Genomic DNA, 144,179 nt, shown 5'->3' with positions numbered 1-144,179 from the left:
TTAGCTATTATGTCTGGCTACTCGTCATATTGTGTTTGCGATTATGTCTGGCTACTCGTCATATTGTGTTAGTTATTATATCTGGCTACTCGTCATATTGTGTGAGCTATTATGTCTGGCTACTCGTCATATTGTGTGAGTTATTATATCTGGCTACTCGTCATATTGTGTGAGCTATTATGTCTGGATACTCGTCATATTGTGTTAGTTATTGTATCTGGCTACTCATCATATTGTGTTGGTTATTATATCTGGCTACTCATCATATTGTGTTAGTTATTATATCTGGCTACTCGTCATATTGTTTTTGCGATCATGTCTGGCTACTCGTCATATTGTGTTAGTTATCATGTCTGGCTACTCATCATATTGTGTTTGCGATTATGTCTGGCTACTCGTCATATTGTGTTAGTTATCATGTCTGGCTACTCATCATATTGTGTTTGCGATTATGTCTGGCCACTCGTCATATTGTGTTAGTTATTATGTCTGGTTACTCGTCATATTGTGTTAGCTATTATATCTGGCTACTCGTCATATTGTGTTAGTTATTATATCTGGCTACTTGTCATATTGTGTAAGTTATTATATCTGGCTACTTGTCATATTGTGTATGTTATTATATCTGGCTACTCGTCATATTGTGTGAGTTATTATATCTGGCTACTCGTCATATTATGTTAGTTATTATATCTGGCTACTCGTCATATCGTGCGAGTTCTTATATCTGGCTACTCGTCATATTGTGTTTGCGATCATGTTTGGCTACTCGTCATAATGTGTGAGTTATTATATTTGGTTACTCGTCATATTGATTGAGTTATTATATCTGGCTACTCGTCATATTGTGTGAGTTATTATATCTGTCTACTCGTCATATTGTGTTCGCGATCATGTCTGGCTACTCGTCATATTGTGTTAGTTATTATGTCTGGATACTCGTCATATTGTGTTAGTTTTTATATCTGGCTACTCATCATATTATGTTAGTTATTATATCTGGCTACTCGTCATATCGTGTGAGTTATTATATCCGGCTACTCGTCATATTGTGTGAGTTATTATATCTGGCTACTCGTCACATTGTGTTAGTAATCATATCTGGCTACTCGTCATATTGTGTTTGCGATCATGTCTGGCTACTCGTCATATTGTGTTAGTTATTATGTCTGGCTACTCGTCATATTGTGTTTGCGATTATGTCTGGATACTCGTCATATTGTGTTAGTTATTATATCTGGCTACTCGTCATATTGTGTGAGTTATTATTATCTGGCTACTCGTCATATTGTGTTAGTAATTATATCTGGCTACTAATTTATTGTGTTTGCGATCATGTCTGGCTACTCGTCATATTGTGTTAGTTATTATATCTGGCTACTCTTCATATTGTGTTTGCGATTATGTCTGGATACTCGTCATATTGTGTTAGTTATTATATCTGGCTACTCGTCATATTGTGTTAGTTATTATGTCTGGCTACTGGTCATATCGTGTGAGTTACTATATCTGGCTACTCGTCATATTGATTGAGTTATTATATCTGGCTACTCGTCATATTGTGTTAGTAATTATATCTGGCTACTCGTCATATTGTGTTTGCGATCATGTCTGGCTACTCGTCATATTGTGTTTGCGATTATGTCTGGCTACTCGTCATATTGTGTTAGTTATTATGTCTGGTTACTCATCATATTGTGTTATTTATTATATCTGGCTACTCGTCATTTTGTGTTTGCGATTATGTCTGGTTACTCGTCATATTGTGATAGTTATTATGTCTGGATACTCGTCATATTGTGTTATTTATTATATCTGGCTACTCGTCATATTGTGTAAGTCATTATATCTGGCTACTCGTCATATCGTGTGAGTTATTATATCTGGCTACTCGTCATATTGATTGAGTTATTATATCTGGCTACTCGTCATATTGTGTTAGTTATTGTATCTCGCTACTCATCTATTGTGTTAGTTATTATATCTGGCTACTCGTCATATTGTGTTTGCGATCATGTCTGGCTACTCGTCATATTGTGTTTGAGATTATGTCTGGCTACTCGTCATATTGTGTTAGTTATTATGTCTGGTTACTCATCATATTGTGTTATTTATTATATCAGGCTACTCGTCATATTGTGTTTGCGATCATGTCTGGCTACTCGTCATATTGTGTTAGTTATTATGTCTGGTAACTCATCATAATTATTGTGTTTGCGATTATGTCTGGCTAATCATCATATTGTGATAATTATTATATCTGGCTACTCGTCATATTGTGTTGCGATTATGTCTGGCTACTCATCGTATTGTGTAGTTATTATGTCTGGTTACTCATCATAATTTATTGTGTTTGGGATCATGTCTGGCTACTCGTCATATTGTGTTTGCGATTATGTCTGGCTACTCGTCATATTGTGTTAGCTATTATGTCTGGCTACTCGTCATATTGTGTTTGCGATTATGTCTGGCTACTCGTCATATTGTGTTAGTTATTATATCTGGCTACTCGTCATATTGTGTGAGCTATTATGTCTGGCTACTCGTCATATTGTGTGAGTTATTATATCTGGCTACTCGTCATATTGTGTGAGCTATTATGTCTGGATACTCGTCATATTGTGTTAGTTATTGTATCTGGCTACTCATCATATTGTGTTGGTTATTATATCTGGCTACTCATCATATTGTGTTAGTTATTATATCTGGCTACTCGTCATATTGTTTTTGCGATCATGTCTGGCTACTCGTCATATTGTGTTAGTCATCATGTCTGGCTACTCATCATATTGTGTTTGCGATTATGTCTGGCTACTCGTCATATTGTGTTAGTTATCATGTCTGGCTACTCATCATATTGTGTTTGCGATTATGTCTGGCCACTCGTCATATTGTGTTAGTTATTATGTCTGGTTACTCGTCATATTGTGTTAGCTATTATATCTGGCTACTCGTCATATTGTGTTAGTTATTATATCTGGCTACTTGTCATATTGTGTAAGTTATTATATCTGGCTACTTGTCATATTGTGTATGTTATTATATCTGGCTACTCGTCATATTGTGTGAGTTATTATATCTGGCTACTCGTCATATTATGTTAGTTATTATATCTGGCTACTCGTCATATCGTGCGAGTTCTTATATCTGGCTACTCGTCATATTGTGTTTGCGATCATGTTTGGCTACTCGTCATAATGTGTGAGTTATTATATTTGGTTACTCGTCATATTGATTGAGTTATTATATCTGGCTACTCGTCATATTGTGTGAGTTATTATATCTGTCTACTCGTCATATTGTGTTCGCGATCATGTCTGGCTACTCGTCATATTGTGTTAGTTATTATGTCTGGATACTCGTCATATTGTGTTAGTTTTTATATCTGGCTACTCATCATATTATGTTAGTTATTATATCTGGCTACTCGTCATATCGTGTGAGTTAATATATCCGGCTACTCGTCATATTGTGTGAGTTATTATATCTGGCTACTCGTCATATTGTGTTAGTTATTGTATCTGGCTACTCGTCATATTGTGTTAGTTATTGTATCTGGCTACTTATCATATTGTGTTAGTTATTATTTTCTGGCTACTCGTCATATTGTGTGAGTTATTATATCTGGCTACTCGTCATATTGTGTTTGCGATCATGTCAGGGCTCACATCATATTGTGTTTGCGATCATGTCAGGGCACGCATTATATTGTGTTTGTGATCATGTCAGAGCAAACATCCTATTGTGTTTGAGATCATGTCTTGACGCTTATCATACTGTGTTTGCGACCATGTCTGGCTACTCGTCATATTGTGTTTGCGATCATGTCTGGGTAAACATCATATTTTGTTTGTGATCATGTCTGGGTACTCATCATATTGTGTTAGTTATCATGTCTGGCTACTCATCATATTTTGTTTCCGATCATGTCTGGGTACTCATCATATTGTGTTTTCGATCATGTCTGGGTACTCATCATATTGTGTTTGCCATTATGTCTGGGCACACATCATATTGTGTTTGCGATTATGTTTGGCTACTCATCATATTGTGTTTGCGATTATGTCTGGTTAATCATCATATTGTGTTTGCGATTATGTCTGGGCACACATCATATTGTGTTTGCGATCATGTCTGGCTACTCATCATATTGTGTTTGCGATCATGTCTGGGCACACATCATATTGTGTTTACGATCATGTCTGGCTACTCATCATATTGTGTTTGCGATCATGTCTGGGCACACATCATATTGTGTTTGAGATTATGTCTGGGCACACATCATATTGTGTTAGTTATTATGTCTGGCTACTCATCATATTGTGTTTGCGATTATGTCTGGGCACACATCATATTGTGTTTGCGATCTTGTCTGAGTTATTATATCTAGCTATTTGTCATATTGTGTAAGTTATTATATCTGGCTACTTGTCATATTGTGTTAGTTATTATATCTGGCTACTTGTCATATTGTGTAAGTTATTATATCTGGCTACTCGTCATATTGTGTGAGTTATTATATCTGTCTACTCGTCATATTGTGTGAGTTATTATATCTGGCTACTCGTCATATTGTGTGAGTTATTATTATCTGGCTACTCGTCATATTGTGTTAGTTATTATATCTGGCTACTCGTCATATTGTGTTAGTTATTATATCTGGCTACTTGTCATATTGTGTAAGTTATTATATCTGGCTACTCGTCATATTGTGTGAGTTATTATATCTGGCTACTCGTCATATTGTGTGAGTTATTATATCTGGCTACTCGTCATATCGTGTGAGTTATTATATCTGGCTACTCGTCACATTGTGTTAGTAATTATATCTGGCTACTCGTCATATTGTGTTTGCGATCATGTCTGGCTACTCGTCATATTGTGTTAGTTATTATGTCTGGCTACTCGTCATATTGTGTTTGCGATTATGTCTGGGCACACATCATATTGTGTTAGTTATTATGTCTGGGCACACATCATATTGTGTTAGTTATTATGTCTGGCTACTCATCATATTGTGTTTGCGATTATGTCTGGGCACACATCATATTGTGTTTGCGATCTTGTCTGAGTTATTATATCTAGCTATTTGTCATATTGTGTAAGTTATTATATCTGGCTACTTGTCATATTGTGTTACTTATTATATCTGGCTACTTGTCATATTGTGTAAGTTATTATATCTGGCTACTCGTCATATTGTGTGAGTTATTATATCTGGCTACTCGTCATATTGTGTGAGTTATTATATCTGGCTACTCGTCATATTGTGTGAGTTATTATTATCTGGCTACTCGTCATATTGTGTTAGTTATTATATCTGGCTACTCGTCATATTGTGTTAGTTATTATATCTGGCTACTTGTCATATTGTGTAAGTTATTATATCTGGCTACTCGTCATATTGTGTGAGTTATTATATCTGGCTACTCGTCATATTGTGTGAGTTATTATATCTGGCTACTCGTCATATCGTGTGAGTTATTATATCTGGCTACTCGTCACATTGTGTTAGTAATTATATCTGGCTACTCGTCATATTGTGTTTGCGATCATGTCTGGCTACTCGTCATATTGTGTTAGTTATTATGTCTGGCTACTCGTCATATTGTGTTTGCGATTATGTCTGGATACTCGTCATATTGTGTTAGTTATTATATCTGGCTACTCGTCATATTGTGTGAGTTATTATTATCTGGCTACTCGTCATATTGTGTTAGTAATTATATCTGGCTACTAATTTATTGTGTTTGCGATCATGTCTGGCTACTCGTCATATTGTGTTAGTTATTATATCTGGCTACTCTTCATATTGTGTTTGCGATTATGTCTGGATACTCGTCATATTGTGTTAGTTATTATATCTGGCTACTCGTCATATTGTGTTAGTTATTATGTCTGGCTACTCGTCATATTGTGTTGCGATTATGTCTGGCTACTCATCGTATTGTGTAGTTATTATGTCTGGCTACTCATCATAATTTATTGTGTTTGGGATCATGTCTGGCTACTCGTCATATTGTGTTTGCGATTATGTCTGGCTACTCGTCATATTGTGTTAGCTATTATGTCTGGCTACTCGTCATATTGTGTTTGCGATTATGTCTGGCTACTCGTCATATTGTGTTAGTTATTATATCTGGCTACTCGTCATATTGTGTGAGCTATTATGTCTGGCTACTCGTCATATTGTGTGAGTTATTATATCTGGCTACTCGTCATATTGTGTGAGCTATTATGTCTGGATACTCGTCATATTGTGTTACATATTGTATCTGGCTACTCATCATATTGTGTTGGTTATTATATCTGGCTACTCATCATATTGTGTTAGTTATTATATCTGGCTACTCGTCATATTGTTTTTGCGATCATGTCTGGCTACTCGTCATATTGTGTTAGTTATCATGTCTGGCTACTCATCATATTGTGTTTGCGATTATGTCTGGCTACTCGTCATATTGTGTTAGTTATCATGTCTGGCTACTCATCATATTGTGTTTGCGATTATGTCTGGCCACTCGTCATATTGTGTTAGTTATTATGTCTGGTTACTCGTCATATTGTGTTAGCTATTATATCTGGCTACTCGTCATATTGTGTTAGTTATTATATCTGGCTACTTGTCATATTGTGTAAGTTATTATATCTGGCTACTTGTCATATTGTGTATGTTATTATATCTGGCTACTCGTCATATTGTGTGAGTTATTATATCTGGCTACTCGTCATATTATGTTAGTTATTATATCTGGCTACTCGTCATATCGTGCGAGTTCTTATATCTGGCTACTCGTCATATTGTGTTTGCGATCATGTTTGGCTACTCGTCATATTGTGTGAGTTATTATATTTGGTTACTCGTCATATTGATTGAGTTATTATATCTGGCTACTCGTCATATTGTGTGAGTTATTATATCTGTCTACTCGTCATATTGTGTTCGCGATCATGTCTGGCTACTCGTCATATTGTGTTAGTTATTATGTCTGGATACTCGTCATATTGTGTTAGTTTTTATATCTGGCTACTCATCATATTATGTTAGTTATTATATCTGGCTACTCGTCATATCGTGTGAGTTATTATATCCGGCTACTCGTCATATTGTGTGAGTTATTATATCTGGCTACTCGTCATATTGTGTTAGTTATTGTATCTGGCTACTCGTCATATTGTGTTAGTTATTGTATCTGGCTACTTATCATATTGTGTTAGTTATTATTTTCTGGCTACTCGTCATATTGTGTGAGTTATTATATCTGGCTACTCGTCATATTGTGTGAGTTATTATATCTGGCTACTCGTCATATTGTGTTAGTTATTGTATCTGGCTACTCATCATATTGTGTTAGTTATTATATCTGGCTACTCGTCATATTGTGTTAGTTATTGTATCTGGCTACTTATCATATTGTGTTAGTTATTATTATCTGGCTACTCGTCATATTGTGTTTGCGATTATGTCTGGCTACTCGTCATATTGTGTTAGTTATTATGTCTGGCTACTCGTCATATTGTGTTTGAGATCATGTCTGGTTACTCATCATATTGTGTTTGCGATTATATCTGGCTACTCGTCATATTGTGTTAGTTATTATATCTGGCTACTCGTCATATTGTGTTTGCGATCATGTCTGGTTACTCATCATATTGTGTTTGCGATTATATCTGGCTACTCGTCATATTGTGTTAGTTATTATATCTGGCTACTCGTCATATTGTGTTTGCGATTATGTCTCGGTACTCATCATATTGTGTTTGCGATTATGTATGGCTACTTGTCATACTGTGTTTGCGATTATGTCTGGCTACTCATCATATTGTGTTTGCAATTATGTCTCGGTACTCATCATATTGTGTTTGCGATTATGTATGGCTACTTGTCATACTGTGTTTGCGATTATGTCTGGCTACTCATCATATTGTGTTTGCAATTATGTCTGGGTACTCATCATATTGTGTTTGCGATTATGTCTGGCTTCTCATCATATTGTGTTTGCGATCATGTCTGGGAACTCATCATATTGTGTTTGCGATTATGTCTGGCTACTCATCATATTGTGTTTGCGATTATGTCTGCCTACTCATCATATTGTGTTAGCGATTATGTCTGGCTACTCATCATATTGCGTTTGGGATCATGTCCGGCTACTCATCATAATTTATTGTGTTAGCGATTATGTCTGACTACTCATCATATTGCGTTTGGGATCATGTCTGGCTACTCATCATATTGTGTTTGCGATTATGTCTGGCTACTCATCATATTGTGTAAGCAATTATGTCTGGCTACTCATCATATTGTGTTTGCGATTATGTATGGCTACTCATCATATTGTGTTAGCAACTATATCTGGCTACTCATCAAATTGTGTTTGCGATTATGTATGCCTACTTGTCATACTTTGTTAGCAATTATGTCTGGCTACTCATCATATTGTGTTTGCGATTATGTCTGGCTACTCATCATATTGTGTTTGCGATTATGTCTGGCTACTCATCATATTGTGTTTGCGATCATGTCTGGGAACTCATCATATTGTGTTTGCGATCATGTCTGCACGGTCACTTATCATTTTGTGTTTGCGATCATGTCTGCACGGTCACTTATCTTTTTGTGTTTGCGATCATGTCTGCCAAGTCACTTATCATTTTGTGTTTGCGATCATGTCTGCACGGTCACTTATCATTTTGTATTTGCGTTTATGTCTGGGAAACCATCATATTGTGTTTGCGATCATGTCTGGTCACTAATCATTTTGTGTTTTCGATTATGCCTTCGTAGTCACCATATCAAATACTCGGTCATGTCCCTATCACACCATAATTATTATGTTTGCGATCATGTCAGACTGATGAACATTTTGTGTTTGAGGCGATGTGTGGACACTTAACATATCATATGTTGGGCTCTGACGCGGTACTCCAGATAGTATATATATTGCAGTCAAGCCTAGGTTCTCACCATGTTATGTTTGCGGTGATGCCTGGGAGACTGCTGGGTGGCGAGGCGGTTACAGGCGTGCAAGATCCGGCGAGAGGAGCTGTCGACCGTGACCGCTCTAGGGAAGGCGAACGTGGACATTTTATACGCATGGTTGACGATCCTGGGTACACCTGAAATGATAAGAAAACCAAATTATTTATAAAAAAGTTACTGATGTATTCGTGTTTGCTTCGATCTAACTGTACATTTGACAAGGATTTAAGGTTCACACTAAAAGAAAAGAAAGACAGCATTCCCGTGATAGAAGTTGATGGTAAACTACTACAAAACAAAATTGGTGCTTTTTGGAAACTATTCCAGATATCTCTAACTTCCTGACTTATTTTGAAAACGTATTCAAGTCAATGAGACAACATTTGTGTCAAAGAAGTCAATTAGACTCTTTCGTCTTCTATGACACAACCCAATTTAGCAGCGTCTTCCTACAGAAAGCCATAATAAAATAACAAATAAAATATGCATCAATATTGTATTTATACACAACCCAAGCACCTCGGAGATTTTATCGCCCATTAAATCCTAGGTGGCAGTATCAGAAAGATGCTTTATGGTGGCATATTACTGTCGAACGATAACCTGTTAACGTTCGCGATAATTATCCAGCTATTTCCGAACGTTATCTCACGGCAGTAATATGCCAACATAGATGTCTCTTATGCATTTCACATTATCATTAAACAAAATACACGGTTGCATATGTGTTGTTCCGTTGCACAATTTAGCATACCCGTTTCAGTTTTTTTCTCAATATTTCAAAAATTATGAGACGGTGCCGTGTACTTGACGTTTCTCTGTAATTTCTCATTGCATAAAAATGAAACAAAAACATAAAATGTTGAAGTATCAAGCAGGACATTGTAATACACATCTGGTTGCCCTCGAAAGACAGTTGCCCGCTGTTGCCTATTCAACTTGTGCTGCAGACTTCATACAACGCCGTGTCTACGGCTAGAATCAGACTAGTGCACACATCGATTCACATCAAGGCGACGCGGGTTTGATTCCCGGCCTGGGCGCATGTGAGTTTAATTCGTGGTCACCAAGCCGGACAAGTGTGTATTCTCTGGGTTCTCCGGTTTCCCCCAAAACGTAAGACTACACTCTCGCGCAACATCGTGCCAATGAGATTAACTCAGCATTAATTATCATAGCTTTCTTTACAATCATCGTAAAATGTATAATGTTTAAACTAAAATTCGAATCGGTGAAGATAATAATCCCTGCCAAACAGTTTATCTGAACTTATGATTCGGATTAGGGATTCTGTTCAACTGTTAGTACATAATAAGGAGATGGAATCAAATAAAGTTGTTGAGGTTTTTTTTCCATCTGAAGTGACAGAACGTATACGTTTGCAACATTACATCGAGAACAGTATTGATCGTGAGTCTGAAACTCTCGTTACTTGCGACGTCGGAGATACGTTTATGCGTGTTGAATACGCACTCTGGGAATACACCATTTCATTTGATGATATCAAAGTAGAATAGATTAGAGATATTTTGAATGAATGTCTCAATAAATGAAAGAGGCTTATATCGTTTACCTGAGTATGATTGCCTCCATAAATATAGCAAGTTGTACAGCATCAAAATTGATAAATGAAGAAATGAAGAACTGCCTACTAGTATCACCCAATGGCTCATCAAAAATATATATCTGAGTACATACAGCAATGCGTACATACATATTTAGAGGTATCTGTAATGTGTCGTGCAGATATAGTTTTATACGAGTAGTAAATGAGGTAAAAGTCACGAAACTATCAAGGTAATTGAAGTTTCTTTTAATGTAAAACATGTCTTACAGAATGCAAGAACTGACAATCTCAATATGTACTTTACGATCTATTTCCACTTTATTTCTACTCTATGTGTCGCTGTTCCATTAGCAGCCAGGAATCTTTAAACGAAAATTGTCGATAAACAGAATAAGCAGCTTACCAATTTGGACCATATTCAGTAATGTTTATTATCAGTTAATCCACACAATGGAACTTTACATTTACAGTACTATTTATATTGTAACATAGCTAAACAACTAAAGCGAAGGCACAAGTGACAAACAAAAAGAGTAATTCTAAATCTGAAACTATTCTATCCTTCTTGGAACAAGCCATATGCATCAACAAATAATTTTATAGCCAATGCGAGTCATCAGGTTTACACCATATAGTGGTAAAAGAATCCAAAACAATCAAGGCTCTGGTTGCACTTGTCCTGTAAGATATCAAAGCATTTAACGATCCAGCATTACACCCCCTGGCATCGACCAAAATTAAGAGTAATCCATTACAAAAACGATGCGTTGTTGTTTGAAATAAATCACTCTGGGGCATTGTAAGACTTTTGTGAAACTAGCATAGAGATTGTTCGATCTGTGTGAACCTAGCCTATAGATTTATGATCTTTGTTAGCCTAGCCTAGAAATTGTACGATCTGAGTGAACCTAGCCTAGAGATTTATTATCTCTTTGTGAGCCTAGCCTAGAGATTTATGATCTTTGTGAGCCTAGCCTATAAAGAGTGTATGATCTTTGTGAACCTAGCCTATAGATTTATGATCTGTGTGAGTCTAGCCTAGAGAGTGTATAATCTTTGTAGGGTTTTTGTCCGTCTCCATTCTGGGCATCTATAATTTCCTGGCGTAGCTTCTGCATTATTAATTCGAACTTCAAAGTGAGACAGTTTTTCTCTAATGTGACATAACAAGGTTGATATGTAGCCTCACAGTCCAACAGGAAAATCCGGCAAGATAGCAAATGCAACTTCAAACGCTAGCTTGAAATAAACGTTGTCATTTGAAACTTTTCATAAAATGAAATATGTTTAAACTAAATGCTAACTATCACAATTGTGCATGGCAATCTCACGTTATTACAAACTTCATACTGACACACGCTTCTGTGGCTTTGGGTAACATGGCGTTGAAATGTTGCTCCTTTGCCAGATTTAGGACGTCTGCTTTGGGCAGATCTTTCCAACAGTACAATGCTTAGATACATTGAATTGGCACTATCCTGACTTGTAATTTGCATTTTAAAGGGGAAATTATCAAAATATGATATGCCTTGGCGCCTGGCAGTATTGTTGCAATATCAAACATCCAGACAGCCATTTGCCCGCGGTGTGACGTGCTGCAAGCTGTGACAACGGATCGCATCGACTACAGACAAAGTAAGACAGATACGTCCGATTTCGTGATGTAGTGCATTAATGACTTATTTCTGTTTTGATTTAGACAAACAAAATTAACTAACAATGCTTGTTTATCCGCGTGTTCAGCAGTTTTCTCTATGAATAGCAGACTTCGAGTTAAATTATTTACGTATGTTAGATATAAAACAGCAGCACTAAGGGCAACATGATCGTGGTTCATTAAGCATGGCACAGGTAACAACAGAATTATAATGCAAACGGAGTCAACAATCGATAAAGGATGAAGGGCTCGTGGATCAACATTGTCTCGTAAATATATCTGGGGCTTGGACCGTTAGTATATCAAATTTGTCCCGAAACAAACAGTTGGTCTGGAATTATGTTTGGATTAAGGGATAATGTTCAACAATATTATAAAACGCTATTAAACAATTATAGGCGCTGGGCATAATTACAGAATACCGATTGATGACTATAATTATGTAATTTTACAACAAACAGTCACATGATGAATAATAATATTGATTATAAATCTGAATATTGTTTGAGCGACGTCTGGGGTACGATTATGGTTCTTTTAAATGGGCAGATCTGGGAATATATCACTGAATCCAATAAGAATCCATGAATTAAGGTGATATGTATGTCACTATACTTAATAAGGTGGCCTTGAAACTATTCAATAAGTTTCGTGAAGATAGGTCTGAAGATGTGAACTCTAGAGAGTTATGATGTTTGGCCGCGTGGTCCACTTTTTGGACTGGTATGTCTCATGTTCGAATTCAACCTTGAACTCACCAACAGTTTGACCAAGTTCCATTTGCAATGGTAGATAACGTGATGACTTGCTTTTATAGAGTGACCTTTGTTCTATTTCGACAGTGACGTTTACCGTTTAACAGGACATACCCCATATTAAAACTTGACCTACATCAATTCTGAAAACAACAACAACAACAACAAGAAAGTATCTTTAAAAGTACTGGGTGTTAATATATAATATAGTTTACGATATAAAAGAATATTCTTAACCAGTTACTCTGCCAACAGTTTCGAAATGGTTAATTTTCAATGAAATCATGTTCTATTATTTTAACACATATGAGTAAGACATGAACAATCACAAAATAGCCATCTCTGTGTAAATGTTCAAACTATGCCTCTTGTCACATTGGGGTAAGACACGAACAGTCACAAAATAGCCCTCTCTGTTTAATGGCCAAAGTATGCCTCTTGTCACATATGGGTGAGACACGAACAGTCACAAAATAGCCCTCTCTGTTTAATGGTCAAACTATGCCTCTTGTCACATAGGGGTAAGACACGAACAGTCACAAAATAGCCCTCTCTGTTTAATGGTCAAACTATGCCTCTTGTCACATATGGGTGAGACACGAACAGTCACAAAATAGCCCTCTCTGTTTAATGGTCAAACTATGCCTCTTGTCACATAGGGGTAAGACACGAACAGTCACAAAATAGCCCTCTCTGTTTAATGGTCAAACTATGGCTCTTGTCACATATGGGTAAGACACGAACAGTCACAAAATAGCCCTCTCTGTTTAATGGTCAAACTATGCCTCTTGTCACATAGGGGTAAGACACGAACAGTCACAAAATATCCCTCTCTGTTTAATGGTCAAACTATGGCTCTTGTCACATATGGGTAAGACACGAACAGTCACAAAATAGCCCTCTCTGTTTAATGGTCAAACTATGGCTCTTGTCACATATGGGTGAGACACGAACAGTCACAAAATATCCCTCTCTGTTTAATGGCCAAAGTATGCCTCTTGTCACATAGGGGTAAGACACGAACAGTCACAAAATAGCCCTCTCTGTTTAATGGTCAAAGTATGCCTCTTGTCACATAGGGGTAAGACACGAACAGTCACAAAATAGCCCTCTCTGTTTAATGGTCAAACTATGGCTCTTGTCACATATGGGTAAGACACGAACAGTCACAAAATAGCTTTTTCTGTTTAATGGTCAAACTATGCCTCTTGTCACATAGGGGTAAGACACGAACAGTCACAAAATAGCCCTCTCTGTTTAATGGTCAAACTATGGCTCTTGTCACATATGGGTAAGACACGAACAGTCACAAAATAGCCCTCTCTGTTTAATGGTCAAACTATGGCTCTTGTCACATATGGGTAAGACACGAACAGTCACAAAATAGCCCTCTCTGTTTAATGGTCAAACTATGGCTCTTGTCACATATGGGTAAGACACGAACAGTCACAAAATAGCCCTCTCTGTTTAATGGTCAAACTATGGCTCTTGTCACATATGGGTGAGACACGAACAGTCACAAAATAGCTTTCTCTGTTTAATGGCCAAACTATGCCTCTTGTCACATATGGGTAAGACACAAACAGTCACAAAATAGCTTTTTATGTTTAATGGCCAAACTATGGCTCTTGTCACATATGGGTGAGACACGAACAGTCACAAAATATCCCTCTCTGTTTAATGGTCAAACTATGGCTCTTGTCACATAGGGGTGAGACACGAACAGTCACAAAATAGCTTTTTATGTTTAATGGCCAAACTATGGCTCTTGTCACATATGGGTGAGACACGAACAGTCACAAAATAGCCCTCTCTGTTTAATGGTCAAACTATGGCTCTTGTCACATATGGGTGAGACACGAACAGTCACAAAATAGCCCTCTCTGTTTAATGGTCAAACTATGGCTCTTGTCACATATGGGTAAGACACAAACAGTCACAAAATAGCTTTTTATGTTTAATGGCCAAACTATGGCTCTTGTCACATATGGGTGAGACACGAACACTCACAAAATAGCCCTCTCTGTTTAATGGTCAAACTATGGCTCTTGTCACATATGGGTGAGACACGAACAGTCACAAAATAGCCCTCTCTGTTTAATGGTCAAACTATGCCTCTTGTCACATATGGGTGAGACACGAACAGTCACAAAATAGCCCTCTCTGTTTAATGGCCAAAGTATGCCTCTTGTCACATATGGGTGAGACACAAACAGTCACAAAATAGCCCTCTCTGTTTAATGGTCAAACTATGCCTCTTGTCACATATGGGTGAGACACGAACAGTCACAAAATATCCCTCTCTGTTTAATGGTCAAACTATGCCTCTTGTCACATATGGGTGAGACACGAACAGTCACAAAATATCCCTCTCTGTTTAATGGTCAAACTATGCCTCTTGTCACATATGGGTGAGACACGAACAGTCACAAAATAGCCCTCTCTGTTTAATGGTCAAACTATGGCTCTTGTCACATATGGGTAAGACACAAACAGTCACAAAATAGCTTTTTATGTTTAATGGCCAAACTATGGCTCTTGTCACATATGGGTGAGACACGAACAGTCACAAAATAGCCCTCTCTGTTTAATGTTCAAACTATGCCTCTTGTCACATAGGGGTGAGACACAAACAGTCACAAAATAGCCCTCTCTGTTTAATGTTCAAACTATGCCTCTTGTCACATAGGGGTGAGACACAAACAGTCACAAAATAGCCCTCTCTGTTTAATGGTCAAACTATGCCTCTTGTCACATAGGGGTAAGACACGAACAGTCACAAAATAGCCCTCTCTGTTTAATGGTCAAACTATGGCTCTTGTCACATATGGGTAAGACACAAACAGTCACAAAATAGCTTTCTCTGTTTAATGGTCAAACTATGCCTCTTGTCACATATGGGTGAGACACGAACAGTCACAAAATAGCTTTTTATGTTTAATGGCCAAACTATGGCTCTTGTCACATATGGGTAAGACACGAACAGTCACAAAATAGCCCTCTCTGTTTAATGGTCAAACTATGGCTCTTGTCACATAGGGGTAAGACACGAACAGTCACAAAATAGCCCTCTCTGTTTAATGGCCAAAGTATGCCTCTTGTCACATATGGGTGAGACACGAACAGTCACAAAATAGCCCTCTCTGTTTAATGGTCAAACTATGGCTCTTGTCACATATGGGTAAGACACGAACAGTCACAAAATAGCCCTCTCTGTTTAATGGTCAAACTATGGCTCTTGTCACATAGGGGTAAGACACGAACAGTCACAAAATAGCTTTTTCTGTTTAATGGCCAAACTATGCCTCTTGTCACATATGGGTAAGACACGAACAGTCACAAAATAGCTTTTTCTGTTTAATGGTCAAACTATGCCTCTTGTCACATATGGGTGAGACACGAACAGTCACAAAATAGCTTTTTCTGTTTAATGGTCAAACTATGCCTCTTGTCACATATGGGTAAGACACGAACAGTCACAAAATAGCTTTTTCTGTTTAATGGCCAAACTATGCCTCTTGTCACATATGGGTGAGACACGAACAGTCACAAAATAGCCCTCTCTGTTTAATGGTCAAACTATGGCTCTTGTCACATAGGGGTAAGACACGAACAGTCACAAAATAGCTTTTTCTGTTTAATGGCCAAAGTATGCCTCTTGTCACATATGGGTGAGACACGAACAGTCACAAAATAGCCCTCTCTGTTTAATGGTCAAACTATGCCTCTTGTCACATAGGGGTGAGACACAAACAGTCACAAAATAGCCCTCTCTGTTTAATGGCCAAACTATGCCTCTTGTCACATAGGGGTGAGACACAAACAGTCACAAAATAGCCATCTCTGTTTAATGGTCAAACTATGCCTCTTGTCACATAGGGGTAAGACACGAACAGTCACAAAATAGCTTTTTATGTTTAATGGCCAAACTATGCCTCTTGTCACATATGGGTGAGACACGAACAGTCACAAAATAGCCCTCTCTGTTTAATGGTCAAACTATGGCTCTTGTCACATATGGGTAAGACACGAACAGTCACAAAATATCCCTCTCTGTTTAATGGTCAAACTATGGCTCTTGTCACATAGGGGTAAGACACGAACAGTCACAAAATAGCTTTTTCGGTTTAATGGCCAAACTATGCCTCTTGTCACATATGGGTAAGACACGAACAGTCACAAAATAGCTTTTTCTGTTTAATGGTCAAACTATGCCTCTTGTCACATATGGGTGAGACACGAACAGTCACAAAATAGCTTTTTCTGTTTAATGGTCAAACTATGCCTCTTGTCACATATGGGTAAGACACGAACAGTCACAAAATAGCTTTTTCTGTTTAATGGCCAAACTATGCCTCTTGTCACATATGGGTGAGACACGAACAGTCACAAAATAGCCCTCTCTGTTTAATGATCAAACTATGGCTCTTGTCACATAGGGGTAAGACACGAACAGTCACAAACTAGCTTTTTCTGTTTAATGGCCAAAGTATGCCTCTTGTCACATATGGGTGAGACACGAACAGTCACAAAATAGCCCTCTCTGTTTAATGGTCAAACTATGCCTCTTGTCACATAGGGGTGAGACACAAACAGTCACAAAATATCCCTCTCTGTTTAATGGCCAAACTATGCCTCTTGCCACATAGGGGTGAGACACAAACAGTCACAAAATAGCCCTCTCTGTTTAATGGTCAAACTATGCCTCTTGTCACATAGGGGTAAGACACGAACAGTCACAAAATAGCTTTTTCTGTTTAATGGCCAAAGTATGCCTCTTGTCACATAGGGGTAAGACACGAACAGTCACAAAATAGCCCTCTCTGTTTAATGGTCAAACTATGCCTCTTGTCACATATGGGTGAGACACGAACAGTCACAAAATAGCCCTCTCTGTTTAATGGTCAAACTATGGCTCTTGTCACATAGGGGTAGGACACGAACAGTCACAAAATAGCCCTCTCTGTTTAATGGTCAAACTATGCCTCTTGTCACATAGGGGTAAGACACGAACAGTCACAAAATATCCCTCTCTGTTTAATGGCCAAAGTATGCCTCTTGTCACATAGGAGTAAGACACGAACAGTCACAAAATAGCTTTTTCTGTTTAATGGCCAAACTATGCCTCTTGTCACATATGGGTGAGACACGAACAGTCACAAAATAGCTCTCTCTGTTTAATGGTCAAACTATGGCTCTTGTCACATAGGGGTAAGACACGAACAGTCACAAAATATCCCTCTCTGTTTAATGGTCAAACTATGCCTCTTGTCACATATGGGTGAGACACGAACAGTCACAAAATAGCCCTCTCTGTTTAATGGTCAAACTATGCCTCTTGTCACATATGGGTGAGACACGAACAGTCACAAAATAGCCCTCTCTGTTTAATGGTCAAACTATGCCTCTTGTCACATAGGGGTAAGACACGAACAGTCACAAAATAGCTTTTTCTGTTTAATGGCCAAACTATGCCTCTTGTCGCATAGGGGTAAGACACGAACAGTCACAAAATATCCCTCTCTGTTTAATGGTCAAACTATGGCTCTTGTCACATAGGGGTAGGACACGAACAGTCACAAAATATCCCTCTCTGTTTAATGGTCAAACTATGGCTCTTGTCACATAGGGGTAAGACACGAGCAGTCACAAAATATCCCTCTCTGTTTAATGGTCAAACTATGCCTCTTGTCACATAGGGGTAGGACACGAACAGTCACAAAATAGCCCTCTCTGTTTAATGGTCAAACTATGCCTCTTGTCACATAGGGGTAAGACACGAACAGTCACAAAATAGCCCTCTTTGTTTAATGGTCAAACTATGGCTCTTGTCACATAGGGGTAGGACACGAACAGTCACAAAATATCCTTCTTTGTTTAATGGTCAAACTATGCCTCTTGTCACATAGGGGTAAGACACGAACAGTCACAAAATAGCCCTCTTTGTTTAATGGTCAAACTATGGCTCTTGTCACATAGGGGTAGGACACGAACAGTCACAAAATATCCTTCTTTGTTTAATGGTCAAACTGTGCCTCTTGGCACATATGGGTGAGACACGAACAGTCACAAAATATCATTCTTTGTTTAATGGCCAAACTATGGCTCTTGTCACATATGGGTGAGACACGAACAGTCACAAAATAGCCCTCTCTGTTTAATGGTCAAACTATGCCTCTTGGCACATATGGGTGAGACACGAACAGTCACAAAATAGCCCTCTCTGTTTAATGGTCAAACTATGGCTCTTGTCACATATGGGTAAGACACGAACAGTCACAAAATAGCCCTCTCTGTTTAATGGTCAAACTGTGCCTCTTGGCACATATGGGTGAGACACGAACAGTCACAAAATATCATTCTGTTCAAACAAAGTCCAATGTAAGTAAAGTTTTATCAAACCAATGACGACAATAAGCCCTCCGTAATGATTTGACAACACTAATAGCACAATGTTAAGAATGACGGGGCACCATACTTTGTATTTATGAAGTTGACACATACGGTTATTAACAAAAGTTATCGATATATACGACTCTTTAATATAAAATGCGAGTGTATATTAATGGTTTATACGATACACCACTTGACTTTCAGTAAATTGTTTAAATTCTGAATGAAACGACGAACAGCCAACGGATTGCATGTTCTTAGCGACACTTACTGCAGTACTTGCACGAAATTGCATTTTTCCAGTTCTTGCGTGAGAGTGGATCTTAAAGCATACATACGTCCATATTTAAAGCTGCACTCCCACCGATTGAACGTTTTGACATTTTTTTTTGTCTTGGAACGAGCCATTTTTTTTGTAAAAATCCATGGAAACCAGTTATAAAAGACTGCTGACAAAAATTAGATGAAAGATTTTTATATTAAAATTTGCTAGTTCCTAGACAAAAAAAAATTGTTAAAATTGTTATATCTGTGAGAGTGCAGCTTTAACAGAATTGTTTACTTTATTTTATTTAACCGAACAATACGGCACGATTGAAAAGTTACATTATGTTGCTTGCAACGCATTACTACTGAACAAACTCTCAATACAAAAGCATCATATATATACGTACGTCACGCACGTCGTATTTCGGATTTGTTTAGTTTAATATTTAGATGATCAATGACATGTCCTATAAAATTTTACCTCCAAATAACCTCACATCCATGATAAAATCTTCAAATTGTGTTGCTGTTGTATAATGAAATTACGTAAATTGTGTGACTCTTGATGCCAGACCCCTAATCATATAATTTTAGAAATAACGTATTAAAACACTAAATTAGTTTTCTCTTTTCGTGATATACTCATGATGTGATGAAATAATAGTATATGTTATGTTGTATTCGTATTTATGAAATCACGCATTGCTTATTGTTTAAGAATTATTTTGTTGATATGTCATATTTAGCAACTCATACTCGTGAATTGCTTATTGTTTAACTACTGTATCTATCTATTTTATATATCTTTATGATGAGAAATCGTAATGGTTTAAGTCGAATAAACTCCGTTCTGTTCTGTTCTTAATAATCATTGAACGGACTATGACACTCAATTAAAGTTAATAACAAGCCTCGAAGAAGCATTCTTACATTTAATCCCTGCACGCCCTTTATTTCCCTGCCATATAATCTACGTCATTATCTGGAATAAAGATGTTCTTAATTTGATTCACTACGTAAAGTAGAGGAAATAACAAAAGCGGTATTGTATTATTTTCAATAAAGCGTTCGTTTTCTGTTTTCAAATATATTGTTGAATTAGGAAAATAGTAATAAAAATATTGAAGATTTTTTGAGATTGCAGTTTGAATACCATCACGAAGTAGGCAAGTCAAAACGGCTTTTATTCGAAGAACTCGTGCGGTAGTACCTTCATCGATTCATTTACATAACCATAAGTTAACCTAAACTTCTTTCTAGTTTGTGGTATTGTTACAGGAACTTCAAGAAGTTTGTTGGAAAATGTATGAATAAAGGTACTATTTTTTGTAACGTGCCGGTGTAACATAACATTATGACCAGCTGAAAATGGACCCTATGGCTTATTCTTCAACGTTGGACCAGGGAATCAATAACATATTAATCCTGGCAACATTTCAACAAGAAATCTTGATCAAAACACATTCGTTGAAAAAATGATCAGCGTTAAAATTCAGTCAGTATTTGGGTCGTTTTTAACGGTCAATGAAATTTAAACTATACGTCTCAGGTCGACTGCTCGTATTTAAACTATACGTCTCAGGTCGACTGCTCGTATTTAAACTATACGTCTCAGGTCGACTGCTCGTATTTAAACTATACGTCTCAGGTCGACTGCTCGTATTTAAACTATACGTCTCAGGTCGACTGCTCGTATTTAAACTATACGTCTCAGGTCGACTGCTCGTATTTAAACTATACGTCTCAGGTCGACTGCTCGTAGAAGAAATCCACCCTTCCTAAGCTTCCTGGCGTCTTTACAAAGACTTGAAGAGACTTAAAAAAAAACAATTCCGAACCCGACCTCGAACGTATGTTTTCCTAGCGAGTGACGAAACGGCTATCTTAACAAATACAAACACTAAAAAACAAAGGGTATAAGCAAAACAAAACGATAAATAATAAATACAACAAACCTACAATTCAAGCCGCTACATATCCACATGTATACTATTGCATATATTGAAGTCGCGGGTTATAAAATTTGATTCTATTTATGGTAGTAGTTGATACAAGACGAACACAGTTTAAAGTCAATATCTTAAACTTACTTCCCATACTCCGTTTTTTGGTATTGAATTTGTATCAAAGCTTGAGTATATATTCTTTAAAGAAAAATAGATAAGACTTTTGTCAGTTCCAAATACATGTACATGTGCCTCGTTTTTTGGAACTGAATGACAAGTTTTAGTTCTAGTTCAAAGTTGATAAATATAGATATTCTTTATAGACAAATATTTGTTCTATTCATGTGAACAATATATGTATTTGATTATTTTTCTTCATTTTTTTTAAATGAATTGTTTGCTTTACAAATAATTGCTTCTCTGCAAATGTTCATATCCATTGTATGGATTTTGTTTGCATATGCTCCAGGTATGTAGTTACGTGAATGCTTTGTTTAGATGAATGGTTTATTTATTTATTTGATATCTTATCTAAGAACATTGAGCTATTGTTAGTTGCGCTCATTAAAACAAAATGTATAAGGGCTTTTTTGTTGATACCAAACTAGTTTCAGTTTTGGTTTCATGGGTTTCGGAGGTTTAGTTTTCAAACCTGTTTTGCTTGAAATAACAAACGCATGTTTTATGTTCAGTTTCAACAACATGATTGAGCTTCTGCATCTAGCCATTACTTCAGAATTTATTTAAAGCAATGATAATGCTGGTGGTCGATTGCCTGTTTAAACTAAATGGTGTTTCAACACACGTGGTAAACCACAGTCCGCCATGGGTTTTTTGTTGTTCAAAGTGAACCAGTTGGAATGGAACGAACCGACGAAACCGCCTCGGGAAGGAGTTTTGATACTTTCAAAAACCAGTTTCGGGCGGTTTTGTCGATAGTGGTATCCAGTATATTTCCACACCAAGTATTTAATGTCCAAACTGTGACAGCCAGCAGTAAAAGATAGCATATATATATACACACATCGCATTCGAATAGGAAATCTGTATGTAACTTTTGTAAAACAACACAAACTGATTTGTGTACGAGTTATTATGAATGATACAGTGAAAACTACAAGGACAAGCCCAGACGTCGAACATTAAAAAACCAACCCTGTTGAGTGGCACAAGGCAAGGGCCCAAACGGCAATAAACTAGATACCACAAAACACCACACACATACATACATACAGATACCACAAAAAACCACACACATACATACATACATACATATACCACAAAACACCACACACATACATACATACATACAGATACCACAAAACAACACACACATACATACATACAGATACCACAAACCACCACACACATACATACATACAGATACCACAAACCACCACACACATACATACATACAGATACCACAAAACACCACACACATACATACATACAGACACCACAAACCACCACACACATACATACCTACAGATACACAAAACACCACACACATACATACATACAGACACCACAAACCACCACACACATACATACATACAGATACCACAAAACACCACACACATACATACATACAGATACACAAAACACCACACACATACATACATACAGATACACAAAACACCACACACATACCTACATACAGATACCACAAAACACCACACACATACATACATACATACATACATACAGATACCACAAAACACCACACACATACATACATACAGATACACAAAACACCACACACATACATACATACAGATACACAAAACACCACACACATACCTACATACAGATACACAAAACACCACACACATACATACATACAGATACCACAAAACACCACACACATACATACATACAGATACCACAAAACACCACACACATACATACATACAGATACACAAAACACCACACACATACATACATACAGATACCACAAGACACCACACACATACATACATACAGATACACAAAACACCACACACATACATACATACAGATACCACAAAACACCACACACATACATACATACAGATACACAAAACACCACACACATACATACATAGAGATACACAAAACACCACACACATACATACATACAGATACCACAAAACACCACACACATACATACATACAGATACCACAAAACACCACACACATACATACATACATACATATACCACAAAACACCACACACATACATACATACAGATACCACAAAACACCACACACATACATACATACAGATACACAAAACACCACACACATACATACATACAGATACACAAAACACCACACACATACATACATACAGATACCACAAAACACCACACACATACATACATACATACAGATACACAAAACACCACACACATACATACATACAGATACACAAAACACCACACACATACATACATACATACAGATACCACAAAACACCACCTACATACATACATACAGATACCACAAAACACCACACACATACATACATACAACTACCTCAAACATACCACACACATACATACATACAAATACCTCAAACATACCACATACACACACACATACATACAGATACCTCAAACATACCACACACACACACACACACACACATACAGATACCTCAAACACCACACACACACACACACACACATACATACAGATACCTCAAACATACCACACACACACACACACACATACATACAGATACCTCAAACATACCATACACACATACATACAGATACCTCAAACATACCACACACACACACACACACACATACAGATACCTCAAACATACCACACATATACATACATACAAATACCTCAAACATACCACACACACACACACACACACACACACACACACATATACCTCAAACATACCACACATATACATACATACAGATACCTCAAACATACCACACACACACACACACACATATACATACATACAGATACCTCAAACATACCAAACGCGCATCAAAATAGTTTAACCGATACCAAATAGTTTAACAGATACATGATTGGAACGGGTAGTGAAACACGTGAACAAGAACACGAGTCTACTTTGTTAAGACTTTACGGACACATTGTGTGTCTTTGTCAGTCTCTCTAATGTTCTGGCTTATTTCGCAATCAAACTCAGCGCTGGGAAATTCTGCACGATCATAGGAACTAATTTCGACTGATCTTGCCTAGTACATGGCAAGGTTTTGAATCGCATCCCAGTATGGCAAACTTCAAAAGTATTTTATCAAAGGTTTACACATGACATTCACAAGCAATCACGAACATAATAGTATAACCCTCATTTTACTTTAACTTTGAACAAACAAAAAAAACAGCTTCTGGTAAAATGGTGTTTAAATAACTTGTATTAATGTTTTTGCACGACTGTGGCAGTTTTTGTTTTCTCGTGTGCTGTTGTCGAAAGCCAGTGCAATGACATCATAATTCGCGATGACGGTCATAAATTGTTATTTTGATTAAACAAAGTTAATCGATCGTGTCTGTGATATGCTTATACGGCAGGTTTCAGTCGGTGAAAACCAGGATCCATTTAATTATTTACATCATTTTGCTTGCGTGGCAGGAAACTGAAGCAGTGAGGTCAACATGGTCGTGGCAATATATAGAATTGGAAACAGACGATTGAAAGAAATAGCAATTAAGTAAGCAATACATAAAAGATAAAGCATTGAAATACCCAATTCTTTCTCCAACATCCATGGTGAGTTTGTTTCTAATTAAAGTTCTCCTGAACCAAACGCTTGATCGGAACTCGTTCGTAAATTTGGATTTAATCAAGAATGATGTAAACGCACTACTGGTATTGTAAGCTGCTATTTTATAAGTACCCCAAAGTTGAAAAAGACATTGATTAATCGGAATAGGTGGTTTCGATCTGAAATGATAATTCGTAATTGAAATAAGCTATTCCTTCGTAACAAGTGGATTTAGTACCAGCCTCTTTGGGGACGAATACCATCATTACATCGTGAACATTATTGATTACGAATCTGAATATTGTCTTAGCGACGGCGGGGATGTGGCTACGGTTTTGCCGAGTAGAAAATAACTCTTTTAAATTACTGTCTGACATATAACAACAAGAGGCCATGAATTATATGACGATCACCCGATCGCTTTTAATGTGCCCTGAAGATTTATTAGGAATTAAGTGTGTCTGCAAGTGTAAACAGGCAATATGTTGACGATGAACGACAGACTTTGTGCTCAGGCGAGCTTAAAAGTACCTGCCTTTTTATGGTAAAACAATATTTTATATTAAATACATTATTTCTAAACATTTTGTGCATACAGTCTATACAATCATATACAAATCTTATAATCACATTGCTCTAGTACATCAGTATACGAGCTCATAGTCGTGAGCCCTACTGCAAAGACCAGATGAAACCCTAGTTAGAGCCGGTTACTCTACTTCTTTCAAGTGCATGGGTGTAAAGCAATATCACACGTGACTCTAGTTTTACTCCCTCCCAAAAGACGGTTATCGTTGTAAGTGCTGAGGAGGGCGATCGAAACCTGTGACCCCTGAATTGACAGCCAAGTTTCTTACCACCAGACCACGGACCCGCCACTGTTTACAACGTATAAATTGGAGCTCTTTATAAATAGTATTCCCTTAATGCTACAACAGTGTTAAAAGAGGCAATAACTGCCAAGAATTCACCATTGTTTATCGTGTTTACGCGGTTCGTTTTAGGGGAAATGAAAACGTGGTGTTGGCATTTTCTTGAGTGTAGACATTACTAAGAACGTTTGGTCGATATTATGTTAGTTTATACGGAGATTAGCCTTCTCAAAGAAGCGCGTTCAATAATGTTTTCCTAGCACATACTTTTATTCTCCTGTCATATATTCTGGTTTATTATCTGTCTTGGATTGGATTAAGTGCGCAAAGAAAAGGGAAATGAAAAGTTTAGTGTTTTTGAAATACACAGATGCATGTTTCAATAAAGCAAGCTACATTTCTTGTAAAATGTTTAATTCAATCACGGTTGGAACAAGGAATGTGTTAGTTGAAAGCGTGGAATACCATCACGTACAGCATTGGGCACGTGTAATCCTATTTAAAACAAACGCCTGTGCTTTATAACACATCCGTTCTCCGTATTCTATACTAACAAACAGTAAAATGCCCCCACCTACGCATTACCTTTATCTTAATATGCATCAAGGAAACGTTTGTTTACACTGAAATGACACGTGGACTGTTTAACTTGTTTGATTGCCAATGTATGATGATAAGTACTTGTGTTCACACCATCACCGCCGTCTAGTAACAATTATAGTATATACAGAATTAAAGTGAAATGGTTTGAAATGTGTTGTGCAAGAGCCATTTGATGAATGAATTATTCGAGTTTTCATCCCTTATATATATTAAATATATAACTTTTTTATACTTTATATCATTCCTCAGGAAAGGTTGCAAGATACAACGTTTGTGATATTTTCAGTTGTTCATATTTTATAATTGCAGAGATAGGCCAAGAACAATAACCATGGAAACGGATTGGCTAGTTCAACGGACACAAAGGCCTGGTGCTGATATAATCGTATAGGTGTATACTGTTATGATCCGACGAAAACATGCGGGTGAAAAGTCAATGCAATGACAAATGAAACAATTATAGATAAAAACCAAGTGGTACAGTTGATTAAGCAGCTTACCAATGTGGACCATAGTTGCTGTTTAATATCAATTATCCACACAACAAAAATGCAAATCCATATTTACAATACAATAGCTACGTTGTTGCAACACAGTGCAATTAATGATCCATATATCCACAAACTACCTTAAATTAAAAGCAAATCTTCAATGATCTAAAGGCCTACAGTAAGCAACTACTTTTGTCTAAACTAAGCACAGAATTCCTGGATCCGAAGTCAACAAAGAATGCTCCAATAAATAATTTGACATCCAATGCGATCAGAATACCATATCACGTGGTAAAGAAGAGCCAATAACCTTATATGAAACTGGAAAACTCTAAGGAATGTATCTATTAAAGGTTCTTTGGTGCCATTTTATGCTCTTATTTCAGATATTAAAGGGCATTCAATTACTAAATGAGCGTGCTACGTTATTGTTCCAAACAGCCATAACGTTTAATGACACCATGTAAAATTGATAGAATTTCAAAGCGCTCTGCATTCGAATAGGTTGTGTTTGCGGATTGAGACATTGTAAACCAAAAGGTTGATAAAGTGCATATAAAGTTTTCAAATATGTGTACCAAATGACTGATAGATTGCATAAAAAGTGTTCAATACTTAACCAACTTACAGAAAAACGATAATTTAAAGAACATTTCAACAATGAACATAAAAGCTTTGCCAATAAAGCTAAGCATATCCTATGACTAATTTGATTTTTCATCCTTAACATTTGTACCGCTTCAGTATTGCTACAGCTCTTTTAAAGTGTTTTATAACTGCCCTGCTGTCCGTTGATCATTACATAGGATGCTAAGTGGACACTTAGTTGTTACTGAATTTATTGCAAAGACAACATAATCAACGTACCTGATTATCTTTTCCATAGTTCATGGTAAATTCATACCGCTTGAAAACAAATATGACTAAGACAAATTATGAGTAGTACTTCCTCGCCCATATTGCTACACAATTTTGTCATGGCATCCTGGTAATTCCAGTGCAAACAACAATACCAGTTGTTCATTATTTGTTTAACAAAACCGTTTCGGTCATTCACCACATTCCCGATCGACAATATTTGCAAGTGATGGATCGATATATCTATCATCGCGAAGTCCCCATGATATTGCTGCTGCTAAGATTATCCAGGCCACATATCTGCTCATTTCCATGTCACTTGTTTGTACAGGCGAAGAATGTTCAAACGTTAAGGGATATGAAAACACCACATGTGCAATGCATAATTGTAAAGTGAACATTAATAACAAGCAATAATCTTGGCGGAGGCCGATATTTGAAAGGTTTCAAGTACCAAAGACTCGCTAGACAGCGGTATCGACCGGGAGTCAGATATTGCATATCGGCCACCATCGATCTTACAAGAGTTCGCGGTGGCACAAATTGGAAATTGCGCTGCAAGCTTAGATGTTATTTAATAAATTGGGCAGCATTGCAACTGCAAGGAACAGTAGATAGAAATGATAACAATGAAGACGTCACATACAATCAGAGGACACTATTCGTAGACCATACACCCCGTTTTTATTTATATGTCAGTTAATCGTATGCATATTTGTAAAGAGTTAACTCGTCTGGCGATTATATATTTCATATCAGTACAAATGAATCGCGCAAGATTTAACTGAGGTCATGTTTAATATTACAAACAAATTTAAGGCTGGGCAACTTAATGATTCTCACCTCTGAAGTACTGGCTATGCCTTGATTGATTGACGTTCATGTCTTCTTTCCTCTTGAGTTTTGGTCCAACAGGAAGATTAAGTTTTTCTCCTGTCCCGAAAATGTAAAATCCGAACCCAATGTTCTTAATCTTTCCAGGAAAGTCGTTCTCGCTTTCATCCATTGGATTGTTCTTTTCCCACATCTTACATTTCCGTTTTAAGTCTTCTAGGGTTGAAAATAGAATGTTATCGTCTTTTATCGACACATCCTTCTTAAATATGTTATTGTTAACTTCCTTCGCGCAGATTAAATCTCTGTCTTTATGAAGTAGAACTCTTCGCAATTCACAAATAAATCTCACATGCCTTCGTTTTTTTAAATCAACAGAATGTGGCCCCGTGTCTTGTATGAAAGGTACATAGTACGTTATTGTCCTTGGCTTCTGTTTTTTGAAAAACGTTGCTTTCGAACATTTGTTATTTGACTTTTTAGTCTTGTGTTTACTATTTTCGTTGGTATCATTGCTGGTTCCGTCTTTTTTAGAGCCGTCCATGACCATGTCCATATCACCAGTCTTATGTCGGATACTTGCAACATCGTTTGAATTTTTCGCTTGCTCTTTTGAGCATTTTATTTCTATATCGGCATCCTTCCCCGCATTATACAAAACTAAAGCGCTACTATCAAGAACAGTACCGTTGACAAATTCGTGGTCTTTAGTTTCATTGACATTCTCTATTTCACTCATTTCTGCATCTAAATCGTCGAGTGTTGATGACAATTCTGGTGTTGGGCATTTTGATTTTGTGAAAGCCTCGTCTTCCAAGGCATTTTCAAAATCCTCTTCATAGTCCAGGCTCGAGTTTAAGCTGTTACTAGAAAATTCTGAGAGCGACATAGTTTCAATATTTCCAAAATTGGTAGGTGCGCTTAAAATGCTCTCTGTTCCGGACGACTTTCCATTGAAAAGGTTCGATTTTAAGACATCTCTGCTGCTCCATGAATGTAAATCAATATCTGAATGGATGGATGTATTATCAACATCATCAAACAACTCTTGTGAGCAATTGTCTTTGAAAGCTTTGGGTGGTGAAAAAATGTTATGTAATAGTTCGCTTTCGTTTTCAGAAGCAGGAAAACTTACTTCAGTTAGACATCCTTCAGACTGACTGTCTGTTTCATGGAAAACAGTTTTGCTGATTGTCTGAAAACGACAATCTACTTTATTTAAGCATTCAGAATAATCTAAGATTTCAAAAACCTCTTTATCCTCAGGCGAAAGTAAATCAACAGAATCTGAGTCACAAATGTCACTTCCGGAATCTATTCGTGTTTTAAGTATTAAGTCTAATGAAATATCTTCATCAAAGTGCTGTTTAGGTATTGCCATTTCTTTTGATTGTGGGGAAACTGGTATACTTTCATAACAGGATGTCGACAAAGATGAAGAACAATACTTTATACTATCGTCGTCATCATCTATTGGTCCATTATCATAATCAAAATTTCCATTTTCACAGTCGGCGTCATCATTATCCAAACTGATAACCATCTCATGTGACATTCCAGAAAGTGGCCGAATCCATTGTTGTATAACGTTTTCTGGGGGAGTTTCAACTTGTAAGTCTGGCCTGATTTCATTTGTTTCATCATATCCTTCAGAACCAAGACAGATGTCAGACGTTTTGTAACCGTGTTTATTGCTAAAATGTTCTGCTTCTTCTCCAAAATCAGCCGAACGGGACCTCATTCCTGGAGAAAAGTGGCCTTCGTTTCTATGATCACTAGCATCGTCGTCATCACTGTAATATCCATCCTGTCCAGATCCACCTGAATCATAATCGTCGCTGCCATGTCCATCAGCACCCTCATTGCTCGAGTCATCATCACTGTTGTGATCTGAATCATTACTGCCGTTCCCAGATTTATCATCATCATCATCATCATCGTCGTCGTCTGTTTCTTTCTTTGACTTAATTTCTTCATTTTCAGTGTCACTGTCTTCATCATTTTCAGTGTCACTGTCTTCATCATTTTTAGTGTCACTGTCTTCATCATTTTCAGTCTCACTGTTCTCCGTACTAATGGATTTATTCATGTCAAAACTTGATGATCGAAAATCTGTTTTGTCTTTTGGTAGATGTTCTCTTGTATCATCTTCTATGGTATCCGTTTGTCGAGATTGAATTTTATGAGGATTAAGAACATCTTCAGTGACACCATTTCCACCACTGGCATGCTCTTGTGGTGCAATTGCCTCGAAATTAAAACCGACAATTAAACTATCTACATAGGCATCGTCCGGTTCAACAATTGTCATATGTTCTATATCAATTGGTGATTCCTCTGTGTCGTAAAATTCGTCGTCTGATATTGTGACAACATCTACAAATTGAGAACCAACTTCTTCGTCTGGTGATCCAGAAGAACTGAATGTAAGATCCGTTAGATCAATAACACTTTCTTCTTTACTGATGTCAGAGCCTTGTCCATTTTCACTGATGAAAAGTGGTTCGAGGTTTTCTGTTCCAGTAATTTCGAGGTCAGAATCTTCACTATCACTTGAACCATCTTTACGTAACTGTTTCAGATAAGATCGAAAATCTTCGGCGTCTTCAGGCTTAGCACATTTGTTATCGCGAACAATGGCTGTTTTAAACACAGGGGAAACGACTTCACTTCTTATACTTGAGTTTTCTTGTAGCTGCATAACGTTGCTTTTATCTTTATCTATTACTGTGATCTTTGATTTTCGCTTCTTTTGTCTATCACAATTTTGTTGTAGAATATCTTTGTCGGACTGTGCAGAAGCAAGAAATTTCTCATATTCATCATAGAGATTATCTTGGTTTCTTACAGCGGTACTGGAAGTTGGAAAATATTCGACAATGTCGTAATGCTTCTGATTTTCGGTCTCAGTGAGAGGTTCGCCACCAACAGCTCCACCCATTTCTTCTATAGCCGGTATTTGTTCTCGTTCGCTTTCATCTGGTTCGTAAACTATTACAGTTTTTGGAGTTGACCGTTGCGATGCATTCGACGCAGTGCTATCCTGTCTGGCCAAAACCTCCCTCTGTGTGTGAGGTTTTGTAGCACTATCAGACCCAACCCTCTCGACTGGCTCCTCTTGACGCCCTATACTCGCATGCTCATTTAACGGTTGTTCTACGGACAGCTGGCGGCGCACGGGAACATTAGCGCCCCTCAGCATTTTCTCTTCACGTATGAACATACCTTTTTTGTCAGTTTCTGTAACAATACCATCTCCTCCCGATGAGAACTTAATAGTCACGGTCACATTTTCCGAGGGGCTGCTTGAAAGATGTTCTTCATAACAGTCGTTATTATCATCTGTTTCGTCCGCGGCGGTATCGCGAACAAGTACCAGCGGCCGGATGCGGTTTTGGGTACAATCATACCCGTTTGGATACAGGACTTCCATGTTGTTGACAGGATTTGCCCTTGCTGTTGTTCCGATCGTCGCGTATTGACGAGAACTCATAGTTCATGTATGTGTGGATGCACTCTTTATGACAAAATCAAGTTCACCATCACAAAATCGCACTTTGAGAATATGTATCTAATAATGCACATTTCACAAATACAATCATATTTCATTCGACAGTCCAATGTAAAAATATTTATGTTATATCCATGCTTCGATAGTATAAGCGTATTGTCCTGCGCCCAGTGACCGAATATTTTAAAATCCACTTGTTAAATGTTACAGGTATTAAGATGACACAAGGTCTATCTAAATGTCGTTTAGGCTAATTGTTCTAGGCTTACTCACAACACTGGCCATGTATTTTGGCTACTGCAGCTGTCATTTCACCAGAACATATGAGTGTCCAGGGTGTGGGGTTTTGTGACACGAGATTAATTGTAAAGTTTGTCTTAGTAGCGCGTTTACAGCGAATGGGCCCCCGGGCGCCGGTGGTGTCGTATAAAAGTTGGCCAGTTCAACCGAGATAATTTGTTACAGCAAACTAACATCCTCATTTACTCGCATGTTTCATTTCCAATGTCCTTTTAGATACAGACGGTTAAGGCTTTGGGTGGAGAAAAAGGAATCCATTAAAGTTGCACTCTCACAGATTGACCGTTTTGACACTTATTTATTGTTTTGTCTTGGATTGAGCCAATTTTTTTCATAAAATGTCTGGAAACCAGTGATACAAGACTGCTGAAAAATATCATATCGAAGTGTTTCATTTTTTTGTTCGAATATTGATGCTCTATGGCTGAAAGCGCTACTAACGCTTTAAAAAAACGAAACTTTCGGCGGCCCTCCATGCAATTGAGATCTGTTATATTGCTTATATATATGACTTAATTGGAGGAATTGATGCAAAAATCAGCTGACTCTGAGACAAAAAAAAACTAAAAAAGTAAAAACTGTCAATCTACGAGAGCGCAACTTTAATGCTTCGACTTTGGAAACTATTGTTATGTGTCTAAGGTCCATGCAGTAACAATAAGTGAAATCCGTTGATGCTCATATAATGGTAACTTACTCAAGACATGATTTCCAACAAAACATTTTAATAGTTACCGCTGCGAGTGTGGTGATTTTTAATTATTGTTCCCACACTCACGGTATAAATAGATACTTAAATTATGTTTATGACGCAAAAGAAGATTGGTTTCATTTGGTGACTAATGCCATATTATCCAACAGATTGGAGGACATGTGATACACATTTAACAGTTTCAGGCTATTTGGGACTCAACAAATTGCTTCTTTTGTCAATGGCTATGCATATTTAGTTCTGAAATTTGTGTCGGAGTTTATAGAACAGGATTTAAGGTTTTTCTAAGAGTATCATTCAGGCCCTTATTTGCTCATCTATCCTCAAACCAATGAGATATGGTATAGTTTCAGTACGGAAATTATAGCTTATACTAAAGCCAAAAATTCATTCCACAACAACGATAACACCATTAATTGATAACATTACGTCTGTTCGTTCTTAGCGTTCATTGACGGTGTGTCGTCAAACTTATTTCAACGATGACCTACCTGTGTCTGTGTGCACGAGTTCTTCGTTTGTCTCGGGTTGTTCGTGACCCCAATGCGCGGGAAACCGGACCCCCGGCTGGTATGTTGAGGTTAAAAATGTCCTTGGTTCTTCGCGAATACACCAATCCATGTCGAGTTTGTCAAATAACGTTATAAGAATTCTTTAACTTAGTCCTTCAGTAAATATACCATAGAGATTTGCATGTTCAACCTAAGCTTTAAACAAATGTCGAAAAAAGTCCACTTGCGATGTATATTATGTGAAAAAGATCTGAACAAAGTTCGTCGTTTTAAATCACAGTCACACGACATACACTTGAAATGTTCTTAGAGAAGTCTTTGTTCAATCAAAAATTTAAACGATTTCAAATAATTCGAATAGAAATCGACCGTGAACAGTTGAGGTACGTCATCTTATCACCCACATTCATAAATTCGAATAATTTCTTAACAATCCCATATCATATGTAAAGCCACATTTAGCGCACCTGCAATTTGGTTAAATTGAATAAAAAAACATGTAGGTTTAACACTATCGGTGTATGCTGCATACCGATCCCTAATTTGTCATGAAAAGCAGACTGTTAAAGTCAGAACCATGAAATCATATACTTGAGTATACAAACATACGGTGCATAAAGTTCGATTTTTTTTATCTAGATTGCAGTTTTGATGAAGTTGGGCAATCAGTCAAATACATGTCATGTTGAAACATAAATTCTAGTATCTAATGCATCGGAAATATTCCTTTTAAAATATCCTTTCAATTATTAAGTGGCGAGTCGGTGAGTAAAATGTACCATAAACTTTATGTGTAATTGAGATCATCAAACTGACAAAACTGTAATGTCATAAGGACATTTGTTTGATGTGTCGACTGATGAGTTTGAGATATCTGCTGTTTTTCTAAGGTTACAATAGACAATTATCTTGATAGTTTATAGTTTATTTTTTTGTCAAACGTACTTTTTAAAAGCATAGCAATTTCATCTGTAACAAGAGCGCCAACTGTCACAAAATACGCCTGTCCTAATTTCAAGACACCAAGTTTGGTGATTAGTTAAGCCAAGCTTAGAGAGCGGACACTATAAATAAAATGTTTGGCAATTCAAGGGACGTTAAAACCCGTGTGGTCGTACTAAACACTGGTACACTTTAAAGAGTCAGGGTAGCTCTAACCAGGGTTACATTCTGTCTGTGCATTATGCTCCAAAACCCCTAAAATGACTAACAATCTTATCGGAGCACTCGCCGAATCGGCACGGCCCGAGTGCGAGTATAAATAAGCTTACACACGCACACGCACCCCCCCCCCCGCCTACACAGACCCCCCATCCCACACTCACATGTCAATTATCAGGAGTGATTGAGGCGACATGGCTAGTTAACCTGACCGAGATATTCTGTCAAAATCACATCCCGGCCATATTTGGTGATGATTGGAAAACGGCTTCTAAAGTAATAGATCGGACAACACCGATTTCAGTTCATTTATATAGTTAAATGGCGATCTCTCTTGAGTGACTCATGCGATATTGCTTGCTGAGCTTGTTTACGATTTTGTCGAAGATCTTATGCCAATTCTGACCAAAATTGGTGATGATTGGAAAAAGGCTTATAGTTACTTATCGGACAGGACAATTTTTAGGTAAATTCCATAATTAAAGGGCAATAACTTTCGAATAACTAAAGCGATACGGCTGGTTATCAAACTTGCCCGAGAAATTATGCCCAAACACATTCTCACCAAGTAATTATTGGACAACGGATTGTAAAATTGTTGATCGGACAAGACCGATTTTAGGTAATTTCTATAATTAAAGGGCGATAACACTTGAGTGACTAAAACGCTTACTTGTCCGTGTATCTTGAATAATATTTCTATTAATCTGTCAGACTTGTTTTCCTTTATCTTATAAGTGATTACACATAATTTGTTATTCTCATACGCATTCTAACCATTTTGGTGATGATCTAAAGTTATCGAACTAACAATACCAATTTGAGGTAATTAATATGATTAAAGAGAGATATGTTTTGAGTGACTAAAGCTATATGGCTGGTTATCGAACTTGTCTGAGAAAATAAGCCGATACACATTCTGAATAAATTTGGTGATGATTGGACAAAGGATTCTAAAATTATTGAACGGACAAGACCGATTTAATATAGATTCTATAATTAAAGGGCGAAAACTTTATCGGGAATCTGCCAGCCGTACACCGCAGGTAAAACTATAAAAACATCCCGTTCAATGAATGTGCGTAAAATACAAAAATCAAGAAAAAAAATCAATTCGACACACTCTTTTTGTTTAAAACAGAACTTTATTTGCACTGCTTATACAGAAAGCCAAAGCCTTTAACATACAGAGTGTATGCATGGTTCTAAGTTTTAGCACAACCAAATCTTTGTAACAATACGATAAATGATAGCCAGAATACATGGGAAACATGTACAAGAACCATAAGCAAGAACAGAAAATAACAAACTAGGACACCTGGCTGTATGATTACATCTTTATAACAAAACAGTATTCATTTAATACAGTACTTTTAGCTAAATAATGCAAAATGATTTAACAACATTGTAAGCCTACTTTAAGCCTTCTTTAAGTGACCCCTAAATTCTCACCCTAATCTGGGGTATTTATTCACTGGTTCTTATTGTTATAACCCTTTGTGTGTTTGGACCAGATGCCGTATACAAAACTGCATAACTGGGGATTCCAGATTTCTTGGACTAGGCCTTCAACCGCCACTGTGCTACAGCTGCTATTAGTAGTTTTGAAACATTACACATACATTTTGCAATAATTTTTTTAACTTATTTGTGTGTTTTAGTTATGAAATGCAATGCTGGATCAACATTTTTAAAATGAATATTACCGTAGTCAATCTACTTCAAAAATAATGTGTGTTACAGAAAAGTTTTGTACAGAAAGAGCAAAAATGATTAAATAAATGGCTTCTATACATTGTGCATACTTCATATAACCAAATACTGTACAATACACATTTAATACAATCAAACTGTATAAAAAATATACCATATTTAAGTATCTGCCACATATTTGGTACTATTGTAACTACAAAATAAAATGATGCTGTTTTCAGATATGGAATGTTAATATACATGTATGGAAACAAGAGCCCCACCTAACGGTGCTGTACACTCGCACATTTTTGTCAGCCCTGTTTTTTCTTCACCATTATGTAATATCGTACATTACATAACAGAGTTACCTAAATTGTAAATTGCTCTCAATTAATATCCTACTTCTGTTTCTTTGCCTGTATTTGCAGATATTGTCAATAAATTACTTCTGGTAAAAAAAACACCATAAATGCATTTGTTTTGGAGAAAAACATTCACATGATTGAACTAAACCAAAGGGGGTATTGCTTATTGATCAATGCAGTAAAATTCTGCATGATTATACACTCAAATCTAATACTGTGTATACCAATTCTTCATGATCATCATTTAGTAATGTTGCAACCAAACAGCTCCAATGCAATCATTTCAATATCACAATGTATGTAAAGTACACCTTCTCAATATGAGCTAAAATAGGTCAGCAACACAGGGATGCTTTCATCAATATATTAACTGGTAAAAAGAAAGTTCAATTCAGTTTAAGACATTTTACACATGATACTTGTATAATCGTTTTCTGACTGCTCAATAAGAAGACCCAGCAGGCTACATCATCAATTAAAAAGTATTAGTTACTCTTCGATTTCAAAGAACTTATGTACTTGCCACATGATCAATACTTCAGTACTAATCATTTCATCAATAAATTAAGGACAATGATTTTTAAAATAAAATTTAAAAGAAATAACATTTTAGATGCACTATTCCAAGTTACACTTCCAGTTCACATAAATATGCATATATCAATGAAATGTTCATATTAATGTTTGTGCATTAATGTGTAACAAAAGCCTTATATTATAATTATACTAAATTTCAATACTAATGGCAGCAAAACCAGACAAATGGACAAGGGAGAAAGCATATGTAGCTAAACTCCCCATGGAACCAAAAATACATGTATAGTGTGGTCACATGTACATAAATGTACACTTACATGTATACACACATGCAGTTACCTGCAGATCCATAATCGTAATGGTAAGTATGTTTTACAGCAAAACATCACGTTTTGAAATATTTCCTACTGGTCCAATATATTCAAGACAATCATTTTTGGGTTCTGACAATTCCAAACTGTACCTATACCATGTAACTTGCTAATAAATAAAAACAACATTATATAATCTCATATACACATGTAAAGCATTGTATATGAAACTGTTATTTAGGGTAAGGTATAATACCATAAAGCTTATGACATAAAGAAATCTTACACAACCACCTTGAGTGTTAAAAAATTAAAAAAGAACTTTATCTGTCAAACCTCCGAATGTTAACATCTTCATTTGTTGGGCTACTATCCCTAGAATGTTCAGAAGTTGGACTAGTATTTCCTCCCTCAAAGGTGACAGCCTGTTCCTGTGTGACAATCCCTTCCTCTGTCTCTGGGAATCCCCCGACTGCCCCATAGTTGTGTTCACGTTCCATTTCCACAAGTTTGCGCCTCTCGTTCCACTCCTCATGCAGTCTCAACTGTTCCTCTACAGAGCGAACATTCCGATCCTTCCCACTAATGCTGTTTCTATGGCGTGTAAGGTGCTCTGTGGGTAAGCGGTATAATGAATCAAAGTCCTGTCTATCTTCCCCACTGTTGCTACGTGTATTTCTTCTGTTTTTCTTTTTTTTCCTGCCATTCTTAAATTTTTCTGTCAGCCCTAGCTGTCTCATCCTTTCCTTTTCAAGCCTTATGAAGTCAATTTCATCGAAGTCGGAGTTATCCCTGGGTCTGGCAGGTTCTCCCTGCCTCTCCTGGTTCACTATGTCATTTGTCTTTGGCACTTTAAATTTCGCCTGAATAGTATCAACTTTTACCACAAGTCTTTCCATGCTTGCATTTTCAAGGTCTTTGGAGTGTTTTGACTTTTCTGTACCCTCATCTTTATTTTCTTTTGGCGAGATCTGTTCCTTCATATTTTCCTCATCTGGAAGATCGACTATAACCCTAAGATTTTTCAGCTGCGATTCAAGAGACACAGCTTCTAATGGAATAAGATCAATGTCTGAATACGGCGTGATGGTCTGAGAGTGAAATCCTTGAGCTTGTTTTGCCCTGACATCATTTCTGCCATTTCTCCGACTATTGTCAGCATCCTCATGCCAATCTTCAATTAGAGGACTAGCTACCCTTCTATTCTTTTCAGCATTCATTGTGTCATTATTTGGCATATATTTGTTTTTATCCTGTTGGCATTCTCTTTGAATGCTGATGTTAACAGCTCGAGGTTCCTGAGATGAGGTTGATATGGCCGATTGGGAGGTGAGTGCATCAGGGGAGGGCATGTCACATGACTCGTCGACAGGTAAGTGGGGAGCGGTCTCTACCTGGCTGCCACAGGTCTCGATGGTCTTTGACATTTCATTAGAGATCATTCTGCGTGCTGTTTTTGGTGACAGGTCATCAACCTGAAAACATTGGATACATTTCATATTATCAAAGAAAATTGGCAGTGAAATGCCCTACATCCTGATTTCAGAGTATTGGACTTGTGATTGGTAACAATTTGTACAAAAATATTTACTAGTCGAATCTTGAAAGGCATAGTCAAAGAGTTGATAATACATTTAATCATATTAATTGTACTCAAATGACTTGTAACTTGTCATACTATACTATCGCATTATAAATATTGACAAGAGTTTGGCGGTATGTGTAAGTTTTACCTCGTGTTCAATATGGAATGGTGTGAGTACGATGGGTTCGTCCTCCACACAAGCAAACTGCTGGAGGTAGGGGTGGGCGAGGGCCTCCTCTGCAGTCATCCTCAGCCCCGCCTCAAACACAAGCAGCTTCTCCAGCAGATCAAGCGCTACAATTCAAACCAATAATTATACATGTACAGTAATAACTAGACAAGTTCATGCACTGCAAATAGATGACAATGTTTATTCTTTTTTCAGGTGTTCAAGAGTAATTATTAAAAAAAGTAACATGGAACTGGCTAGTTATCTGGATATGTTTAGCCAAATTACATTTAACATCTTTTAAGGTATTTGAGTTATGGGCAAGGTTTTTGCACCACCGTGACAGTGGCAGCACCGAGACTATGTGTCTATGCAAAGACCTGCACATTTTTCTCTGAAAACAGAATGATAAGCTTTAAAAGGACTAGACACCAGATGATACAATTGCAAGAAAATAAAATTGAAAGAAAATAAAGAAAAATTGTCAAAAACATACATAGAATTGATATCGTTTTAAAAAACGCATTTTTACTTACTGATGTATCACATCACTTAAGACACATGCATCTTTCGAGATTTTGCCCAATTTTCCTATAATTATTTAAAATTTACTAGGGTTGTCTACCCGACAAACCTAGTTTAAAAATAACATTGGTATATATATATCTGTACTCATCAAGGAACTTTTACATGCTTAATATATACACTTCATGGCTTACAGGAAGAACAGACACTGCAAGGAAGTGGAATACTGCTGCAAAACAACGTAGGCTCATAGTAACTTTGATGGAAACTTTTGAAAGAGGTTAACTCTGCTGAAAATGACAGCCAGTTCCTACAAAGCTTACAAGGTTTTCGGAAAAAAACATTCTGCTCTTTTTTTAAACTGGGAAACCATGAGGCGCTATTTTAAACCTGGCAACTCGGCTAAGACAGTGACATTTTTGTAGCATTTATTCTTCTAATCATGTAAAGTGATGTATCATTGGCCTCATGCTAGCTCGCATTGACAATTCTATGCTTGTTGTGAGGAAATACTGTATCTCTCAATTTTGGGACCATCTGGTGTCTAGTCCCATTATTAATTATAATTGACAGAAAGATCGCTACCATCAATATCAACACAGGTGATCATGTCAGCAAGTGGCTTCTCAGGTACACGAGTGTGTCGTCGTATGAAGCTCTGTGGAAGGATCTGGGTGACTGTGTTCCACTCATTGTCACTTAAATACACGCTGTCAAGAATCAGGCCAATCTGGTCCATCTCATGGGCCCCTGGAGTAATACATTTTCAATGAAGACAAGCAAACTAGTTATAACTTTTGATATTAACATTCACTAGCCTTTTTAAACTATTAAATCCAATTATTTACTGACTTTTATTACATATAAAGCCATCTTCAATACCATTGTAATTATATACTCAACCTTGCCAAGTTCTCTTCCTAGCTAGTGCTGTTAGTGTATGTTTAAAATATTTATTTAGTGGGTTTTAATGGTTTATTTATATTACTTTCTTTCAATTTCATAAAAGATTTAACGCTTTAAAAAACCTATTGAAAGCTTGGTATGTGCTGATGTACCTGGGAAGACTGGTCTGCCTGTGAGCATCTCTGCCAGTATACAGCCCACACTCCACAGGTCAATGGCCTTCGTGTATTCCCGGGGAGAAATGATCAGCTCGGGGGACCGATACCAGCATGTCCCCACATTGTCTGTCAGGAAACCCTTTTAAAGAAATATTAAGAAGTTTACTACAAACAAACGGTTTAAAGGGAGCAACAAACAAGTCACTATGAGATCCAACATTAATGACCAGTCTAGTCAGTTGTTCTGGAAAAAAGTTCAAGTCTATTTACAGATTTGAAAACAGCGCTAAATCTAAAACATTAATACATGCATTGCAAATATATCTTGTACATGCATATAGATATAAAAAAATACCTTGTGGCTGTAGTCTGTATCAACAACTCTTGCCAGTCCAAAGTCTGCTATCTTGAGCACAAGATCTTCCACATTTATGAGCAAATTCATTGGCTTTAGGTCTCTATGAACAACATTTGCTGAATGAATGTACTTGAGGCCCCTGAGAAGTTGATATGTAAACAAGCGAACATGTTCTTCGGTTAGCTGTTGTTGCTGAATTAGCTGGTGAAGGTCAGTATGTAAAAGTTCTTGTACTATATACACACTACTTGTCTCATTCAGGTTCAAGTTTACATTACCACCTTTCTCCAAGCTGAAACCATTAGATCCAAGCACTTCATACACAGTAACAACATTTTCATGCTGGAGTCTTCTCATCAGCTTTAATTCCCTTAGTGCATACTTGCAACCCCGCCGGTCAGAAAAACACAACTTTTTGATAGCAACTTCTTTATCACAATCACTGTCAGTGGCAGAATACACCATGGCATTTCCCCCATGGCCGATGTGACGGAGGTTGATGAATCTGGGATCAATGCAGAAGCCGGGTCGTCTTCCCAAGGATGGAGCTGATTGGTTGGGCTCCATCTTTGTGTCTTATTTTAAAGGCACATTTTTAATGTTATCTGGTTCTCCATCACATACATTGTTTACTTCTGCAGCCTGTAAAAAAAAATATACTTATTTCATTTTAACAATAATAGCTATAATAGCTCTCTTAATGGATTTGATAACAATTTTATTTTCAAAGCAAAGATATTTCTGATAAGCCAAATTTCATTTTCTATTATACAAGAATATCAGTTAGAAACATAGTTTGGCAACTGATCCTCCTCTGACATGCATATTTAAATTTTCAATTCATTGTTCAAGCTATTCATTGAAACGCACAAGGACACTGATGACATCTTCGGAAAATTCGACAACATTGAAAGTTACGTGACGAAGAAATTTCTCTATACTGCATGTAGAGAACAAACAGGCATAACGACTATTTTAAGTTGTTGTCATATATGTGTTATACTGTTTTCTTACACGGTAAAAGCGTATGTAATTGTGGTTTTATATCTGTTTTGTGTAATCCATGAATGTGAATTAAATAAATGTGACACAAATAATTAATTTTATTCACATTATTTTTTAATAAATGCCTTTACTATTTTCACGACGGTAACAAGACCGTTCAATTGAAGAAGTTGGATGTCGAACATAATTCAAACTCGAATGTGATGGGATTGATGATATTTTTTGTAATTCTTTTGTGTCAAATGTTCGTTATCTCGACTTGTTTACCTAGGTCCCGACAAAGTCGACATAACGAGTTTCGACTGTATTTATGAATAGTTTTTTTAAAGTACAAAGAAATTTAATATATTACCTTTTTCCTTCCAATATTTTATCAATATTTTCATGAATATATGTTTTAATGTAGAATTACAGTAGAATTACAATTTTCATAAAAACTTCTATTGAAATTAAAGGGACTGTACTCCGTATGATAAAACAGCGGGGAAAAAAAGAAAATTGTCGAAAAACTGACAAACTTGGTATCGATGTGTACAATGCATTGGAACTTAATAACTGAAGTACCACATAGTTTACAAATAATTTATTTTTCGCAGTTTTTTCGTATTTTTCCATTACAAAATATTACTAGGTGTGTCTACCTAGTATTGTCCCGAGATTCGTTACAGAAAAAAAAAAAAATTTGGTGCCAATCTGGTGTACAGTCCCTCTAAATTTGAACATTTCTACCATGAAAAAAATAAAATTATGGCACAGAAATGTCTCAGTTTTAAATCAGTATTGGGCCGAAACGTCTCAAATCAATATTTTTAGGGAGCGAAATTTGCAGTGCCGAATGTCTCAGGGGCCAATTTGGTAGGAATTAAGGACATTACCGAATATGGACATTCAAGTCTTTTTCTATAGTACCCACGGGTCCGACTATCTGACCCATTCCCAAAGCAAAATATATGATATTTTTCCCAATCTTCAGAAAAAAATCCCAATCAAACAAAAGCAAAAAATACAAAACTTTTTTATGGAAGTCTTTTTACCTGTACTGGTTCATTCAGCATCCTAACTATGTGCTATGTGATGTAAAGTTTAGGAAATAAATGAAATCAGAAATCATTGATTTTCATCATATTCAGAGATCTATCAGTTTGAAATATTATGTGACTGTCATGATTTATTGCAATAGATATTTATACCCCAAGGATTGACATTTCAGCCATTAAGGTCTTTTGAAAGGGAAAAGAAACTAATATATAAAAATTTCCTAATTGGCAGGAAACTGAAAAGCTTGTTCTTTTAACTGTAAAATTTCCCAATTTAGGAATATTCACAACTCAAAATTTCCCCAAATGTCTATGGTCTTTTTTCCAAGAAAAAGCCCTGACATTACAGACCATAGATTATAAAGCAAATCATATTTGGAGACATTACCGACCATATTTATGACATTACGGACCATGATTTATAATTTTACATAAAGTTTGCTTAACTGTACCATTTTTGGAGACACTAAGGACCATAATTTAAAATACTAATGTCTTTATCCCCTCTTTCATTTCTTTCTTCGCTTCTAGATACGTCTATGATACATGTTGTTTTGTCGTTTAAGCGAAGTCAAATAAAATTTCTGTTCTGTTCTATATTAATGCCAACTTGCAAACGACTTAAAAATTAGGAAAATGAGAATAATACAGTGAGGTATGCCAATCAAGATGGCTTTTCACACTTTTTTGATTGCCAATTAAAGGCTGTCAGTATACAGTACAAACTGGTAATAAAATCATAAATCATGGTCAGTTATGTTCCTCTAGATAGTCAGCAATTTCCCAAAATATGGTCTATTATGTCTGTTCCATAATGCCCATGGTCCGTAATGTCTTACACCTATGGTAGTAGGCCGATTTGGTAAGGGGCCATTCTGTCTGGTTGGGTATAAATGACTGTCCGGACCGGACCAAATCCGGACCAACTGAAATCTCCAAACTGTTACGGAAATCGTTCAGAAGTTTATCTATTTTCTGGACCAAATTAAAATACGCATTGATATGTTTCATAGATATTTTATTTATTAATTAATATATTTTATTATGTCAGGTTACAATAATAATAATAATGATAATAATAAAATTATTAATAATTATAATAAAAACAAAAATTAACAGTTTATTACATAATAATACATACATAAGTTTATTTAATCTTAGAAAATGATTCCGTGTGAACAATATACACACATACGTACATACAAATGCACATACAGCTGTATATACAGACACACAGACATACAGACAGACAAACATACAGACGCAAAAACAGACAGACGTACATACATACAGACAGACATTCATATAGACGCACAGACAGACATACATACTGACGCACATACATACATACAGACGCACATACAGATGCTCATACAGACGCACAAACAGGCGAACAGACAGACATAATAAAATATAATTTTAATAAATAAAATATCTATAAAACATAGCAATGCGTTTATTAATTTTGTCCAGTCCGCCCAGTCTTTTATACCAACACAAAATTAGGAAAATTTTGAATGAATTCTGTAACAGTTGGAAGATTTCCGTTGGTCCGGATTTGGTCCAGTCCGGCCAGTCTTTTATACCCAACCTTCTGTCTCACTCTCTTCAAAATAACTCTAAAACATGACTTTTGCCATGGTCATTAATCAAATGTGATCATTGTTATAACAAGTTCTTCTTTTTTTATAGTGCATGCTTAATGATTAATTTGTGGATGGAATGATGACTACATCACAATACTGTCAACATCTCCAAAATTCGCGACACTGGGCAGAAAAATATAATATATGCGATACAAATGAATCAATGGTTTGCTTTTTTGCGGCTATTTATATAACAGATTATCAACAGCATGATACCTCTGTGAGAGTAAGCAAAGCATCTGTGCAATAACGTATAAAAAGGAAATAGATTAATATACCAAATTTTTTGTCTAGAAACGGAAGTGACCTATTAACACGGCAGTCAACAGTTTCGACTATGCCGGATGTGTTCTACTCATCCGGCCTACTATAAATACTTGTTGCAATCTTGTCGTTAGGGCCATCGCCTATGAATGTGTTGATCTGAAACGCGATGCTCGATAGTACGATGATGAAAACGCGAAATCACGAAACTACGATGGTGAAAAGGCGACAGTACGATGATGAAAACGCGACAGTACGATAACGAAAACGCAACAATGATGAAAACACGACAGTACGATGATGAAAACGCGATAGAATGATGATGAAAACGCGACAGTACGATAGTATCAGGTATACATCTTTGCCCAAGGTTCTATGCTACATTTATAAAAAAAAATAGTTGCAAAGTGATGGAAAAAACTTATAGTTGGGAATACTCCATGAATTAGCTCAGCATTCAAACTAGTGCTGGAGTCTTGGAGGTTAATGGTTACCGCTTGTCTTTGTCGAGGCTCCATCCATGTCCATCGGCTGCAGATACTATAGTTATTTCTTCATCCCAGGAAGTGGGATAAAGGACTGATCCCCCTATACGGCTTATTATGGCTTGACCCCGCCAGGGCCCCAATAGCGCCTTGGGTCATATCGGCAATATCTTAGTAAAATGACTATGAGAACTGCGATAAATATAATCTGGATGGTTCCACATGCAGAGCCCGAATTATGTAAAGAAGGAAAGACCTACTTAATGTCACCACGCTTGTTTTCGTCGAGGCTCCATCTGCTCGTCATACTGTTTTGGTATTGCGGTTCAACGGTGTATGAAAACAGTTTGTCAGTTCATGGTAAGTGAACACAGCGGAAGGACGTATCTGACTTCATAATAATCTGTGCACTCACCAAAATTTAATGTTTATAATACTTTACATTTCACCAATCACAATCACACCATCATTTTTTAATAAGATGTTACGTTCATCAGAACATGAAAATCATGACAATTGAAAGATTATGTAAAAATGCGTTCACCTACAGAAGTGCAATAGGAGTGTAAATATTAGACACGCAGTGTTTGAAATGCATAGACTGTATTGTAGATCTGCATTTAATAAATAAAATAATGCAAATCTATTAAATACATGTGTCTAACCTACTTTGGTCATTGAGAAAATCTAATTGCAAGTAAGTAAAAACAACATCATGTATATGTCAAAAGAGGCCCTTCATATGGAAACAAAGACCTATATTTTAATAAAGTAAATCATATGAAATCACAAAAAAACACAGTTAGTAAACTTGAATATCGAATGTTTAATTTGTTTTAAAATTCAAATATAAAGCTAAAATAAAATATTAACAAACTGTTCATCAATATTTCATATCATACTAAAATTAAAAAAAATCATATTGTAACCGTCCGCTGTATGCGGCGGATGTGCAGTCGTAGTGTAACCGTCCGCTGTAGGCGGCAGATGTGCGTTCAAAGTTTAACTTATGGTGGCAGTTGTGGGATATTGACATCTGCCGGACCGGAGTTGCCTTACCAACGAGTTTCCCAGGCCAAGACTCGAGACGAGTCTTCTCGGAGGGGAAAGTAATGTAACGGTCCGCTGTAGGCGGCGGATGTGCGCTCATAGTATAACATTCCGTTAAAGACGGAAGTACATGTGCGTTCATAGTACGTATGTTTACTTGGTTTGTTATATGCAAAGTTACAAAGTCCGGGCTCTGTGTGGATGGAGAATTTACTGTATAAAAAGACCGGTGGACCCCTTCAAGGTCGAGCATGCTTTTCTCTGAAGGGATCTATTGGCCTTATTTGACGACGCACGTTACAAATGGTGGCAGCGGTGGGATAATGACAACTGCCGGACCAGAGTTGCCTTACCCATGTGTTTCCCAGTCCAGGACTCGGGACGAGTCTTCTCGGAGGGAAAAGTAATGTAAAGGTCCGCTGTAGGCGGTGGGTGTGCGGTCATAGTGTAACGGTCCGCTGTAAGCGGCGGATGTGCGTTCATAGTATGACTTTTCGTTATAGACGGAAGTACATTCATAGTACGTATGTTTACTTGGTTGGTAATATGCAAATTAGCAAAGCCCGGGCTCTGTGTAGAATAAGAATTTACTGTATATAAAGACCAGTGGACCCCTTCAGGGTCGAACATGCTTTTCTCTGAAGGGATATGTTGGCCTTGTTTTTTGGCTCGCATGTTACAAATGGTGGCAGTAATGGGATATTGACATCTGCCGGACCGGAGTTGCCTTACCAACGAGTTTCCCAGGCCAAGACTTCTCGGAGGGGAAAAGAATGTAACGGTCCGCTGTAGGCGGCGGATGTGCGCTCATAGTATAACATTCCGTTATAGACGGAAGTACGTTCATAGAACGTATGTTTACTTGGTTACTTATATGCAAATTACCAAAGCCCGGGCTCTGTGTGGATTGAGAATTTACAGTATATAACCGGTGGACCCCTTCAGTTCGAGCATGCTTTTCTCTGAAGGGATCTGTTGGTGTTTGTTTCAATATTAACATATGCAAATATTGAAGTTGAAAATAGGTGTATTTTGTTAAGTTTATGATGGAAAAAGAATTGTATACATTGCCAACTTGTGAGAAATCCGATATCTAAAATGCTCTTATAGAGGCATGTTTGAGTTAATTGCTGCGACAAATCAATCAATCAACATATACCACCTTTATATGTTAGAAAAAAAACTCGTGCCTTTTAAAGAGGTAGTTTTGTTATGATTCTATGATTTTAACATTTTGGTCTCTTTTTTTTACTTGTGTTGGTCACCAGTGTTTACATTGAAATGAAAATGTGCTAAAAATTATTCAGCCTAGTTTTTTTTTTAAAGGTCTGGTCTCTAAGCTTCCAACGATTGAGGGCGCATATTTTCTCTTCTTCGAATTTTGCTAAATCAAATGTTTTTTGGGAATATGTTGTGGTACTTTTTGATCATTTATGTAAACATAGAATCATCTGTGTATTGGAATGTGCGATATGGGTGTCTGTGTTTTTGTTGCGAAAGGGTTAAAATGCTAACACAGGGCAAGTGGCGCATTTCCCCTGCGCATGTTCGCACTGTCGACGTTTTCGTACCGTTTTTTTACGAATGCTATTTTCCCGCTACAGCATTTATAGAACTGGCAAGTTGGCATTCCGTCTTCCGTCTGCGACAAATCCATTAAATCCGTTATCCACTAACAGTGTTTTGATGCCGCTGCTTGTTCAAAGTTTAGAACACTTATATTATTCTTCGGGTCGTTGACTGCACGTTGAACAGCAGTCAAGAACACACTGCTCATTATACCGAGGTAGAATATGTCGGCAAGGGAGTGTGCCAAGGAGCACACACACACACGCACGCACGCACGCACGCACGCACGCACGCACGCACGCACGCACGCACGCACGCACACACACACACACACACACACATATACATATATATATATATATATATATATATATATATATATATATATATATATATATATATATATATATATATATATATATATATATATATATATATATATATATATATATATATATATATATATATATATATTGACCCGATCCAGGTTGATACTTTTTGTTCCTAACAATGCAGAAGTTGTACAACAATATTTTCCAAAATTCACGAGTACATATATATATACTTGTACTTGAACAAAGTCGTTGCATTTCTGTATACTAGTCTCTCACTACACTATCAATTATTTGGCTAGAAATCAGCGAGGTGTAGATAGCTGTGAGCCTGTGCCCTTGAGCCCAACGAGTAGTAGAAAGCTGAATTACTGAGTCCAACGAGAGGTGGATGACTGTAGTACTGAGTCCAACGAGAGGTGGATGACTGTAGTACTGAGTCCAACGAGAGGTGGATGACTGTAGTACTGAGTCCAACGAGAGGTGGATGACTGTAGTACTGAGTCCAACGAGAGGTGGATGACTATATAGTACTGAGTCCAACGAGAGGTGGATGACTGTACGTGGTACTGAGTCCGACGAGAGGTGGATGACTGTACGTGGTACTGAGTCCAACGAGAGGTGGATAACTGTACGTGGTACTGAGTCCAACGAGAGGTGGATGGCTGTAGTACTGAGTTCAACGAGAGGTGGATGACTGTAGTACTGAGTCCAACAAGAGGTGGATGACTATAGTACTGCGTTCAACGAGAGGTGGATGACTGTAGTACTGAGTTCAACGAGAGGTGGATGACTATAGTACTGAGTCCAACGAAAGGTGGATAACTGTACGTGGTACTGAGTCCAACGAGAGGTGGATGACTGTACGTGGTACTGAGTCCAACGAGAGGTGGATAACTGTACGTGGTACTGAGTCCAACGGGAGGTGGATAACTGTACGTGATACTGAGTTCAACGAGAGGTGGATAACTGTACGTGGTACTGAGTCCAACGAGAGGTGGATAACTGTACGTGGTACTGAGTCCAACGAGAGGTGGATGACTGTACGTTGTACGGAGTCCAACGAGAGGTGGATAACTGTACGTGGTACTGAGTCCAACAAGAGGTAGATAACTGTGGTCTTGAGCCCAATTAGTTTATTCAATCTGACATTGCATGTAGATTACAAGATCTGGAAAATAAAATTATATAAACTATATATATATAATGTGTGAAAAAGAATGTTTAAAACATTAAGTAATAAAACGTGGCATAAAAAGTCACTTTTAAATGTTAAAAACCCTCTTTGTTTTTGAAGAAAAATAAATGTGTTTTTTTCCGATATTGACCAAAAAACAATTAAAACTTGCGCTTCTTAAGGAGCAGTTGTAATGTACATACTAATAGGTTTTACACTTGTTCGCAATTCCCACACTGCGATTTAATTATTTGTATATGTAAAGATCTAGGAATTTAAAGTTATGTGTTCTTCATGACCGATGCGGCCCATTAGAGAATAGACATATCGATTGAATATTTCATAAAATTGTTGACTGCAACCCTCATTCACTGTTTCACTTTAACCGTTATGCCTAAAGATGTTTACACGACCATAGGGCATCGGATTTTATGAGTCATTCTGGTTTGTCATTGTTTTGATGCAAAGTTATTTAGTGATCACAACAGAAAACACGAATTTGGAACGACACATTTTCGTTCGAAGAGAATGTAAGAACGTGTTATAAAACATTTGTGAAGGTAATGTCTGCTTTGGACCATGATATTGTAAAGAATATTAAATAATAGTTATGTGATTTTTATACATGTTTTATAACTTACTCATAGTCATATTAGGATACTGGCCATTTAACTTCCTATAATACAGGGAAAATTCTAATTAGATATTTTCGCAATTTCTTGTATTAAAATTGCCTCAAACGAATTGTAAATAATTAAATGTGAGATATTCTTGTGCTGGCTCACCGGTTGTGCCTTTTTGGTTTTGTTGTTTCTCGTTCAGTGTCATCATTACCTATTGCCTCTCTTGTTGTTTATTGAATTACAGCTTTACTGTCGACATTAGTCTGCCTGTGCTCTATCAAATGTTTTTAATCAGTATGGTCAACACACTTTGTTTCAAGGGTTTTGCGACCCAGATTTGTTTTGTTAACACAGATGTCAATCTCCATTTAAAAGCATCTACAATATCAGAAGTGTTCTGAAAATCACTCAACATTTTATGTCAGAACAATGTTTTTATTCATTTGTTATTAAAATCCACTGAAATCTTTATTGGTGAGATTTTTGGACGCAAAAAGGGAGCAATTCTCTCATTGAAAATCTGACAAAAAAACTCTTGTGTCATCTGCCTACCCGTGCCGGAATGGGGTTCCTTTTGATAGGCTGTATTGTCTGGTATTCAAGATAAAAATTAAAAGCTACTATATTCTACATCAAAAGATAAATGGGACTATGTATATTATCAAATATATTTCCTAAATGCGTACATAGTTTTTTAAAAGGAATATTTTAATACATTTTTAATGACAATGTCGAAGAACTGTATCTGACAACTTAAAAACAAAAAAAAATAGCACTTATCAAGGACAATCAATGTGTTATCTATTTAGAAAAAAACAGGATCTTTAAAAAACCTGGTTTCCACCCTCTCCACATCCTACCCCCACACAAACTAGATATCCATTCTTGATACAAACACTGGTACTATGATAGGAACCTCTCATCAATTGATATATTCTTACTTACCTGGATTGCAGTTATTTACATTGATAGTTGTAGCTGTTTATTTAAGGAATGAATTGCGGGATTGATGTCATTATCAGGGTATGAACACAATTGGGCTGGTCAAAGTGTGTGGAGTCCGAAGGACTGTCTCTTGTACTGGAAAGGTAGAAATAGTATGGATAAATAAACCTTTTAAGATAATGCAATAGGACAATGCCACACTAGACTACTTCTCTTCCAAAGACTAACCATCTTCAACTAGTGTACTGGACTTGCTGACAGACGAAATATCACCATTTGGCATGACTTTCATTGATCTAAACTCTGCAACACTGGAGTCTACTTCATGTTCCAAAGGAGAGAAAAGAAAGAATCAGAAAAAAACACAATTGTTTTTGTAACATCTCAATTCTGTAGAATTTATACTATTTAGGCATATATTATTTGGTCTGTTTCAGTGATAACGATTTATGTAACTACGAGCTGAAATAAATACTGGTTTAACCAAAGGAAAATTCAAACTTAACTTTGAATTAAACTGATGATGGGACTATTTCCAGGTGAATGTAGTTAAGTGACTTGCTCATGGTTTGTAAAAAGCACTTTTTTTAATTACGAGATAAAGTGTGGCAAATCATAAGGAGTGTTACTCTCACTGATTGAACGTTTTGACAACTGTTTTATTTTTTGTCTTGGAACTAGCCATTTTTTGCGAAAGTGCATGGAAACCAGTGATATAAGACTGCTGACAAAAAAAATGATCACAGACTTTTATATTTAAGTTCAAAAATTGATGTTTTATGCATTTTTCTTAAACCGTTTAAGCCATAAAACATTAATTTTCGAACGGAAATATGAAAATCTGCGATCTGATCATTTGTCAGCAATCTTTTATCATTGGTTTGCAGACATTTGCTCTTTCCAAGACAAAAAAACACAAAAAAGTTGTGAAAACAGTATATCTGTGAGAGTGCAGCTTTAAAACAAAAATACCAAAAGCTGGAATCCTTCCGCAAATCTTGATATATGCTCAAATATCGTCTTTGAAGACCACACTTTTCATCAGTGTTTATACACAATGTAGTATCAATGTATCCTCAAGTGGTCAACATATATCTAATAATTTTATTAAAGTCCTGAGGGCCATGTGTTTGTTTTTTCTAGACTTTACCGGCGTCGATTCGAACCCCACTAAAACCAAAATGTTTTTTTATGCTACAACTGTATTTTTTTTCTGCAATTAAATTATAGAGTAAAATAATGATATAATAAGTGTTTTTAGATACATTACCGGAAAAACTAATATTTGGTCCAAAAACATGAGTGAGTCACTTTAAGCTGCACTCTCACAGATTGACCGTTTTGACAACTTTTTTGTCTTGGAATGAACAAATCCTTGTGTAAATATCTGTAAACCAGTGATATAAGACTGGTGACAATATATCAGATTGCAGTTTTTTGTGTTTGCAAATTGAAGTTTTGTGGCTTAAAGTGTTAATAACGCTTTAAGAAAAATGAGTTTTCTTCATTTTTGAATGTAAATATGAATTTTATAACAATCAGATCCTTTGTTGTGATTATCTATAGATTTTTGACTCATGCTTTGTTACTTTCAGAGTGTGATGGTTTTCAAAATATTAAGGCTTGTTTCCTAGCTCAGCTACCAGTAACTATAGGTCACTGAGGTCAAATGAATATCAATTATCCCATATACATTGAAATATTTGACAAGCTACATAACTTAAACCTATGAATGAAAGTCTGCTTGCTGTTTTTGCCCTCAAGATACAAGTAATTTCATTCATATTCTTCACAAATATGGTACATGTTTATAATGTAAAATAAAATTAAATAGTGATTTGTGTTAAGGGCAAGTTTAAATGTATATGTTTTTTATCAATATTTTTACTTTTTACTTTTGTGGTTAACCATATATTAATGAATAGGTGATGATTATAGTGTTGGTTGAATTGGTTACTACTGCAGTTTGTGAAATATAAAATTCTTGGAAAAAATTGTAAAGCTTGCAAAATACTAGACTTTTATATTAACTAAAATTTCAGGGTTAAATGAATTTGTAAAAACATGTATATCAAAATATCATTGTTGTATTTCGAGCATGACCTATATTTTATAAGCTAGAGAGTGTCGTTATTGCATGTTTTATTATTCAGTAATGTGGATGAAATTACGTTTTTATGTGTGTCATTGAGTCATCAGATACTAACATACCTAGGTAAATATGTGCGTGAACAGTACTTGTGCCGTAGGTATAATTGATTGCGGTAAGAAATCTGGTGACGTGAGTTTACAACAATAACAACCACCAGTTGCTGGTGATTACCAGTAATTATTATTTTATTTAAATGAGTTTGTGGAATGTTTTCTCATTCTTGTGTTCTAAATTAAGTTTTGATAATCAACATAGCTCTCAGGATTTATACTTGATTTATATATAATACTATTAATTTGTGTTCAAGTATTTTAATGTGAATTTGAAATTCAATGTGAACTGCAAACATTTGCAATGAGTGCTAGATTTGTGTATATAAATGTAAGTATTTTTTGGAGAGGTAAAATTTTATTCTTCTTAGAGGATGATCATTACATGAGTATTTATTTCATGCTTTCCAGTGATTTATAGAGATTCATCAGTGATAAATAAACATGAAATTTGACTGTTTCAAATATTGAAATAACAATTTCTCTTTTGATATTTTTCACTTCTTTGAAAATTTATCTGGCTCTCTCTCTCTCTCTCTCTCTCTCTCTCTCTCTCTCTCTCTCTCTCTCAATTTAAACATCAACATGCACAGGGCTGATTTTAAATTTTTTAAATTGATTTTAAAGATGTCGTTTCTGACGTGACATTTAATACATTTGCATACAATTTTGCGCACTTTTCTGAAAAACTTAAGTTTACTGTCATTCCATAATTATGCTTTTTGGGTTTATAATAAAATATTAAGATTGTTTCATTGCAAGATTGCTATATATTTCACCTCGTAAACACCAGAAGTGGCTATTTCACTGTGGCTATTCCATTTGTGAAATGTTGATTTTGATGCTCACTCAGTAAATATATTAGGATCGGACACTCAAACTTGATTATCCACTATTTCTATTATGTGATGTAATTATGTAATGGCTTGAGCTTACTGTCACTGTATGTAAATTACTGGTATGTAGATGTAGGGCTCATTATTTACCAGAACTCTATAATGGTGTTCAAGATGTACATGATGTCACCCTAGTGCAATAACTTAATAAATGTATATAGAAATATAAATAGATGTTGAGTTCTTGCATTAAGATGACAATTATTGAAATGTGTGATTGGTGTTACAAGGTATGCTGTCATCAATATAAGAGAGGGCGGGCCAGTGACAGTCAATAATTAGTCTTAAAAATAACAATAATTATCATCAAACAGCACATCATCTCAGCTGTTACTAGTTGATTTGATGCTTTGACATCTTGACAAGAATTGAGACAATGTTGAAACATTTGTGGTCTTACTGATTATCTCTAGTACATGTATATGTCTACTCTATGGAATGGATGAAATAGTAACGTTATATGACATTTTACTGTTACTGGAAATAAAACACTTCCTGAATATCAAGCGCAAAAAATGGATATTTGCCAAACTACAAAGAAGTAGCAGAACTTGTAATGTTTTTGTGAGTGTTATGATGACTATTTGTTCATGGTTTTGAGGACTGATGGACAACTTTGCTCGACAACCTGCAAATCATATTACCAATATCTAGAGGTTTTCGCTATTCAGAAACATAGTTTTACTGTACAGTCCATAAAAAGGGACATTAGCATGTGGTATTGATTTGTTTCCAAAATAATTTTTTTTATCAGGAATCCATATCTGGTTTGTTTCAGGGCTGGTGTGTGTCAGTGGTGACATTTAATTAACTAGAGTGGGTTTTACTTCCATTTTGGTTGCAGCAGGCTCCGACTTTGGAATAAATGTAATTTAAAAAATATCCTGTGGAAAAAGGATGGATTTTGCTGGTATCAATTTAAAGATTATATACAGGGACACGCTTATGCTTCTTTGCCTCTCCCCTATAAATGGGGAGGTATATTGTTTTTGCTGGAGTTGTCTGGCCTTCAGTCTTGAGTTGTCTGTTCATCAGTCTATCTGTCCGTCAATGTCTGCTCCATATCTGTTCAAACCCCTGAGGGATTTTGAAATAACTTGCCACAAATGTTGAGACGATGTGCAAAGGGAATGACATCAGTTTTTTATTAGAAAAAACAAACGTCTAGTTTAATAGTTTAATCAATTTAATCATGATATTCAGTGTTTAAAATACCATGCCACAGCTTAAAGTTATGTTTACATGTATCATTTAATAGAGTTTTAGCCCAGTTTTAAATAGCATAGGATGCTTTGAAAAGGGACAGGGTGCTATTAAAAGGGAGAAAAGGGCACATTGTTCGGGGCTGTGAAGATATTGAACATTATGAATTTGACATAAAAGTGTAGGAATTGAGTTTTACTGAAATAATATTAGATTTTAAATGCCAAATATGTAAAGTTTAAGTGCACTTATATATTTAAACTGGGTGCTGAAGATGGTCTCCAAAAGGGCAGATTAGGGTGCTACCAAGGGTGCGTCACCCTCCCATTACTCTAGCTTAAACCCTATTAATTCAATTTGAAATGTGATGTTCACACAGTAGCTGTTGGTAACAATCATTTTTCTGCTCTTTTAAAGAAATTTGAAAACAACATTATTCATGACAACTATCTTGTTAGTTGGAGCTCTAACTTCCTTATTAAAACAATAAATATTTACATGTATAACTAATACCAAACTTTTGTGATGATGTGGGTTGAAAGTATTGTCATTTGATATTCATATGTTCAGAAGATTCATGTTCAACCAATGATACCAGTTTATGAGCTCATTTGTTATAATAGGAAGAGGCTATTTATCATTGTATATTATATTTTCACATATCTACTTGGACTTCATGTGATTAACCATTTATAAGAGGTTACAATCTTAAATTGAATGAAAAGGATTGCATCGAAATCCTGCAAGTTGCATACAATGAACTTGTAAGGGTTTATAATAAGACTTGGTCATTTTTTCATTGCAGGTCTTGAGCAATAAATTGTGACATCAATGTGCTTCTACTTAAGTTATGCATCACTAGCATACATTGGCTGCCGGAGTAAACGGTTACATACAACCTTTTCAAGCTGGCCTCGGCATCCAGGCTGGACGGAATTATGAGTGACCCGGAAGAGATCACAATAATTGGTAAGAAACAATTTATATCTATTCCTGGCCTATTATTAATTTTTATTGGCATTTTTACTGTTATTTATGTAAGGAAAAGAATCAATCACATGTTATGATGTAACACATAAATGTAAAATGTTGGTGCTGTTTTCTTTGACCAAATGTGTTTGAAACAAGATGTGCCTACATCAGTCACCCCTTATAAATGCCTTTGTTATTCAACCATAAAATAAGTAACTATGAGGGAAATTAAATGTGCATGTACATTGTACTATAGAATTTTCATTTCATTCAGTATGCAACAATTTTCACTGAAGAAAGTGATATAAAAGTGTTTCACATCAAAATTAATTGTGCAAAACCGATGGCAGTTTTTTATGTACATAAACAATGCATCTCTGTTGAACCATTACGTTACTCTTTGTCAATCAATCAGTTTTAAATGGAGACATAAATGTTTACAATATTTGTACATATTGTTAAAAGTTTATAGCTGAGATCATTATTTATTCAGTAGAGCAGTTTTTGTGGCCAAATGGTTTATGGTTAACCCTATATAGAGGATCTGACATGCGTTGTCATTTAATACCAATTTTTATTAAACGAGTTCAGGAAAACTGTTAGTTAGCGAGCCTTTGGCGAGCTTACTAACAGTTTTCCTGGACGAGTTTAATTAAAATTGGTATTAAATGACAACGAGTGTCAGATTCTTTTTATCACATGCTTTTTGTGTCGCCTGAAAAGACGACATATAGGGGTTACTTTTATCGGCGGCGGCGTCCGCGTCCCATTTTCGCTTGTCCGGGGTATATCTCCTAAACTATTAGTGGTATCAACTTGAAACTTCATATGTACATAGATCTAATTGAGGGCAAGTGCAGTGCACAAGAACTGTTGCTCTTGCTTCCATATTTTTTAGAGTTATTGCCCTTTGTTATTTTTCATGCTTAAAGTTTTGTCCGGGGCATATCTTGTACAATATAAGAGTTATCAACTTGAAACTTCATATGTAGATAGATCTCATGGAGGGCAAGTGCAGTGCACAATAACAGTAACTCTTGCTTTCTTAGTTTTAAAGTTATTGCCCTTTGTTAATTTTCATGCTTAAAATTTTGTCCGGGGCATATCTTGAAGAATATAAGAGGTATCAACTTGAAACTTCATATGTACATGGATCTCATTGAGGGCAAGTGCAGTGCACAAGAACTGTTACTCTTGCTGCCATATTTTTAGAGTTATTGCCCTTTGTTAATTTTCTTGCTTAAGTTTTGTCCGTGGCATATCTCGTAAACTATAGGAGGTTTCAACCTGAAACTTATTCTGTAGGTATATCTGATCTGACCTACACTTGAAAGTTAAATGGCAACATCATTGTCTATAAATGAATAAAATGCCAATCTAACAGCTATAATGTCGACAGTAAATAATTCGTCAGGCGACACATCCGACTCGCGGAGTTCTAGTTCCGGTATAAAATGGCAAAAAAAAACCCTACCTGTTTCACCTGCGATGCTGATGAGCCGAATATCACCAAGTGTTGTCATTTCCCACGCTACATGCATTGCAGGAATGTAGTACCAGGATTTATTTAAAACAGCATATATACCCGATCGTTTTAATTCCGTTTATTTAAGAATGCATTCTCAGATGATATCCAGTAAAAATCACAATCTAAACACTTTAATTTTAACGAAATCTTTCTTTCTGTTATACCGGAAGTTAACATAAACATCATGATGTCAAGTAGTAGATGTGACATCATAATGTTTATGTTCATTTTCGGTTAAAATAAACTAAATTTTGGACGCTTTTAAATTTGCTTTTTCAAGATATCAAGACGACATACTTTGTTATCCTCTTAATATTTAGAAAGAAATTCAACTACTCTAACAAAACAAATATTTATTATAGAAATAAAATAAGAATTGAAGGTTTGGTATACAGGAATATTACCAATTAGCAGTTCCTTTTTGCCAATTAACTTTTTATATAAATGCGGAGCAATATATATTTTCTGACCAATAGATGAAGAGCAATGTTATATTACACATGTGTAATATAAAAAAATACGTGATGGTTATATTAAACCGGAAACAAGGTGTAGCATGTGATAAACAATAATTTTATTAAATATGAAAGTGTTATTACATTCACCCTTTAATGGCTTTATTTCTAAGAGATATTAAAAGTTATAGCAAACATGCTGCAACAGTGTAGGCTCAGTGATTTTAAACTTTATTACAGAATGTATCCGCTTTCTAAGAACTAAGTGGCTATTACAGCAATTATAAACAATGACTAAGTCTGCCTTTCATGTAAAGCAAACTTCAAACCAAGCTTTTGGTTTATAAAGCCTTAAATGAAATCAACTTGTAAACAGCCCTCATAAAAATTCCTGAATAGATACAAAAACAAACAAATGTGAGTAAACTGGGGGGAATTAGAAAGGTAGAGAGGACAGTCAGGCTGGTGATTAATGGGAGCTTCACTCTTGTCATCCACATTACTCTGAGTGTCTATGGGTGCAGTGTACATGTACAGCATAAGTGTACTGTTAAGTGCAGCTGGTCACGTCAAGTCAGTGTCTCCCCTTGTGTGTAACAGCTACAAGAACATGTTTAGGACAAGGAAAATAAGAGTTATGTAACAAACACATTGCCGTGTCAATTGGTACTTGTACTGAACAGATAATGTAGCAGTATGATGGTCATACAAGTTGATTTGTTCAAGTCAATTTATTGAGATTAGGGTTTTATTTACGGTTGGTTTTAAATTATGTCTGGGACATTGAAAAGCTTTATGATAATGTTTTTGACAAAAAATGTTCAGAAATGTGTTTAATCGAAGTAATTTTAGTTTTCAAATGCCAAATATATGTGTGTGTATGTATTTATAATATCATCATAAGTTATTATGAAAACGAATTAATATTTGCAAGTCTTAAGTACTTAATTCTATGAAAGCAGAGCTGGTCTCCATTAGGGCAGAAGGGTGCTCCTAAAATGACAGAGCACCTTTCCATGACTCTTTAGCTAAAGCCTTGAAGATATTTGAAAACTCCCTTGGTTCAGAATACCTATGTCCTTATGTCATCCTTTATTCTTAAATCTGATTCTGTTTCACATTTGTCATTCAGCAATATTTCCTTACTTTCAGTGCACAGTGCAAAGAACCTGCAGGGTAAAAAGGCAGGTATGTGAACACTTGGTGAATTTGAATTGTTAATTGCTAAAATTCCCACAGGGAGTGGCATTTTATCTTTCATGCACGCTAATTGTTTCTTTACAGATATTATCAGCCTGACATGACATAATTTAAAAAGTTGAAATCCCGTGATGAAAACTTGTCAGGCAAAACCACTTAGATAAAACAAAAACTAACAACATTAGATGTTTTCTTAAAGCTAACACTGATATTATAATTAATATACAAAGTCATTATGTAATTTATTTATTTTTAAATATAACTTTAGTAATGATAAGTTTGTTTTCAAATACTTTCTACTCTAATACAATGAATAAAATGATCATAGATTATGTCCCCTGTTTCAGGCCGTAACAAGTTCTCTGTGATATTCGGGCTTGGCGGAACCAAGTTCCGTACACAGATTGTGAAAGAGCCCACGGGTAACCCAGACTGGAATGAGGAAACTGTTGTGTATGTGTTTGTTGGTTTTACCTCATTTTCAAATGCAAAAATGGTGGCTGTTGTTAAGTACATTACCTTCAGCATTGAGTGATTTTTACTTCAAATTTTAGATAGAAAAAAAAACCTTTTTAAATCACATGACTCTTTCAAGTCTTGGGTTGATGATATCCCTTGTCCAGTCCCAGTATTTCAAAAGGTTCTTTTCCTTTTGATTTTTTTTTTTTGGTATTTAAATCACATTTCAATTTTCCAATAGAGAAGTATATACATGGACGTTTATGATGTATGAATATACATGCATCTGAATATCTGATTTTCAGTGTTTTTGAATATTTGAGTTTGCCCTTGGCACTAGCATTAACTCACCATAAATGTAGCTGTACGATGAATCACAATGTATTGTAAAGCTTTTTACCACAGTAGCCTCTGCAGTAATTTGTTTCTAGTGTTGTTTTATAACTGATCTTAGAGGTTATGTTTGTTAATTGAATTTCGATCTCTTCCTGTACATGCACTTACTAGTGCCTACCTCTGAGTATGTTGGTAGTTTTAGTTTGGATCATCCACACATTTAAATCTATCATTTATTGTACATACAAATGTTTATCTTACAAAGTGTTCTCTTAAAAAGTAGTGACAATAGCTTTATCTTTCCTTTTTTCACATTTCTGTATACAACTTGTTCATGCCAAATTTGTCTTCTTTATTTCAGGAATGTGTCCAACATTCTTGACCAGGTGTTCTTCATAGTTACGGAGAAAGATGACATTCTTGGTCAGATCCTTATACCGGTCACCTCCCTGCGTGCCATCAAAGGCCAGGCTAAACGGGCCCCTTTACAGCCCCACAAGAAGTGCCCTAAGCCCACAGGAGAGATCATATACCAGTGCTATGTATCCAAGTTTGGAGCCCAGGGGGACCATGTGCCCATCATCAAAGCAGTTGGCTCCCAGGGACCAGAAGAAGTTCGACCCAGGTCGGCATTTCAACGATTGAAAAAACGTATGGCTTCTCCCAGTACTCAGAGGAGAAATAAGAAAGATGATAGTCCAGGGGGTAAAAGCCAAAAGTCAGGTTTAGCTGGTTTTAACAAGAAGTTTTCAAGGTCTATACAAGACCTGTTCTCATTTAACAAATTCAGTGCCAGTGATTCAATTGACATTGATGACAATGTGTCCGTAACTAGTTCTCAAAAAAGTAACACAATGAAATCAAAATATAAAAAAAGGTTTAGTCTTAGTTTTCTCAGTGTAAGTAATGATCTTGACAAGTGTGGTGGTGACCCGGTTATTTCCAGTTGTTCTCCCAATTCAGGGCCAATAGATCGGCCCACAAGAATTACTGTTGAAGGGAAAAATCTTGGAATTGGAAAATCTGATATCTTGTCATTAAAAGTAGCAGGATGTGACTGCACGGACACTATTGAGTTTGAATCATCCAGTAGGATTATCTGTACAACCCATTTTTGGAAGGTTTGCAAAGGTGCTGTGGTGATTGACACCATATCAGGAGGTATTGGAACGCTAAAGGACGGATTTACATTCTATGAGGAACTGGATGCAAATGAAAATATGAGCAGCAATCCATTTGATAATGACATTGACAGTGAGGTGGATAAAACTGGTAACGACGGTGATATTGAATTCCACCTTGGTGGAAAAGAAATCAAGGTAAAGCATTTCAATGTTGACACAAGCATTTTTTATGAAGGTGTAACTTAATTACGGTATGTACATATTATATATAAACATTGCATTACTTCCAAGAAAATTTAATAAACTTTTATAAATTTCAGTACCGTAATAAGATTGTCATTTTGATGACATATCTTATACATGAACAATTACTTGCATGTATTATATAACAGTAATAATACTGATACACATGGTTTGTAATTTGTAATCATGCCAAGAAATTCATATATGTTTCAAAGTATTATGCTCTAACTTTACAATATTTGATTTCAGTCTGGTTCAAACACTGTTCCGCGTATTCGCAGCATTTCGACTGGTGCCCCTGACTCCCCGATGGTAACTTCCACACCGGCATCCCAGGGCAGATACGCGAAGAAGCATGTGCGCCGGGCCAGTGAGTCGGCCACCATTGCTATCAAGCAGACTCCTGTTGAACGTATGTATCACTTATTGGCATTTGAAGTGGCATAATTAGATCACTGGATTATTCAGGATGTTAACAGTTTAAATTGTTATTAATGAACTAAGATAGGGTTTGTTGCAAACACATAATATAATTTTGATAATCACAAATCTTTTATAACATTCACTTACCCAAAAAATGTCAAGTATTGTTGTCAATTGATGAATGGCCTACAATTATGTTCTGTTCTTTTTATCAGATGTGTCCAAAGAAGAACTTCAAGCAAGAATCCAAGAACTGGAAACTGAAAACGCTGGTAGGTTTCATCTGTAGAAAGTTTCTTTAAAAAAAGTTCTTCCCATTGGCTATTTGACTCAACTTTTATGGTTAAAGATTCATAAATATCAATGCTGGAGATATGAATGAGCAAAAACATTTGATATAAATGTCTATTTCAGTCATTGAAATTAGACTTTTGGATAAACAAGCCTGAATTCTTATACTTTTGCTTGGCATCAATTTTTTTGAACAAGCCCTGCTATATAAAATTCAGAATTTGAGCAAGCCCGAAACATACTTTACCAGTGCAGGGCTTGTGGGCTTGTGTTAATTTCGACCACTGCTGTTTGATTTAAAAAACAATGACTGCTCTAAGATCGTGAGGAAGCAGAAACATTGAATTGTATTTTAGTGAGAGGCATGACGATCTCTTCCAGCGCTTTGCGTAGAGATATGTTTGTGACTAACAAATTAATTGGGCTGGTTTACCTCTTAAAACTCACACAAGTCATGTACCTCTGGACATTATGGATCTACGCATGTAAACTAACTACAATATGATATATCCATAACAATATATAATAAATGCCAATTTGACTATCCATCAATACCGAGTCCAGTAAAGAAATAATTCATCTCATGTGTAATAAGATGAATTGTGTAATTTTGGTTTCAATAACCTTTACTAACTATTGATTATAGTGGCTTTGCCAATCATGAAAATATGTTTTTCTATGACACTCTTCAAATAAAATGCAGTCGAACACTGAAATCAAGAAATATACTCTCTCTGTAACTGTATGTAAATGAAGAACAACACCCACACATTAAAATAATAAAAACATCATACAGTTAATCAGAGTAACTCTATGTATGGTACATAAACACTGTAAATAACATATGATATTAATCCTTGGCAACACACTCTCTGGTCTAGAAATTTCAACACATAAAAACACAACCTGAGTAGGCAGTTTATATCTCTACTCATCTCTTATATAATAATTAAATATACCACAATGTTTTGCATTTGTATGATGCAAAATAATGATGACTTCATTTTTGTTTTTACTTTTTGGGTATATTTAATAATTTAAAATATCATTCCTTCATACCAACCTTTGATGACATGTAATCCGCTGGTATGTTTTATGAAGCAGTAGGATTTTAGAACTCAAAACTTTATATTCGTTAACTCTGTATCTGTTTCCTCAGCGCTGACCAAGGACAATGTAGAGATGAAGTCCTACATTGACAAGCTGGTGTCGAAGTGTATGGTGCACTGTCCGGAAGCACTGGCGCAGGATGATGATGAGAAATCAAAACTATTCCTGCTCTGAGAGCGTTCAAACAAGCAGTCGGGACCAACAATATAATTTTGTGGGGGTGAAGATCTGATGTGGCCTCTGGAGTTTTCTGAGTGATGAAAAAAGGGTTGCATTTTAAAAAATAACATAAGAACACAGCACATTCATGTATAATAGTGTTATGAAAAATATTGAACATTTATAATTGTATTTAAATAATTAATGCTAAATTCACTGAATTTTTTGTAAAGAAAATTCTTTCTGTGCCATAACAAACTTAAAAAAGCAATGACTTCTTTTAGTTAGTTATAACTTATATGTTCATGGCAGATGATTATTTGAGGGCATTTGGTTTTTCAGTATTTCATGTTTTGACTTCTGATAGATATTGACGGTTGAAAGCATTATCCCCCTGATCTGTTTCACTTTGGAGATATTCTTGAATCTAGAAGGTTCATCTCCCATGTTATGTAAATGTTTAAGATAAGCAGCATTTTGACATTATATTTCCATTGTTGTGTACCCTGAGTGTTTGAAGAGTCTATATTTATTCGTACAAAGAAAAAATGAAGGAATTAATTCGCTGTTATGATATAATACTTCTTCCATTGTTTCATTGGAGTAATTATTTCCTTTTTTGTGTGGTGTGCAATGTGCTATTTGTATGTATAGTTCAGTGATAAATGTTTTTTGATATATAATAAGTGGCCTTTATGGCATGAAAGTCCTTCTGTCTGCCTTGCATTATTCCCTAAAATGGGAGTTATATTATACAATTATATCATGTAATAATTCCTGTTACTTGTTTCATTGAAACGTGATATTGTTAACTTTATTTTTGTATTTGAATGTTGTCTGTTGTAATTTTGGTGCAAGCATTCAGGTCTTTGTAATTGTAAAGGTATTGCATTCGTGCAGGTACTATTATACCACTGCCATAGGTAATCAGTATAGTGAAGCACATTGCTTGCAAAGGGCTAACTCTACTATGTATATTTCACTCATGAAATTACATTTTAAAACTGAAAATTTATCCTGCAATGTGCATGTATGCTAGAAAAAAAAAGAAACTGCGCATTATACTTAATCTGTGAAAAATAATGTCTTGTCATTTGATGATGATATAATGTTTACCTTATATACCTGAAGTACGTTATATGGTAGTCTAACTGTGATGCAGAGAGATGGGATAATAATCAGATTTAAAAAAAAGAAGAATAATTGCCTATTTAATAACCTGTATACTTTTCATGTAGAGTTTCTTTTTCCACTAGTACATACAATATGTTTTACAATTCACATATACATTTGCATTTGAAAAAGGTCACAGAAAAACTAAGGGGGAATATATATCTTCTTATGTGATGTATTTTGTTTCAAGATTTTTACGTCTTGAAACTGGTAGTATCACTTCTCCAGACACAGCATTATTTTCTTTATTACCTTCCTTTAAATACAGGGCATGTGTTATACTAGAAACTTAAAAAACCCAACATCAAATTACTTACTGGTAACCAGTATATTTTTTTACCTCTTATGTTCCGGAAGAAATATGATATGAAGCATCCTATGCAACGATTTTTAGCTGTTAAAACATTGGTTAAAACTGATTGTGCCAAACATTGTTGAGGAAAAATTCCAGAGATTTGTTAATATTGTTTTGTGTGTGCAACAGCAGCAGACTTGCTCAGTAGTAGACCTGAAATCCACTTATGCAAGTAGAGGGTTACCTTCCCAAGCTGATATTTAACATTACAAACTATCAAAATATTGAGCACTGGATATTGTTTGTAGTGTTTTATTCTACCAGTTCTAAATTATTTACATGACTTCATGTGTAATGGGGATTATTTAAAGCATGGAGGGTTACATGTTGTTATGCACTTGAGTGTATTCCTTTTTATGGTTGATTTATGCGTGTAGAATTTGGCCCCCATATTTGTTCTTTGGGCAGTATGATTGTTGTCTATGGATGATTTTGTGCCATTAGCACAATTATTCCTTGTTTACTGATAATGTTAAGAATATATTTGTAATTACTTCTGTTTGTTAGCACATTGAGCATGTCAATGTTTTCAAGCATTGAATTGCAGCAGCATTAGAACTGCCCCAATCCACGATTGTCTGCTAAATGATTTAAGTTGCGGAAACACACACAAACCATCCTTAATAGGTGTATACATATCATGTGACTAAACCTCTAAAAATGAAGTGCCAGACTGCTCTTTAACAAGAAATATTTGGGTGTGATAATAAAATGAAGAACTACTTATGCAAATGTACCGCAGTGATACTTAACCTTATTTCAAACCCTTTTGAAAATTCTAGTCTGACTGTTGTAGTTGGAGCAGTATATCATAACATGGCCATTGTAGCAAAATTGCAATGTGAATGTGTTTTGTTTAGCTGATGGTCACACGTTTTGCCAAAAAAAAATACAGACATTAGTAAGACTTCAATGATTGTGGATTGTTAACACCCATTTTGCTTTTCGAAGAATGTTTGATAATTGGAAAATACAAATATGTGGTTAGATCAAGGCCAAACCAATTAAAAACAAATAAAACAACACATTTGTCTTACAGGCATTTATGATGATTAATAGCGAGTTGATTCATGCATATACTGATATGGTTGTGTTTGTATTGTCGCTCATAAGAACATGTACATATCATTGTGGCTTTTCCATCACATTCATGTATAGTATTATGCAGGGTTGTTATCCATGTACATCGAGTATACAGTGTAGCTCTATCTTACTTTATCCATATGTGTATCATGTTAATACCATGTATCGGAATATAAATGTACTTCTGTATTCCATTTTTCTGAACAGTTCATTCCAAGCTATTGACATATCATCTTTTTTATATTCTTGTTAAATAATGTGAAAATACAATGTATACCTTGCTTTATCTTTGTATAAAACTTCGGAAATGATAATGATCTGTATTTTAAGGTGTTCACCCATTGTTTTTGGGGATTTTGCATATTTATTTTTTTTAGATCTTCTTTCTTAAGAATATCAATGATATGTAATAAAAATATCAATGATATGTAATTCTTACCGTCTTGAAACTCATGAATAAGCTATGAATGTAAATGCTGTAGTGATTAAGATACTGAATGTGAGGAAAGATCTTTCCATATGTGTGTACATGATGGTTATTGACATTGAACTAATAAAAAATAAAAGAACTATTTGCTGGAAGTTGTTATTTTATTGCATAGTTTAAATGTGATTGTTTTGTGCTTTATTACTCAATCTCCTGCCTATTGTATGCTGAATAATATAAGACTCATCCACATAAAGAAGTTGTCTAGATGCCAAACTATGCCAAAGTCATCATCATTCTGTGCAATCCATATTTGTCATCACACGAAATGAGCCATTCTTTTTGAATTTGTCTGCAATCTAACTTGACCAGTGCAAATCTACTGATCTTGTTAATGGCCATAATGTCTGCCTGACCACTTCAGCCACTCAGAGTTGTGGCACTAAGTCAAGAAATTACCAATTTGAGTTTGTCCACTTTTCTCTTAACCTTTTTTATGCAGTCTGTGTCTTCATCATACTTTGGAAAACTGTAATTAACATTCATTGAAGTAGTCTATTTCGCATCTTTTCAACTGTCCCAATGAAAATTGTCAAATCTCAGGTGTTCTTAATATAATCATGAACCTCCAGGATGAGAGGGTTAAGTTTGGCAGATTAATGCAATTACAAATACTCAGTGAAATGCAACACAAAAAAGACAACATCAGTTAGCAACATTTATTAGAATTTCAAAATAGTAACTATCAATTATACAACATTTCCTACAAATTCCCTAAAAACAAGTTTGGTCCTGTACATACATAATGTAGACATTTAGTTCCTTACTTATCATACATCATACATGTAGCATGTAATGGGCAAATAAGTCTTAGATAATACACCATGCAATAGCTATAGAACATATGTTGCATAATTTTAAGGAAAAATTCTGACTGGTTACATACAAGACATGTCAATTGAAAGAGACTCCTCATCTTATTATTATGAACAAAGCATGTCAGTTATAGACATTTAGTGTTGATGGAAGACTATGAAGTTCCTGTGAATCTACAGTTTGAAATGATGAATAACGTCTACCCTTTCCATTGGTCTACAATCTATGCTAATATTATACCAACAGGCCATGTGAGACCAAACACGAGCACCTATAGTGAGTCCAAATGCTCATCTGTATACTTTCCAACAGGCAAGGTCACATTACTGTTCAATGAATTAAGCCAAGTTAATGGGACTTTCTTCAGATGTGCCTATTGTCTCTAGCGTTTGTGTACATATATTAAGTAAATCTTGAATGGTTTTTGAGTTATGGCCAAGGATCCAGTTTTTGATGATGACACAGCAGCAGCTATCACAATATCAAAACCTTTTCCTTTGAAAAACAGACAAACAAAAAGACAATTACAATACAAAGTGAAAATGCTTTATTTGCTTGACACATATGAAGAAAAGTTTTTAAACCCACGGAGTAAATAATTTTTAGTAATAAAAAGGCATTACTCAGCAGTTCGGTAATTTACAGCTTAACGTGACTGAACATTTCATCCGTAGTAAACAGCTACACCTGCTGACTGATCATTTTATCTGTATAACATAGCTAGTAACTGTTGTTCATTGTTTTTCATGACATTTCACGAAGATGTAGTTTGAAAATGGCACATACCGGTATATACATGGCTATTTTGATATTGCAATAATTTTTAAAGAAAATGAAGTGTAATGGATTAAAGCTGAAAGACAATACAGTAAAGAAACCATACACATAATTCAAGAAGACGAAAATAAACAAAGAGCAAAATAGGATGGAATTCAAAAGACTGAGCACTGGCATTTAAATAACACATTGGAACATTCATCAGTCCTTATTTAACACACATCTACACAAGGCCATACAAAGACAAAACAATAATTATCAGGTTACATAAATATCTTTTTAACATGAACAGAGAAATTCAATAATATCATGATAAAAGAGCAAGTACGCGGAGAAATGTAGGCTTTATCAAAAGCCATTTCTCCCTACGAAACAGGTAAGAGCCCTGTTATGTAACAAAAACAACACCATAATTATGTAAGAGCTGAAAGAAAATCAAGCTACAGTAACAAAACTAAATATAGAACAAAGTATGAAACAAAACAAGAAAAGCCATAAATGAAAGACTCCAAAAGATGAGAATCATATCTATTATGCCATATAATTTTTGATTTTTCAACATGTATTCTAATATCATCAATCAACTTCTGTATCTTTTTCAAGACTTTAGTGTTTTGACCATTTTAACAAGGTTCAGCTATTAGGGCACAAAGATATTGTGAATAAATGGAACTTATTTATTTGACAACTATAGTAAAACAAAGCCTAGAATTGAACCCTGGACGTCTTGGTGAGAAGCAAGTGTGCTAACCACTGCCCTAAGTAGGCAACCAAGAATCTCTTTTAAATACACAGTAGGATTTACTACAAGTTTGTAATGGAATAAATAATTTCAGAAAATATAGGCCTCCAGAAGTTAAAACTATCTACAGTCATATTTGCCATACAAAGTTTGTGGCAAATTGAACGGTTCAAATATGTGAATTGTAAATCTTACAAGTAAAAGAAAGCATTCTGCAAACAAGCATAAAACATACATCGTACCACTCATTACTTCAATAACATCTTGTACCACTCATTTCTTCAATAACATCTTGTACCACTCATTTCTTCAATTAAACTTTGCACCACTCACTACTACAATAACACTTCATACCATGCACTACTTCAATATCATAACCTCAGATCTATTTCATACATGTTTACATTAAAGAATAAGCTAATCAAATTTACCCTTCCCAAAATTGAAATGATAAAAATCAAGGAATGTCAATTAAATGGAATGAAATCAATAATAAACTTTTGAAAACAACAACAAATCCTCAACACAATTACAAGGTAACAAAAATATGATAAAATAAATCTAGACAGATCCAACAGACTTGTATGTATACATGTATATGTTACATGAAAAAGGTTTGCTTCACAAATATTCAATTAATTCTTCTAGTTCTAATTTATGTTTAACAAGCTTTATGGTGGATTTCTATTAAAACAATATATTGCACATGATTAAAATTTAATCATTTAATTCTCTCAAATGTAATATTAATATTATAGAACACAGCAGCTTAAAGAAGTGGATCTTGCTGTAGTGTAATATTTATCAACATATTGCACAACATTTAATCATATAAAAAAAGAAAATAAAAACTTTGAAAATGGAAAGACTAAATAAACTTTGTTCACTTTCCATAAGCAATCAAACTACTTTTCACATTTTATCATCATGAAAATGTAAATGAAATATTTAGTATAATATGCATTCAGAATAATGCCTGCATTCAACAAAATGAAATGTGTCACTTAACTTACATGTACATGTAAATAGGAATGTGTATGTCAGCATCAGTGTATTAATGCAGTCGCTTAAATCTATTATGAAACAGATATCTCAACTTTAAATATCATTTTCCAGTCCAAGCCATTTTAAATAGTTGAGCATAACCATCCAAAAATGTCATACTGGAATCATACATTACTTTCACCACTGTGAGAAGTCATATGCAAATCATGTATGTCAATTAACCTTTGGCAATGGTTATAGAATATAAACTCATGACAATGAGATGGAAGTACACATGTACATGTTAAACATTCATTTAAAAATCATCACTAAAATATACCATCATTAACAAATCATACAATCATATTGAAAAACTAGGTACATTTATGAACAGCAGTTCTGGTTATGTAATTTTTACTCACAAATTGCCAGTAACAGTCAGATAATGACTTCCATAACAGTCAATATATAAAATCAAGGTTTTGGTTTTGCTAATACTGCTGTTCTTTTTATTATTATACAAGAAAATTTACAAAAGCAGATCTTTAGAGGTACCATGTAGTGCATAATCTTACACTGAGACAATAATGACAAATAAATGCAAAAAATCTAAATCCAGTGTTTTTGTACAGCACACCCATGCAGAGCCTGTGTTATTGTAATGCACATCTGTGTGGGACCCAGGTGGCTGCAGGGCAGCAGGACCAGCGTTCATGGAGGGGGCGAGGAGGAATGAGGTCAAGGTCCTCATCATCTGGCTCAAGGTCAAGGTTGTAGCCATCTTTGATAAGCTGGGCAGTGATTTCTCGCTGGGCCTCTCGAGATAACGGCGCTCCTACTGCAAACTCATCCTCCTCACTGTTGTGGGAAGTAAGTGTAGATATATAAGAATCATCCTATTCTATCAAATGTTAAGTACATTTTGCGACAAAAAAAGTTTTCATTTTTATTTATTTTCATAGCAAAAAGTCATATTTTGAGCAAGTCATACTTTGAGCCAGTATGATTCAAATGTAATCTTTGACTTTTTAAGTTATAAATTGCCTTTTCCCCAAAAAGACTACCGTACTTTTTTTCTGAAATGTCTCATTTTCATCAACAGAAAATAATCCAAATCGTGTTTTTCCAAAAAAAAATGGGCAAAATAATTATAGAGCACTTTTACCAAAAGCAATGTTTGCTGGTATTTATAAATACTGATAGACTCCATAAGCCCCTCTAAGAAATAATAATCCCAGAATGTAAATTATGGACTATATAAAAAAGTCTACAAGGCATGTACACTTTCTTTTGTTACTGAGTGTAGCATTTATTTCAACAATGTAAAAATATGCACAAGCTGTATGATAATTTGTATAAGGCACTACATTTTAGGTATCTTTCTTTTAACATTCTGAATAATTTATATTACTTTTACTTTCTTAATAATTTCTCTACAGCATATCAATAAGGACTTGCCTTGAAATATCTGTTCAAAAAAGAATAAACAATGCAATTTCTGCATATTTTACACTAAATGTGCTAAGGGGGAAATAAAAAAGGGCCAACAACCATCATTAAGAATAGGCTATGAAGTCCTGCCATAGCTGCTGGCATCATGCTTTGACAAGAATTGACTATATCACATCGATAATTGAATGACAAAATGCAAATACCATAATAAAAGTTTGATGTTGCAGATTGTAAGATCGGAATGTGTCTGACAATAGAAGGCATATAAAGAAATAATAGCATTACAGTGTCTATTCAACTATCTGCACTCCAGGGACCAATTTCATTTAAGATCTATCATAAGTCATCAAGAGAAATAATTATATTATATGCTTTTTTAACTCAATTTCATCAAGTATGAAGTTGACAACAAAGTTGGGGGGAAAAAAAACTTGTTTCCATCTGTGATATTCCTACAGGTTTAAGATTTCTAAAGTTTGGACTTAAATAAGATCTATATAAGAAATAGGTCCATGCTTCCTTCAGTATACGATTAAAAGTCATGCCAATGTTTTGTACCTGTCATCTGAGAGAAGGGAAACAAGTGGCTGCTCCTGTTCCTTCTGTGTGAGACTCGAGCTCAACAATTTGCTTGGTATGTTCAACCTGAAACAATAGAAATGTCTCTTTAAATAACATCTACCGGTAACATCTACCGGCAACTAGGTTTAAATTAAGTCTATTCTAAAATGGACATAGGAGCCATCAAAAATCTCAAAAATGATTCAAACCAGAACAATTTTTTGGTGAAAAGCTGATGACTGAACCAATATACAATAACCATACCAAGCTACAAACTCTTATTTTAAAACATGAATGGAAACCAATTCCAATATCTATTTAAAATAGATTAAACTCTTTTTGCACTTCATAGTAAAATGTTTTTTTCATTTATTTCATTGAAAACAGCTAACTGAGAGCCTAAATTTGCATATAAACTTCAAAATTCACTGGCTATTTTGCCATTAAGGAAGCACAGACCTGCTCCTTGGCAGAAGGAATGACTTTTTGGGCTGATCGTCAACTACTCCCTTTCTACGATTCTTCTCTCTTTGTTTTTCTGAAATTTTCAATACAAACACTAATAATATATTGTTAAAATATTTCAAGTACAGAGGGCAATTTCTTTACCAAAGGTGACATGACATTTGCCATTATTTATCTTTTTCAGTACAGGTTAGGGCCTTGATTCATAAAATAGTAAAAACTAAACTGTCATGCATATTCCAATAATGTGCAACAGAATACTTTAATTAATCATCAAATTATGTCCAGGGAACATGTTTGAGCAAATTTGAATTTGTTCAAAATTATGTTGAATAAACAAAAAAGCTGAAAGCTATTGACCTATCTTTTTTTGCAATTCTGATGAGGTGTTGATGGACTTCGGTGCATTTATACCATTGTCAGATCCATTTGGAATCTTTGAAGACTGATTTCCATCAACCTGAATAATAAAAAAATAACACATTAATACATTATAAGGTTTGGGTTTAGTCATTTTTTGCTTTGGTTTAAACCTTCCAGTACCTTATATTCAAACATATCTAAAAAGTTGTAATGAGTGAAGAAACAATCACAGACAGAACAAAAAATACGTATAGATATATTATGTAGAAAAGGAGTTCAAATGGCAACAAGAGATGTTTGTCAAACATTATGCCCCCCCTGAGCACCATGTTGTCAGGATTATATGGACAATTGAATGAAATATGCATGGACCGAAATGACAGCTGATTTGTTGCTGTTTTAAGATTATGACCATTAAAGTGTGAGGATAAAGTGTGTTATGACCGTCATGACCTTTGACTCTATGACCTCAAAATCCAGAGTCATCAGCTGGTCACCAGAAACCTAAATGTCAAGTTTGAGGGCCATGGGTGCAGGCATTGTCAAGTTATCACAAGACAAGTTTTTTTCGTTCAAGGTCACTGTGACCTTGACCTTTGACCCGATGACCCCTTAAATCATAAGGGGTCATCTACAAGTCAGATGCAACTCCAAGTCAAGTTTGAAGGCCATGGGTTCAGGCATTGTTGAGTTATCACTCGGACAACCTTTTACCATTCAAGATCACTGTGACCTTGACCTTTGGCTCTATGAATCCTAAAATCAATAAGGGTGATCTACTGGTCAGGCTTAACATCCATGTCAAGTTTAATGATCATAGGTTCAGGCATTGTTGAGATATCAGTGGGGGAAGATTTGTTAACTTTTTGTGTTAAAGGTTACTGTGACATTGACCTTGGCCTGATGACCCCCAAAGTCGATAAGGGTCATCTACTGGGCAGGCCCAACCTTCATGTCAAGTTTGATGACCATAGGTCCAAGAATTGTCGAGTTTGCTTTCAAGGTCACTGTGACCTTGACCTTTGACCCCTAAAATCAATAGGGGTCATCTACTGGTCAGGCCCAACCTCCATGTCAAGTTTGAGGGCCATGGGTGCAGGCATTGTTGAGTTATCACTTGGACAACCTTTTATCATTCAAGGTCACTGTGACCTTGACCTTTGGCCCAATGACCCCTTAAATCAATATGGACCATCTTCTAGCCAGGCCCAACATCCAAGTCAAGTTTGAGGGCCATGGGTGCAGGCATTGTCAAGTTATCACTCGGACAACCTTTTTACCATTTAAGTTCACTGTGACCTTGACCTTTGGCCAGATGACCCCCAAAAACCATAGGGGTCATCTCCTGGTCAGGCCAACTCTCCAAGTCAAGTTTGAGGGCCATGGGTGCAGGCATTTTAGAGTTATCAATCGGACAACCTTTTACCATTCAAGGTCACTGTGACCTTGACCTTTGGCCCAATGACCCCCAAAAACAATAGGGGTCATCTACTGGTCAGGCCCAACCTCCAAGTCAAGTTTGAGGGCCATGGGTGCAGGCATTGTTGAGTTATCACTCGAACAATCTTTTACCATTCAAGGTCACTGTGACCTTGACCTTTGACCCATTGAGCCCAAAAAACAATAGGGGTCAGCTACTGGTCAGGCCCAACCTCCAAGTCAAGTTTGAGGGCCATGGGCGCAGGCATTTTCACGTTATCACTCGGACAACCTTTTACCATTCAAGGTCACTGTGACCTTGACCTTTGGCCTGATGACCCCCAAAAACAATAGGGGTCATCTACTGGTCAGGCCCAACCTCCATGTCAAGTTTGAGGGCCATGGGTGCATGCATTGTTGAGTTATCACTCGGACAAGCTTTAAAATTATTTTACCATTAAAGGTCACTGTGACCTTGACCTTTGACCTGATGACCCCCAAAATCAATAGGGGTCATCTACTGGTCAGGCCCAACCTTCATGTGAAGTTTGATGACCATACGTCCAGGAATTGTTCAGTTATCACTCGGACAAGCTTTGGTCTACCGACGGACCGACCGACCGACCGACCGACAAACCGACATGCCTGTGCAAAGCAATATACCCCTCTTCTTCGAAGGGGGGCATAATAAAAAAGTTTAAGGTTAACCAGAAACACATGACTTGCTAGACCATTCCTATCCAGCAGTCATTTCAAAATCATAAATATGTATAATCTACTAAACACTATTATTAGTACCGGTAAATATTGAAATGGTTAGTGGTACACTACATTGGTGGTAATTTTAGGCTGCTTTTTGACATTCATAAATGCTTGAAATTCACAGTTCTCTTCCGGTGAATTGTTGCACAGATCACATGATATTGTCTTAATCTTTGCAAAATCATCTGGTTCAGGTAAAAGAACACTTAATCTAACAGGCCAAACAAAACAAAATAAATGGTCACAAGTTTAGTTCCCTTAGCAGCTGTCAGTATGAATGGCAGACAATATGACCAATCTCCATATAGTCAAGACAGTGCGGACCTATCGGCAGACAATATGACCAATCTCCATATAGTCAAGACAGTGCGGACCTATCGGCAGACAATATGACCAATCTCCATATAGTCAAGACAGTGCGGACCTATCGGCAGACAATATGACCAATCTCCATATAGTCAAGACAGTGCGGACCTATCGGCAGACAATATGACCAATCTCCATATAGTCAAGACAGTGCGGACCTATCGGCAGACAATATGACCAATCTCCATATAGTCAAGACAGTGCGGACCTATCAGCAGACAATATGACCAATCTCCATATAGTCAAGACAGTGCGGACCTATCAGCAGACAATATGACCAATCTCCATATAGTCAAGACAGTGTTGACCTATCGGCAGACAGCATGACCAATCTCCATATAGTCAAGACAGTGCGGACCTATCGGCAGACAGCATGACCAATCTCCATATAGTCAAGACAGTGCGGACCAATCAGCAGACAATATGACCAATCTCCATATAGTCAAGACAGTGCGGACCTATCGGCAGACAATATGACCAATCTCCATATAGTCAAGACAGTGTGGACCTATCAGCAGACAATATGACCAATCTCCATATAGTCAAGACAGTGTGGACCTATCAGCAGACAATATGACCAATCTCCATATAGTCAAGACAGTGTGGACCTATCAGCAGACAATATGACCAATCTCCATATAGTCAAGACAGTGCGGACCTATCGGCAGACAATATGACCAATCTCCATATAGTCAAGACAGTGCGGACCTATCGGCAGACAATATGACCAATCTCCATATAGTCAAGACAGTGCGGACCTATCAGCAGACAATATGACCAATCTCCATATAGTCAAGACAGTGCGGACCTATCGGCAGACAATATGACCAATCTCCATATAGTCAAGACAGTGCGGACCTATCAGCAGACAATATGACCAATCTCCATATAGTCAAGACAGTGCGGACCTATCAGCAAACAATATGACCAATCTCCATATAGTCAAGACAGTGCGGACCTATCGGCAGACAATATGACCAATCTCCATATAGTCAAGACAGTGCGGACCTATCAGCAGACAATATGACCAATCTCCATATAGTCAAGACAGTGCGGACCTATCGGCAGACAATATGACCAATCTCTATATAGTCAAGACAGTGTGGACCTATCAGCAGACAATATGACCAATCTCCATATAGTCAAGACAGTGCGGACCTATCGGCAGACAATATGACCAATCTCCATATAGTCAAGACAGTGCGGACCTATCAGCAGACAATATGACCAATCTCCATATAGTCAAGAAAGTGTGGACCTACATGTATCAGCAGACAATATGACTAATCTCCATATAGTCAAGACAGTGCGGACCTATCAGTAGACAATATGACCAATCTCCATATAGTCAAGACAGTGTGAACCTCTCAGCAGACAATATGACCAATCTCCATATAGTCAAGACAGTGCGGACCTATCAGCAGACAGTATGACCAATCTCCATATAGTCAAGACAGTGCGGACCTATCGGCAGACAGTATGACCAATCTCCATATAGTCAAGACAGTGCGGACCTATCAGCAGACAATATGACCAATCTCCATAAAGTCAAGACAGTGCGGACCTATCAGCAGACAATATGACCAATCTCCATATAGTCAAGACAGTGTTGACCTATCGGCAGACAGCATGACCAATCTCCATATAGTCAAGACAGTGCGGACCTATCGGCAGACAGCATGACCAATCTCCATATAGTCAAGACAGTGCGGACCAATCGGCAGACAATATGACCGATCTCCATATAGTCAAGACAGTGCGGACCTATCAGCAGACAATATGACCGATCTCCATATAGTCAAGACAGTGCTGACCAATCGGCAGACAATATGACCGATCTCCATATAGTCAAGACAGTGCGGACCAATCGGCAGACAATATGACCAATCTCCATATAGTCAAGACAGTGCGGACCAATCGGCAGACAATATGACCAATCTCCATATAGTCAAGACAGTGCGGACCTATCGGCAGACAATATGACCAATCTCCATATAGTCAAGACAGTGCGGACCAATCAGCAGACAATATGACCAATCTCCATATAGTCAAGACAGTGCAGACCTATCGGCAGACAATATGACCAATCTCTATATAGTCAAGACAGTGCGGACCTATCGGCAGACAATATGACCGATCTCCATACAGTCAAGACAGTGCGGACCTATCAGTAGACAATATGACCGATCTCCATACAGTCAAGACAGTGCGGACCTATCAGTAGACAATATGACCAATCTCCATATAGTCAAGACAGTGTGGACCTATCAGCAGACAATATGACCGATCTCCATATAGTCAAGACAGTGTGGACCTATCGGCACACAATATGACCGATCTCCATATAGTCAAGACAGTGCGGACCTATCAGCAGACAATATGACCAATCTCCATATAGTCAAGACAGTGTGGACCTACATGTGTATCAGCAGACAATTCAGCCCAGATTGGCAAATCATTATACATACAGCCAAGACTTATGACTTGAATATATCTTCCACCATGTGATGCCTGAGTGAGACAAATGGTTCTACAATCTTAGTCGTAAAGTCTTTCAATCAGTGCAGTATTGGCCACTGCAGTTTCTCTCGCTTTTTTAACCCTGTACATTATCTAATGGCAAGGTATAGAACACCAACTGCTCAATCCTGATACAGGTTCTGTATCTTGAATAAAAAAATCTTACTTAAACAATGAGATCCGTTGTCAAACAGAATATAGAATGAAGATCAATAAGGAATGATAATAAAGAAAAGTTTACGACAAAAATAAAAACAACAATTTTAACTGATCAGAAATTGTTATTCTAAGAAGAAAAGTAGTTTCAAAACAAAATTCAAAACAATTACAAATCGGCAAAGATGGCATGTTCATTCAACTAATTAGGTTATTTTAAAGCCAAAATAAACTAGTGAATTTCATAAAACCAAACAAATTAAGTTATCTGAGTTAAAAACTTATTTCTCCATACATCCCAATACATGTTAATATATATCCCGCAACAACCTATTTTTAACCACAACCTATTTTTGACCGCCCCCTGAAAATAGGTAAAACACTTCTATTTTGCGTCACTTCCGGTACAAATAAGCTCCAATTGTTAACCATAGCAGTAGAACTATCAGAAAACTTCATTTGATAAAGAATGGGAATGCTAGTGTTAAAAAACTTAAGTTTTACTTGAAACAACACCAATAAGTCATTTTTAAATAATGCCAAATTAAACCCTTCATTAAGAATGATTTCACATGTAAAATACTTCTTTAAAATTGTGTTGTTTTTGTTTGCCAGATTTTACATATCTACCAAAGCCTAAAACCTGTCGTTTTCTAAGTATAGTGCTCAACATTAAAAGCGCGTCAAACTATGGTATGTTGCTTATTTTAAAATAATGAATAATGTTGCTTATTCTAAAATAATGAAATTTATCTACAGGTAACTATATTGAATTGCAATTGGGCTCTCAGTTATCATAGAATTATATATATTGCAGCCTAGGCAGGTCATATGAGGCTAATTCAGGGTTGGACCAGTGATACCAGGGTTCATGATGGGTGAATTTATCATTTTGTACCCATGTGAAAGCCATTATGGGATGATGCATTCCTTTGCTTCTCTTGTGGTGATAAGTAACTAAAAAGTGACTGTATGGCAAATATGTAACTATTTAATTACTCTTTTTTTTTAAATAAAATACATTAAACAGTTTAAACAAGTTATACAAATTAAAATAAAAAAAATATTGTGCACAAACTTTTGTTGTGAAGTATAGTTAAAGGTCATGGTCAAAAACAGGTTGTATCTAGGTCAAATACAACATGTGACAGCCCCCATTTTGGATTCAAAATGCAGTGCTCCAGCCAGGATTTGAAAAGGGCAGGGTGCTTGGTCCAAAAAGGCACTTTTAATGCGCATTTAATGAGCCTAAATGGGGCACTTGCAAAGTTCAATATATTGATATTTTGGTACTAGAGCTCTACTTTCAATACTAATTGTTATGATATCCAAAGATGTTGTTATTAAGTCATACTTCTGTACATTCATTATTTTCATACTAATTTCTGAAACATAACCTGACTATATGTGCAGTAATATCAAAATTGGTAACAAACTGTAGGACCAACCTAATTGTAAACAATTGCTTTCAGCACAAGTAATCTCTGGCATATCAATGCGCAACTCTTTCAACAACAGTGTTATGAATGATTATAAAAATATATACATAAACGAACGGTAATCTAAATAAAAGGTGAAAACTGGATTCTACATACAATCATGTACACAGGTCAATCAATCTTTATACACAAATTTAAGCCAACCACTAGGTCTACACTAGCACACACAAGTCAACAAGCTTGTTTTTTATTGTTTTTTCAGGGCTCTCACTAGGCTGAAAATTTTGGGAGAAGTGACTTCCCCTTTCAGTCAATTTAGGGATAAGTGGGGAGACTTTAGGGAGAAGTAATACTTTCGTAACACCTGATACAAAAACTATGCCATACCACACACCTCAGTTTATATTCACATTCAAATTGATTGCAATTACTATATAAAATAATGTATCATTTTTGGCTCAGCAAAAGTGTATTTGTCAATGTCACATAGTTTATCTCCAAATAGCATCTAAAAATGAAATAAAAACCAAGTCAGCTAAGGATTTGAAACAATCAAAATGACTAATAAATTAACTGTCAATATAGTAGGGGGACTAATCTTATTTTGGTACGTTCGGGATAGGGTACGAATGTCACATTCAGCTATGCTGTTATTTACTTGTCTCTGGCTAAATAATTTAAAATTATTTTAAATATGCTGACATTTAAGAACCACATGACATTTAAATCACGATTTATCTGTTTTATTTATCATCAAAGGCGGCTCTGTCAATGAAAAGGGCGGGGCGTTTGAAAAGGCAGCAGGGCGCCATAAAAGGGCAGCGGGGGCCCTGCCACGCTAATCATACTTAGCTGGAGCACTGAAATGTAAACAACAGCCGATTGAAACAGATTTTATTGTTTTGTTTTTTGAAAGATGAATGGTTGCTTTAAATGGTACACACAAACATTTATCTCTTATTATCACTCATTTATTTATGATTGAAATGTAAATAATCCTTAGGCGGTCGAAAACAGATTGTTCCGGGATATTATATATAAGGCCAAGGGTAAAATCATACAAGCCATATTTCTGAGAGGCTGCCAAGGGGATTTTGGTCTGAATTCTAGGGGATTTTTACGCAGCAAAATTGTTGTGCAATATCTACATTTATGATAAGAATAAATACAGAAACACACTCTAATTAAAATAATTTTTGGACTTTATCATCATGTAATCATGGTCCTTCATGGAAGTTTACACTTATAATATTATGGATGCTTTCCACTATCAAACTTGAGTTCATTTTAAATTCCAGGGGATATGGATTCCCCCCCCCCCCCCCCCCCGGCTGGGAGATATGGCATGTTTGGGTAAAATAATAAAAAAAACCTTGTTGTCTGTACCAGGTATAGATTTATCATCCTTATCATTTAACTTAAACCACCAGAATTGGTCAAATGATAATGTTGGCAATGGCAGAGGGCATTAACTATGATACAAATGCATTGATATGTTGATATACTATAATCCGGGCTTTTTAAGCTGAGCAGAAAATTGAAAAAAAAAATCAGAATATCCGGTTCGAAAATTCTTAATAAAAACTAACGTTATTTTCAGTGGAAAAGTTGTCATTTGGTCCAGTTTTATTGTCGCTATCTATGCCACTGTCGTCCATGGTGTCCATTATTGTAATAAAGATGCCATATTTCTATGAAAAATGAAAAATATGCTCCATTGTTATTTGCCAGTGTTTTCACGGAAGTAATGGAGCTGTCAAACCACAGACACTGCCCTATTGGACATGACTATTGTAAAATCGTCCAGATTCAAACGGGCATTGACTGACGTTGATAGTGTAGTGGAATTCACTCATGGTGATGCCTTCTTCTTCCCGGTAATATGCAGGGCTCACTCTAGAACATGATTGCCGGAAGCAGATTAACATTAGGGTGACAAAGGGGCTTGTGAGGAGCTTCCCCTACCAAGTTTGAGGATGTATTGGGGTTAACAATACGAAATGGCGTTTGCAGAGAGTGGTTGATACTTAAAATAATATTCTACTCTGCTGTAGGCTGTAATGTTACATTTATTTTACAAAGTCAAAAAAAAACTTTTGCCGATTGCTTTGACTTGCCCAGCTCCAGCGTCTCTGTGAAACATCGTCGCATATGAACAATGCAATTGGTCGTTGCGAAGCTGAAACAGGTAGATAACATATTATTAAAGCAGGGAAATTGAAACAGCTCTTGAAAAGAAAAGTACGTTAGATTAAAAAACAAGGCATACACAACTGATCCAACTACAGAAATGTTAAAGAAATGCGAAAGGCTGAGCAGAGACATACATTAACAACATGTCGTTAATAAATGCTACGAGAAAAACACACGGTAAGCCGTTTTGGCGATATGTGAAAGCAAGAAAATAAACCAGCATCGGAGTTGTGGACAAAAAAAAATGCAAGAAAAAAGAAAATTGCCGAAAACATACATAAAATCGACATCGTTATGTCTTATTTACTTACTTACTTACTTAATTAATTACTTGCTTGCTTGCTCTCTTGCTCGCTCGCTCGCTCACTCATTCAATCACCCACTTACTTACGTACTGGTGTATAACATCGCTTTCGACACATTCATCTTTCGCAGTTTATTTGCATTTTTTCCAGTAACAAATTTGTTGCCTACTAAGAAAATCCCAGTAAGTTTAGAAATTGTGTCGATATATTTGTTTGTACTCCTAAACATATATAATTTTAAGTGGGAAACCATTCTGCGCTATTTTAAAAGAGGGAAACTCAGATGAGTTAGCAACATGAGTGTTGCGTTTATTTTTCTTATGTTAATTATGTAAAATAATGTATTATCGACCTCATACTAGCACGCGTTGACAATTTTAGACTTGTTTTAATCAAGTTCCAATCCATAAATCCCAAACTTACAAATCAGAATTCATTATACTATTATCTGATTTTAGAACTTATTACCTGCCAACAGCGAGTGAAGAAATGACTACAAACACTATGATATGAGCTTGAAGTATGATGTTTAGAGCAAAGCCTGTGGGATCGACGGACTACCAAATTGAATATTTGCCGGTTGAATTATATCCAACAAAAAACACAACAATATTTCAAACGTCGATGAATTAATTCCGGCCAACTTCTGACTGACTGGAGAAATACCTACGTAACACTTGTCTTAAAGAAGGATGACCGCCACTAACCTGAAACCTACCGTCACGTTTCACCTACCTACAAAATATATAAGGCTACGTACATCACGTCATATATGAGCCGCATCGCGCGATTTTGGGCCTTCGGACATAAGTATTACAAATGAAATAATCATTAATAAAAAATGCCAAAAAATAATGATTTTTTCTATGTAAATCAATTTCTTCCTGACTTCTTTCTTTTTAAGGTTTGTCATTGGTGCATCATTTTCTCGATAATTTATGACCATTGGTTGACTCATGTTTCCATAGCAACCATGGATTTCGTCCCGACATATTTTGACTGGATTGATAGTCTGTGTTTAAAACGGCCAAATGTATTAAAAATTTAAAATACAAAAATGATTCATTATTTTTATCTTAATTTATGTTTCTTAAAGATTATGTGATAAGAAAATAATTTAAATTATAAGCTAGTTGTAGTATTGATACAATACTTTTGCACGTCATTTGAATAATGCACTTTCATTACGACGTCATTTGAATGACGTCAAATTTAGTATTCAAAATGCGCAATACATGATCTCACTTGTAAACACGTAACTAACGCAATTTAAGTGATATCATCATGGAATTTTCAGAATATCTTTCTGAAATTACATGGCATTCAAATTCTTTAAAGCATTGTAATAGATAAAATATGTTCGAAGGCCCAAAATCGCGCGACGCGGCTCATATGTCGTCACATTATGTTGTGGTCATCTTGCAAAACATAAAGCATCAACCATCGCGTCAGAAGCAGCTACCTTTGCGAATCTCAACTGCATGTCACTATTCATGATTTACTTTCCAACCGGCTTGATAATTTCCACGAAGTAGATACCGTTATAATTATTAGACTTCAGGCAGGCGCTCGACACCGTATCTCACAAGAAACTTCTACACAAGCTCCAATGATATGGCGTCAAAGGTCGACTTCTAGCCTGGATCAGCAACTTCAAAATGTAAAGAGCTATGTGCGTAGTAGTTGATGGGGAACGGTCAACACCAGTCCATGTGGAATCAACTCCGCTGCCCAAAAATGAATACAACTCTTAAACACATTACATGTATCTCTAATGCATCTTGCTGTGGCAATGAGTTGTAATGGGCGTAAGCAGTGAGTATAATATCTTATTTTTTTTCTTTTAGAGATATTTACGAGTAAGATTTAAAAACCGGGGAATTCCACTACGGCTGATTATGGGTTAATGATAAATGAAAACAATCGAAACAAAACTAAAATTTGATTGTTAGCAACTCGCATATCGTGCAAGAGCTAAATGTTGACAATTCAACACCTTTTTTATGAAAAGTTTTTGTAGGTTTAAGTAATTCCAATATATGTGTAGTTTTTTTATTCACAAAAAGTCTCCTGGTGACAAATGTTAGACCTTAATTTGCGATTATTGGAGCACTATACTCGTTGTTGCAAAAGTTGTTGTGCCAATGTGGTGAATCAGTGATTTGTATTTAATTAAGTTTATAAAAGTAATTGAACCTAAGTGCCTTTAAACTTTGAAAAGGTCCTCCACAGCACTCTTACTAATTGATACATTTTATTCTTAGTTGCGTGTTGAATGTACTTAAATAAGTCGTTGCACAGTATATACTTTGGTGAGCCATGTTACTTTTACGTATTTAATTTCACAAACTTATCATTTCAATCCAGGGGTCGCATGTTCGTTTCACCACTGTACCATTAAAACAATACTAATCGTCTTCGAGAGGGACGTTAAATGGGGGTTCCGTGTGACTGTGCTATACACTATTGCACGTGAACGAACCATGGTAGCTCTAACCAGCGTAACATTCTGTCTGTGCTCCTAAAACCAAATATATGACTAACACTCGTTATCGGTGCACTCACCAAATGGACCTTGCCCAGGTTATCGGTGCACTCGCCGAATGGACCTTACCCAGGTTATCGGTGCATTCGCCGAATGGACCTTGCCCAAGTTATTGATGCACTCGCCGAATGGACCATGCCCAAGTTATCGATGCACTCGCCGAATGGACCTTGCCCAAGTTATCGATGCACTCGCCGAATGGACCTTGCCCAAGTTATCGATGCACTCGCCGAATGGACCTTGCCCAAGTTATCGATGCACTCGCCGAATGGACCTTGCCCAAGTTATCGGTGCATTCGCCGAATGGACCATGCCCAAGTTATCGGTGCACTCGCCGAATGGACCTTGCCCAAGTGCAAGAATAAATAAACTTACACACAAACTCAGCTCTCCATAAACAAAAGCTGTGCATGTATTTTTCCTACTATATAATAAACATTTAACAGACAGAGATAATATTTCAGTTCTTCCCGAATAGTATAACCCGACAATGCGGAAGAAATAATACATGCGGCAAGAACAGCATTAGATAGTTGACTCAGTATATTTGGTGAAATGACACATTTGACACCGGCAAAAGAAGAATATATTTTTTTTAAATCGGTTAAACGTTTGACGCTAAATGAGAGAATATACTCGTATGTCTTACAAGAGTGGTCATAAGGTATATGTAAAAAAAACAATATGAAATAAACTTCACTTGAAACAATGAACGTTTTGTGATAAAAATATAAATTTGAAATGTGAAAAAGGAATATGGTTCCTGCATTATACGCCTGGAATAAACTTTATGTATTATGCCTTTGTATAATTACAAGATAAGCTTATGTATATGATAGTTTTTAAAGTAATTTCTATTTGTCACGTATCGGTAAACATTGCATTTCAAAAATAACGTTTGCATAAACTCACTGCTGAGCGGACCATCTCGGCAATCCAGAGCGGATTGTCAGGTATATAGGTGAAGGCAGAACACGGCTGTTTAACAGGGCATAACCAATCGAATTGATTTCGCTGAAGCAAAAAAAGCACGGAACCATGACCACAATAACACTGTGAAATAGGTAGTCACGTCTTTAAAACTAAACTGTACATGACTTCAAAATTCTTCATTTCATTTCAAATATGTTGAATGGCAACATACACCTCAATTGCTTTGTTGCATATTCAACATGTGTTCAACCAGGCATTAATTTTATTAAATAACTCTTTCAAATAAACATGATAAAGGTAACTTTTAATTCAACAGATACTTCAAAAGAGTAATACTTTTGTGGAATATATAGCCCAGGTGTTGTGTAACTTCTTTGCAGGTTTGAAGCAAGATTGTGGAGTTGACGGTGAGTCGATCGCATTTTTCTTCATTCTATGTAAAGAATAATGGTTATTTATGTTTTTGCTTCGAACATCTCCGTGTATTTCGGAGTTTAAGATATATCGTTTTTAATTGTGATCAGTTTACCAGTTTAATACAATTTAGTTAAGTGCACAGCACAAGGTGAATACCCGGTCGAAGACCAGGTGAATACCCGGTGAAATCAAACATATTTTTATAACAATCTTATGGACGCTTTATAGTCGTTATTATTCCTCTTCATAAAAAGGTTCTGTTAATGATGCCAATAATCACAGAGGCATTACACGTTTAAGTTGATGTTGTTGTTGTATTAACTGCAATTTTAAAAAGTGCATCGAGTCATTTTCTAAATCGAATGCTTCTATTTACTTAATTGGATTTACATAATATAAACAGATGTAATGCTACCGTACATGGGGCACTAGGTAGATCTATATCCTTTATATATCAATAAACATGTAAGAAGATTTAAATACTGGTTTAAAATTTACAAAACCAACAGCATTATATTAAATTCTGTGTAGGTTGTGTTTACTGGGTTTCTTATGTTAAAAAACTGATAAATGATTATGATTTTGCATAGGTACTTAAAAACTCACAAACGGTACATGGTAATGAGTTTATAAACGAATTGAAATATATTTAAACAAGAATTGTGTGGAAATGTGTGAAATAGGTATTTTTGGATATGAATTTGAACTTACGTTTAAACAGTTGTTAAATTGAGAGATTCTGCAAACCCATTAAAGCTGCACTCTCACAGATTGAACGTCACGTTTGACAACTGTTTTATATTTTGTCTTGGAACGAGGCGATTTTTGCGAAAATGCACTGAAACCAGTTATATAACTGCTGACAAAAATTTAAATACAGATTTTGGTATTTAAGTTAGAAAAATGGTGTTTTTTGCATTTTTCTTAAACCGTTAGTAACGGTTTGAAGCTGCACTCTCACAGATATACCATTTTTACAACTATTATTTTTTTATCTTGGAAAAAGCAATTTTTTGCGTAAATATCTGCAAACCAATGATATAAGATTGTTGACAAAAATTAAGATCGTAGCCACAAAACATTAATTTTCGAACGGAACTATGAAAATCTGCGATCTTATCTTTTGTCAGCAATGTTTTATCATATGTTTGCCGAAATTTACGCAAAAAAATTGCTCTTTCTAAGGCAAAAAAATAAAAAAAAAGTTGTGAACACGGTATCTGTGAGAGTGCAGTTTTAAGAAAACAAACAGGTCGTTATACACGTAATAATATACCTCGTAACGAACATGATTGTTTATGTTGTACATAATGGTAGGAACATAGGGAATGAATATCACCTCATATGTATTTGACGAAGTCTTTACAGTACAGCTTGTATAAAACGACTTTACTATTTTAATCCGTCAGTATTTAAATTCCACCAATTATTGACATCATTTGATAAAAAGGAAGTTATGAATGTTTGTATATTAAAGAAGCATTTGTTCATGATACGCTACTCGTTTATTAATAAAACAACTTATAGTACAAGTATAATTAAAGGTGCATTTTCACAGATATACACAGATTACAGATTTACAACTTTTTTCTCATGGAAAGAGCAGGTTTTTGCGTTAATATCTGCAAACCAGTTATAACTAATTGCTGACAAAAAATCAGATCGCAGATTTTCATATTTCCGTTCGAAAATCATGTTTTATGTCTTAAACCGTTATTTACGGTTTAAGAAAAATGCATAAAACATCAATTTTTGAATTTAAATGTAAAAATCTGCGATGATTTTTTGTCATCAGTCTTATATTACTGGTTTCTATGCATTTTCGCACAAAAATGGCTCGCTCCAAGACAAAAAATAAAAAATAAAAACTTGTCAAAACGTTCAATCTTTGCAGCTTTAAGTGTAGTAGTTATGATAAAAATATATCCGCCAATGTTAACAAGTTCTGATAAAATGTTAGTGCGTACGTGACACGTTGATTCTCATTTTGAAAAAAGAAGCGTTTATCATATGTTCAGATACGTGCGGACATGAATATATTTAGAAAATACATTTATTGAGACTATAAATCTAATAATTAAACAGTCTGTTCTGTTTAAAAATAATCTTTGTAAATCTAGTAAAGAAGAACTTGTTATATTATTTAAATATACTCACTTATTAATAATACAAATACATATACAATATTACAACGATGTACACTATAAGAAGTCGAACAAACTGCCTGTCTGTCTTCATATTGCAACGAAATTTACCAACTAACATTACAGTACACAAGCATATTAATCTTCAACAGGAACATCCACAGTATTGCTAGAAGTGCCGATAGCTGCAGGGCCCGGTCTGCGATGTTTTCAGTAGGACAGTTGGTTCTGCTCGCGCACGTGTTTACGTCACTAGCCATTGCTCAAGGTTTCAATGGTATGCGCGGTATTGTGATTATAATGATGTATTGGTTGTATTAGAATTTATAGATCCAATTTATATACATAACGTTGGCGTTCTCTATTACACAAACACTTTTAACAAGATAATTATAGTACACAGGAATTCTCAAGAAAGTGTTTTTCTTTACAAAACATGAACAAAGAAAACATTTATTTAACTGTATAATATTTCAAGTACCAACCCACATCTTCCTGGTTGTTTACAGGCGATGTGTCGATGTACCGTGGCAGTCGGTTCACAGACAGCGCAGTTGGCGTGGTAATCCTGACAGAAGGGACATTGACATACAAGATTTGCAGTTCGGGATTTACTGACCAGCACGCCTCACTGGTTTGCCGACAACTGGGCTTTCTCCAGGGTTCTATGCTTCCGACAGGATCATTTGGAGAAATAGCTGAAACTGAACTCCAATCCTACAACGGTAATAGATTCCTATTTTTCCGTGACCTGTGAAGAATATGATCTTGGAATAATAAGGTCTTACAGATGAGCATGTTAAATAATTTCTATGCAAACAAATGAGAAGTAAACGTTTTGAATAGAAACTGGGCCATTGTGTCTACTTGCAAACTTGGACATTCGTCAGAATCGACCTTCGTAAAATTAACGAACAATAAATTCGAAAAATCATCGATTGCCATTGGCCGACTTAGAACTGCAACACCAAGTATATGTTACCAAAACTTTTAACACTAGTTTAACAAGTAAGCCTTAGTGGAAAAAGACTGACTGAAATATGCACATTGAAACTATTTTTGGTGCATTCGTCCGGCAGAAGCTATCTACCAAAAATTAGTGAAGAGGCAATTTCAAAATTTCTCGATTTTCATTAGCCTACATAAATATGCAAACACGAACTAACGTATGCATACGTGTTTGTCAGTTATGTTGTCACGTATACCTGTTTCTACACGGTCGTCGGCTATATAGTCTTTGAGTGAATGAGTGGAATCGTCATTGAAATGTTCTTTTTCCAGCCATTGTAGGAGATTGTCCTGATGGTCCTAATGTAAGATTGTCGAATTGCACATTCACTGTAAGTGAGTGTTCAGACAGTTCCTTCAACTATGCGGCTGTCAGTTGTAGAAACGGCGACGCCCAAACAGGTTAGTTGGCATTACAAACTTGTGTGCGTGTTTTTCTATAAAAAGTTTTATGGTTTGTCCTATACAGTTTGCGGTTTAATTTGAAATATTGTATAATTATGAAATATATTTTCTGTTTATATATTGGTTTCTTTTTACAGTTCCGATTGGAAGTTTTAAGTTTGATTCGAATCTGAGTTTTCCGGAGTCAGGCTATTTCTCGCCACTGTTGATTTACGAACACAATGTATGGGGACATGTTTGTGCAGAAAAAGACATCGACGACGAATTTCGCATAGAGACGGTTGCTGCGCTCGCTTGTAGACAGAAAGGATTTCAGGTAAAGCAAACGTCATCTCATGAGCAAGGATTATCGGTCCAGTGTACTTGTCCTTCACCCGGGTAGGCGGGCCAGGGCATATGTGTACAATAATTTACTGAGCCAGTTGATGATTGACAAATCTCACTTCTTCATAGGACTTTTCTCAATAAAATTCAAAGTTTGTTTAAATCCCCTGGGTTGTAGACCCACCCTAACCCGCTCACTGATTTTTGGGGAAACAAGCGGCTGATCGATGACACTCTAAAATTCAATTAGATGTGTATTTTAACTATTAATAACGAGGTTTCTCATCAGTATTACATTATGATTTAAATAATATGCGTATATAGTGTACATACATGAAAGGGTCTCCTTTTACTTGTATATATATAAATTATGCAAATATGTTCCCAGCAAGGTCGGGCTCTGTATCTGTCTTCCAACTGGACCATTCCGGCTCTGAGGTCCGAGGTGAACTGTGGCAGCGCAGCCGTGTTCGGAGACTGCGGTCATGTTCAGGGCAACTGTCGTGCTGGGAAAATATTGGGCGTGGTCTGCCAACCACCCGACAGTACGTTCGCATACATGTGTTGTTCGGTCCATGCATGAGTACATAAACGTTGCAAACGTATCTAAGCAAAGTGAACGCATAACAGACCCTTTGGCCTTAAGACGATGTACAACTTTTGTCCCAACACCTACAGTGTAGATAGACGAGTTTACTGTTATTTGATTCCAGGTCGTTGACGCATGCATACATTATAGCTAGTTAGTCATTTAATTTTCTGATGCCGCCATTAACTGTTGCCTAGCAATTAGCTACAATAATGAGCGATCAGGGATACTTTTTTTATTATTTCGACATTTCATGTGTATCCCTGTCACGAGTCTGCCATAGTCTAAAAATCGTCAAAAGACTCATTGACGGCCATTTAGGTGGACTAATTGCAGGTATGACATATATGGCGCGAAATACTGTTCTTGTTGCCAATAAGTTTTAGTTCTTCGTTCTTTTTGCATCCATTTGTATAAAATAGTATCCCGAGAAAATGATTATCTATTGTCAAGGTAATAATGATTATCAGAGTCAAGTTATGACAAACAAACTAAAACAAATGTGTTCAACTGTTAAATTTATTTAAATTTACAGGTGCAGAAAGTTCTTTCTACTTGACTGGTGGCAAGCATAATTATGGTCGAGTTGTGGTCAGTGCGGGTGGTCAGGAAGGTCTAATCTGTGCCGAGGGTTTCACCTGGAAGGAAGCCTTGGTGCTCTGTCGGCAACTTGGATATACAACAGGAAGCGTAAATAGGTAAGGGTAAACTAGGATACACAACAGGATGTTTCCTGAGGTAAGGGAATACAACTAAATTACACAACAGTTTGCCCTTAGGTAAGTGAAAACATATTGGACAAAGACTTTTTTACAGTTTTTTTACATGAATTGTGTGAACACATATTTAGCACAAACTGCATGCATAGATGCATAATAAGGTGGATCTGTAAACACTATGTTTCAATGTTCAACTTGCAGCTAATAATTACCGGTGGTAATATATTTTATAAAAGTTATACTTGTCCTTATTCAGTGAGGTCTTTGACAGTGGGGATGTTGATACTGTGGTGTTGTCCAGAGTGTCATGTGACAGTTATGAGGAGCCCGACCTCTACCACTGCGACATTCATGGCTGGCGGAATGTTTCCAACTCCTGTCAGGGAACTGCCCAGGCTGTATCTGTTTTCTGCTATGTAAATGGTAAGATATATTAACTTATCTGTATAGAAGCATTTGTATAATGATTGGAAAACTGAACATTTATTTCTGAATTGAATCATTACAGGTTCTGATCATATACATATATGTATATTCAAGTATATATTAAAATGAAAACATTTAAAATTGCGAGAGTAATTAATGAGTATGTGTAAATATGAAAAATCAACACAGTAATTGATTAAATAAAAAGATGAAGACTCCAATTTCTTAGGGGTATTCAAAATATTATTTCTTATTTTATAGGCATCATTTGAACTTTATTTGAACAGCAAGATGCTCATTCTGTTTTGTTTTCAGTGCGACTAGTGGGAGTGGGAACTGAGACTGATGAAGTTCATCTTGGTCGACTGCAGGTGCTGCATGGAGGCCTCTGGTACTCGGTGTGTGCCGAGACTCTTTCCCAGGCAGCCGCCAACGTTGTCTGCAGGGAACAGGGGTTTTCCACAGCGGAAATTCTCCTCCCCAGTGAATACAGAGGAACACAGTATGATATTTGTTTTTTAAGCATAGTAGATTTCCTGCTGTTAGAATATGCAAATTTATTATAATTACATCAGTTTTATGCTTTGTTTATATATCTTTTGTACTGTGTATTTTGCATACTGGGAGTATATGGAACTGGACAATTTGGATACATGTTTTGTTGAACTGATCAGATGAACTACAGTTACTGTTATTGTTATAGTGTTTTGATTAAGTTTCAATTACCATTGTTTGGATGATTATTTATCCCTAGTCTCTGTCTTGTAGATCCAAAACAATTAACAGTTTGAACTGTACCGGACTGGAATCCAGCATTAAGGAATGCCCATACACCACAGGGGCCTGTGACCCTGACCTGAATGCGGCTGTGCTCTGTAGAAACTCAATACAATCAGATAGTGAGTAAAATTGAAATTATGATTAATCCAGTAATATGTCTGGTAAAAGTTGATAGGACAAAACAGAGTTCCTTTATTTACTTATGTGAACAAATTTAATATTTGAAAATGTGGCAGTGAGTAATGATAAGATCTCAGACTTGACTTTTCTTCCTCGTTTCATTGAAGTGTTAATAATTGCTGAAACCCTGTACAAATGTATTGCTATATATACTAGTAACATATGTATTTATGAAAAGATATTGAGTAAAGATCTCCGGCTTTACACCAGTTCCTTGTTCCATTTAAATGTGATTGCCTGAACTGATATGATCCAGTATAGACTCGAGTTGAATTAATAATTATGCATGTAGCTTCAGGGTCGAAGCAAAATCAATGAAGCATTTATACATGTATATATACAGGGGTGGATCCAGAAATTTAGGTTAAAGAGGGTTAACTTAAGGGGCCACAGCCTGTGGACATGCGCCTCACCCTCAGACCCCTCCCCCTTCACTACTTTCAATATATATATATATATATATGAAAAAAAATATTATCATGATAAGATGTACAGTTTGTAAAATATCTATGCAGCATACACGTTTTCTGTGCCTGGGAGAGATGGAGCGGTGACGGTGGATCGGCTGGGGCTTAAGGGGTACATCTGCCGTGGTGGCCTGGACAACATGGCAGCTCAAGTGGCGTGCAGGCAGGCTGGTTACCAGACAGGGGTTGTACTGGGTCACCAGGTCATGCTGAGAATTATTGATGCACGGTATGTGATTGGTTCAGCTGTCTAGTTTCGTGTCTACTGTTTACCATGCATTGTCTAAAACACTTCAATTAGAATTCCTTTTTAGTGGTCATTGTTTTGAAATATGATCAGTCAAAGGCAAGATACCAGTACAATGTATCTAAAATGTTCGCAAAGGCAACTACTCCACCATAAGGGGTAAAAGTCAACTTTGCCAAGTTCAATTATTATTGATTGAATTAGGTCTCATGAAGGCTTCTCATTACCCAACTGCCTAAAAGCAAAAAGTGTTGACAAAAATGGTAACTTTGTTTTAAAGTATCTTCTATAAACCCAGGAGTGTTTAAAACCCCCAAAAACATTCAAAACTTTTTGACCTGGTTAATAAATGCTGTACTTTGACAGGTACAAGCCAGCATGGTTGAGCCATGTCCAGTGTGCAGGAACCGAGACAGACCTGTCCCAATGTAGCTATGAAGCAACCAGCCCACAGGACTACACGTGTGCAAAGAACTTTGGACCTGCGGGCGTGTTGTGTTATAATAGTTCATTGCCAGGTAATTTAATCAGCCATTTAGTTGTAAAGAATAAGTACGTATAATCTACAACAGTCACTTGAAACGCAGATTTGTTACATTTAATACTTTAAAACATGAGGAGACAAGGTAAAACAGTATATTTCATTGTAAAATCTTATTTGTAGCAGTAAGGAAATGATAGTTAAGAATCATATCTGGTTTAAATTCAAATGAATGCATCGTCTAGTATATAAAAAAAATAATAAGCGTATTACCGCTTGTTGAGTAGTTAGATATATGTAAATTATATTTTGTAGACTCGTTGGTTCGACTGAATGCGGGAAAAGATGAGGTGCATGGTCGGGTGGAAGTTTACCATGATATGACAGGGTGGGGCACCATATGTTATATGGGATGGACCAATGCTGATTCTGCTGTTGTCTGCAAGGAACTGGGTTTTGCTTCAGGACAGTCAAACCCGTAACTATATTTCTTTTGTACATGTATGATTAGTGTATATATCAATGATTATTTTTCTCACAGACAGGGACATTATTTAAATCTACTTTTATAGGGGATATATGCAATTATTAAAGAAATGAAAATATTGTAGTGACTGTAAAATCTATAATAAATTTGGTTTCTGCATTGCAAAATCAGTATGGGAAATAGAGCATGCACTTATTTAAGCTGGCTAGTATTTGTCCATTATGAACTCTTCAGGTCAGCTTACAATGAGATAGCAGACATATCGGTTCAGACGGTCCTGTCTAACGTTGACTGTGAAGGAACAGAATCCTCCATATTGGCTTGTCCTAATGCTGGCTGGGGACTTGCTAGTTCCCTATGCACTCACAACAAGGATGCCGGTGTCTTCTGTTATAAACATGGTACATTTCTGTTATTTATGATTGTATGTAGAGTACATGTATTACGTGTCCACTTAATTTATCAGCGGAAGCATTTATGATGTTTGTGAGCACTAAAATGATGATAAAAAAGCCAAATAGCATGCTACATGTATTCTAGGAAATGTCTGCATACTAATATGTAAGAACACTTTTTTAGTTATGCATGTGATAGAAGCTGCTTGTATTCTGACCCAAATATAACATGTACCGCATACATGTACTTGTCAATTCAAAAATAATTAGGGATGGCAACGAGTACCCGAGTACTCGATCGATCGTCCGAGTACTCGAGTACCAAATCACTACTCGAGTACTCGGGAAAAAAAAAATCTATAAAAATCACCAAATACACGATTTTACAGAGTATAAGATCTGGTTAGTTGCCGAGAGGACAATTTGCGGTCATTTTAATCCCCGCTGTGTACACAATTGACCCTAATAAATTAGTTTCAGAAGTGTTGTGAGAGTTGCAAACTGTCAACAAAGGGCCCCTATTTCCAGTTAGCACTGATGTCAATTAGCGAAGTTTTGATAGCGGTACTTTCACCTACACAATTCTATTGTTTACCAATTAGAGACCTTTCACCAAACAATGGACGCTAATGAGCGAACCGTTACGAGCATTGATTTCTTAATAGGCGTATTTTAACTATTTTTGCAAATTATTATCACAATTGATTGGTTGATATCTTAAATCAAGAATTATGAATATTAATGAGGTAACAACAATAATACAGTACGAAGTATTTCGTTCATTATTTTTTTGTATGCTATTAATTTTCGTCATTGTAATTCTGGTTGTTGTTCGTTATAAACTCGATTATCTAGACGCTTGAATAAAATCCGGGTTAAACTTTCCAGCTATATTGTAGCTAATTTGCAGTGCATTCTTATATATAAAATCATTAAAATGAAATGAAAAAGACAAAATTAAAAGCCTGAAACAACATTTGTTTTCCTTTTATTTATTTTTCTGTTAAAGTACATCAGGTAAGTCTAATTTAAAGATGAAAATGAGATAATACGACCAATGCACAATATACGTCATGAACGATACATGTATACACGATCTTGTCTTTCCCGAAAACAAGTTCAATTTTTCCGAGTAATCGAGTACTCGTTTGAAAGATTGTCCGAGTACTTGAGTACCAATTTTACTACTCGTTGCCATCCCTAAAAATAATCTTAAGAATTGTGTTACTTGTAGTCTTTATATACATCTATTGCTGTGTTTATTTGACTTCATTTATTAATTCGACTACAGTATTAATGACATTTCAATGAATATCTTGACAAGGTAAAAGTTTAGCATTTGCTTCCTTCACATATGGATTTGTCTTACGAGTCCTTACAGTTGCAGAAATTCATGGACCTTTACAATTTGGCTGCTTTTACAATCAATTTAGAAGTTGTGTTACGATAAAAAAATAAGTAAATATCTATCTTCATCAGCATTTTTTATTTTTGTTGAGCCGACTTGCAATGAGCGAGACAAAGTTGTCACAATGGTGGTTCAGTGTATGTGTGTGCGTGCCTTCATCTGTCAATCCGGAATAAACTATATCAGGGCTGTATTTTAACCCTGCATTATAGGATTTTCAAAAAACTTGCCATCAAGATTCACCATGGTTAGGTTGTGTGTCGCGCATAAGACCTAGGTCTGTACGTCAAAAGTCAAGGATAGGGGTCAAAGGTTGTCCGGCCGGTATCTTAACCATGCACTAGGATTTCCAAAAACTTTCCATGAAGGTTCAGCATATTGAGATTACATGTCACACACAAGACCGAGGTCTGTATCTCAAAGATCAAGGTCACACTTAGTGGTTTAATGTCATATTGAGTACTGTTAATAGAACTGGTCTGGACTGAACTTTGTTCAGCCAGTATGTTAACACTGCATAATAGGATTTTCAAAATTTTGCCATGAAGGTTCACCATGCTGTCACAAGTTCCACTAGTTGTTCAACTCTATGTTATTCTGAGTTTGCAGTTGCATAGAAGTGCATTATGTCTGTTTCAAGTGCTCGTTCAATGAGCCCATTTGTCGTCTAGTTTTCTTAGTTGTTGCTTTGAAAAACGCCTTTTTACCATATAAAGTCCATCATTGCCTAATATGTATGTCTGCGTAGAATCGGTGTGAATACTCATTGTTGTTGCAGTGCGACTGGTCCCTGGAAGCACATATGGCTCAGTTCAGTACCACTCTGGAGAAGAGTATGGACTTGTTTGTGCTGACGGGTTTGACCAACAGGCAGCTGACGTGGTGTGTAAAGAAATGGGTCACCAATATAGCATCCCTTTGTGCTGTTCAGCCATGGGTCCATCTGACCGTACTTTTACACTGGGTGGAGTGAAGTGCACGGGAAATGAAGCGTCATTGAGAGACTGCCAATACACTGTGGACGATGTCAGCTGCATCTCAGGGCAGTATGCTGCTGTTGTCTGCAGTGACTTTCAAATAGGATACACCAGTAAGTTTATGTTTGTACTTTTTACAAATAAACACTTGCGTGTTTCAACAGATACAGTTTTAATTTTAATGAAAAAATATATGTAAAACAAAATCAAAAACAGAGTGTAAAAGATACAGAGCTTTGTTTAGATAAATATTTAGCTTGTTTGTTTTAAATCTCTGCATGTATTATAATTTGGTCTTGAAAAAACTATTTTTTTTAGTCTATATATATATGTGTACATTTCTATCAACCTGAATCCATACAATAAGTCAGAGAGGACAGTGTTGTGCTTCCCTGTCATTATCTATTCCTTCTGTTGATCTTTACCTTTAATAGAACAAAATAATTGCAGAATTGAACACAGCAGATACACTGGTTAAGCTGACTTATTTCCTACGTGATGGCTACATATGTTCTGATGACTTCTCACATCTTGATGCCAAGGTTATCTGTACTCAACAGGGATATCTTTATGGAAGAGCATATAAAGCATCAGCTAAAGGTTTGATATAACAATTATTGAAAGCACTTTATGTTTATGATGATAAATACATCCAAGGCCATATAACCAGGATAAGGAAAAACTACTACTACTATCAACTAACAGTTACTGAGACTCAAGTTATCTCGGTTTATCCACTAACAGTTACTGAGACTCAAGTTATCTCGGTTTATCAACTAACAGTTACTGAGACTCAAGTTATCTCGGTTTATCAACTAACAGTTACTGAGATTCCTGTTTTCTTGGTTAAACTCTTCATTGTTAGGCAAACAAAAAGGTAAATAATGCACTTCATGGTTTTAAAGAGTATTTGTTAAAAGCTTATTTACATTCTTTTGCAGGCCTGGAAAAGAAAATTCGCTGGTTAAGAGGCCTGTATTGTACTGGAGGTCAAACTGACTTTCGACAGTGTGGTGCTCACAACTGGGGCCAGATAGGGGTCTGTGACTGGGGCTCTGTGGCTGGGGTCATCTGCTCCAGTGTGCAGGGTGAAACCTTGTTATTTTTTTTTTATACATTTATCAGTTTGTCTGTTTTTCATAGAAAAAAGAGTTCTTATTGTAATACCCTTGGTGTTAACCTTTAAACTTGGCCAAAAAAAACGTTTAAGACATTCAAATGAAAATTATTACACATATAGCAAGGCCAATAACGGGCACTTAAATGAATGTTTAATTATGCCCCTTTTTTACTTAAGAATGCAATATATTGCTCTAGCCATAATAAAAAAATTCATTGGTGATATTCAAAAGAAACTTGGTACACTTGTTGGCAAAGACAATACATACATTTATAGCAAGACCCATAACTCAAACTCCAATAATTGTTTAGTTATGCCTCTTTAGCGACAAAATAAAATGGATGAGTGTTTGGTCTTCCACCATGTTGCTTTTATTATGCATATGTGTAGCCATTTGTTTTAGTTTGTATTATCTTGTGTTTTCTTTCAATCCTGAAAGCCGATAAGTTTAGTTTTGAAATTGTGATGTCTATACCAATACCTTCTATACATTTTATAGAATGTAATATGTTTCTTGCATTTACTCAACTTCACATTTAAGTCATTGCTTCCATCTTTGTTAAAAATATTGTCATTTTAAGCTAGTCGTTAAAAAATGTGACTTCTCAATGTAATTGTTCTTATAGCTGTTGTAATTATGCTTGAATACCTTTTTATCAGACGAGGTAACAACTGACTTGAGACTAGTGGATGGAACAGAGAGCTCTGGCCGTGTAGAGGTCAAGGTCAAAGGCATATGGGGGACGTTGTGTGACCTTGACCTGACCCGTATGGAGGTCAAGGTGATATGCAGGGAGCTGGGGTACCGTGCAGGCAGAATCATGACTTCGGGACACTTTGGGCCTGGCAGTGGGAACATAGCCCTTACTGGTCTCAAGTGTAATGGTGGGTGTTTTTATGCCTTATATTCAAAGTTACTACATGTATTAACTAGCATGGTAATATACACAATATCAAGGAATGTTGGCCAATGAAAACATGATATTGGACCTTCCACAGGCGCGGCACAATATGTCATTCAGCAATGTACATTTTATTTTGTTTTCATTATATCATGTTTAAATTTCTTTCTAGAAATTACATGGAAAATCACCTGCTATTAAGGATTTCAATTTCCTTTCCACAAAGTATTTGTTCATTAAGACGTGAAGTGTATTATAGTACTTCCTGATTGAAGCTTTTTAAAATTATTGTATCACAATTTACAGTACACATGCATTAAAATATAAAAAAAAAATATATATGATTCACCAAAAGTGATAGATGTCTGTACTCATTCAAGAATTTCTATGTAAGGTTTTATTTGGTAACTGTTATATACCCATGTATCTTTCCAATGTGCAGGCAGTGAGAGCAGTTTCAGTGATTGTGTGTGGGCGGGGTTTGGTCAGTCTGGTTCAGCAGTTTGTGACCATTCTTCTGACGCTGCTGTGGCATGCTTCTCTGATAGTAAGTATTTTTACTGGCCAAAGCATTCAAACAGTACACAGATGTCTATCTTGTTTATTTAGCTCACCTGACCACAAAGTGGTCATAGGTGATCTTTTGTGATCACCTTTTGACCACTCTAGCATATACATTTTTGAAACATACTTGTTCAAACTTGGAAACAATGTATATGGCAACAGTCTAGGCAAAGATTTGACCTGTAGGTCAAGAGTTATGACCCTTGATTTTTAAAAAAAAACTGCCAAATTTAACATTGTTTACGCTCTAGCACCATTTTTGACCAATCCTTATCATATTTAAAACAAAAGTGTAAGACCATAAGATCTAGTCCAAGTTTGATTAAGGGCTAAATCTGACTAAATGCCATGGCCCAAATCCCATAAATCAACTGAGCGATCATGGGCCCTTTTGGCTATCGTGTTTAATATTATGACGATATCTAGTGACACTGAAACCTATTAACATACACACTTTTCATCATGCATGTTTGGTTGAAATATATTTTAGGACCAAAAACAAGAAAAGACAGTTTTTACAAATGTAGGAATGTAAATGTTTCTGTGATAAAATGTTGAAAACTTGATTGACAATTTCTTTGTCCAGTGCGGCTGAGTGGTTTTGTGACTGCCAACTACGGATTTCTGGAAATGTATGACCCCAACACAGACCAGTGGTTGACAACATGTGCCACAAACTTTAATGTACACAATGCAGTTGTTATTTGTCACCAGATGGGATACAGGGATGGGCTTGTTCAGAAAGTTTCATCCAAGGCAGCAAACAATGTACAGTTCTTCATAAGGGAGGTAGATTGTGTCTCCCAGACTGATTGCACCTTTACAACTGGAGAGTGCTCATCTAAAACTACCATTGCACTTTACTGCAGTGAGACAGAAATTGGAAATGAAGGTTTGAAGATATGCATGTTTTATAAAGTAACATGTCAGATTCTATTGGAGTCTTTCTTTCTGAAAAAAATGAAGCTTAAATTCTATAATCAGTTTTTTCCAACAAAAATCCTTTCAGCGCCAAGCTATCATAAAATTATTTTACTTAAGATGTGGCTTTGAGACTGCCCTTGAGCGTATTTTATGGCCCGGTTGAGGTTCAGAGGTTTGGAATGTGGGGACATTTGTGCAGTTCAGGATTTGATGACAATGATGCCATGATAGTCTGTAAGCAGATTGGCTACCAGGCTGGGTCCGCAGTGAACACATACAGAACTGAAAATTATCCCATTATACAAGGTACATGTTGTGTTACTGTTCTTCACAAATTTTATGTTCATGTATGAAGACTAAAGTAAAAATTGTGGAAGATTATATCACTCTCAGAATTTTTTCAGCTACTGAAAAAGACAATCTTTGTTGTAGACTAATATACATATGACATTGTTGTTGTGCGTCCTGCAGGTACAGTGTCGTGTACAGGAGACGAGAACCAGCTACAGGACTGTCAAAGGGCTCTGTTTGCTGAGCTGGGCTTCTGCTATGATGATAATACTGTTGCCGGGGTCATCTGCTACAATGGGGGTATGTAAACAAATCTTTAGTCCTTTGTTTAAGTGAAAAAGTAGAAGTAAGAAGAGGATTTCCTTTTATGTTTAATCTAAATGTTCAGCATTTCTAGCAGAGGTATTGTTGGGTTATTTCTTATGACAATATGAATTACAGTCGAAACTCGATGGCTCGATATTCTAGGGACCGGCCAAAGTACTTCGAGCCTCGAGAATATCAAGCCAAGCGGGATTGCTTACAGAATGTTATTTTTTCATTAGTTACATAAAGTCTTATTTGCCTCGTTTGTTATTGACTACGCTATCTCCGCAAGAGAAGGAAGCGTATTTATTGGGCCTAATTACGCACCCTAAATATCGTAATATGACTTATTCGATTATAAAAAAAAATATCATTTTATTTTTTTATTTATAATAAAAATACATTTATGCGAAAACAAGCAATGTAAACAGTGGGTAACACAAACATAGCTTAAAAGTTATATCAAAATGCATAGTAATTTAGGGATGGATAACAATTACAGACAGACCTTAAAGTGATGGCATGTTTATTCAAACTGTTAAACCATTTAAATTTGATAATGATTATATTATCAGTCAAGCAATTTTAATCGATTAGCGCCTTGTGCTAAATGAAGCCAATCAAACAAATCAAGGTGTGTGATTCTTAACTGAACCCGCGAAAATGACATCGACCCAAGCAAACAAATCAAAGTGTGAAATTCTTGTTTGGGACCGCGAAAACGACTTCGAGCGTGGAGAAATATCGACCCTCAAGATATCGAGCCATCCGATCGAAATTTATATGAACAAAGAGTAAACAAAAATCGGTCCTTTTAATTTGGTTCGAGCCAACGAGGATATCGAGCCATGAGATATTGAGCCAACAGGTTTCGACTGTACCTGTATAATTCATGATACACAATTACAAACTAATATTATTTCATGCATATGGTTGAAAAGTTGATAAATATTGGTGAATGATAAATTGATCATTTTTTTCACTCTGGCTTGAGAAGACCTACTTTTTTACAAATATTTATTCAACTTGAAATTAAAAGTGATCTTAAAAAAATGATTTTGTTTGTGCGAAAACAAATTAAGATTTCAAACAAAAGTATTTTAATATCGACCATACCCTTTTGCGTTTATGGATTCCTGTTTTCGTCTGAGACTTTGCTGGTTTTGAAATGCACCCATGAAAGTGAAAACGCAATATACATTCTAAGGAAGACTATCTTCTGTATTTATTTTAGTAATATATTCAGTTTTGATTTTGATTTTGATGAATAATGATTTGTTTCGCTAAATTATTAGTATGAATCAGCACTTCTACTTAGTTGGTGTTTTTACGTAGTGTAACTAAATGAAATGAAGAACATAAGCTTGGTTTTTTTAGGTTTTGCTTAATGACTTGATCATAAGTTTATGTTTATTAGCATAAACCTTATTTGTTAAAGCAAATAACCTGAAATCTTCTCATGTGCTAATCAAAGATCAGTCATTTAGTAGCTAATTTTTAGTCATGAGGATACAAAAAATATTGATACTGTATCGCGATATGGTTTGATAAACATCGTAACAAAATAGCTTTATACTGTCCTGTTGTTAGATACAAGCTTTAAACAGATCCATTTTCATTTGTAAAATGATTTAATATTTGCTGATTTGTAGCCAGTTACCAATGTGTGTGTTGTAAGAAGCATCAGGAGTCACAGCCATAAGTGACTTAATTCAAAAAGACACCATCACATTTGATCTCAGATGACAATTTTCGAGACAATGACATAGCAATGACTGCAGAGTGCCATGAGAAAGAGAAAATTCTCTGAACACAAGTGAAATAAAATATAAACGTTCACTATAAGCAACAAATATCCTCTATTTGATTATTTTCAGATACAGATATTCAATTTCGCTCTAATCCGCTAGATTATGAGAGAGGAGAAATGAGCACGAGACTAGAAATTCAAGCTGGGGAAAACACACTGCTTGTGGCCGGCCATCCGACCTCCGATATCTCCGCTGCAGTTTACTGCTCAGGTCTCGGCTATGCTGGGGGAAATTCATACAGGTTATTGTCAAATAGCATCAAAGCTTTTCATACCTTCTCAACACCTAAGTGACATCTGGTTGTGGATATAGCAATGAGGCCTACTTTACCAAGATAAGGGTTATGGCGTGTGTTGGATGAGGGAATGGTTTAGGCATTTGATTGTTAGCTGTGAGTTGTCAAGTAGCCTATGGATATATGTGGCCATTTTATTTTAGTGCGGGGTCGGGCTCCTATGGGGTTGTGAACATGAGTTGCCCGGATAATGCAGCATCAATCCTGCAGTGTGTGGCTGCCTGGGACCCAGAGAAAACCAGGGGAAAGTCGGGAAGCCTAGCCGGGGCTACCTGCTTCACTGCTGGTAATGTTTATTACCGAATCTGCTCATATATCTGTTGACAATGCCTTTTTTCTGCAGATAATTACCAAGTATCCAATGATATGTGATTTACATATAAAGATCAAGTATGTGCCTTTTTCTATCAATGCATTGTTTGTTAAATTTCCCAGTGCGATTGATACAAGGTGATCCTACGTTCTATGGGGCGGTGCTGGTTTCCCGGGGGACAAGACAAGGGCTTGTGTGTGCTGAGGGATTCACTAAGAAGGAAGCTAGTAAATCATCTTTTTTTGAAATAAAAAAAATCATGATTATTACTTAAGATGTAAGAAGTCTAAGCTGAACTTTCTAATATTATTATGATAAATAACACATTTTCAAATTGATTAAGTAAAAAAAAAACCTGAGGAAAAAAAGCGTAAATAAGAACATATGCATTGGCAAAGGACATAAGATTCTTTATTTCCATCAAATTATTTCTATGTCCTAAAATAGTCCAGCAGACATTTACTGGGAAATGACTAATCTGCTTTCATTCGGGGGTCATTCTGATTGCAATACGCTCTCTTGGTTTAATATGTTATATATCAATTCATGTGATCACTGCTTATTTCAATTACTTATTATAATGTTTAAACTTATGATTACTCACAGTTAAGTTTTGATAAAAAATATATATTCACACTTACCGGTAAACCTATTCAGCTGCATCTTTGATGTCTTGCTACAAAATTTGTTTTGTCTCTGCGTTGGTGTTTATAAATTTATTTCTCTATCATCAGTTTGATATTCTCCAGATATTGCCTGCAGCAGTATTGGATACGATGCCGGACTCCTGTTGTGCTGCTCTCCATTTGAAGTCATAAATCTCGAAACTGTTCAGGCAAACACAGATTGCAAAGGTAAACACCTGAGGCAGGTCTGTGTAGCCATAGAGCTATTTAAAAGAACCACATGAGATTCCATATTACCATAGCAACTACTTAAATTGAAACTGTGCAATAAAAAGGGCGGGAAAGTTTCAGCCCCGCTTTCAAGTCCATGTGATTTTTACAGTTCATTTTGGATGCAGAACACAGAAACACACTCTGTATTTATGCTTATAATCTTATTTCACTGTAACTGAACAAGAGGTTTTTTTAAGGGAGGTATTTGATTAGTTGAAATGTTGTACTCAAAGGTGAAACGAACCTTGCCATTGTTAGGAAAATATTTGAAATGTTTTGTGCGGGCCCTCCTTATAATAACTTTTATATGACATTTTATCTTGCTATATCTTGTTGCAGGTGATGAAAGTCAGCTAACAGACTGCCCCCATGAAGTCATCCCTGCAAACCAGGCAGCCCTCTGCCAGAAGAATTATGCAGCTGTTGTCTGCTACACTGGGAATAAACCCTCTGGTACATTCAACAACCTAACTGCCTATCATTCATAAAATTAAGTAATTTTAATCATTTCTTACGAGGGTAAAATGCAGCTCAAGGTTGTAGTGACTTTGAGTTGAAAATCTATCTTTTCATAACTGAAAAACGTTTGGACCCTTAGATCTAAAACTTGTTAGGCTGGATGGAAATGGCCAACAGGTTGACCCTATTGATCTTGAGGTCAGTTGGACAAAGGTCAAGGTTGTGGTGACATGTGGTCAAAGGTCAAGGTTTTGCTTGGTACCTTTTAACATTTACCTAACAATTAGACAAAAGTTTTGAGTTGGTTTATTGAAGTTGCAACTTTTATTCCTAAAAGGAACACTTACTGTGATAACCAAAGCACACGAATGTATACTTGCTTCTTCCAGACTACACCTTAAGCTTGCCAATCCCAGGTAGCTACATCGGTCATCTACAGGTTCGGTACCTCAATGTGAGTGGTAGTGTGTGCTTTGATGGCTGGGATGATGTAGATGCCTCTGTGGCTTGTCGGGAGCTGGGGTACAGGAGAGGAATTGCCTACAATGCTGCAAGGTAGGTTAGAAGTAGGTGATAATGTTATGTAAGTCCTACTGATTGATGGATTGGTTGATGAAATTGCCTTTTATAAACACAGCCTATGATAGATGTGATAGATGCAGAAAAGGAAATGACAACAATGCTGAAAGGTAGACCATGAGAGTGGTACCTTTAATGCTCTGTTTCTTGTTAGAATACACTTGCCCATGCCTTGGCAGCTTTATTAATGTTTTGCTTGCATGCCATTATCATCCTTATAGATGTAATTTTGTATTCAGTCATAAGACTTCTTCAGAAAAAATGTTTTCAAAGGAATCACTATCGTACAACCAAGTAAAATAACTTGACTGTTTTTTTCAGGTAATTTCTTGTACAAATGTAGAAGTTTGGTAAAGCATTTTCTTCACATATAAGCCGCTAGCATTCTGTTTTCAGGACAGTAGAGGGCCCTTATTGGATGTCCAATGTGAAATGTACAGGCACGGAGAGCAGGCTGGGGGACTGTGAGCAGACACAGCTAGGCTCCACCAGCGACTGTGTGAACAAACTTAGCCATGCTGGAGCTGTCTGCTATGATAATGAAGGTAAGAAAAATCATGACACAGAATTTGATATAATTATTACTTTTGTATTGATTCACATGTCTGTTTGTAAGTCCAACCACATATTTTATATTTTCTTAATAACCATTGAAGATATCAACCTCAAAATACTTAAACATTTGATAACAGTAACAATCATTCTTCTAAGACAAGTAACATACATCCTAGAAAAATATTGTCAGGTTTAAAGCCTTTTAAACATAAACATTCACTTTTCATCACATTTGAACAGTTATATAAGGAATTGAATGAGACTAGACGCATTAATACATCACTGTGAACTTGTATTAAAACAAGAACTATTACTTTGTGACCACTTTTTACCAAATTGCCTTCCTTTAAAAAATGAAATGTTTCAGCATTATATATGGAAAGAAGTTAATATTTCAAAGATTGATAAATAGCAATTATAAGTTGAACTTAAGCACATAAAAGAACCATAACTATGTTGCCAATTCTTCCTAAAATGCCTCCCTTGAAATGAAGTGTTTTAGAAAAGGAATTTATTTGTCATCAGAAATTTAGTTTGGTTTTAAGGGATTTTTTTAAAACATTATCAGATGGTGATGTTTTTAAGAGCCATAACTCTGTGACTAGTTGTTCCCTATTTGCCTCCCTTGGCAAACAAGTTTGTTTAAAAAATATTCAAAGCAAGCATTTTTTCACAAAGTAAAACGTGGCTTTGCCACTTGGAAAAATTTGTTTTTCTATGACACTTGTGAAATAGAATACGAAATCAAAATGTATTGTGCAAATACAAAGTAACACCTGGCTTCACCACTTGTAAAAATATGTTTTTCTATGACACTTGTGAAATAGAATATAATCTTACATTGAAATCAATTAATAAAGTGTAAAACGTGGCTTCGCCACTCATGAAAAATTGTTTTTCTGTGAAATTTGTGAAAAAGAATACGATCTTACTCTGAAATCAACAAATATCTTGCTATTACAAAGTAAAACCTGGCTTTGCCACTTGTGAAAATTTGTTTTTCTATGACATTCGTGAAATAGAATATGATCTTACACTGAAATCAACAAATATCCTCGACATATTGATTGCTTTGTTTAAAGAAATGCCAAATGTTGTTGCAGGTCAGTTTTATCGCCTAGGCGGCAGTAATGAGACACGTTATGGCCGAGTTGAGGTGTCCCTGAATGGGGAATGGCGGTCCCTGTGTAACACACACTGGGACGATGTGGATGCTCAGGTGCTATGTAGAATGCTGGAGTTTCGCACTGGAGAGGCATTTCATGGAGGGTAGGGAAATTTGTCGGCCTATTGCAAAATTGTATGAAACATGACCTACCAGTCTTGGAGATGAATGTTGCTACAATGAACACAAGGAGAGTGGTCTGATGTGTCCCCCTCTCACCGAAGAGGTTGTTGGTTCGATACCCACCGGTGTACTTTCTCATGGTATCTGAAAATGGACACCAGTTCTGATTTCTACCCAGGAAATGGACTGGAGAGTGATTTTATAAGCTATCAGCTGCCGTAAAAATCAAGCAAAAAGTGTAAAAGATACTACAATGAACAATGATTAATCAGAATTCTTCATATTTGTTAACCTTGGAAAAAAATATTTCTTTTTTATCACCCAGAAACTTGAGTCCCATGTCTGGTTCAGTGTGGGAAGTGAACATAGCATGTGGGGGAGGAGAGGGCTCCCTGAACCAGTGCCTGTCATCTGAATGGACCACAGCAATATCTTCATCCTGTGCTAGACACCAGAGGGACTCCGGTGCTTTCTGCTACACCTCCGGTGTGTGTTTATATTTTCTTAAACCCTTTCAGGCTTAATTCTCAAATTGGTAGGGTATTTATTTTCTTTGTTGGATATAAATGGCATTATCATTATCACTTTTTTATCCTTTTTTTAAAAAGGGTGAGCCAAAAGTAAATTAAATGAATGATGTAGTAAATGAAATTATAATACGCCTGTTGTTGTCCTTCAGTGAAGCTATCGACTGGTGTAGGTCGGGAGACGGACAAGGGGGCTGTGCTGCTGTACTGGGGAGAGACATGGCACACTGTGTGTTCTGACGGCTTCACGGACCTATCTGCGGCTACAGTGTGTCGGGAACTTGGCTTCCGGGACGGGCAGGCTCAGTGTTGTGACTTGTATGGTGACCTAACGAAATACCCGCTTCTTGATACACACAAGGTGAGGTTCATTAAACAAGTATTCTTAAAATATTTACAAAACTTTTTATGAATGTTCACCACAATGAGGTGGTGTGATGCGCACAAGACCTAGATCAAGGTCACACTTAGAGGTCAAAGGTTGAAATGATCCTTGTCCAGATTGTATCTTGACCATGAATTATAGGATTTTCAAAACACTTGCCATGAAGGTTCACCATGATGAGTTGGCGTGTCGCACACAAGTCCCAGGTATTTACATGAAAGGTCAAGGTCCTGCTTAGATTGGGAGTTAATTTTGTATTCCTATTGAAATATTCGTAAAATTTGCTGTTATCATTATTGCTGCAGATGGAGTGTGATGGTACAGAGGAAGATGTTACAGCTTGTCTGGAGGTGGACCCGTGTCAGGGTGGGAAATATGCCTCTGTCATCTGCTATGGTTTCAGTCTTTCAACTACACGTATGTAGCAGGTTTTTTTTTAGATGCTTTCTAAAGTGCAAGAGTTCATTTGAAGTACCCAAACAAAAAAAGTTTTTCATTTTAAGCTGGACTTTCAACAAATTAGGCAGGCTTTAGTACTCACCTTGGCTTCGTCGTCTGCGTCTGCTTAAATTTTTAGGGAATGTTGGGATTTTTCTAATATCTTAAATACCTTTTGTTCAATTGACTTGATCTTTAACACAATTGAGGACAGGGGTGTCAGTCAATGAAGATAGACACTGGTTTGTGGTCACAAAGCTGGACAAGTGGATTCCTCCGGGTACTCCCCCACAACACAAGACCACACTCTCGCGTAACAACGTGCCAACAAGAGTGATTAATAAATGTTGGAATAACTTGTTTCACCAACATTGTAAGAATTTAAATTAATGAAGACAACTTTATATATCCTAAATACAAATAATGGTTCTTAATTGACATTGGAAACTTTGTTAACATTTAAGGGCAATTGGGGATTATTATGCCTCTACAAAAATGGGGGGGGGGAGGGGGCGTTGCATATAGATTTGTTAGTCTTATCTCAAGAAACTTTAATTCAGTTGACTTGATACTTTACACAGTTGTTCACCGTGACCATCATCAGTCAATTAAGTTTAACAAATGTATGTGATCCTAAACATAAAGTCTGGTTCCTGATTGAATTTGGTCAAAGTTTTTCGACATGTTGCGGCTTTTGATCATATCTCAATTTGCAACATGTGTAGGTTGTCGTGTAGTTTTGCCCTTTGCCACCCACTTTTATACTGTGGAAGGTCCTTAATACATGAACTTCAAGTAGTTATAAAAATTGGCATAGAATTAGAATGGCAGATTTTTTTATGATTTTATAAGTGTTATAGGTTGTCAGTGATTATGATAAGCTGCATATTAAATTAAAGTTTAAAGAGGTCTTATAAAAAAAAAAATCATTTTCAATTGAATCGCAAGGTTTTAAGGTTGCTGAGAGTCACAGATCTAAAGGTAGAATTTAAAGACTTGAAGATTTCCATTTAAACCGAATAAATAGTTCCATAATTATTGCAGAATAATATAATATCAATATATATAAATGCACACTCCTGTTTTTACAGAGAAAATAATAACGGTACCCACAGACCCGAATCGTTTTGAGGAGCTGCCCATTGTGATAGCAGTGGTGGTGTTTGTTGTCCTCGTGCTGATAGCAGTACTTGTGTTTTGCTTGTATAAATGTCACAAAAAGAGGCGGCAGGCCGACGAGTCAAAGGTGGAGTTCCATAACAACATTGTTGAAGAACACCACCATAGCTCTCTTCGGGTAGATACAACTTTATTGAATTATTACAGTTCATTCATGCATGTTTCTTTAAAATTGCTCGTTATTTGTTTTTATACATTTCCTAGATGCTGTTTCCTAAGTTTATCCCTTGCAGGCCTTTTTCTGCCCATCTGACGGGTCAAAATATCTGACCCATTCCAAATCCCAAACATGTTTATTTTTCCCCAATTTCTAGAAAAAATCCGAAATTAGATTAAATTGCTGTCACTCAAGTCCTGGCTTCTTGACTAACACCGTGATCCTTATTGCAGGGGCAGATTTTAGCGCTGGAACAGTTTATTTGAAAAATCTGTTCATTTCCAATTATAAATGCATTTATCGGCACTTTTCGGTGACACTCATGGTTAAATACACTAATATCAATGAAAATGTTGCCCAAAATGATGATTTTGTGGATAATTCCTCCCTAATAACACCATTTATTACATGACTTGAAATCTAAATTTTTGCAAGTACTTGATTCCAAACTTGCCACTAAACCGGGTTTATGTTTAAACTTTTTACTACTGAGCATGTTTCTGTAGCTTTTTGCATATATATTGACAAAATAGCCTCCCCAATATTTCGGCTGATCAAGACCAATGCAGAAAAAAAAAAATATTTTGTTACGAAATTATAATTTAGCTATGACTGTTCATTTATTGCCAATGTGTGAACGGTGCTATCATCTGTACCTATGGAAAGTGATGGTGTATTGGGTAATCAACGACACGTTTATTGATTTTGAAGCAATCAGCTGTCATCAAAGATTAGTGGAGTAAAGTATAACAATGACAGTATGTGCAAACTGCAGATGACTAATTAAGATTTTATCACATTTGTCTGAAAATATCAAAAGAATATGTTGTTTATTCAAAAATAAGTTGCAGCAGAAGCAGTTATGCATCATATTTTCTTCATTTTTCTCTTAACACACATTTCAGAGCTAAAACAACCTCGAAATTTGAATTTTCCTAAGTGTTCTTTTTAAAAGGTCATTCAATGCTCAGGCCCCAATTTCTCGAAACTTCTTAAGTCCCTTATGGATTAAGCTAAACTCACTATTTTTGTTGTTCTATAATATGCGTTATATTTACTTCTTTAAGAGTTTTTATAAATTATATAAGAAAAATCTGTATGCTAATTAGAAGAAATCATGTTTCATTTATCAAAATCCATTATTAGTGTGTATTTTGGCTAATTGAAATAAGCGACTTAAGCCTGTTAAGCTTAAGAAGTTTCGAGAAATTGGGGCCAGTGGTTCAAATTACTCTTGGCTGCACTACAATGAGGTATAAATATATTTACATATAAAAAAAAAGCTCTTTCAAACCATTGATGTAAGTCCTAAAAATGCGTATTAAGCAATATAATTAAAAAAATAATCCAGCAACTGGAAGGGGTTGACCCCCTCCCAGACGTGACCCAACCCTGCCGCCCCAATATGAAATAACTCCGGCTCCTCTGTTTTGTCACTTTTGGACATGCATCAATATGTTGATATATTGCCTTCTGATTGTAGTGTTTCACTCGGTTATGTTTTTCAGGTTGTAAATCCACTGCATGGGGTGTCCACACCGGAGATAGTACGGGCAAGCTTTACACGACGGGGGAATGAGGAACTTGCGAGAATCAGTCCCACAATCAACAACCCAGACTATGGGGGAAACACCCCTCAGGATGCTCAGATACCAAGAAACAGTTCTCATATTTATAACAGTATTATAAATGTTGACCCTCATACATACGACAACAGAAACGATCGACAACAACAAAATAATGATCCTTTGTCTAATACATATCTCACACCTGTTCCATCGCACATGTATGACAAAATAAGAGTATCACAGTTAGGAGACGGTTCTGATGAATTCACCTCTATCACACCTGACAATGCTGGTCAAGGGGACGGTTCTGATGAATTCACCTCTATCACACCTGACAATGCTGGTCAAGGTCCCTCCACCCAGCCTGATGCTGGTCGAGCAGACAGACCAGATTTCAGGACTTCTCTTGCTGACCAGCAGGAAGTGTCATCCCCTACAAACTTTGTGAACCATACACAGTTTCCAGTACAGACAACGGATGGTGAACATTAAATGACTTTTGTGATCATTAGAATTCCAAATCGGTGTTAAACACTGCCTATAAAGGTGTTTCTTTTGCAAAAATTGTGATAATTGTCTCATCTTCCCTTGCATATGCTTCTTTGTGAATTTAGTTTGGTAAACATTTGTTACTAGCGCATTGCCATTTGTAAATAATGCAGCCAGTGCCATTGAAATCATTCATTTGAGAGACATTAATTTTGTATTGCAGTATCCAGGAACTAATATGAACCCCTTCTAACACTACAGTTAACTAGTTGACCATTTAAATGATGAGTTAACCATTTTACCTTTTATTTGCTTACTGTTCACAAAATTTGTGTTCACATCACTTATTTTTATAAATGTGTTTGTTTTTTTCCTGAAAAAGTTAACATCAGTTCTGTCAAACAGTAAATCTGTGCATCCGAGTAATCTGGCCAATATTTTTTATGATGAACGGTTAAAACCTTCATTCCAATTACTTAATTCTAGAATAAACGATACATTAGCAACCCGACTTTGTTTGGACATACAGATTTATGGGAAACTTTTTAAGTAGTTTGTCCATTTAAACATATTTAAGTGTTCAGATGTTGTTTTTCAAACAGTTTTTACTCGATAAATGATTTATGTTGTTGTTTTGATGTACATTGTATTGTTATAGACTTTTTTATTATATATTAAATGTACTATCGGTCTCTAAATACTAAACAGTTGTTTACCTGTAAACATATAACATAAAATAAAGCTATATATTTTCCCTATTATAGTACCTTTGTTTTTCCAGAATACTGCATGAAGAATTCACATTATGCTTAAGATTGCACAGACAAAGTTTTCATAAGACTGTTGAATGTTACTGAACTCAACAACAGTAGGGATCATCTGGGAGTAGGATTTTGTTATTGGTCCAGGGATCATAACTGGTTAAGAGCAACATATCACTAAAGTTCCATGGTCCTACATTACATTATTCTGAAGATATTGTGTTTGGATAAAGTTTTACTAAGTATGTTGGCCATGACCTTTGACCTCAAAAACAATAGGGTAATCTCCTGGTTAAAGGCAGCCTTCCACTGAATTTTCATGGTCCTATCTCAAACTGTTCTTGAGTTATTGTGCAAATAAGAGATGGTCTACCAACATCCCGACAGACCATCCAAACTACCAATATTTGCAGACCTTTATTCCCCTCTTCGAAGGGGTCATAAAACTAAAATTAAACTGACACCAAGTGAAGCTGGTATTTGGCATCAAACATAAACAAGAGCACTTCAGGTGGACTACAAGTCTCATCTGTTGTTTTGTCAGTCATAAAGGGGCATAATTCAACAAGCGAATACCAAGTCTCATCTTTGGGTGTTTTGTTAGTCATAAAGGGGCATAATTCAACAGGCGGATACCAAGTCTCATCTTTGGGTGTTTTGTCAGTCATAAATGGGCATAATTCAACAGGCAGATACTTTGTCTCATTTGTGGATATTTTTTCAGTCATAAAGGGGCATAATTCAACAGGAGGATGCAAAGTCCCATTTGTGGGTGTTTTTTTTCAGTCATAAAGGGGCATAATTCAACAGGAGGATACAAAGTTCCATCTGTGGGTGTTTTTTTCAGTCATAAAGGGGCATAATTCAACAGGAGGATACAAAGTTCCATCTGTGGGTGGTTTTTTTCAGTCATAAAGGGGCATAATTCAACAGGAGGATACAAAGTTCCATCTGTGGGTGTTTTTTTCAGTCATAAAGGGGCATAATTCAACAGGAGGATACAAAGTTCCATCTGTGGGTGTTTTTTTTCAGTCATAAAGGGGCATAATTCAACAGGAGGATACAAAGTTCCATCTGTGGGTGGTTTTTTTCAGTCATAAAGGGGCATAATTCAACAGGAGGATACAAAGTCCCATCTGTGGGTGTTTTTTTCAGTCATAAAGGAGCATAATTCAACAGGATAAGAAGTCCCATCCGTGGGTTTTTTTCAGTCATAAAGGAGCATAATTCAACAGGTGGATACCAAGTCTCATCTTTGGGTGTTTTGTCACTCATAAAGGGGCATAACTCAACATGGAAATAGTTATTGGCATTCCTACAAATGTACATGTATTTATTGTTTTCAGACCATGTGTACTCAGTTCCATTTAAATTTCTTTGAACATTTTAAGGTTATGACCAAAGTTAAATTTGTGCATGTAGATGATGATAACATGATGCCAATGCTTTCACAATACTTTTTCATGGTAAGAAACTATAATGATTTGGTTTAAACTTATCTTCAGTAAATATAACAACATCTGTTTTTTATAAATTACAGAGACCCAGAAACAGTGAGATTTTTACCAAAACTGGTTTATGTGTTTTAACTAGCTTTTATTGTACAGCAGACCTTAACATGGTAAAGATTACCATTAACATCTCATTCAGTTATAAATAAATAATTATTCTGTGGACTCACAAGTTGTTGCCGTGACTTTGATAGTATGCATCAGGAACATGTGCTTAAGTTGTTTAGTCTTTCATTAGTTGAAGAGTTATGGAGCAGACATTAATAGGACCATTTTTAAAAACCAACATAGACATACGTTTTAATTTAGAGCAAAATTGGACAGTTAACTGTTTTGAATCACCGAGGTATGTCAACCTCAACTGACTTTTCCACATAATTTCTTTACCCTTTTTAAAAACAAATTATCTTGTGTATTATGTGATAAAATCATTGATCAATATTTCTTTTCAATTTGGAATTGTCAATCTATAACAATCCGTTTATTTTATCATAAAACATACAATATATATATATTGATCAATATTTCAACGGAGTAACTTAAGGGGAAAAAATGAACTGAAGTAAAAAAAAAAAAAGATTGATCAATTGGACTGGAATGAGATTTCTTTAGTATATTGACCAAAGATTCTAAAATCAACATAATCTATGACAGAATGCTTTTTTTTAAAAAAAGAGCAAAACAAATATGAACTGGGCAGTTGTTATTGCATAGCGTCTCAATATGGTGAACATTTGTGGCTAGTTATTTTAAAATCCTTGAAGCGGTTCAAGAGATATGGAAAGGACACAAAATATAATCATATGACCTTTGATCGCAGTGTGACCTTGACCTGAGCTGGTTGTTCATTTGTGGCGAGACAGATGGACAGACAACTCCAGCAAAAACAATGTTTTCCCATTTATGGGGGGGAGACATAATTCTAATCATGCTATGCTTTTGTGGTAAAATAAGGAGATTGATAATTGTATTCAGTTTTTGTGTGTGAATATTCCGGCCAAATCATTATGATTATCATAATTTCAAGCTGTGAATCAAGAGAGAAAAATAGCAACATAGAATGATGAAATTTTATTAATGTCTGAAATGACAAAAACAACACATGTTCACAGGTGATCACACGAATAGCACTTAATTAGCACACCCTTCTTTTCTTTTTCATTAACTTTTTACCACAACAATTGTATTGTTTATAAAATCTTAAAGACTGTCAAATGCATTAGAATTGTACTAAATGTATACACTAATATTTAACAGAGCATCAATAGAGAGTGTTTTGAAAGTTCATGGTTGCACAGGAAAAATGTAGATGCTTCCATGTTAGTCTCCGAAGATCGATGGAATCCTGCAGAAAAACAAAAGAAATATTTACTATAATACATTTTTAAATTAAATTAAAGTCTTGTGGATCTCCTGTTGATTGCTTTTTCATATATAGTTTTATTTGTTTATCATGAATGTATTTATTGACTGTTTTGGAAATATTTTCACACACCATTTGGCGCAAATAAAGGAGTCATTTTTGCTCTACATTCAGTTAATCAAGACTTTGTATACCCTACCTCACTGCTGACTGAGAGTATCCTAAAAGCTCAAGACTTTTCCTTCTTTTTCTCTGACTCCTTGGCCTCCTCAGCCTCATGCACCTTGATGAGCTGGTCGACCACTGCGTTGTCAAGGACCTTGATGCGTGTCTCACCATTCTCCCGCGTCAATGTCGCTATTTCGACTAAAACACAGGAGTTATTGATCGATTAACCCATTAAGTCCATGATTTTATGGACAGCAAACCTAATTGATTGTATATTTAAGGTTGATTGTTCAAGTAATGTGTTTCATCAGTGTACAAAAATGTTTGGTCAGTGTGAAGTAATAAAAGTCCTTGAAATAAAATCAAAATAATTTCATATATAAAAGATAATCACTAAATCAACATTTGAATAGGGTCTCATTTATAAGGAACCTTTTCAAGGTTTATGTTATAGAATGCCTGAGCAAAAGCTTATGATTACAAACCTTTCTCCGATGTGAGTTTGGTCATGTCGAGTGTTTTACTGAGGACCTTGACAGCGAGCTGTAGGGACTGCTGCAGGTTAACCTCCCCTTCCTTGTAATCTTGCTTCAACATGGACACAGCGTTCTGGGGAATGAGCAACTATGTGTTTATTTATGTGACAGTAAACAAACATGTTTGTACAGCCTATGTGACATGAAGTTAAATACAAAATTAACTGTAAAAGTAAAATTTGAACCATTGCTATGGTAATCTGTCTTAATTAATATGTACAAATGAACTTCATTCTTCACATGACTTGATTTAATTTCTAAAAAGAAATCAAGATCTTACTTCAATATAGTACATGTATCATTACTAATAGTACTAAAAATTGTTAAATATCTTCATAACACACTCCTCTAAAGATATTTCCAACTTACCGCACTGTTGTTACCAATACATGTTGCCTTCCATCCGCCATAGTTTCCGCTGGGGTCACTCTGGTAAAGCTGGAAACCATAGTGCTTGTCCCAGCCCATGTATAGCAGGGACACCCCAAATGGGCGCATACCTGTGGCAAGGATAGATGAGTTACTAACAGCTACACAACATATTATGTTTCAGAGACAGATTAAAAATCAAATCAAGAGCTGTTACAGAGCGCACTTGACTATTCTGCCCCTTTAGTTTAAAGATTATGTTTAAGTTTTAGTGAAACATGCATAATCCATGGATCATAATACAAGAGGCACATCAGTGCCTGTGCTCCACTGGCCAAAAGGTTCAAGCAAAGACCACCTATCGAACATTTTCGTCAAGTTTCATAGAAATACAATCATCAATTTTTGAGGAGAAGTTCTTTAAAAAAATTTTTTACTTTAATAGCTCTGGCTGCCATGTTGTGCAGTGGACCGAAATGATTTGGGCAATTTGAGTAAAGGAGCACCAAACAAACATTTCTGTCAAGTTTTATCGAAAAAAGGTCATCGGTTTCGACGACAAGTCGTATAAAGTTTTTTATATTTTTTAGCTCTGGCAGCCATGGTGTGCAGTGGACTGGAACCATTTAACAAATTTTGGTTAATGACCACCCAAGGAACATTTCTGTCAAGTTTCATCAAAATCTGATCATCGGTTAACATTTAATCTGAATAGATTATGAAGCAAATATCTAACCTGAACAAGAACTGACGAGATAGAATCGACTTGGTGTTTCACTTACACTTTTCGGCCATTTAAGTTACTAAAAATAGCTGTTTCATAAACTTTCAGAATGTCACTTAAACGAAAATTAATGTTCAGTCTATATATACTTTCCTATGTATAAATGTAACGTTTTTAAATTGATCTTTTTGTGAGAACTTTATGCTTATATGTTTACTCATAAATTATTATTGTTTAAAAATTATTTAAAGATGCTATACGTGAAAAATTAAGACATTATTTTTTTTTCTATTAAAGGCAGGTAATTCAGTAGTAAAATGTAATCAAAGCTATTAAAGCATGGCATTTCTTTTCTAACCATGTTGATATTATTACAGTCAATTCAAGCAAGATGCCTTTTGTTTTTACATAGTACCCATAGGTTCTGAAAAACAAGAAGCACTATTCGTAACAGAAGGATGTCACTCCCTATCACTGCATGAGCATCATAATAAAGAAATGTTTACTCAAACTGCAAGCTGCTCAATTGAAATAGGTATTTACCTCAAGCATACAGTTTTATAATGTGGCAAAATAGTCGGACTACTAGATTGTCATTCGGACTAGTAAAATATGCCATTATGCTAGTCCAACTGGCTAGTAGGTTAAAATGTTTTTCGTGAAGACTGCGGACGAGAAGTCCTTAAAGGTTTTTCTATTTTTAACTCTCGCAGCCATGTTGTGCAGCGGACCGGAACCATTTGGGCAATTTTGGTTAAAGGGCATCCCGATGAACATTTATGTAAAGTTTCATCAAAATCTGATAATCGTTTTCTGAGAAGATGTAGTTTAACGTTTTTTTCTATTCTTAGCTCTGGTGCCCATGTTGTGCAGCAGACCAGAACTGTTTGGGCTATTTTGGTTAAGGACTACCCAAGTAACATTTCTGTCAAGTTTCATTGCAATACGATCATCGGTTTCTGAGGAAAAGTCGTTTAAAGGTTTTTCTATTTTTACCTCTGGGGGCCATCTTGTGCAGTGGACCGAAACCATTGAAGCAAATTTGATAGAGGACCATCCAAGGAACATTTCTGTTAAGTTTCATCAAAATCTGATCATCGGTTTCTGAGAAGATGTTCTTTAAAGGTTTTTCTATTTTTTTGCCCTGGCAGCCATGTTGTGCAGCGGACCGGAACCATTTGAGCAATTTTGGTTAAGGACCACCCAAGGAACAATTCTGTCAAGTTTCATCAAAATCTGCCTATCCGTTTAAGAGGAGATGTCGTTTAAAGATTTTGCTATTTTTAGCTGTGGCGGCCATATTGTGCAATGGACCAGAACCATTTGAGCAATTTTAATAAAGGACCACCCAAGGAACAATTCTGTCAAGTTTCATCAAAATCTGCCGAACCGTTTCAGAGGAGATGTCGATTTTGCTATTTTTAGCTCTGGCGGCCATATTGTGCAATGGACCGGAACCATTTGAGCAATTTTGGTAACATTCGGAGCTCCTCGGCCATTTTATCGAAAACAACCTCGGATGTATTTGGACGGTTTACATACTCAAAAAGTGGTACGTTTAAGTCCGCTGCAAGTAGATCGCGTAGTAATTTTATTTAGCATTTAAACTTTGTGACTTAACTCTTGGAATTCTTAATTATGTTTGCAATAATTCAATTTAATGGCAATCAATTTAAACTTAGATCAATAAATACAACTCTGAAACACTACATTTAATTAATGATATAATTCAAATTCTTACGAACTATTTCAACTGATGTACCTGCATACTTCCGAGGTTGTTTTTGAAAAAATGGCCGAGGAGTTCCGAATGTTTTGGTAAAGGACCACCCAAGGAACATTCCTGTGAAGTTTCATCAAAATCTGCCTATCCGTTTCAGAGGAGATGTCGTTTAAAGATTTTGCTATTTTTAGCTGTGGCGGCCATATTGTGCAATGGACCAGAACCATTTGAGCAATTTTAATAAAGGACCACCCAAGGAACATTACTGTCAAGTTTCATCAAAATCTGCCGAACCGTTTCAGAGGAGATGTCGTTTTAAGATTTTGCTATTTTTAGCTCTGGCGGCCATATTGTGCAATGGACCGGAACCATTTGAGCAATTTTGGTAAAGGACCACCAAAGGAACATTCCTGTGAAGTTTTGTCAAAATCCGCTTATCAGTTTCAGAGGAGATGTCGTTTAAAGTAAAATTTTACGCACGCACGCACGCACGCACGCACTCACGACGGACAATCTGTGACGACATAAGCTCCATGGCCTTCGGCCAGTGGAGCTAAAAATTAGTATGTATGAAAGCAGTGGGGCACGCAGGGAAATTCCATGAAGTGCACTAGCCCTTCTTTGTCACTTGCTCGCTTGCCTTACTGTGTTCATACAGCATGAATGCAAAAAAAATGTGATCAATACTTATATTAACCTTTTAAATAATTATTCATAATGGTTAAAAACAAGCATTTTCAGTGAAAAGATATCCCCCGCCAATGATGGCTTGTTTGTGCTTGATGGCTTGTTTGTGCTTGAAAGTTAAAAAAAATCTCAGAAAGAATAAGATAAGCACATTGGTTTATCCCTTTCCGAGCCAAATTATAAAATATCGACCGGGACTACTTTATGATAAAAAAATTTAACGAAATAAATCAGAGGGATGATTAAATAAAACTGTCTTTTCCGAAACTGCTTACTCGGAAACATCAATCATTGCAAAATAGTACTAAATAGTTGAGATAAAAATGTAGCCGTAGAAATTCACCGAAGAAGTTCATTGCAGGATGTTGGTTCATTTAACATTCAAGTTTCATTAAATTCTAGCAGCTAGTTACTGAGAAACGGCTGCAAACAATGATTTTTTAATAAATCAAGGGCAATAAAAAATAGACAGGCATCATCACAGTATATTGGTTCTTATTTATTCCAAGTGTCATGAAATTCTACCAGCTAGTTGCATAGAAAAGGCTGCAAACATGGATCTTTTAATAAATCAAGGGCAAATAACTCATTTAGACATTACACAATCCAAAATATAAATAAACAGGCATCATCGCAGTATGTTGGTTCATATTTATTTCAAGTTTCAAGAATTTCTACCAACTAGTTACTGAGAAATGGCTGTAAATGAGTTTTTCAAAAAATCAAGGGCAATAACTCCAAGTACAATTGACCAATCCAAACAAAAATGAACAGGCATCATCCCAGTATAGTAAATCATATTTATTTTAAGTTTCATGAAATTCTGCTAGCTAGTAACTGAGAAATGGCTGTGAATGTACATTTTTCAAAAAATCAAGGGCAATAACTCCAAGGACAATTGACCAATCAAATTTTTTTTTTGGACGGGCATCATTCCAGTATAGTGGTTCATATTTATTTCAAGTTTCATGAAATTCTACCGGCTAGTTACTGAGAAAACACAGGTGACGGACGGACGGACAGACAGAAGGAAGGACGGACGGACGGAAGGACGGACAGACAACGCCATTTCAATATCCCCCTCCCTATTTAATAGGCGGGGGATAATAAGTAGAATCTTCTGCATTTGAGTTATCATTCTTAAAGAAATGTAACCGACAGCATACGTTTCTTTAAAAGAAAAGCTGGGGTGTTTTTTTACATCGTATACCATTAGTTAAGTGACATCGCGCTAATCCAACGGCAACCCGAGTGCAATATTGAAATTAACAATGATTTCATAACTCATTGCATGTTTTACAATATGAACATCAAGTTTTATCTATACCAAGGACAAGGCAAATGTAAACATTGCAGAATAACACATGTTCTTTCAACCAGATATTTCTAAATTCATTTATCAAATTGAAATTGGCTGAAAGTTTTCTGGAGAAGGACGAAGAGCATTACCTCCGAACTGTGTGTATGCCTGTTTCATATCACATAGGGTGCTAACCAATTGTTCACAAGGGATTGGTTCTTGGTACTGCAGAAGATATCTGCAAATTAAAACATTATTTTCCATCTATTTTATGGCCTTACAAGTTGTGCACTTAATAGAGGCATATACAAAAAAATATGAGTAATTCAGGCTTATACTGCATTGCACAGAGACACAACTTAATAAAAGCATATATTTTTTTTTTCAAATTTCAATTTCTTAGCTTCAATTTATATTTAATGGATATAAATGTAACTACCAGGACATCAAACATAATTTAACTACACATTTAACTTAGATCTAATTGTCTTATATACACTTGCTATATATTTTGACATTTTACCAACCTTTGTGCTATTAACCGCAGTTCATTGGTCAGAACATTTGCATCTGACGTGATACCAGCAACACTACATACCATGTCCCTGAATTGACGATAATGTATATTTTTACACTGAAATTATTCATTTAAATTATATGAAAGTCTATTTGACATTTGTGCACAAAATAAAAATCTTACATGATCACTTCCACACAATTCATGGTAAATCTAGCTGAAATATGAATGGTACAGACTTTTTAATCAAATTATAAGCTTACTCATGAAGTTTGTAAATTTTCTCTGAATAGGCAACATCATCAAGCAATTTGTTTGTGTTTCTTCTTTCGGCAGCAAGGAGAACTCCGTCTGAGGCTAGGATTCCAAGACAAGTTCCTGCATGGCCAATAGCTTCCATGGCATATTCAACTTGATAAAGTCTTCCCTCAGGGGAGAATATTGTTGTCCTGGTGTCATATCTTCGAGACTGAAGTAAGAAGACAACATGAATAATTTTCTTTATATCCATATTTTTAACTTGACAGAAATTGTCCTCCGTTTGAGGTCAAAATACTGCAAACTGTGTGGTTACACGCAAAACCTTAACCAGAATTTCTAAGTCAAATAATAAAGGGCCATAAATTGAATTTCATAGGGAGAACATTTATCTGACATAGTTATTCAAGTAGGTTGAATGGATGAGAACCATTGTGTACAGTCTCAATGCAATACATCAAGTAGTTGCTGAAATATTGAACTATGTTGGATAGTTAAAAGCATATACCTGAAATTTCAATGCTATACCACTTCTACTTCTACTTCTACCAGTCATCGAGATTAGCCTTTTGGATTAACAAGCTTGAATTCTTATACTACTGCTTTGAATTACATTTTTGAACAAGCCCTGATGTATATAACCCAAAACAGCAGGCTTGTGCTTATTTCGACCACTGCTATACATGAGATGAGATAATGATTTAATGGCTTGGGATCTTACCAAGTTGGTTGGATGTACTATATTGGAAACTATGACAGTGTGTGCATTTTTTGTCAAATATTATCTAAAATTAAAATAAAACATGTGGATTTTAATTCATTGGCTGAATAATTTATAAAAAATATTAATCATTCTAAATTTATCAAAAGTTGCAAAGTATATCATTGACCTGGCAATGTATTTATCAGTGACACAACCCAAGGGAAGTCCAGTAGAGTAGTATGCTGTGTATACATAAGACCATAGGGGCAGGGTGCGTTGTTTTGACACACCCCTTTGACCACGCCCCCCCCCATTTAAAATAAAATAATCCCAGACTAATTATTAATGATGGGGAAACTGTTACTAATGATAACTTACCAAAAAAAAAAATTGAATTTTTATTCTTTTATCTTTGTAAAGGGTGACGTCTTTCCCCTGTATTTCCCCATATTTGCTGAGATGACCCTGCTCAAGAGGCCATAACTTTGTCAAATCGCAACCAAACTCTACACTTTTGGTAGCTAAAGAACTTCAGGGAACACGTTATATATTACCTTTTTGGATGTGTTCGCTGAAGAGAACGCCATATCCAAACCCTACCAGAATTCGTGACATTTTTATGTCATGCTGTTATTTCACTTGTATGCATTGTACAGACAAAATAACTGTATCCTCAGGTAAATGAAGTAAAATGTAGTTCACAAACACATTTTCAAAACCAAAAAACACTTTAAAGATAGTTGATTTAGCATTTTAATAAATCCTATTACAAGCATTCCTTATCTAGGTCATAGTTGTGTTCAAATTTAATCACGTGACACCAAGATTTTCAGAAAATACCCATGTGACCTACATTTGACCTCACTAATGTAGTGTTTATATTGCTGTTATTTTTTCTATTCTGAATAATTAGTAAATAACTAATAACAAATTTGGAATAAATAAATTGTTTTTACTTATCAAAAGGTATTTTCAGCCTTACTGCAATTGGATTCAACTAAATGAACAATGTGAATCTGACGCTATAAATAGAATCCATCGACGTCATCATGGTCATGTGACTGCATTGCATCATCACACTCAATTGATTCTGGTGGACTTTTCTATGGGGGTTACGCCATAACTTTAATGTGTTGTAAACATCAAAAAAATAAATATCAACATTAAAGTTATGGAAGCCAGAACTACACTTTTGGACTTTCCTTGTAGAGTTAATACAAATCTTTAAGAAACTGTACACTTTTACTGAAAATAAATGCAATTTCAAACCCGAAATGCAAAAAAAACATGTTACTCGAACCAACTACCCGCTAATTTCACCAAAACTTTCCAGACTCAAACGCAATATTCCGCTATGGCATCATCAATTCAACACGTCATCTCAGCAAATATGGGGAAATACAGGGGAATACATGACTTAATATCCCTATGTTATTAATTCAACTTGATCCATTGAGAATGGTGCCAATAGGAGCACCCAAAAAAAGAGCTTGTCATTTTAAGCCATTCCCCACCCACCAATTTTCAGAGAAGCCGGTAAATTTGTACAAAAATAAAGAAGTAAGAAAGCAATAAACACATTTTCAATTTAATGTGTCTTATGAGTTTGACTTTCCTTTAATGTTTCATATACAAAATAAACAGAGATAAACGTTTTTAGAGTAAGTAAATGATTTCAAAGAAAATACCATTTTGTTTCTCTGTTGTGCTTGCTCTGAATCGATATTTTCGAATTATTTGATGTATTTCTTTTTCATTTTTTTACACTCAATAAATCTGTGCATAAGTTTTTAAAATTTAACAAATAAATTAACAAAAAGTTTTGTAATGAGTTAAAACAAAATTAGAAAAATAACAAAAAGTAAAATGCGATTCGGTGGTTCAAATTCGAAATTGTTCAAAACGTCTCAGTTAAATCAGGCACGGGTTTTATTTCTGACGCTTAATGGTTTTCTTTATTACGCCTATTTACTTAATGTTGTCAGCCAAAACTTTCTATAGGGCTACGGTGTGATTTTTTTGTTTGCATAATGTGTTTATTGTGTATACCGATGCACAATTAATTTTGGTGCGTGACTGTTCATAATAAATATTGCAAAAGTTATATATTTTTGCCGTGAAGATAGTAAAGGAATACATTGAAATCTTCACTGTGTTGATTTTGGCTTCGATCAGGCTTATTATTTTTGCCTCGTTTTGGGGGAATTGCCAGGTTTAATACCCGAAAACTTATCAAGTGGTTTACATTGATCGCTCCTGGTCGTACACCCAAATAGTTGATTGATATACAAGTTACTAATTGTTATTGGTCCCTGACAAGAGGTATTTTCTCATGGTCTCTCAAAAGTAAACCTGCACTGAGTTTTAAACAGCAAACGGACTCTAGAGTCATTAATATCAGCTTTTGATTCCAAATGGAGCTATATTCAATAAGTTTTAACTAAATTAACTATACTAAATTATTTGGCAAAATTTATCAAGTATGGAACACATATTTTCTCTATATCAACCCTGGTCTGAGATTAGTTGGGTAGTGCCCAACGTACGGTGATACCTCGCCCTTTTTGACTAATTCCTAATGTCAGAACATATGCGATTTCTTCAAATCATGTGAAACTCATGATTTGTCTGTATACTAAAACATACATGTCTATTTCAGTAAATTTAAGGCTTTCCAGCCTAAAATATGTTTTTGGCCTTTTGGTGTGTATTTTTAAGACACACTCCGTTTCACTATATTTTCCTCTCTCTGTCTTTTTTCTTTTGGAAACAATAAACAAATCAAACTCTCATGATTATCATAGCAGTTTTGTTAATTTATAAGAAAAATGGACGGCCCCGGCCCCTTTCCCTAAATTATTGAAAAATCTCGGAAACCACTGCACCTGCTCGGCTGAAAATTTAAGGTCTGCCCGCACCTATTGCCTGCATTATGGCTTGACCCAACTGTGACCAAGGCAGTAAGTGTGTTTTTAAAATGAAATAGACGTAACTACAAGTTTTTGTCACCTCCGGATATTAGCAGGGTCGACGAAATGAAGTGAGATTCTAAAAGATCCAGATGCGATACCCTAGACCATTCTCAAACATACCTCCTGATACTTTTACGTGCCTGTTGTATCACACAAGTACACAGGATACAACCTTCCTGTGTTTAATTAAAGGGGCTGTTTCACGTATGATAAAATAGCGGGAAAAAAAGAAAATTGTCGAAAACTGACATAAACTTGGCATCGATGTGTACAATGCATTGGAACTTACTAACTGAAGTACCACATAGTTTACAATTTATTTAAGTTTTGCAGTTATTTCGTATTTTTCCATTAAAATGATTACTGGGTATGTCTACCAGGTAGAATTCATTCCTTATGCGTGATTGGCTAGTCGGTGTTATCACGTGATATTACCGAGTATAGCTTAATTATGTCACCCGATTAGAGTAAGCCTTTTTTGGCGACACGGGTTCGAACCCGGTGTCCGACACATTTTTTTTTACATTTTGGTACTTTTTTTACAATTATGATATCAAAGCGTAACACATTCTATTAGATAATTGTCCTGATATTCGTTACAGAAAAAACTTTTATGAGTGCCAATACGTGAAACAGCCCCTTTAAACCATTATTGAGTATTCAAAATTTCCAAGTACATGTACCACCCTTTACATGCTTAGTGACAGGCAAGGGGGCTGTTGGTACAACATTTGTGCAACGTATTTCAGTATGACACGGCCAGAAATTGAACCCGGGACCTTGCCCATCCGAAGTGAACGCTCTATTACTGAGCTATCGGGACGGTCTCTACCGATCACAGCTTCATAATACGCTCACCAGAACGACGCGGTGACAAACACATCTCTTTGAAGCGCCGTAATTTCCTGTGTGTGGGGGTGGATATTAATTCCATATCTCTTTGATCATCCACAATGCAATCGTTTTCTTTTAAATGATTGGCGGGCTAATTGCAACTTTATTTTATGTGATTTTATTCAATTAAACAGGATGACTTAGCAAATTGCATTTTTACTTACATTATTTTCTTAACTGTAAGGTTGGTTTTTTAAAGTTAATAAATGCATTCGGACCATGAGACAGGCTAACGGACATGCCATTGCTAGTGATCTAACGCCACTTTGCACAGCGCACTTCATGAATCTGTATCATTCATACCTCGCAGTCGTAGCATTGTCAACGGATTTTTGTGGCTTTACTTATTCATAAACACTTTTAATAAATAGCAAGACTAAGCATTGGCAATCAAACACATATTACGGAGAATTTGTTTCGTTTAAAATAGAAAACAGAGCTTCCGTTAAAGGAAGTTTGGAAGTATACTTTAACGGAAGCCCGTTAAAGGAAGTTTGGAAGTATACTTTAACGGAAGCCCGTTAAAGGAAGTTTGGAAGTATACTTTAACGGAAGCCCTGTTGATTAAGGTGATATCTAAGTACGCAAAAAAAGCAATTTGTCGGAAACTGCTTGCCGTCGGAAACTGCTTCCCAGCCAGTATTACTCTCTCGAAATGGGTTTAAAGTTTTAAAATTGATTCCTTAGGAGTACAATATAACTTCTGTAATTTTGAAGAAAACTTCCAAAGTTGAAAGCTTGAAAGTTCAAAACATCAAAACCTGGTATCAATATTACTTTTATGGTCACAATTTCAATCAGTTTTGAAATAAAATGAATAATTATAATCTAAATCTGTGAAATTTGACAAGTTAGTAATAGTTGCAAAGTATTGGATTTTTAACATACCCGAGAGTTGGAAAACAGTGCAAACAAATATTGTAATCGAGATTCTGTACCTTCCACATTTCAGTGAAAAACTTCCAATATTGATGGACAGGAAGTTCATATTTCCAGTTTCAAATTATTTATGGAAGCCCTGATGCAAATATTATGTTATATAAATATATTTGGTCCGTTTTTGTAAATAGTGCCGCGGTCTTTCTGAAGGCATAATGGTTGGGTGTAACCTGAAAGTAAATATCACTGCGTAAACAATATCAATTATGACATGTCAGCTGACCAAACCAAAACATAAACAAAGAAGATTAATCATGCTTGTTCGTTGTTTTTGTGTAGTTAATAACACTGAACAAACAATAATGTTGGTTAATATATGAAGGTAATCTAATAATTATATGATAAATTACTTATTTTGTAGAGTGGGAGTGAATGTTAGAAAAGAAAATAACATACGCAAAAACGTGTTTTTTGCTCCCACGTTTGCTTACAATGTCACTGCCACTGCCACTGGTCATCACTGACATTTCTGGTGCAGGAGGGTTTTCGTTCAATTACCAGAATCTATCAGAAACAAGATCCATCACAGGATCCATATGATTTACTTAAGAACAGAACTCAAATGATCAACTTAGATGCCATAAAATATGAAATTGCAGCCATGGAATCCAGCGTACCACTGGGCAGTGACCTTGGCCCCGTGCTGTTTCACCTCTTCAGTAACAATCTACTAAGCTATGTCTCTTGTACATCCAATTTCTGATAATTTGCAGAAGACTGTTTTTTAAAGATGCACTCTCATAGATCGACAGTTTTTTTTTTTTTTTTTTTTTTTTTTTTTTTGTCTCCGAATACACTGATTTTGGCATCAATCCCTTTAATTCAGTCATAAAAGATAACTCACAATGTAACAATTCTCAGCTGCTGAAAAAAATGTCCATAAATTGCAGTTTTTAAGCGTCAAACATTAATTTTCTACCATAAACATGAAAAACTGCTATCTTATCTGTAGTAAGCCTTATTATATCACTGGTTTCTAGACATTTTCGTAAATATTGGCTCATTCCAAGACAAAAGATAAAAAAACGTTGTCAAAATGATCAATCTGTGAGAGTGCAGCTTTAATTTCCATACAAAAGGTCAAAAGTGATTGAGATCTCCAGGCTTTACAAGAATACCTAAACCAGTTAAAGAAGGTGGAGTGCAAAATGGAATTCCATCCCCTGAAGTGCCAATTGCTGCATATTACCAAAAAAGAAACACGAAACACATGTCATACAACATCCACACTGAAGAAGTAACTAAATCATCAAATTACCTCAGAATTAACATTGAAAACAACTTGAATAACCATGTCAACAATGCCAGTAAGAGAGCAGAAAACACCAGAGTTTTCATCTAAAGAAACATGTACAAAGCCCTAAGAAGACGAAGGAGCTATGCTACATGACTGTTATTGGACAAGTAGTAGAATATGCCCCTAGCCTGCCATATTGGATCCACACATACAAGACAACATCAGGATGCTGGAGATGCTTAAATTAAACGTTCTGTTATAATTAGTGCTAACAGTAACAAATATTCGTAAAACAGCTGAAATAGTTTTGATGGCACAGAGTTTAGAAATAAAAATAAAATTCCACTGTTTTAATTGTTGGTGATAAATAATGTGTTATCAGCCCATGGCAAAATGGCTCTATTTTCATTAGGAACTTGCTATGACATAAACGTTTTAAACTGCTTGTGAGACTTACAAAATGTTATACAATGATGTTTAACTGTTAATTTTCTAAAGCAGGTGATAAAATGACCATGGCCAGTCCAAGAGTTTGTGATGGTTTTGACCAGCCAGACAGCTTAGAGGGTTGGGTAGCTATCAAGGAGGATCCATTCACATCAAATATCATCCCTCCTCGCCTCCTCTTCCTGGTCTCCTGGAATGATGTGGAAAGAAAACTAGCTGTCACATGCAGGTGAGGACTAGTTAAAGACAGTAGCAATATCTCACACCAATGTATTAAGAAACACAATTATACTCCCACATAACTGGGGGCTATTATCCTGTATAGGAGTTGTGTTCCTTGTGTTGTGTCCCATTTTATCCCAAAACTCTTTTGTTGCATGTAGCTTCAAAAGAATTGCACCCACATGTACACACATGGAACTTGGTAGGTATGTTGGTCAGTATGGGTGGTGTGCACCAGTTTTTTTTTTGTTACATTTTACTTGGACTTGCTAGAGTTATGGCCCTTTAAAAAGTAATATATTGTGTTGCATATTGTACTAACAGTATTGCACCTTTGCCAAAATAAATATATCATCCCACAATGTTAAAACTTCATAGGAATGTTGGTCAGCACTGGCTGTTGTGGTTCTGTATTTTTTGTCACATTTTATTAGGGTTAACAAGAGTGACAGCCCTTGACGTAGTTAAAATTGTAAAAAAAAAAATGTTTTGCATGTAGCACCAACAATATTGCACTTACGCAATCGAAACTTCATGTTGGTCAATATTGTCTGCTATGCATCTCCCATTTCTTTCACATTTCTCTGGGTCTAACAAAAGCTTGTGTCACATGAAGCTTGTAAAGAATTACACCCCCACTCATGAAACTCTGATATTAGAATCGAAAGAAATGTTTTTCAGCATTGGCTGTTGTGCACCTGCCATTTCTTTCTTATTTCACTCGGTCTAACAAGAGTTAGGGTCCTTGTCTAAGAAAAAAATGGTGTGAAAAATATTGTGTCACATATAGCACCAAACGTATTGTTCCAAAACTCTTGAAACCTTGTAGGAATGTTGGTCAGCATTGATTGTTGCACCTTCTATCTCTTTCGAATTTCACTTGTTAGAGTAATGTGTTATGCTGAAACCTGATTGTCTTCAGATTAAAATATTTCCAATCAGTTGGAAGGAGAAATTTCTGATGGGCGAAAAGTCATTTTTTATGGTTCATGGGTATCAGTAAGCAATAATTTTGGGCAACTGCTACTTTTCTTGATTATTTTCAGGTTTGATTAAGAGATGGATGAGAGCTCCAATTATGTAGGTATACTGGCAGAACAAACATAATTGCAGAGTTTCGTTAATTTCTGAAATATTTTGTTTGATTTGCAGGCTACGAAACAGAGTTGTGAGTGACACAGCTGAGCATCATGGCAGGTCAGGTCTGTTCAGCTTCCGGGAGCTTCGAGCCATTCATGATCTACTGTGCCTTATTCACCCGTCCCTTGGGCCTTTTCTTCCTGATCTTCCAGAGGAGCCCTGGGGAATATGGGCGTATGTCAGTAATGAGGAAACCCCACCAAACATTGATGACATATGTGATCAATTGCAGAACTTCTATTTCCCAAATGCTTTAATAACATGCAAGGAACATCTGCTCATGTCTACAATGTTTGAAGAGCATTCTGAAGAAGAATATTTTGAAAGCATTAGTGAGTTAAGGAGGCAGGGATATGATTATAATATAAAACTAGCGGAAGAAGAACTAAAGAATGTTTTATTTGAACGCGAAAATGCAAGCAATATGTCAGAGATGACAGGTATTTATGAGAGAGAAGACACAGCTGTATTCAAATTAAACATAGCAATGGCTGAACTATTCAACTACCTGCTGCAGCCATTTCTTGATTTGCGAGAGGTGGCCTGCCTCAAGGTTCGGGAGGCCAAGTCAGAGATTCAAAACCCAGATAATGGTGAGAGGGTGCGGCGTGAGTTCTGTGCTCAGCTGTCTGAGTGGCAGGGTCAGTATGAACAAGCCCTTGACACCATACAGGACAACTATATCAAGTACTATACACAGACTAAAGACATACTGCTGGGTGAGTAAGAACTGTTATAAAAATGTAAGGGATTCATAAATAATGATAAATGATTTGAAAATAAGAGTTTAAACCTTTATGATTAATTGTGCTTGTTTTAACTTACATGTTTAATTGTGAATATTTTTTTCAAGATCAAAACAAGTTTCTGTTAGGTTTTACTATTCCTTTTGTAAAGTTTACTAATTAGACACATTTCAAACTTATTCAATGTTTATATTACAAGATAAATGCTTCAGATATTCTAAAGCGCCTTGATGAAGACAGGAGGAGATTTGGTCCTACTTCTTTTCAGCTTGTTTCTCAGGAAAGATATTATAGGCAAGACCATTTTTATCATTTTAGTTACAGTAACATACTAGTATTTAATTTTTACCTCATCTGTTTTTAAAGAAAAATAATGTTGAGTCTTTGTCACAGACTTGGTGTCATCTGCATCAACATTTATATTGTGAAAAACTATAACCTTGGCCATCATTTAAAAACAAGATATTTCCATGTTACACTTATTGCCAGAGTCAGTATGCAAATGCACAGCAACGCCCATAAAACTGGCTTTAATGAAAGTCAAGTTATCCCCCTTGATAGTTTGAGAAAAGTAATTTTTCTTTTATATAATCATTCAAGATAATCACATAAAACTTTCCTACACATTATACTAGTTACAAAGTGCACATGTACAACAAGGCCCATAACTCTTGCTTTAGTTATGCCCTTTTTAGTTTGAAATTAGTCATAAAATTCCATTCTGACCATAAATAACCATTCAAGATATATATACCTGAAACTTTGTACACATGCTACAAGTGATAAATGCACATGCCATTTGTGTTGCAAGGACCATAACTCTTGCTTAATAATTGTCTAGTTATGCCCGATGTGGAAAAGTCATGCCAAAAACTTTGATTGATAATAACTTCATAACCCTTCAAGATATTCACATAAAAATTGAGCTAATAATTTTGGTGACACTATACAATTGCGTAGCAAGACCAATTACTCTTCAGTTGTTTTCAAGTTTTGCCCCTGATAGAGTTGAAAAAGTCATGCAAAAACTTTAATTTGACCGACTTAATAACCATTCAAGATATCCACTTCAAAATTTATTCACATGTTACAAATGACAAAATGTTGCACATGAGTAGCATGGCCCATGACTCTTGTTTCAATATGTGTCAAGTTATGGCCCTTGATAGTTTGAAAGTCTTGCAAAAAGTTTAAATTGCCTGAAAGTTACATCCAAGATTTTCACATGCAATGTTGTAAACTTATTTCTCCCACCTCAGATAAGTAGATCCATTAATTTAACCATGCTAGAATTTCTTATCTTGCCCACGGACGAAGATAAAATGCCCTATGGAACTTCTTTTAATGGTCACCAAATTGTAATTACCTCCCTTGTTGAAGACTGTCGTCTGTAGCGCATCATGGAAACCTTGTCTGGTGGCAATATTTAGAACGCGAGTTAATTATTTCTCGCTTCAAATGTCACCAGAAAACAGTTTTCACGCACCTTTCAAGAAATAATGCTTCACTCTTCTTAGAACTATTTAAAGACCGATCAGACCATTTACATACTCTGAATCACTGCGCGAATATCCATGACAACCACGAATTATTGCATATCCATACGCAATTATTTTCACTTTTAAGCAAAAAAGAGTTCCAGCAAAAAATACATTTTTACTTAATTTTGTTTAACTGAGGTGGGAGAAAAAGCATCTACCATAGCCGCTCGTGTAAGATAGGTTCATCCCGACTCTCGCGCAGGGTGTTTTGCGGAAACTCGGTAAACCTCGTTTCCACAAAACACCCTACGCTTGGGTCGGAATGAACCTATCTTACACTCTCGACCATGGAAGATACTTATATACCAGTGATAATGTGCACATGTGTAGCAAAGCCAAAACTTTTTGCTTTTACAAGTGTAAATCTATGTCCCGTATGGATGGAAAAGAACGCTCCACAGCACTTTTGTTAAATGTAAATCTCATTTTCCTCTATTTCTTGATTATTTTTTTATGGTTTTGTTAAAAACAAATGAAGGTATTACACAATATATGTAACATACTAGTAGTACTATGTAGGTTGTTTTATTAGAATGATTTGTAGACCTAGAAATACCAAACTAATTTAATCAGAAATTGTTTTCATAATGTACTTTCTTTCCAGAGTCAAGGAGGATTACTGTCTGGAAAACCTCCAGCTTTTGCAAAGTAAAAAGAAACTGTTTGTACAGGAAAGGGATAAAGTGAAAGAAATGGTAGGATTTTATTGTGAAATTTCAAGCCTTTTTATAAGATCTATTTGAATGATTTTATCTTAAACCTAATAGGAAGTTGTTTGTGGAAACAATATTAACATTGGTCTGTTTAATGGAATATTAAAGGATAAGTATGTTTAATTTTAATTTCCAGTAGATTAACATGTTAATGTAAACTGTTCATAACATGTTAAAACTGTTCATTTTGAAATGGTTGGAAAAAAATATGATCGGTGTTGATGTGCTCCCAATTTAAATATTCATGTGTTGCTTTTTTACCAAAAGATAGCGAGTATGGATGAGTCTCCTGGATTGAAAAATGACCTTCTTAGACTGGAGAATGATGTGTTTGATTGGCAGATAAAGATATATGACCTTCACCTAGATATACTTAAGGCAGAGGAACAGCTGGTTAAAACTCAGAAAGAGGCTATCACAAGGACTATAGAAGGTATAAGTAGTATCTTATATATTACTGTTCTTAGCTGCAGGCTTTATTCTGGAAATCATTTAATTATATGCATTACCCAAATTGCCATTAAAAACTCTGGTATGTAGTTTAAGAAAGGAGTGTAAACCTCTATACAAGTGATTTCCATAAATTTAACAGATGTAAAGGCTGCATTCTTGTATCCTAAGGCTGTTTTCCAGATGAGGCAGATCGTGTGGTGTTTTATGATGCTGTTGAGAACGTCGATGACTTGAGCCCGGACGATGACCTTGACCTCCCGTCTATGATGGTGGCTGACCCTCGCCTCAGAAAGATCAATTCTAAACTTAAAGACATCAACACTAAAAGAGCAAAGCTAAGGACAATTAAGGTATGATTAATGGTTGTTTACAATTTTCAATGTTTGTGATGTTTATATGACACAAATCATAACTTTAAGGAACTTCTGTTTTACATATTAATATTCTAAGAATGTTTTATTCTCAGAAATAGGTTATGCAACAGGGTGTTCACCATATGATTTTATTGCACTCTTGCTTTCATACAGATTTCGCTTACATCCTTCATGGTCATTGGTCAGTGTGTATTACTATAATAGTATAATTATGAGAGTGGTCAAGTGAGTTTTCTATTCAATAAATAGTTTTTATAGTGGGTGTGTTATGTATAAAATTTCCCATAACCATTCCCGCCTTTCTGTCTTTTCTCATCGCACTTAACCTGTAACAAACAACAACGAACTCATCCAGAAAACTTTTCATAGAATACTCATACACCACCGCCTGTAGGCAATATTATGTATTAATAGATGATACGTATCGTTACTTTTAATTCTCATGTTGCAATAAGTTTTGCAGTGCTTCCATTAAAGAATGTTTGGAATTGTATTTCTACTTAAAAAAACCAGGAATCAATATATTTATAACATTTAAGTCTTGAAGTAAAGTAATTGTTTTAATATAAATTTTGTATAACTGGCAAGCTTTAGAAAAAAATGTTTTTTTTATATATTAGATTGACAATAGTGGAAAAATGCTTAGTGTACCATATACTTAAACTTCCACAGTTCAGGGAACAACTTCCTAAATTGATGATTAGGAAGTTCATACGTATATTTTCAAATTCTTAATGCAAGACCCATTTTGAACTTACACAGGAACATATGGTTGATATTTATTTTCAGGCCAACTTAAAATCAAAGATGCATTCAAAAGTAAACCAGAAAAGAGAAGAAATTGAAAGATTTGAATATGCCCACCGATTACAGAAGGTAAATATCAAGCAATTCATGACTCAGCCTGGTAATTAATTAATAAAAGGTTATATTAAGAAGTTCATTGTATCAAAATGTAGAAAAAAGTGAATGCAAGAAGTAAATACTATTGGAATGAAGTGCTGAACAATTTCAGTGTGAATCAACCGATTGCTAATTATAGGTGTCCGCCTCTCACCCAAGAGGCTGTAGGTTTGAACCCAACCAGAGGAACTTTCTCAAGGCTTTTTAAAAAAGGCACTAGTACTGATTTTTACCAAGGAACCAGACTCTGCGTGATTCATATCAGCTTTCAGCTGTCTTCAAGGTAGAGCTAAAATAAATTAGTATTTAAACAACTCATTGATTGAATCCATGTATATTTCTGTAGAAACGTGAACAGCAGAGGGAAGAGCTGGAGCAGAAGCAGGACTTGATAGTGTCAGAGCGCCGGCGAACCATTGATCGCCTCAAAACATTCAGGGTGGTATGTATCTCGACTGGTTATTCTTTCTGCATTGTGATTCTTTTCAAACTGATATCATCATTTGATCGCAGAACTAACTTGTGACATGGATTATTTTTTATTAATATAAAGTAGGTATCAGAGTTATTTTATTTTTTCAGCATTTTTTAAGATTATGTGCATATGTTACAAATATTAATATATTAGCTTTAGTCTTTTAGTGTTGATGTCTTTATTATATATTATAACCAAGTCTACAATTTACAGAAATATCCTACCCCAGCGACCATAAAACCTCCAAGATACCAGCCACCCAGCCAGAAGAAGGGTAGGTCTTTCATTCAAACTACCAAAGGGCTTTCAACCATTAGAGAGAGAAAGACACCTGTGTCTAAGGACAATAATGCTACTTTTAATGTAAAGGACAAAAAACGTATAGTGACACGTCCAAAAAGTGGCAAAAAAGACACAGTTGATGGTGACATACCCGTCACTATATATGTGAGTGGACCTCCCCCTTGCCAATCAAACACAAACACGACAACCAGTGAGCCAACTGGTACAAGGCTAACAGAAGCCAGTCATGAACTTCCAGTTTCAGACAATCATTTCAGTGAAAAAGAGCGTGAATCATCTCAGACTGCAAGTCAGGCACCCCCTCCTCCACCAGGTTTCCCCCCACCTCCACCTCCACCACCACCGCCACCGCCTCCTCCTTCAGTGCCTTTACCCCCACCCCTCCTGGTGTTTAAGAAAAAGGGGGAGAATATGAGCACACTGGATGCCCAGAAGAAGGGAAGTAGTGAGCCGGTGAAACCAGACCTCCAGGCGATACAGCAGGGCCTTAAGGGACTCAAGCCTGCCACTGACAGACCTGAGATGCAGAAACCAAAAGGTTTGTAAAATCTCTAATTTTGAAATCATTTAATAAAAGGTTTAAAAACACTACATGTATGGTATGCATAATGTTTGAGTGATGTAATTAAGTCCTGGCAATAGTGTTTACACATCAAATATAGAATGATGAAGTTAAACTGTGTCTTTAAAAACTTTTAAATTATTTGTTGATTTCAATGTTGCAATTCTTAAGTGTTGTTGAAAATGCAGAATTTCCAAAACATTATATGAGTGAATGTGTTTTTTTTTGTATTGGTTTAGCTCCATCAGCCGACCCAATGGCTGAGATGGTAAATCTGATAAAGAAGGGTGTAAAACTGCGTCCAATGCGTGAGGTTTCCAGACCTGAAACCCCTCAGCAGACGACTCCCTCCGAGGACCACATGAAACTTTTGGTTGAGAGCCTTAATAGGATCAACCTGTTCACACGAGAAAGTTCACCTGACAGCGACACCGATGATGGCGAGTTTGATGACTGAGAGTCCTTTTATAGCAGGGGAAAAGGTTTTAGGCTGTCTTTTATATTGAGCATAGCTGTTTTGAAAACTTTTGAAAATGGATTAAGAGCCTAATTTTAAATAATTTATTGATAAGTTGTAATGCATAATATTCTTGCATTGTGGATTATTCAATGAAATAAATAATTATGTAGTTTGTGCTGGTGCTCCTTAAAGGGACTCGCTCATGTTTTTGTAAAATACACTTTTTTTTGTACCACAGAAAATAAAGAGTGGCAAATCATTAAGAGTAAACTAAGATACTGATGGCTTGAAAAAATCAACAAATGTTAATATATGCTCAAATATTATCTTTGAAGTCCATGAATTTGAATATCTTTAGTAACTAATCAACAAAAGGCTTAAAGGTTAAGTTCTTCTCTTGTGTATGAGTTCTTGTGGGCATAAGGTTTTGTTGTCAGGATTCTAATTTTTTCTTGACTTTACCGGTGTGGGTTTGTACCCTATTAAAACCAGAGTATTTTTTTATACTTAGTGTACTTTTTTCTGCAATTTCAATATTAAAGAGTGAAAAAGTTACCGGGTATAAGTATTTTCAGATGCATTACCAGGAAAAAGTTGGAGCGAGTCCCTTTAAGGATTAATGGTGATGGAGTAATTACCAATGCACGTCATTCTGTTCCATGATATAAGAAACGTAGCTATGATATAGTAGCTTACCGGACAACAAATAATAACTGTTGTCATAGGAATGGAGGGTGTCTTTTTAACCAAAATAGTATTTATAATTCAGCTTACATGGTCTTATCTATTTCAATTATCGGAGCTTTTATGTTGACCATCCCGCTTGGAAAGATTACCATGATTTTGTGTGAATTTGCTATGTTGTGATTGTTTTTGTCGAAATGTACTGGTAATGCCATTGATTTTTTTCTTCAAAATTCATTTCTTCACAAATCTATTATATATATACAGATTTTTTCATGGAGGAGACTTTGCATAATTATATAAAATGCTCACACAAGTGCTTGACACAATACTTGTTGTTTTCAAATGTACAATGTTGATTTTGATGATGCAGATCGAGGGAATATGGCCTGAAATAGGAATCCAGATAGACTGATTTTATTTGCCAGAAAGCAGTGCTTAAGTTTGTTTTTTGCTTAACCCTTTACTTCATGTAAACCTAAGCCATTTCAGGCTGCCAGTTCATGGCTTATCAGTTCATATCAGTACCCCTACTTCATAGGAGATTATTGATATTATTGGAATTTTAACCCTAATGTATTACAAACCTATTTTCTTAGTATTTCTTTTGGTTTAATCAATAAGTCATCAATGTAAAGTTTATAGAGAATTAAATTTCCAATCCAGTCATATAAATTTTATTTTGTTATCTAAATTATTTCCGCATGATATTCATAAACAAACAGAAAAATATGTCAAATTTGATGAAAATTAATTTTTATTACACTTTTATTTATCAAACATAACACGAAATATTATATAAACAACATATTTTTATAATACATTTAATGCAACCTGAATTGAAACAAAGATGGACAGAATTAAAAAATAGTTCACAACAAAGAAGCACGGTATATTTATATATATGATACAGAAGAAAAAAAAGTTGATCAACAGTCACAGTACGTATAACTTTCGGTTATTTAACACTACAATGAACAAATAAAGTTATTATTCAACTACTAAATGAGGCCTGCATGCTATTGTTTACTAAATTTATATCGTTTATTGCATGTCCATGTATTGTCATTTGGGTTTGATTTTAAAAATCCTCATTGCTCGTATCCTTGTGTGCGTGACGCCGAGGTCTGAATTCTCGACGTCGTACTCAATGTCTCAAACTCATTTTAATTGAAGCCAGAATGTTCCGATTCGTCAGACAAACACTGAAATATAAATGACATTATTCAGGAATGTTGTTTAAACTGAAGTTAACAAGAGCAGAAATTAGCTCTACATTGCATTCTTGTGTATTCGAAAACACGTGTTCCAACAGCTGATCGATGTTAAATTGGGTCATGTCAAAGTTTAACAATAGGGATAGTCATTATTTTATAACACATTTGTACTTACTTTCAATTTGTAGAAGCAGATGCGCATTTTTATGACCGGATTAGCGAAACAGAAGTGACACATATGTCCCATATAATGATTTATGGCCTTTGTTTATACAAGCCAGATGATTTTTTGTTTATCCAACATGGCCGACATTTTGACACGTTTTCGAACCATGACCTGTGACGTCAGGCGCGTGATCAATAAAATATAGTTGTATTATTGGTAGTTAATTATAACTTGCAGTATTGTGTAAATTTCCACGAGGAAAACGAGACAGGAATGCCCACAAACCTGCGCAGTCAACGTTTTACGCATCTTTGATACCAGTGACCTTATTTTGCGATTTTTCCGAAATTCTTTAAATAGTAACATAGTGTTTTTTTTAGTGCATTGTATTTATCGATGTTTATACTTCATGAATATGAATTTATAGCGCATAAACAAGCATCAGGTATGAAAATAAATGCCCCTACATTACGAATACGTAGGATTACGTATCTATGAAGCTATGGATAAAACGTTAAGATCCGTATCTATGAAGCTATGGATAGATAAGTAAAATTGCGTATCTATGAAGTAAAGGGTTAAACATAATTTTATGCTGAAATTGAAACATTTGGAATAAAAGGGTTTAATCCATGTGAAAAGTTGAATTATCTTAAACTTACAAAACTTGAAAAACTCTCAGTTTATATGTGCATGAAATTGACAAAGATCTTATTATTTTGTTTGTTTTTGACATATAGATAGAATTGATTTGATCCATTTTTAAAACTGATTAATTCATTGTTTGTTTGATTGATTGATGTTTATTCAGATTAAAACATTCAACATAACAAATTCATTTAAATAAGTAATATGTTGTTATCATCATGACCTTTAAACTAATTTTCATTAAAAAGTTTCAAAAGTCAGCCAGCATGATAATATTACCAAAATTTTACTGAAACAAAAATAGTGAACTTGGCTTGATCCAGTAATAAGGGACTTAAGATTGTTGAAGACACTGTGGCCTGGAGATTATTTCTAATAAACCACCCTGAGTTCTTTTATTTTGTTGGTCTCGCTGTGTGTGTTCTGTGATGAAAGAGGGATACAAAACAAACATTTAGCTAATATAAGATTTAACCGGACTCTGAGCTCATATTTATGTTTTCTTTTTTATTCTTTTGTGTTACATGTATTAGAGTAAGTCTGTAGAATATGCAACACAGGTTGTATGTTGTTGTTGTGATTCAAAACTGTGCAATTTTCGTTGCTGAATGAATGTTAAGTTTACTGTTATTTCCTTTTCTTGATGTTCTATTTATTATTGATCTTGGAATTGTTTGTGTATATTTTGGTGACAAAGGTGCTGTTCTGGTCTCTCCTGGACGCATGTATATTTCCTTGTAAGACTCTTTCTTTTTTTATCAATAAAACACAAAAGTTAACACATATACACTATTGCATTGTGGTCAACCTGGGTTAGATACAGTTAGCAAAGTCCTATATTTCAACCATTTATTTCACATTTCATTGTGACACTGTACAGAAATGAAACAATAATGAAAAAGTGTTGACTTAAAAAATCTTATCTTACACATTTCAGTAGGGAAATATTTTTGACGAAAATCCAGGAACAGCCATATCTGCCCAAAAATCAAAATAGTCGTAAATGTAGTTCATAACAGAAAGGGAAGCATTATCATTGAATCTTTTCACAGCATCACTTATATCATGATTGTGTAATTAATTGAAAAATAGGGTTGTGATATTGTTGTTTGTAATCAATTGTGTGTTTTTTTAGCTCACCTGTCACTTTGTGACAAGGTGAGCTTTTGTGATCTCCTTTTGTCCGTCGTGCGTCGTCCGTCAACAATTTACTTAAAAGACATCTCCTCCTTAACCGCTGGGCCAATATTAATAAAACTTCATAGGGATGTTCCTTGGGTGGTCTTCTATCAAAGTTGTTCAAAGAATTCAATTCCATGCAGAACTCTGGTTGCCATGGCACCCAAAAGGAAAAACTTTAAAAATCTTCTTCTCCCAAACCACAAGGCTTAGGCCGTTGATATTTGGTAGGTAGGATCACCAAATGGTCCTCTACCAAGATTGTTCAAATTATGGCCCTTGGGTCAAAATTGGCCCTGCCCCGGGGGGGGGGGGGGTCATGGGTTTTCTCTATATGTTTATAGTGAAAACTTCAAAAATCTTCTCCTCTGAAATTACTTGGACTAGAGCTTAGATATTTTGCATGATTCATCGTCTAGTGGACCTTTACAAAGATTGTTCAAATGATGGCCTTGGGGTCAAAATTGGCCCCGCCCCGGGGGGTCATGGGTTTTCTCTATATGTTTATAGTGAAAACTTCAAAAATCTTCTCCTCTGAACTTACTTGGCCTAGAGCTTAGATATTTGGCATGATTCATCGTCTAGTGGACCTCTACAAAATTTGTTCAAATTATGGCAATGGGGTCAAAATTGGCCCCGCACCGGGGGGGGGGGGGGTCATGGGTATTCTCTATATGTTTATAGTTAAAACTTCAAAAATCTTCTCCTCTGAACTTACTTGGACTAGAGCTTAGATATTTGGCATGATTCATCGTCTAGTGGACCTTTACAAAGATTGTTCAAATTATGGCCTTGGGGTCAAAATTGGCCCCGCCCCCTTGGGGGGTCATGGGTTTTCTCTATATGTTTATAGTGAAAACTTCAAAAAAAATCTCCTTTGAATTTACTTGGACTAGAGCTTAGATATTTGGCATGATTAATCGTCTAGTGGACCTCTACAAAGATTGTTCAAATTATGGCCTTGGGGTCAAAATTGGCCCCGCCCCGGGGGGTCATGGGTATACTTGATATGTTTACAGTTAAAACTTCAAAAATCTTCTCCTCTTAACTTACTTGGACTAGAGCTTAGATATTTGGCATGATTCATCGTCTAGTGGACCTTTACAAAGATTGTTCAAATTATGGCCTTGGGGGTCAAAATTGGCCCCGCCCCGGGGGGTCATGGGTTTTCTCTATATGTTTATATTAAAAAAAATCAAAAATCACCTCTGAACTTAATTGGCTTAGAGCTTAGATATTTGGCATGATTCATCGTCTAGTGAACCTCTACAAAGATTGTTCAAATTATGGCCTTGGGGTCAAAATTGGCACCCCCCCCCCCCCCCCCCCCCCCCCCCCCCCCCCCGGAGGGTTAGGGTATTCTCTATATGTTTATAGTTAAAACTTCAAAAATCTTCTCCTTTGAACTTACTTGGACTAGAGCTTAGATATTTGGCATGATTCATCGTCTAGTGGACCTCTACAAAGATTGTTTAAATTATGGCCTTGGAGTCAAAATTGGCCCCGCCCCCTTGTGGGGTCATGGGTTTTCTCTATATGTTTATATTGAAAACTTCAAAAATCATCTCCTCTGAACTTACGTGGCTTAGAGCTTAGATATTTGGCATGATTCATCGTCTAGTGGACCTCTACAAAATTTGTTCAAATCATGGCCCTGGGGTCAAAATTGGCCACACCCCGGGGCTGATGGGTTTTCTCTATATGTGTTATAGTGAAAACTTAAAAAATCTTCTCCGAACTCACAAAGACAAGTAACATCTTAATTTAAACTGGATAACATATTTAGTACACATACCAATTTTCAATATGGGCCACATACAACAATTAATAACAAATATACATATATAGATACACACATAAAATCAAGTAGTGACAAGAGCTTAGATATTTGGCATGATATATCATCTAGTTGACTTGTACCAATATTGTTCAATCTTTGGCCCTGGGGTCAAAAAATGGCCCCACCCAGGCGGTCATGGGTTTCCTTAAATATGTATATGATAAAAATCTTCTTCTCCGAAACCAAAAGGCGAAGGCCTTAGATATTTGGTATAAAGCATCGTTTATTGGACCACTATTAAGATTGTTCAAACTTTAGCCCTGGGGTCAAAATTGGCCACGCCCCGTGTTCATAGGCTTAGGTTTTCAATATTTGTATATAATAGAAGCATAAAAAAAAAATTCTCTCCAAATTCACAAGGACTAGAGCTATTTCGCATAAAACATCATTAAGTGGACCTCTACCTTTATTGTCCAAACTTTGGCATTGGGGTAAAAAATGACCCAGACTTCTAAAAAACCTTAACTACTTTGAACCATCCAGATTTCTTATCAAACCAATGTGCAATATATGACAGGTGAGCGATTCAGGGCCATTTGG

At 35.9% G+C, this 144,179-nt stretch overlaps 7 protein-coding genes across 15 annotated transcripts in view; 3 read left to right on the top strand and 4 right to left on the bottom strand.

The window, feature by feature from the left end:
* Window positions 1-34,471, bottom strand: part of LOC128226521 (uncharacterized) — a 41,443-nt gene extending 6,972 nt beyond the window's left edge. The window contains exons 1-2 of one of the 6 annotated variants that reach the window (XM_052936438.1): window positions 33,981-34,471; window positions 8,969-9,120 (exon numbers count right to left, since the gene is read on the bottom strand). In XM_052936438.1, coding sequence (XP_052792398.1) covers window positions 8,969-9,120; window positions 33,981-34,110 — 282 coding nt within the window. In that variant the 5' untranslated portion in view covers window positions 34,111-34,471. Of the gene's footprint in view, window positions 1-8,968; window positions 9,121-20,552; window positions 20,585-21,581; window positions 21,630-27,283; window positions 27,423-28,141; window positions 28,274-28,975; window positions 29,353-33,980 lie in introns of those variants that run through there. The other 5 variants (XM_052936437.1, XM_052936442.1, XM_052936441.1 and 2 more) reach the window with 5 other exon arrangements.
* A 1,816-nt stretch (window positions 34,472-36,287) lies between these two features.
* LOC128228634 (mitogen-activated protein kinase 4-like) lies at window positions 36,288-45,777 on the bottom strand. Of its 2 annotated transcripts, none has more exons than XM_052940055.1 (6): window positions 45,738-45,777; window positions 41,769-42,413; window positions 41,408-41,552; window positions 40,935-41,099; window positions 39,804-39,949; window positions 36,288-39,545 (listed from the first exon to the last, which is right to left on the bottom strand). In XM_052940055.1, the coding sequence occupies exons 2-6, from the start codon at window positions 42,336-42,338 to the stop codon at window positions 38,394-38,396; spliced, it is 2,178 nt and encodes a 725-aa protein (XP_052796015.1). In that variant the 5' UTR covers window positions 42,339-42,413; window positions 45,738-45,777; the 3' UTR covers window positions 36,288-38,393. The 2 variants fall into 2 exon arrangements, with proteins under 2 accessions (XP_052796015.1, XP_052796014.1); XM_052940054.1 differs by having other exon boundaries at window positions 45,676-45,770.
* Window positions 45,778-50,759: 4,982 nt separating this feature from the next.
* Window positions 50,760-67,690, top strand: LOC128228115 (uncharacterized). 2 transcript variants are annotated; one of them, XM_052939232.1, is made up of 8 exons: window positions 50,760-50,896; window positions 57,011-57,174; window positions 60,313-60,348; window positions 60,708-60,813; window positions 61,517-62,474; window positions 62,772-62,934; window positions 63,161-63,217; window positions 64,396-67,690. In XM_052939232.1, the coding sequence occupies exons 2-8, from the start codon at window positions 57,144-57,146 to the stop codon at window positions 64,518-64,520; spliced, it is 1,476 nt and encodes a 491-aa protein (XP_052795192.1). In that variant the 5' UTR covers window positions 50,760-50,896; window positions 57,011-57,143; the 3' UTR covers window positions 64,521-67,690. The 2 variants fall into 2 exon arrangements, with proteins under 2 accessions (XP_052795192.1, XP_052795191.1); XM_052939231.1 differs by lacking the exon at window positions 50,760-50,896 and adding an exon at window positions 54,230-54,437.
* Window positions 67,691-68,248: 558 nt separating this feature from the next.
* LOC128228535 (protein FAM219A-like) lies at window positions 68,249-82,185 on the bottom strand. Its single transcript, XM_052939901.1, has 5 exons — window positions 82,015-82,185; window positions 73,761-73,860; window positions 73,395-73,473; window positions 72,933-73,019; window positions 68,249-71,780 (listed from the first exon to the last, which is right to left on the bottom strand). Exons 1-5 carry the CDS (start codon window positions 82,090-82,092, stop codon window positions 71,576-71,578), a joined length of 549 nt encoding a protein of 182 aa, XP_052795861.1. The 5' UTR covers window positions 82,093-82,185; the 3' UTR covers window positions 68,249-71,575.
* A 3,912-nt stretch (window positions 82,186-86,097) lies between these two features.
* On the top strand, window positions 86,098-113,665 carry LOC128226446 (scavenger receptor cysteine-rich type 1 protein M160-like). Its single transcript, XM_052936320.1, has 35 exons — window positions 86,098-86,808; window positions 89,115-89,239; window positions 89,472-89,687; window positions 90,244-90,372; window positions 90,513-90,691; window positions 91,088-91,244; window positions 91,824-91,986; window positions 92,264-92,430; window positions 92,749-92,935; window positions 93,202-93,332; window positions 93,909-94,089; window positions 94,474-94,625; window positions 94,904-95,066; window positions 95,310-95,476; window positions 97,657-97,968; window positions 98,306-98,455; window positions 98,797-98,943; window positions 99,636-99,860; window positions 100,320-100,424; window positions 101,028-101,333; window positions 101,483-101,671; window positions 101,837-101,956; window positions 103,840-104,014; window positions 104,212-104,354; window positions 104,504-104,608; window positions 105,131-105,235; window positions 105,620-105,733; window positions 106,129-106,294; window positions 106,715-106,863; window positions 107,977-108,142; window positions 108,487-108,647; window positions 108,841-109,049; window positions 109,379-109,490; window positions 110,603-110,808; window positions 112,356-113,665. The coding sequence occupies exons 2-35, from the start codon at window positions 89,167-89,169 to the stop codon at window positions 112,905-112,907; spliced, it is 5,982 nt and encodes a 1,993-aa protein (XP_052792280.1). The 5' UTR covers window positions 86,098-86,808; window positions 89,115-89,166; the 3' UTR covers window positions 112,908-113,665.
* A 2,567-nt stretch (window positions 113,666-116,232) lies between these two features.
* LOC128229228 (proteasome subunit alpha type-4-like) lies at window positions 116,233-125,388 on the bottom strand. The gene is made up of 8 exons (XM_052940990.1): window positions 125,213-125,388; window positions 122,827-123,032; window positions 122,574-122,651; window positions 122,196-122,284; window positions 117,613-117,743; window positions 117,193-117,316; window positions 116,739-116,905; window positions 116,233-116,521 (listed from the first exon to the last, which is right to left on the bottom strand). The coding sequence occupies exons 1-7, from the start codon at window positions 125,213-125,215 to the stop codon at window positions 116,769-116,771; spliced, it is 768 nt and encodes a 255-aa protein (XP_052796950.1). The 5' UTR covers window positions 125,216-125,388; the 3' UTR covers window positions 116,233-116,521; window positions 116,739-116,768.
* A 3,112-nt stretch (window positions 125,389-128,500) lies between these two features.
* On the top strand, window positions 128,501-138,883 carry LOC128228007 (junction-mediating and -regulatory protein-like). 2 transcript variants are annotated; one of them, XM_052939017.1, is made up of 11 exons: window positions 128,501-128,651; window positions 130,065-130,242; window positions 131,388-132,094; window positions 132,334-132,415; window positions 134,267-134,357; window positions 134,643-134,808; window positions 135,009-135,178; window positions 135,992-136,078; window positions 136,452-136,547; window positions 136,794-137,421; window positions 137,685-138,883. In XM_052939017.1, the coding sequence occupies exons 2-11, from the start codon at window positions 130,076-130,078 to the stop codon at window positions 137,900-137,902; spliced, it is 2,412 nt and encodes an 803-aa protein (XP_052794977.1). In that variant the 5' UTR covers window positions 128,501-128,651; window positions 130,065-130,075; the 3' UTR covers window positions 137,903-138,883. The 2 variants fall into 2 exon arrangements, with proteins under 2 accessions (XP_052794977.1, XP_052794976.1); XM_052939016.1 differs by having other exon boundaries at window positions 128,510-128,651; window positions 130,068-130,242.
* The last annotated feature ends 5,296 nt before the right edge of the window (window positions 138,884-144,179 follow it).

The sequence above is a fragment of the Mya arenaria genome, chromosome 3, assembly GCF_026914265.1.
Source record: "Mya arenaria isolate MELC-2E11 chromosome 3, ASM2691426v1".
Taxonomy (NCBI): domain Eukaryota; kingdom Metazoa; phylum Mollusca; class Bivalvia; order Myida; family Myidae; genus Mya; species Mya arenaria.
Note: the sequence above shows the minus strand (reverse complement) of the source record. Positions and strands in the feature narration are given on the sequence as shown.

Bases quoted from the DNA above. Each gene is read 5' to 3' on its own strand.
- LOC128228634 (XM_052940055.1), bottom strand. From the start codon at position 42,338: ATGGAGCCCAACCAATCAGCTCCATCCTTGGGAAGACGACCCGGCTTC. The intron at 41,100-41,407 runs GTACATCAGCAC...GTATTACTCCAG, and splicing joins AGGCAGACCAGTCTTCCCAG to GGGCCCATGAGATGGACCAG. The intron at 39,950-40,934 runs GTAGCGATCTTT...TTTGAATTGTAG, and splicing joins CACCTGTGTTGATATTGATG to CGCTTGATCTGCTGGAGAAG.
- LOC128228115 (XM_052939232.1), top strand. From the start codon at position 57,144: ATGAGTGACCCGGAAGAGATCACAATAATTG. The intron at 60,814-61,516 runs GTATGTGTTTGT...TCTTTATTTCAG, and splicing joins TGGAATGAGGAAACTGTTGT to GAATGTGTCCAACATTCTTG. The intron at 62,935-63,160 runs GTATGTATCACT...TCTTTTTATCAG, and splicing joins CAAGCAGACTCCTGTTGAAC to ATGTGTCCAAAGAAGAACTT.
- LOC128228535 (XM_052939901.1), bottom strand. From the start codon at position 82,092: ATGGACACCATGGACGACAGTGGCATAGATAGCGACAATAAAACTGGA. The intron at 73,861-82,014 runs GTTAGTTTTTAT...TTTATTATTCAG, and splicing joins ACTTTTCCACTGAAAATAAC to GTTGATGGAAATCAGTCTTC. The intron at 71,781-72,932 runs GTACAAAACATT...TTCCCACAACAG, and splicing joins TCCCTTCTCTCAGATGACAG to TGAGGAGGATGAGTTTGCAG.
- LOC128226446 (XM_052936320.1), top strand. From the start codon at position 89,167: ATGTTTTCAGTAGGACAGTTGGTTCTGCTCGCGCACGTGTTTACGTCA. The intron at 109,050-109,378 runs GTGAGGTTCATT...TTATTGCTGCAG, and splicing joins CGCTTCTTGATACACACAAG to ATGGAGTGTGATGGTACAGA. The intron at 110,809-112,355 runs GTAGATACAACT...TATGTTTTTCAG, and splicing joins ACCACCATAGCTCTCTTCGG to GTTGTAAATCCACTGCATGG.
- LOC128229228 (XM_052940990.1), bottom strand. The intron at 117,744-122,195 runs GTAATGCTCTTC...TCCTTGCCACAG, and splicing joins GGCATACACACAGTTCGGAG to GTATGCGCCCATTTGGGGTG. The intron at 116,906-117,192 runs GTTTGTAATCAT...CCTGTGTTTTAG, and splicing joins CAAACTCACATCGGAGAAAG to TCGAAATAGCGACATTGACG.
- LOC128228007 (XM_052939017.1), top strand. From the start codon at position 130,076: ATGACCATGGCCAGTCCAAGAGTTTGTGATGGTTTTGACCAGCCAGAC. The intron at 132,416-134,266 runs GCAAGACCATTT...CTTTCTTTCCAG, and splicing joins TCTCAGGAAAGATATTATAG to AGTCAAGGAGGATTACTGTC. The intron at 137,422-137,684 runs GTTTGTAAAATC...GTATTGGTTTAG, and splicing joins TGAGATGCAGAAACCAAAAG to CTCCATCAGCCGACCCAATG.